We start from the raw sequence: 132,513 nt of genomic DNA, 5'->3' as shown, positions 1-132,513 counted from the left end.
AACTTTAAGTAAATTCCTGCATGCATCTCAAGAAATCTGGGCTTTTGAAAGAATAAACTCTTTAAAAGGAAAAGAATAATAATCAATGTACTGCTATATTAGGAGGGGCGCTCAGATTTCAAGTTCTAAGAACTATAAGAGGGGATTACTCTTATTGTTAGTAATGGGAATAAACTCAAGCTGTTTACATTAAACTCCATCAGGGGTATTTAAGGAATAAGCAACCAGGAAAACTCTCCCACTTCTTCCACATACGCTCCCTTTACTGGGCTCCTTCCCATCTGTGTTGGTCCCTTCTGTTCCACAAACCCCGTGGACAGTAGTACTCCCCTGGCCAGATTCTTAAGGAAGCGCTCTGGAAGTCCAATGAGCAGGTTCAATTAGTTTTATTCGAATAAAAGGAAGAAAAGGGATACAGAGAATTTCAAAACCCCTCAGTCCCCAGTGTTCTTCAGCCCTCTCCAGGCCTGCGCATCAACTTCTATGGTTCATTAGCCAAAAATTATACATTCGGTGAATAGTTGGTTTGACAGGTAAAGCGTACATATGACTTGGCAATCGTCTGTTGGTGGTCTGTCTTCTAGGGACCGTCCATCCTTTAATTATCATTAGAAATAGCTGTTTACCGGATCGAGGAACAAATAATTCTTCCCTTGGTGCCACTGTAACAATAAGACCAATCTTGTCACGGATGTGCCCACTCCAAGCTAATTGCTCAGCCATTCTTATGTTTTAACATGCGAACAGCCGGTGTAGACCTGTCTCATTCACTGGTATAGATTTCCTGTATGAGGGATTCTCCCATGCATTCTTTGCACAAGTGTTTTGATTGGGCAACATTTGCACCTCCAAGCAAACTCATCAGTGACGAGAGACTGATCTGTGTCCGGAGGAGCCATTACAGGGCTAGTCTAGGGGCAGCGTATTAATTCTTTCTACTATTCAGGAACGTGCCCTCCAGAGAAGCAGGCCATTTGGGCTAACATTTCAGGCTTCAAGAAACAGTGTCAGGGAAAGTTAGGTCAAGAATCAGGAATCAAATGAGGTTCATACTTATTTTATACTGTAAGTTACCTATATTCTATATTGCATAAATGTCTCTCAGGTATGCGGAGGGCTTCTGCTTGCTACTAAAATGGGGAGAATTCTGTGCACGTCCTACACGTCCCTCCACCCATTCTTACTTATGATTCCTAGAACCCTTTCCACAGCCACACTAAAGTTCCAGCTCTCCCTCTAAGCAGAGAAGAGAAGAATCCCTGTTTAACAATGAAATCCTAAACATTTGATTTCAATGGGCTTAGACTGGAGTAACTCTCCTTAGGATTTCAATGGAAGTCCATCAGACCCCCCCCCCCTAATACAAAAGAGATTTGGCTTCAACCCACGTGACTTCCTGCATCCTTTTCTTTCACCTATACCTGGGAAATCCTCGGTGGACTTTTTGGAGGCTTATAGCGGCTTCCTGAAAATGTAGTTCCCAATAGGAGAACAAAATGCAGTAATACATCCTGCAGATTCGCTCCTAAACGAGTTCTTTCTCTTCACCCTCCAGCTCTCTTCTGGATGTCCCGACTTGAACTGTTCTCCCTTACTACTCTTTACCCTGTGCTCCTTATTTGCGAGATGGTTTCCCTGATCACAGAGCAGTTTACATCTGAGTAACTGTCTCCAGTCCAGTAGCGCTTATAAGTTTAACAAAATTTGTGGTAGGGTATGAGCTTTTGTGAGTCACAGCTCACTTCTTCAGTATCTTTTCTACTGCTACAGACAAACACGACTACCGATCTTGATTTATCTACCTCCAGCGAACACTTGTTGGCTTCGATGCAGTTCAAGCCGGATTGCAAACTGCAGGCTGGGGCTTTCTCATCACGCCCTGCCGTGCTGCCCCTTCGATTCCTTTTCTTGCTTAGCTGACAAAGAGCTCTGTTGAACGCCAAAGCTTGCGACTACAGAGGCAGAAACGATGCGACTGCTGCTCCCTTTCCTCCGGGGACGCAAGCTCGAGGGAGGCCGTGGTTTCTTCCCAAGCTTCTCCCCTTTCGGAAAGCGCAGGGGCGGATTCGGCGCTTCACTGGCTGTAAGAAACTGACTCGCTGTTGGGAACTACAGTTCCCAGAAGGACTTGCGAGCTCCGGAGAGTGGCTATGCCCCTAGGCGTATACAAATTTTCGGGATTGTTTTTTCGAGAGAGAAAGAGAAAGGAAGGGATCGGAGAAGCGTGGCGCTGAGCGGGGGCGCTCCTCTTTCTCGGTTCCCCCCAATGGAGGACGTATTTGGCTTTCGCGTGTCTGCAAGAAAGGCGAGTTTATGGTTTCCAAAAGAGAATTTGGGCAAGAAGAGGGGAGGGAATGGAATGGAATGGAAAAGGGAGAGAGACGAAGAGCTGGGGAGGCAGGGAAGAGCTGGCTTTGGGGGACAAAGGGAGAGCGACTTCCCTTCCTGGGCAGGACATTTGCACACAGGTGGCTTGTGTTTCCACGCACTAGAATGTGTTCCAGGTAACCATCCCGAGTTTCTTTGTATTCCTAACTGTAAGAATATAGTTCTTGAACCCTGAAATCCTACCACCTCTATTAATTTAAGAATTGTTCCACAATATGTTTATGATTCTCTTTCTCGTAAACCGTTTCTTTTCTTCAAAACCTCAAATCTGTTGAGATGTAGAAGCTGACCTGCCATGCAAATGCCTACACAAACCAGGCCGCTGGTTTGTGCTGGGCCATCCGTGGTCCGCCTCTCTCACCACAGCTAACCCCCAAGGGTCACGGCCTGGGGTGAATCTAGGCCTTGGACTTGTTAGAAAACACAGAACAAAATGAGACCGCTTAATGTTTACCCAGTGGGGTGCACGCTGGCAAGAACATCTCTGCGACAATCTCTGAAGTAGGAATTTTTTGTGCAGATGCTATTTCCATCTGTTTCTAGGATGAAACACGTTAGATGGTATAGTAGATACAGGTAGCAATTTGACATTTAATTGTATTAGTTCTTGCCATTCGTTTGGGCATTGCATTTCCCCCCATCAAATGACTGTGCGGGGTTCTTGCTTTCTTCCTTGAATCCTGATGGACAGGAAGAAATTTTCAACTGGGAAATGTTTTCCCCTTTCAGAGACACCCAGTGTCCTTTGACGAGGTGGCCATGTTCTTCACGGAGGAGGAATGGGCCCTGCTGGATCGGGACCAGAGAGCCCTCTACTGGGAAGTCATGCAGGAAAACTACGAGACTGTGGCCTTTCTGGGTAATGGTGATGAATACGGGATGAATATTTCATTATAAGCTTTTTACTTGCCACAGGGGAAGGATGAAACACCTCAATTCCCAGATACTGCAGTGCTTCAAAGTCAATGCGCTAACTTATCTTAGGCACTACAGAGATATCTGCTACGGAGCAGGCTCTGCGTGGAACAGAGGGATGATGCCCTTAATGAATGCATGCTGGGAGACCCCTGCAGCTGCTCTGCTCTCTCTCTTTGGCCATGCAGTGGCTCTCCCACAGTCCTCTGCTTGTGCATCAGAGATTAAGGAAAGATTGGACAAGAGTAGAGTTTCTGTTGCCGAGTCCACCAGAGTGGGAGGAAAGCCCTTAGCTGAATGGCACAGGACCTGTTTTGCAAATCAGAGGTTCTTGGCTCAGTCCCAGGCCATTGCAAAGGATTTCATAGAGAGGGATCTTTGGTATCAGGGCTGGAAAAGAAAGACACACACACACACACACACCGCCTGAGGCCCTGAAGAGCTGTCGCTAGTACCAGAGTAGAAAGTAGTGGGCTGGGTGGGAATTTCTGGGCAGGATCTTGGAAAAAAGGATGAGGTTTTGGGCCTCCTGTTATCATTCAGAGACAAGGAATATGGCATCCAGCCAGGAGACATCATTGTGGAGAAGAGAAGCCAGGCAGGAGACACCACAGTGAGGGGCTTCCAGGCAATGAATGAGAAATAAGTGCTTAGAAATGGGGACCGGCAAACAACTGTTCAGGTAGTCCCATCCCATTGGCTGTGGAGTTGAGAACAGGCCTGTTTTGACGGCCATCCTCAGGAAAGCTAAAATCCTCCTGTTGTCTATCTACCAGGTTTCCTCAGGAGTCTGTCGGTTGGGGCTGCTCCAGGTCTTGCAGGCCCAAGGATTATTGGAATGGGGAGACCTCTCCACCCTTTGCTAGTCCTTGGGATTTGGAGAAGACACCTGCTGGGAGTACACCAGCAGAAGTACTGTGTCTTGATGAGGGGCAAAAATTGGGGACCTGAGAGGACACACAGGAGAGGGAAATTATTCCCCTGCCCCCATAGATCCCCCCTGCCCCCTCACAACCCCCATCCTTTCCTCTTCCTCCTCAGAACCTTCACTGTGGCCAGCTGATCAAGTATTGGGCCAAGCCCAGCCAGACATGTTTTCCGCACCCTCAGCCCTGCCCCATCATCTGACCAACATTTGTGGGGACAAGGGGCTTCAAGCAGAAGCTTTCTGCCCCAATCTTCTCTACAATTGGCTAGCTGAGCTTCAATCCTACAGCCTGCAAGAGAGAAACTGCAAGTAACATGGGAGGAAGGGGAAATCCCATCCCCTGCTGCCTGTCACTTCCTGCTGCCTCTGGTGCCTCTTTCTTCCCTTGCTGCCTCTCCCTAAACCACTCATTGCTGCCTCTCGTCTTGCTACTGCCTTGTTCTTTCCCCTACACCACTTTCTTTTCTGTTTCAGTGTGTCATTGTATACTGGGGTTGCTATGTAACCTCCAAACTGGTATCTGGAATCTCATGATGTGGCATCTCAAGGTTTCGTTTGCTGTTCAAGTTGCAACAGGTTTTTTTTTTTCCTGGGGGGATACTCCCCTCAACTTTTCTAGTTCTGCTTTTCATATTCTTTATCAAACCTAGGGATTTGTAAAGCTATGCCCACTCTCTTTGCATGGACCCATTGCGCTCTGTACAGTCTGGGTAGGAGATGAGGAGTAAACAGATACCCCTCCCTCTCCAACTTTGAAATCTTTTCTGGCCACTTAGCAGTGCTTCATAGAACCACGGAGTCCCAGGAGCTTACTGGTCTCAGTGGAGCCAAACCAGGCACTGGCCAGGCTTACTTCAATTCTATAGCATCAAATAGGGCTCAAGATGGATGGTGGTTGGAAACGACTCCTCAACCTGCTCTGCAGTTGTACACCTCTTGGAGTTTGAAAGGACAATTATCAGCACGTTTGCTTCGTCCATTTCAAACCTTCTGCCCCCTTGACAGGACTCAACTCCTATCTTCCTACTCCTAGAAAAAAGACAGGTTGTCCCAGTTTTTTCAGTTCACATCTCTGAAAAATCTACTCCCTCAACCCACAATTTCTGCTTCTTCCCCATCCTTCTACTGTTGTGTCTGTTTACAGCTTGGTGCTTGTTTTCCCCCTCATTTCAGGACAAGTATCTTGTAGAAACAGCTTTCCCTACCCAAAAACAGGCCTGGGATTAAAAGCCTTCATAATGTTTTTTCTTCCCTTTGAAGGACTCTCAGTTTCTGGGCCGTTCCCCAATCCTCAGCAGCATCCAAAGGCAATGCCGTTCTTCCAGAGCTCTGTGAAACTGGGAAGGTGTAAAGATGTTTCCTTTTAGACAAGGATGGGGGGAAGCCAGGCAATAAAGGAGTTATTTCAGGGGATCTTTCAGGATCTGGATAGCCCAGGTGAGCCTGATCTCATCAGGACTCAGAAGCTAAGCAGGGTCAGCCTGGGTTAGTAACTGGATGGGAGTCCTCCGGTGAAGACCAGGGCTGCAGAGGCAGGCAACAGCAAACTATCTCTGATAGTCTCTCACCATGAAAACCCTGCCAGATGTTGCTATAAGTAAGCCATGATTTGAGGGCACCACACTCACACAGGGGGATCGGAGAGGAATAAAACCACTCTTTGTTAATGGAGCTAAGTTTAGATGGCTAGCCATGTTGGTTTGCTGTAGAACAGCAGGATTTGGGTCCAGTGGCACCTTAGAGACCAACAAGATTTTCAGAGTGTAAGCTTTCGAGAGTCAGAGCTCCCTTCTTCAGACAACTTTGGTATACCTATGCACCTACTGGGTAATTTCTGCATCATTCAAGATGTCATGTTTAATTACTTATATATTGTTTCAGCAGTGTTTCATCTCTGTGTTCAGATTTATGCTTGTTTCCAAATTTCTACCACCTATCCTATGCTATAGCATAGTGGTTATCTGGGTGGGCTACAAATCAGTACTCTGCTAGTTCAACTCCCACTACTGCTTAAACTCGGCAGGTGGCCTTGGGGAAGCCACTCCTCTCAGCCCCAGCTGTATTGTGGAGATAATAGTAACAGCGGATTTTGTTCCCTGCTCTGAGTGTGGCTCTATATAAGTACACTGTTGTTATTATTATTACAGTATTTGTTTATTGAGTGTCCTGCCTATTGATCATTGACTTGTTCTGTGTAATTTGCCTTGGGTCTCAGTGCGAAAGACAGACTACAAATAAGCAAGTAAATCAAGTTACAAATTCGCCTGATTTGGCTGGGCAGGTCAAGTCGTCTTTGACTTTGCACTGCAGCCTGATAGGACATCCAAAACAATGCTTAATTTTCCTTTCTCTTTCAGCAGATGCACAAAGTAATTTGTGGCGCATAGCTGTGTTGGTCTGCAGTCGAAGAGCAAGATTTGAGTTCAGTTGCACTTTATGGTGCTACTGTCCTTGAATCTTTCTCTTAACACAGAGTAAATACTCATTCCTTTGCTTGAGCTGGGAAAGGGTTTGCATAAGACGCTTCTGACCTGAACGGAAAGACTTTCATTTCTGTGACCTAAAAGTGGAACAGACTAACAAATGGTCCCAGTGCTAAGTTTTTTTCAATTTCTTACCATCTTTTGCTTCAGAAGAATCCGTCACAAGCGCAATGAGTGAAGAAAAGTGAGGCTGTTAGAGGAGCCTTTGCTCATACGCATCTTCCAGCAAAGGAGGATGTGGTTCCAGAAATGTGTTCTGAATCAGATTTGCATTAATCTGATGTGGAACTAGCCAGAAAGGAAAGTGATGTCACAGAGAGTGACAATGAAAGGGAGGTTCCCTAGTGATTTCTATGGAAATGTGTTAAATTATGTGGAAATAGTTGAGTGGGCAACCAAGTTTGTGGCATAGCATGCCCAGTTCTTTGGATATGCTAGAATTAGCATGTCAACAATGTTCAGTGCCTTTGGGGTTTTCCTTAATTTTAACCACGAGAGAAGTACATGCTATATTGTCTTTTAATCCTTGCCACTGTTTCTCCAGTGAAACTGTCCACATAAAGCTTTGGATTTGTTTTGACTATAACACTGAATCTTTTTCCTTAGTAAAATATTTCCGTTCAACTGGGAGTACTTGCTAAATTTTGTTTTACAAAACAAACATGCAAAATTACAATTTATTTTGGTAGGGCATCAAAAATGTTCCAATTTTTTTGTTCCCGGTTCACATCTTTCTAGAAATTCTACATCACAACATGTGATATTTTGTTGCAGTCCCAATGTGAGGATTCTGAAGTCCGAAGAGTCACCAGAGCATTACCAGACTCTGATAGGAAGGGGTGGCTTTTCAGTTGGTCAAAGGGGAAAAGGGGCAGGATTTGAATGTAGGGGTGGGGAGGAATCCAAGATGCCTCCCAAGATTGCAGACACAAGAGGGCCAACTTCATATTTGTCTATGGAACAAAGAACTCTGAGAAACCTTTCTGAGAAACATTCCTAAAAGTCACACTAGAAAAGAAACAAAGCCTAATCTTTAGTCCATTGGCTGCTATTCTTCTGAGGTCTCAAGTGCAAATGCAGAGAACAGAAACCAAGGCTCAATGACAACACTGCCCCCCCTGCTTAGATTACGTCCTCTTCTCCTTCCTCACTTATAGTATGAGATTGCAGATGCTTTCCTGCCCGGTCCATCCAACTCCCTTTCTCATCAGAGAAAGGGCTGTTTTCTAATCTCTGTCCCTGGTCAGCAGTGTTTGTTTCCTGGTACTATTCCTTGATTTCTGTTTCTATTCCAGCAGAAGCATCAGAGATGGAGAGTGATGGAGATCCAGGGGAGAAGCCATATAAATGCTTGAAGTGTGGAAAGGACTTTACTCAGAGTGTGCAGTTACTTATACATCAACATAGTCATACTGGTGAGAAGCCATATAAATGCTCAGATTGTAGCAAGAGTTTTACTCTCAAATCTGTGCTTAATAGACATGAGAGAATTCATACAGGGAAGAAGCTATTTAAATGCTTAGAGTGTGGAAAGAGCTTTACTCGACGTGACAAGTTTACTTCTCATCAAAAGATGCATAAGGATAAACCATATAAATGCTTAGAGTGTGGGAAAAGCTTCTCTCACAATGCACTCTTACTTGCACATCAGTGGAATCATACTGGGGAGAAGCCGTTTAAATGCTTAGAGTGTGTGAAAAGTTTCTCTCAGAATGCACAGTTACTTGCACATCAACGGAGTCATACTGGGGAAAAACCATATAAATGCTCACATTGTAGCAAGAGCTTTTCTGTTAGATCAAGCCGGAATCGTCATGAGAGGATTCACACAGGGGAGAAGCCACATAAATGCTTGGAGTGTGGAATGAACTTCACTCGCCGTTACAGTCTTACTTCACATCAAAGAATTCATACCACAGAAAAACGGTATAAATGCTCAGATTGTAGCAAGTGTTTTACTCAGAAATCAAGATATGTTAAACATAAGAGGATTCATAGAAAATGTTTGGACTGTGGAAAGGAATTCCTTCGCCGTGACAAGCTTACTTCACATCAAAGAATTCATACAAAGGAGAAGCCATTTAAATGCTTAGAGTGTGGAAAGAGATTTTCTCGCAATTACCGCCTTACTTTACATCAAAGAATTCATACTGGGGAAAAACCATATAAATGTTTGGAATGTGGAAAGAGTTTCTCTTGGAGTTGGCAGTTACTTGTACATCAGTCGAGTCATACTGGGGAGAAGCCATATGAATGCTCAGATTGTAGCAAGACCTTTATTCTCAGATTGATGCTTAATAAACATAAGAAGATTCATATGGGAGAGAAACCATTTAAATGCTTGGAATGTAGAAAGAGCTTCAGTCGACGTGACAAGCTTACTTCACATCAAAAAATTCACACAGGGGAAAAACCATATGAATGTTTGGAGTGTGGAAAGAGCTTCATTCGCCGTGACAAACTTACTATACATCAAAGAATTCATACTGGAGAGAAGCCATATAAATGCTTGGAATGTGGAAAGAGCTTCTCTCAGAAGTTCAGCCTAACAGGACATCAACGGATTCATACCGGGGAGAAACCATATAAATGTTCAGATTGTAGCGGGAGTTTTTCTTTTAAATCAAGCCTTAATGCACATAAGAGTATTCACACTGGGGAGAAACCATATAAATGCTTGGAATGTAGCAAGACTTTCCGTCGACACAGCAGCCTTACTTTGCATCATACAGTTCACACTGGGGAGAAGCCATACAAATGCTCTGTTTGTAGTAAGAGTTTTTCTCTCAAACCAAGCCTTAAAAAACATCAGAGGATTCACACAGAGGAGAAGCCATATAAATGCTTGGAGTGTGGGAAGAGCTTCCATCGCTGTGACTACCTTGTTGCACATCAAAGAATTCATACAAAGGAAAAAACCATATAGTGTATGGTTTGTTGTGGGTTTTCCGGGCTGTATTGCCATGGTCTTGGCATTGTAGTTCCTGACGTTTCGCTAGCAGCTGTGGCTGGCATCTTCAGAGGTGTAGCACCAAAAGACAAGAGATCTCTCAGTGTCACAGTGTGGAAAAGATGTCGACAGGTCATTTATATCTACTCAGGAGGGGTGGGGTTGAGCGGAGTCATCCTGTAAGACTCAGCTCAACCCCACCCCTCCTGAGTAGATATAAATGACCTGCCAACATCTTTTCCACACCGTGACACTGAAAGATCTCTGTCTTTTGGTGCTACACCTCTGAAGATGCCAGCCATAGCTGCTGGTGAAACACCAGGAACTACAATGCCAAGACCACGGCAATACAGCCCGGAAAACCCACAACAAACCATTGTTCTCCTGCTGTGAAAGCCTTTGACAATATATCATATAGTGTATTTACTCAAATATGAGACTAGGTTTTTTTCCAGGTATGCCATCTCAAAAAAGAAAGTTTTCTTACATTCACATATTTTTAGTATAAACGTGTGAGTGAGTGAATGAGTGAGTGAGTGAGTTGTCTTACATTTGAGTAAATACATTAAATGCTTGGAGTATGGAAAGAGCTTCAGCCATGGGAACAGCCTTACTTTCACATCAAAGAGGCCACACAGCAGAGAAGCCGTATAATCAGATTGTAGCAAGAGCTTTTCTATTCAAGCAAACATTAAACATATAAGCAGGCTTACACTGGGCAGGAGAAGCCATAGAAATATTTGCAGTGGGGAAAAGGCTTCAGTCAGATTCACAGCCATATTTCCCATCAAAGAAGGCACATGAAAGAAGCCTGAGCATAAATGCTCAGATTGTTCCAATAGCTTTCTTGCAGATGAAGCCTTAATAAAAGTAAGAGGACTCATCTTGGACAAGAGAAGTTAAAGCTTCACTGGAAGTGGAAAAAGCTTCAATTGAGTCATAGGCTGATTCTGCACACGTTGAATAACGCACTTTCAATGCACTTTATCAATTGTTTGAGGCGGATTTTTTATTCCACACACAAAAAAATCTGTTCTAAATGATCTATAAAGAGGATTGGAAGTGCACTATCCAACATGTGCAGAATCACTCAATATATCAAGAAATGCACACAGGGAAACCTGCCAACACTAGGTGTGCTGAAAGACCTTCCATTGGGTGGCATCTTCACTTCAAATCAGGGACAGGAGACAGAAAACCTGTGAATGAAATGATTGTAGCAAAAATTTGTATTTCAATAAACTGAAAACACAAAAAAGCACCAACAGGCTCAAAATGTTTTAATAAGATTTGGGAAATGGGTTTAATAACAAGTTACCCTAGCATAGATGTGCTTGAAGAATATTGAATTTTGGGGTGAACAAATCCTATGAAAAACATTCTATCATTTGAATATATTGGAACTCCAAATTCCAAGTTGGAATCCACCCAGGTGTGTTCTGGTTATCTGTTTTAAAAGATTCTAAAATGAAATGAAACTTTATCCATCTCCTCAGATGTTCTCATGTCACCATCTGAGGAATCTCTTTGGGGGTGGAGGCATTGGAGCATAATGAGCATGTGGGAGGGGAACAAGATGGCTGCCATCGCCCATTTGTGACCAACCTATGATTTTTATTAGCTGCCTCCCATGAGGCCCGTCTCTCTACCAAACTCCTCTTCCCTTTTTCAATCTACTCTCCTTCCCAGCTTTCTTTTTCACAGCCTTTGGGTGCTTTTTGACAGCACTATGATGCCCGCCCACCCTCTCTTTTATTCTCATTCCCCTTCACGGCCTTCCCTCCTTCTTATTCTCTGTCATTGTTGCTCCATCATCCAAAAGATCACCTTTCAGCATCTCTCTGTCCTCCATATTCTGGCCCTCACTGAAACCCGGCTGTCCCCCTCTGAGTCCGCTGCCATTGCTGCCTTCATTTTTAGGGCTGTCTGTGCCTCCTGCACACTTCAGTGGTTGAGGTGATATGTGTGGAGTCGAAGGATGTTTCATTGTTATGAAATGGATTCTTCCCCTGTTCATCTCTGTCTCTCTCCTTGCCTTTGCTCTTATTCCTGCCACAGATTGGTAGGTCAGGAGAAGCTCTTTAAGGGCAGGGATTGGAAAACGTCTATATACACTGGTGGTGTGTTAATAATTGTGGCAGAACAGCCCTCCTAACCCATATCTCCCACTCCATTTTGGCCCTCGGGCATCTAGGCACCCGCAGTTGTGTCATGTCTCTGCCAGGGGATGCTCTGTTCTCTCAGCCCACCCAGCACTTTGAGAGTTTATCTTATACTTTTCCATTGGCACACTGCCACAAACGGGCAGAATTACCTGCCAAGAAGGCCAGCACTCCCGCTTCTCTTCTGTGATGCAAATTTAAGTCTTTGCCTAATGATTGTGTCTTCTGCTACCCAGCTGCTGGTTATGATGGACAGATTATCACTTGTTGCTCTTCTGGAGCATTAGCAATCTAGCAACCTCCTGGCACCTGCTTTGAACAGCATGAGGGTTTCAGTGGTACCGAGAACAACCACCAGTATTTAAAATAGTAAAGAATTTACTGTTTTATTTATGTTGTTCCCCTTCTCTCCCGGGCATTTGATCTCCTCTGCCTGCCCACCTCCTTCGGGCTCATTCTTTCTCTTCTTTTCATTCCCAGGAAGAGTGTCAGTTCCTGGCAGGTAGATCCCGTAGTCCCTCTCCAGTGTGCACACATTTGTTCCAATAGAAAAGGCTTTATTCAGGATTTTACAGTTCAGGTCTGCACTCCATCACAGAGTATTGGTAGAAGTGAGGAATCAAAACATAGAGACGACGATATACTTGAGGTTTCCCGCACGCCAGTAACAGTTACGTTTGGCGCGCAAGATTACACAGGTTCTGTGGGGACCCTTTCTAGTTATGGCTACATAATCAGTATACAAAAACACGTTCCCAGCATCTAGGAAAAACAGAGTTGGCCTTTGGATGTTCCAAGATCACTTCTATCTAGAAAAGGCATATGAGATAACAGAAGCCCGGTGAGGGGCTGGAAAGCAATAATCATAATATGGAGAGAGCATGGTTAACATGGCTAAAGGAGAGAACGCAATAGGTTAGCATTAAGGCATCAAGGTCAATGTACTGTGGCATCAGTGACACAAACAAATAAACATGGCATGGCTAAACAGAGAAATGGCAAAGAGATAATGTCTGCCATTCTCCCCCAAATGCCTCTGTCCCCATTAAGGTGTCACATTCCTGCCCTGGTGTGAGCTGGCCATTTTATTGTCTCTGCCCAGTTGTGGCCATTTGCAAAGCTTGATGGCTTGGTACTTGCTAAAGCCATTGGCTGTATGGGTGATACTTGGGACCAATTGACATCACTTTTCCTGCCTGTCTACTGCACAAAGAGAAAAAATTCTAAAACCGAGCCTGGGGTTCCTGTAAAGCTGAAGCCTCAAAATAAAATAACAGTTCTCCACAATGACAATAGCAATGTCAGAAAATCCATATAAATATGCTCCGTTGTGATTCTAGGTTTTTTGTTTTCTTAATGGGTGAATTGCAATGCAGTGAGAATGCAAAGCAGTGAGCCTCATTTATTGAAGAAAACTGGAACAGCAGTTAAAATTGCCGTTTATCATTTTAGATATTAGTAGGGTGGTTTGAGCTTTATTTTTTGTGGCAAGCAGCCTTCGAGACATTTAAACTCAGAAGGCAGTGTGTAAATATTGCTGGTTTTAAAAATGCATTCATGGTCCTTTTATACTAGCCACATTATAATACACTTCCTTTCTTGCATATTTTTGGTCCCCCTTTTCTGAGCACAACCAAAAAATCATGCTGATCTTCAAACTGCAGGTTCACGTGCTGTTAGGTTCTTAAATAATAAACACTTAAGTTATTTCTTAAAAGACGTTTCTCATTTCTTGCAGAACTTATGTATCCCATACTAAAACTCTCTTATATTCTAATAGCCAAGAGGCCTTGATAAGAGGATATTTAAATCTGGAGATTGCAGCCATGAACAGAAAAGACAGCTCTTCCTACACACCTGAAAAATGCCCTAGGTTTGCAGAAAAATCAGAGATCTAAAAAAAATGTTTTTTTTTCAAATCGCCAAAATGATAAAAGGAGTGCCTTTTATCATAACAATTTAACCAGTATTCTAGGTTTGGTTTCTGTCAATAAAAAGCAGGGGAAGAGGGCCGGCCCTTTTCTCCAGCTCTTTTGGCCTTTAAGGGAGGACCCCTTGGGGGGCTGGTCAAGTGGCAACCACTGGATGTCTTGATGCCACATAACTTGTGTGATTTATCCAGGACTCATTGCTTACTGCTGATCAACAGCAACCACTCCAGGTGTAAATCACCATACTGTGGTAGAAGCTTACTGGGTAACTTTGATCCAGTCACACACACTCAGACTAACCTACCTCTCAGAGTTGTTGTGAGCAGGTCTTTTTTTCTGGGAAAAGAGGTGGTGGAACTCAGTGGGTTGCCCTCGGAGAAAATGGTCACATGGCTGGTGGCCCCGCCCCCTGATCTCCAGACAGAGGGGAGTCGAGATTGCCCTCCGAGCTGCTGAGCGGCGCGGAGAGCAATCTCAACTCCCCTCTGTCTGGAGATCAGGGGGCGGGGCCACCAGCCATGTGACCACTTTCAAGAGGTTCCGGAACTCCGTTCCACCGCATTCCTGCTGAAAAAAAGCCCTGGTTGTGAGGATAATATGGAGGCAAGGAAAGTGATCTAAGCGGCTATGGATCCCCATTGTGGAGATAGGCAATATGTTAATGAAGTAAAGAATATAGGGGGCAGATAAAAGGCAAGGTTTAGTGGGTTTGAAGGAGAGAAAGATATAGGAAAAGGGGAGCATATGGCGGTTGCCAGGAGGAAGGAAAGAGAAAATAGTGTGGGAAAGGGGATACATGGGAAAGTGAAGTGCCCCCAGCAAGTCTTTGCAAGTTTCCCACCATGCAACTGGGCTATTGGGGGGTGGGGAGAGGAAGGAAAGTAAAGATGGAGGCAGATAAAGGTGAGTGGGAAGGACTGAGGGAAGCAGGAAAAGGGGGCGGCTATGGGGATACAGGGAAGGGAAAGAAGACATAGTGTCTTTTCTAGAACCATGACTTGTCTTTTCTAGAACCATGCATTTCAACTGCACTTCGCATTTCTCCATAAATTGTTCATCCATACAAGATCCCGCCCCCCTTTGCCCCACTGTTTTGGCATGGATCACTCTCCTGGGTATGCTTGCTGACCTGAACTGAACAGTGATACAACCATCAACAGCTCTAGGGTGACTAACAATGGCATCTTAAGCAAAGTTACAGCATTCTCAGTCTATTGCTTAGAATGGCCTGATTCTGCTTAGGGTGCTCCTTTAATTCTCTTACATCTCTGCATCAACAATGATTCAATCAGACCTGAAGTACAGACATACTAGAATTATCTGGCACCAGCCAAAGCTTTTTAGAAGGCAAGGCCAGAACAGAGACACACCAGGTAGTCACTTGTGCTCAGATGGGTGGATTCAAAAGGGGTAGGGAAGAGGACAAAATACAAGGATGAGCACACTATCACACAACACACAAATAAAAACAATGTTGAGCTAACTCTGCTAAGTACACTTTACCTAGGTTGTAGCAAGTTCCTCAGCATGTAGAGTTCCTTGCAGTACCAAGACAGTGGAGGAGACACTAACCCCTGGCCCACTGGTCTTGGGGTCTCCAGATATTAGGCTGTTCCATAGTGGGGAGACAGAAAAGTCCACAGCTTGCAGATATTTATGGGCAATGGACTCTGTCCTAAACTAGCCTTCCCTATGAGATTGATTAGTGGATCCAACCAATCTTACATAAAACTCCATTTCTGATGTCAGAGACTATTGCTACCAATCAGACACCTGGGACTTCAGGATGGTCTCAACATTTTTAATGCCTCTGCTCTTCCATGACAAAAAGGGAATCTGGCCCAAACCAGTTGCCCTTTATCAAAAAAAGAGGTAAGTTGATCAGGTAGCTGCAATGTAAAATGCAGGATAAAGTGGCAGGGGTCCAGGAACTCAGACACTAGGTGGCGCTCTTCAGCCATTCTGAAACAGGACGGCTTAGAGGTTCAGCCAGCCTTGACACTAGTGGGAAGTGCGGTTCCATCGAAGGTGTCCTCTCCTGCCCCAGAGTCTCCTGCGGCCAAAATCAGGAAAAGAAAAAGCCTCGGCTAGTGGCCCAAGTTAGCTTATTGCGCTGGCCCAAGCTCACCACTAAACCCCTTGGCAGCACCTGGCTGGAAATACCCAAGGTTGCCCCTAAGTCTTGCAGCAATGGCAGCAAAAGCCCTGCAGAGGGTGGCAGAAATCATTGACCATTGTCTGGTTGCTCTAGTGGCAAGAGGTGTAGCTCAAGAAGCAGCAAATGGTACTGGTGATGGATGCTGCCCTTTGGTCTGACCAAGCAGAGCTCTTCTTACTGCCCCTCTATAGATCAGACAGATGCTGTACATATCCCTAGATTGCAATAATAGTTTCACACAATGCAGAATGGAATTTGCCATCAGAAGAGGTTGCAACAGCCAATGGTTTAGATGATTAGACTAACTTCATGGAGGAGAGATCTATCAACAGATACTGTCCCTGGTAGCTAAATGGAACCTTCATATACAGAGGAAGTCTACCATTCTGGATTGGATTCTGGGGACAAGACACAAGACACTCTGTTTAAAGCTACTAGCAAGAAGTGATTTATTACAGAAAAGTAGTACACAGATTTTAAACATAAAATAGAAACATAAAACGAATGTTTTCCCACCATACAGCCTGCAGTTCTTATGTTGTGTATCTCTGCGACAAGATGCAGTTCTTTGCAAAAGACATTGTGATGTCTGCCTAAGACTGCTCTTAATTAGGCTGTTCCCAAAGTCTAAGCATCCCTATGAGAGGAATCGTGAATAGAGAGAGACCAAGCAAAGTGCCATTCTTGCACTTCAAATAAGCCAATACAGGCAGCAATCCAAGAGAGGCTTCTTGGAGGGCTCACATTGCTAGCTCCACTTTGAGCCTTCTTTTCCTAAGAGATTCATTTAAAATGAACTCTCTCCCACACTATACATGCACACTGTCAAATTTCAGCCCATAGCAGGGCTGAAAGTAAGCTGGTGAAAGTTATTGAAATGTTACCTCCCATCTTCAGGTTTGAGTGCCTCAAGAGAAACAGTGCCTGTAAAAATTTTCAGTTACTTTCAACTAGGGCCCATACTGAAATCCCCCTTGGTTTTCCCAGCCGTGTGGATCTTATGGTGTTTATCAAGGCTAACTCTCTGAATGAAGCTCTTCCCGCAGTCAGAACACTTGTATGGTTTCTCCCCAGTGTGAATTCTCTGATGTCGATTTAGATTCGAATTGCTGCTGAATCGTCTCCCACAGATGGGGCATTTGTGTGGCTTCTCTCCAGTGTGAATTCTCTGATGACGGTAAAGGACTGAACTGCACTGGAATGTTTTCCCACAGTCCGGGCACTCATATGGCTTCTCCCCTGTATGGGTTCGCTGGTGAATTATGAGTTTGGAGTGAGAGAGGAGGTATTTCCCACAGACCAAGCATTTATGTGTTTTTCCTCCTGGGTGAGTCTTCTTCAAAATGCTGGAGCACTGGCTCAAACTTTTCCTATAACATTTGCTGGAGATTCGTTTGATGCCAGGGTTACTTCCCACTTGGACTGTGGTTTCAACGGAGGTCTTGTAACTTCTCTCACATGGGGAAGATTCATTCACTTCCTCCACTGGGTGGATTTCCTGGTGGAACTCTGATCTCTTCCAGCTCACTGAGGGGTTTTCCAACTCAGAATGCCAAGAAGGAATCTCTTCGCCTTTCCATATCAACACTGCATGCAGTCTTGCTTGTTCCCCATCTTCAGGCACACACCTCTCCCTCTCATCTCTGGTCATCCATTCTTGGCCTGCTGGAGAAACGAGAGAGTTCTAAATAATTACTTCCCTAGGCTAGAGTGAAATGGAATTTGAAAAACAGGAAAATAAAGATTAAAATGAAAAACTAAAGACGATGCTCCTTTCAAAAACCAAACATCAGAGGGAGTCCCAAAGCACTCATCTTAAATTCAAAGAAACAGAACAGAATGCTCGAGTATCTTTCATTATCTTCACTGGAAGACGTATGAAGCAGCAGTGCCAGCGGCAGAGAAATGTTACTTCTCCGCTACCATCGCATCATATAGTTCTCAACCATCCCATTTACCTTGCCATCCGCTGGCTCCTAAATCTGAACCTTTATCACTGCAGGAACAGGGAATCAGTTGTGATGTGTTTGCAAAGTTTTTTGGGTGATAAAATCTCTTATCGTGAAATGGGAGATGGATCATCTGGTCCATTTATAGCCCATTTTTAACCCATGACAAATCTTGAGAGGATCTTAGGATCTGTGAAGGCCACACTATTGCTCTACATCTTTGTCCATCCTAGTTACATACGGGGACCACATTAATAAATCCTTGGTATCCATCATAAATCAGTCCCTGACTCAGGAGGACGCCTTCCCAGGGACACTCAAAGAGGCAGTTATCCACCTGCTACTTTAAAAACCACCCCCTGAGAAAAATGATGTGGCCTCATCGTCCGTCTCTAAACTGCCCTTTCTGGGCAAACTGACTGAGAGAGCAGTGGTGGACCCACTCCAGGCCTTCCTGGATAAGTCATCTGCTCTGGACACTTTTCAGGCCAGGCGATGGGATAGAAATGGCACAAGCCACCTCAGCTGATGATTTCTATCTAAATGGGGAGACTTAAGTGTAGACCTGCTACCACGGTTACCACATTTTTATCTATCCTATATGTGGCTTGTATCTTCTATAAAAATAAAGTTATTTTTTAAAAATGTAGACAAAGGCCATGCCTCTTCATTGCTCCTTCTGGATCTATCGGCCTTTATAATAACAACAGTTCATTTGTATACCAATCTTCTGGACAGATTAGTGCCCACTCAGAACGCTGAACAAGGCCAATGTTATTATTATCCCCCCCAATAGAGCTGGAGTGAAGGAGCTGAGGGGGAATGGCTTACCCAAGGCCACCTAGTGATTTCATGGCAGTAGCGAGATGTGAACTAGCAAAATGCTTAATTGCAGTCCAGCCACTACGCTACACCAGCTCAAGGGTCCTTTGATACAGTGGACCAGGCCATCTTGTTGATGCCTTTAGAAGAAGTAGGTATCAAGGGATTGCCATGGACCAGCCTACCGACTCCTCCTCCTACAATGAGGAGGCTGAAAACTCAGAGGAGGAGGAGGGGGGCTGGCCACCTAAGACCACCCCAGAATGAGGCCGTTGGAATACTGTCTAGAACAGCTTAGCTAATTAAGTGCACCTGGTGCTTGTGCTCGAACTAGGTGGCCTTGAGAGACAGAAAGCTTTGCTTTCTGCACGTCCTCCGTCTTAGTTCTCTGGCCAGCTATTCTTGATATCACACTGTGCTCTGATTGGTCAATTATGTTTTAAAAGCTAGCTCTTCGTGTGTTTTTTCCCCCTCCTCTTGACACAGTCCAGCCCAGGGATAGGCCGTGAGTATGAGCACCTGAACCATCGGAGTACGCAAGTTAGTTAGTCATTTGTCTAGTCAGTTAGCTTTTAGCCAGATTAGAATGAAGTTGTGTTTTTGTTTTGTTTGCCATTGCTTCTACTTTGAGAGTGGCTACTGCTGTCTTCTAAGCACTCTCTTAACTTAATAAATAACTATCTTCGTTTCATGCCTGTGTCTCGAGTGTCTGACTTACTGTGTGCAAGGTCCCCCAGATAAAGAACCCAGAGACTGGTGAGCCTCAAAGCAAATAAGGTTGTTCAGCCCCCCAGAAAGGCTGCTAGGAGTTGGAGTGGCTGTGGTCAGCACTGGAAATAATAGCCGGGGGGTGGGTGGGTTGAACTTCCCGACAAATACCTCCCAGAGACACCTTTGATGTGCAAGAGGACGTCCCAGAGCCCGAGTCAGCCTGCTCACCCTGGGAAACAGCCCTGCCTTCAGGCTCAGACAGAGGCCCTGAACCTCCTCAGCCATGTCGCAGCACTCGCCTGCTCCTAGAGGAGAGGGACCTGTATCTCCCTGGCGGTGGCATTTAAGGCCTCAGTTCACCCACAGTCTTTGCTAGAACAACATCTGTATGAGTGATATTGCTGACCCCAGTGCCTGTCTTGACTTCCGGCCCTCAGCCTCGAGCAGGTCAGGGATGTGCTTTGGATTGGTTTAAATTGTTCCTTACAGACTAGACTCAAAGCGTTGCCATCAGCGACCAGCTGTCATCAGTGTGGGATCTGTCCTTTGGGGTTCCTTTGGGGTTCTCTTATTCCCCTCTCCCTTAGGAGAACTAATTTGTAATTTGGGAATTGAATGTCATCAATAGGCTGATGACACCCACATTTATATATCTCTTGCTAAATCTTCTGGTGATACAGTAGAGGTCCTTAACCGCTGCCCAACTGCTGTGATTAAATGCCTTCGAGCAAACAAACTGAAGCTGAACCCTGACAAAATACCTTGAAGGACACTGTGCTTCCCCTTTTCCATGGGTTTCAGGTGATCTATGCTGACTTGGTTAAGAGCCTGGGAGGTTACACTGGATCCAGCTTTGCTGCTAGAGAAGGAAGTAAGTAAAACGGAGGAGAGGAGAATAATTTAAGCTGCTTTGGGGAGAAAGGCAGGGTATAAATGAAGTAAATACATATGTAAACAGGTCAAACAACCTTCAGAAGCACAAGAAGGTGCTACTCCCAAGAGTTTCCAAGCACCCAAGGGCTCAAGCATAGGATATCCCTACTTACCCACTGGGCAGGCATCCTTGTCATCTTCCTGCTTGGGTTCGCTGTACAACTGCTTCTCCTCCTCGGTATCTGGCTGACCTGGATCTGTTTCCCAGAAATCCACACCTGCCACTGCCAATTCCACCTGTAACAGCAGCAGTGAACACTTTCAGGGTAAAGCAACAAACCTAGAAATAAGAACCGAGATTCCTGATTCTACTCCCCCTCCCTCTATTTTGCAGCCTCATTCTCATTAGCACCACGGACATGAGCTAATGTGTGTCTGTGTGCAACTGTGTGCACACAGGGGCAACATGAGGAGGAGGAAAAGGAGTGACTGTGTCAGCTCCACCTTGGCATCAAATGCGCTGGTTGCACATGGCAGAGAATGCATTTGATACCAGGTCCCTCCCCTCTTAGTCCAAAACTCTTAACCACAACACCAATGAACCTACAGGCAAACTAGAAACTGCCGCCTTTCTATATGGTGTAACCAAGTCAAGCAATCACAGGAAAAATATTACACTGCAAAACATCCAGATCCTGTAGCAATGTAGCGGGAGTTGAGGTTGGAAGGGGACAACAAATCAGGATCAAGTTTCTTTTAACAAAGATTTAAAGATTTTAGGGTCTAGCCTTTATTTAGCAAAACAAGACTCCTCAATGATGGCAGTGATTTTGGTACACTAGATCCACAGCAAAGATCAGCTCAGTCACAATAGCAAACCATGGACTGCGACTCTAGGAACAAGCCTGAAAGGATCCAGGGGTGTGATCCCTTCCTCTGGGCATGGGGAGGTTAATGGTTAATTCAGATGTCACAACAAACCACTGTTTGTTTATGACAGGAGCAGACACAGCTAGTCTGCCATGCTTGCAAATGCAGTTCCCACCTCCTCTCCTCACATGCAGAGCATGACTGAAAACTTCCTGGCTTGGGAAGCTTCCATCAAACTCCAATATGCCGTGACACCTGAATACAGACACCTGGGAAAATTTGGATTCATTTATTTTCTCCCTACAAACACGGATTCTAAACCTCAATTTAATTTTAGTTTCAAATCTGGGTTTGGGACAAGTCATCCAGGTGCCCGTAGTTTGAGTGTCTCAGCAAACTGGAGCTTGACTGAAGATTTCCCAAACTAAGAAATTTCCAATCACATTTTGTGTGAGGGAGGGCAAGGAGGGAGAGACAAGTACAAAAAACAAGTGGCAATCATGCCCACCATGAATGAAGTTGGTAGTGGCATCTGAAGACAGACTTGGAGTGTTGCATATGGATCTGCATTAATATCTCCCTGTCATAATACAGCATTAAGCAGATCTGTTGAACCTATGATCTTAGTCTGACAAAACTAAAGCTTGCTTCATATCAGGGAAAGCCACTTGCTTGACAGGAATCCTGAATTCGGGGGTCTGACTCTGGATTGCCAAATACGCCCCCCCCCCAAGTAAAAGTGGTGGTGGTATCCTCCCCATTTGGCCTGTAGGTCAAAGGTCAGTCGCTACATATTTTAGGACCCAAGAAGCAAACCACTGGTAACTTGAAAGAACGAACCGATCTGTGATTTTCAGGAATTGTGGGACATATATGCCTATAAGAAACAACCGGCTTTGTTTCATTCTTCTGAGTCCTCTTATTATTAGCTGACCAAGCTTTATTGATAACATCTGGAGTCTCTGTATCTGTCCACTTGTTTGATTTTCCATAGGTGGGGAATCCATTGCTGTGTCAGAAAGCTCTTGCCCTAGATTGGAAGCAAGGGGTCCTTTCACCAGGATTAATAACTTCTGTTTCTATGGCAAGCCACGGTTGGCTGTTATACCTTAATGCTATTGTAACGCCTTTGTATGAAGGTATAGTGCAGTGCCATTGTGTCTTGCATGTTTCAGAAAGGATATTGTACAGCTGGAAAGAGTACAGAAAACAGAAATCAAAATGATCAATAGGACGAAGCGCTTGCCTTACAAGGGAAGGCCTAAAAGTTTAGGACTTTTCAGAAAATATTATTATAAAAGGAGTCTATGACAGAGGCTTATAAAATAGGTGTGGGGAAAGCAAAGAGTAAATTGAGGGCAGAAAAGATAACTCAACGCATGATTGACCTGTGGAACTCACTGCCACAGAATGTAGTGATGGCCACTAGCTTAGAAGTCTTTAAAAGACAAATTCATGGATCCTGAACTATGGAAGGGCACAGCAAAAGAGGGAGGCTTTGGTCTCTTTGTCCCTGCTGAGGACCTTGTGGGGTATCTGGCTGGCCACAGGGCGGGGGGGGGGAGGAAATTGTTGTATACCTTAAGTCCTTTTTGTAGGGGAAAGGTGAGCTAAAAATCTTAAATGAACAAACAAATAGGATGCTACTCTAGACTGACCCTTATGGATCAGGGTCCTTCTTAGGATCTCACAGGAGAATGGTCACAGTATGTGTTAGGGGGGCTATCTTCCTGCCCCAGAGAAGATTGCGTGCAAATACAGAAGTGACGGGTGATGTTCTAGGAATCCTCCCAGTCTCTATGGTCTTTACCATAGAGATTGGGGGCATTCCTACAGCACAACCTGGAAGTTACGTCACTTCTAGGTTTGGACACATATTCCTGCCCCTCCACTTTCTTCCACCACAACAATCAGCAGGGCCAATTCCACACGACTTACCTGAACTCGGGACGTTGCGCTACGTTGCAGATCATGCCGGGGAAAACGCGAAATATTGCATTTTCTCATGCGAGTTTTGTGCGACGTCGCGTTCACGTTTTCTCCGGCATGATCTGCAACGTAGCACAACATCCTGAGTTCAGGTAAGTCGTGTGGAATCAGCCCAGGCCTGGCAACCCAAGTATATATTTAGAAGTCCCTGAAATTTCAAAGAGGGGTGCCAGCTGCTGCTACTCTCTCCCTCGGTCAATTCACTGACCCACAAAGTTTCTTTGAGAAATCTTAAAGACTAAACTAGCTTACATCAAAGGCATGCAATATAGCCTCACCTTGCTTTCCTGTCTCTCAGCTTCAGGCTGCCTCCGCAGGAAAGCCTCAGCCAGGGCCACCGCCTGGGAACAGGTCTCTGGGCCAAGCTCCCTGACCCAGCTCTGGATCTCTGATGGCAGGATGGTTAGGAACTGCTCCAAGATCAGCAGTTCCAAAATCTGCTCTTTTGTGTTCCTCTCAGCTTTCAGCCACTGACAGCAAAGTTCCTGGAGCCGGCCGTACGCTCCTCTTGGGCCCTCAGCCTCCTGATAGCAGAAACATCTGAAGTGTTGGCGCTGCTTCTCCCTGCGCAGAGAGTCCCCTCGCAAGATGGCCATCTTCACTTTTCCATAATCCTCTCTGTCTCCAGCCTCTAGTCTGCTAAAAGCCTGCTCAGCTTCTCCACAGAGAGCTGGCAAGAGTCTGGCTACCCACTCTTCTTTGGGCCAATGGCACGCCTCAGCCACTTGCTCAAAGGAGGCCAGGAAGGCCTTTGTGTCGTCCCAGGGTGCAGGTTCCTCAAGCAGCTGTGAGAGTCCTAGCTCTGTGTGAGGGGAAGTAACTGTCCTTAGGTACACCTGCTGTCGGGCATCCCAGTGCTGGACCAAACAGTCTTCCGGTTCTTCCTTCACCCTGTGTGGATTTGGCCATCTGAGGGAGCTCCCAGTACTTCCCAATGGCATTGCTTGACTGGGTTTACTTCCTCCCGCCAAGTCAACTCTGGTCTTGTAGCCTATATCATGTTGAAGGACAGGAGATTTTCCCTCTCCCTCCAATGCTTCCCGCTGTGTATGGCCTGAGAAGATATGTTCTTCCATTTTCATCCTCGATCAATCTCACAGAGATAATGTTGGTCTATAGAAAATTCTAGAAGAAATGAAATTGATGTAGATAGGTGTGCTGTACTTCTGCTGAGGGGGAGCAGAACAGATAGAAAGAGAAAAGCATTAACACAATAGTTATTCTATTTGTTATCTCAGAAAAAAAATCTCTATTGACATATCACATTTTTATCCCACCCTTTCTCCAAGGTATACAAGGAAGTGGACATGGTTATGTCTTCAACCTCACGACTGGATTCTGGAAAAGATCACAGAACACCTCTTTGAAGGTACTTGGCACTGGCAAGTCTTAAAGGACCATTTACTGATTTACAGGGCTTTTTTTCTGGGAAAAGAGGTGGTGGAACTCAGTGGGTTGCCCTTGGAGAAAATGGTTACATGGCGGGTGGCCCCGCCCCCTGATCTCCAGACAGAGGGGAGTTTAGATTGCCCTCCGCACCACTCAGCAGTGATCAGGGGGCGGGGCCACCAGCCATGTGACCATTTTCAAGAGGTTCCGGAACTCCGTTCCACAGGGTTCCTGCTGAAAAAAAGCCCTGTTGATTTTTTAAAAAATCACGTCCCACTTTTCTCCTGATCAACAGGCCTCAAAGTAGCTGTCATCATTAAAACCACCTAAAATCTCATTTTGCAAAAATAGAGTCCAAATAAGGGGAAAGCAAGCTGCTGCAGAGGTCACTCAGATTCACCATCTCTCTCTATGGCATCTCTTGTGTTCCTTGTGAAGTTCCATATCAGAATGTTGATTACAATCTCTCTTCTACCTACCAGAGATATCTAAATAAGAAGTTTCAGCTCTGGTTTTGATCTGACCATACCGATAAAATGTACATGCATTCTTTCACAAAACTCCTAGGGATAATGACCTTGAAGACAACATCAATACTGCCAAGCACCCCATATCTCATCTTGGCAATGGCCATCCCTACATAGTTATTAATTTTATGAAACAAATGAAAAAAATTCTGCCTAACTTTTCTGTATTGGCCTTACAAGGAGCTGTTATTTGTACCTTTTTAGATGCATTCAAAATTCTTTTGTTTGGTCTGCTTCTGAAATAATTTATTTACATTATTTATAGTCCACCTTTCTCACTGAGGCTAAAGGCGAATTACACAGTGTGAGTCAATACAGTCAGTTTCAAAGACATTTCAAGGAACAAGATAGTAGGGTCTATAAATGCAAATTTGTAAAGATTTAAAACCAACAGAAAAGCCTAGACTGTGTTTCTGAGAAGTTTATTTTACAGACTGGATCACAGGAGATGCCTGGATTCAGCTGCTCCAATAAAGGAACAGCAACTGTTTGAAAGGAAGTATTCCATACATGTTTTTGAGAACATACTTTTTTCAAAATGAGATGCAATTTGGACTATCATGAAGTGACTGAATATTTATGGCATGTATTTTGCCTGTTCCTTGGGTGTGTATAGTATATATGTTCTTTGTGGATCATGTTGAGGCAGGCTAGCCTACCTCACAGGGCTGCTGTGAGGCTAAAACGGAGGAGGGGAGAGCCATGTGTACCACCCCAAGCTCTTAGAAGCAAAGGCAAGATAAAAATATAATCAAATAAAAATATTATGAATCCCACTTTTGTTCTAATTAATAATCATCACATATATGAACACATGAAACTACCTTATATAGACTCAGACTCTTGGTCCATCAGAACTATTATTGTCTGCACAGACTGATAGACGCTCTCTGGGGTCTCAAGCTGGAGGGCTTTCCCATTACCTCCTACCTGCACCTTTCAACTGGAGATGTTGGGGATTGAACCTGGGATCTTTTGCATGCCAAGCAGATGCTCTACCAGAGCCACAGCCCCTTCACTTGTAATCCTTGTTCACATTTGTATGTGTCTATTTCATGAGAGTGATTCAGCTATCATACATTTCTTATAGGAGCTCTTGGATTCCTCTCTCTCTCTCTCTCTCTCTCTCTCTCTCTCTCTCTCTCTCTCTCTCTCTCCTTGGCTTGTCTGACTCAGTGCAAAGCTGTTTCTGTGTTCACTTTCTGCTCCCAAAGAAATCTCATTTACAAACAGGAAAAGACAGAACAGAGGCAGACATGTAAATACAAATTAAATAACTACTGGGAGGAAGGGGACCCCTTCAGAAGAGCAGAGCATAAAACACGCGCTTCCCCCTCCCCTTTGGGTCTGATGACTGCACCTGGGTTCCAGTTTTGCCTCAGCTACAAGGGGCTGCTAAAACAGAGCAGCCCCACGCAGGCTCGCGATTCACCTTGGATCGCAAAGCCCCCACTTACCCTAAAAGCGAAAAACAAAAGCCATGCGTGACCTTGTATGCGGACCGACCGAAATATCGCGAAATAATTAAACTAAATACATAACAAAACACTCTGCAAAGTTACTAAATTAGATTGCCAAATTTACTGCCCTGGCGTCCCAGCGTGCGTTACAAAAGAGAGGGTGACAAACCCTTTCTCCAGAGAAGGGACACAAATGGGATCCTTTGCTGGGGGGGGGGGGGGTGGTGGCGGCTTTGCAGTTCCCTGCCACTCTGCAAAAGGAAGCTCCATTCATTCCCCTTTCCAGATCCTGCAGGCTTACCTTTCTGCAAGCAAGCAAAACTTCAGTGCTGCTTATTGTCAGGTGCGGCAGGGAAATTGACAAGCAAGCCCTCCCCCCTCCCTGCTTTTTTCACCTCTCCTCTCTAGGAATTGGAGCTCTGTCTGCTTAACCCCTCTGCAGCCCTGGGTTTATTTGCTGTACTCAGCGATTAGATCCCATTGGGTTCAGTGGAGCCCCCCCCCCCCCGCCTCCGGTCGATGTGCATCGGATTGCAGCCTCCATCGAGGGGCGTGCCAGCTATGGCAGCCAAAAAAAGAACAAAGGAAAAAAATCCACAGCCATCCCGGAAGGCTTCGGTGTGGCCTGTGCAACCCACCGATTTTCAGCGCAACGCCAGGCAGAATGACCCCAGTCAAAGCCCGTTGAAATCAATCAGCTGCAACCGGAGTAACTCTGCAGTGCGCGTCTGCGATATTTCAAGGATGTACCTCCTCCGTGAAGTTTGGTGGTAGATTTATTGGGACACAAAGGGGTTTTGCAAAATTGGTGCCGCTACAGCAAATACAAGACATGTTTACAGTTGGTAGATTTTTCAAATATGTATTGTTTTCAGGCTATACACACACGGCAAAAATCAGCGGTCATAAAAAGCAGTAGGTATTAAAAATTAGTACAATATTATTCAGATGCATCCTTCTAAACCAATAGTTTTCGATAGCACTTTAGCACTTTAAAGATCAACTAGATTTCCAAGGTATGAGCTTTCAAGAGTCGATGGGAAATGATGGCGCTCGAAGAAAAGCAAGCTTGCTTTGGGACTCCTGCTCATTCACACACACCAAGTCTTCACGCGATGTGTGAAGTCAAGTACCGAAGGGGGAGGGGGGAGATGCAATTTCTATTCTGTCTACAGCGCTGACTGCAGTCTGAGGTACGTTAATTTGGGAGCGTTTATCATTTTTATCCTGCTTTATTTTCAGAGCTGCCTGCCTCAAGCAGGTCTCTGAAGAGATACATAAATGTTCTAAATAAACAGATAATATTGTCTACTACAGACATGTAAATACTAACTAATTTGAAATGACAAAGCTACATTAAAATTTATGTTAATAAAATGTCCAGGCAAAGATGAATTCAGTTAAGTAAATCTCACTATAGTTTAACGTCAGGAACTACAAAGCTAAGACCACGGCTATACAGCCTGGAAAATCCACAACAACCATCGTTCTCCGGCCGTGAAAGCCGTCAACAAAACATCACTATAGTTTAGTTTTTACCTTTATGAAGAGAAACCACTTGATTCCTTCCTGCTCTGTTAATTCCAGATAGGATTGTTCCATATTTAACACAGATATTGAACAACAATAGCAACAACAGTGTGTTTATACACCAGTCTTCTAGACAAATTATTGCCCACAGATTAGGGCCCTACTCAGAGCAGTTAACATAGGCAGTTTTATTACCCCCACAATACAGCTGGGGAGCTAGGGCTGAAAGAAATGGCGTACCCGAGGCCACCAGCTGAGCCCATGGTGGTAGGATTCAAACCAGCAGAGTGCTGACTAGCAGCCCAACCCTTTAACCAGCCCAACCCTTTAACCCCTATGCTGCAGCAGCATCACGCTGCTACATCCGACCCAAACTCTTCTTAGGAAGGCACAGTGAGAGGCCCCTGGAATCTCCTTCTACTTAAAAACATAAAATGTGTATGAAAACACTTTTCACTTTCCAGGGTTTGTTCAGGTGAAACAAATTGCCCTTCAGTAATACATTCACTTGGCAATTTATCTGCTTATGATGCCAGAATTTATTACATCAGCCCCAAGGATATTTTTTTTTCTGGCTTGTGTGAATGCATGAACACAAAAATGGATTTGTTACTCCTGTTATTTCCTGCATGGGTTTTAAGCAGGGTGGATTTGATTTAAATCGAATAGATTTAAACCATGATTTAAATCACTAGTCTTAGACTCCTCACACTTAGCTTCTTGTGCAGATCTATTCTACTCCCAACAATCTTCTATTCTGAATTTTTTGAAACTTAGCATTTAAGAGGTAAGGGGGTTGGTTCTGTGTACAAAGATTTGCAAAGGAACAATGGGATTAAGGTCTTTTTCTCAACTGTGTATGTTTATTTTATAACCTTTTTGCTGTGAAGAAGAGACGTGATCTCTGCAGACACAAATTCACAGTTTTGAGAACTGTAAAACCAAGCATCTGTGACAATATCTTCTAGATAGAAAAACTGCCCGATAATCTTACAGAAACCTCTGGAAGATCATGGCATTGTGAATAGATTAATGGAATTTGTTTACCAAAAAAATTAAACATTGCATGAACATACAGCCTCATGCTACATAATTAAAAACTAATCCTTATTTCATGATGACAACCGTTGGGACTATAATGTATCTTAAATTGAAAACTATCTTTAGATAGATTTTTCCTCAAAAAACATTTTCTTTAAAAAAACCCAATTTTTTTTTTAAAATCATTGATTTTTATCCACCCTGGTTTTAAGACCTGGAGATCTTGTAACACTTCCAACAATGTATGACATACATAGCGGTCGCTTTGTTAGCCCCAGAAAATAAAATTAGCCTCCTGCTTAAATCCATGATTTTGATCCCACAGAGCAAGGCAGAGCTGCACTGTAGAAATGAATCATAGAGTTGGGAGGGGCCTTACATACCATCTAGTCCAGCCTCCTGCCCTCTGCAGGAACAGCCTAAAGCATCCCCTACAAGTATTCCTTCAGCCACTCCCTGAAGACTGCCAATGAGGGGGGGGGGGGCGACCATATCCCTAGGCAGCCAATTCCACTCTTAATGTGAAGTTTTTCCTAATGTTCAGCTGGTACCTTCCCTCCTGTAGCTTAAACCCATTGTTTCATGTCCTATCCTCTGTTGCCAACAGAAACAGCTCCCTCCCCTCCCCTAAGTGACAGCCTTTTAAGTATGTAAAGAGGGCAATCATTTCTTCCCTCCCCCTCAAAATGCTAACTTTCCTGTTGCCATCATCTATGCTCTCTGAAACTCTTCCCCTGTAGATGGACTCGCAGGAACATGAAGAGGGTCACAGGGCCGGGGAAGGAAGGCTGCAGGGAGAAGAGAAAATCAGACAAAAATTGCTCTCCTTCTGCAATCAGAAGTGCTTATCGCAAGCAGAAAGGCAACTTAAGATCCAAGACGATGGCGCTTACTTCCAGGTAAACCAGCACAGGATTAATTCCAGAGGAATTAGCCTGTTGCAGAAAAATAAAGATGAGCCTTGAGGTATCTTCAAGACAATCATGTTTTTATTCTAGTTAAAAACTTCTGTGAACCAGTGTCCCACTGCATGCATCTGACCCAGTGGGCCCTAAGGCCAAGAAAGCTGTGTGCCAGAATGAAAATTAGGTTACCTATTGAAGGTGCCACAAGAGTCCTTCTATATGGGTGCCTAGGATCCAGCCTCTAAAGTCTGCGTGCAAACCTTGCTCCTTTTACCAATACTGAACATTTCTTTGTGTGGTTTGCTGATTTTGCCTTTGTATTCTCTGAGGCTTGGGGAAAATATCAGCTGCATTTAGGAATTAGGAAGAGAGCAGCAAATGCCCCTCCCCCTGCATCAGGGCTTCCCCCCATAGGTTTATCACACTGCTGATGCTAGAAGAGGACCACAGTGAGGGCAAGGCAGAAAGTCACCCCACTCGAGAAATAATCGTAGCAAAGAATCCAAACAACTCACAAGACAGCCAGGAAATACTTGCATTTATTATACCTAATACAGCACCATCAGTGTATTTGACAGAGTAACATAGTTGGAGGAAGAAGGTGTGTGCTTTCAAGTTTATAATCTAGATTGGAAATCCCAAATGTATTTGGATCTAGACTCAGTTTTACATCCAGCCAAATAAGACTTCTTGTGCCTGTGCCTTGACACGAGCATGGAACTGCCACATATCTGAGAAGAGTGCCCTGTTTTGCATGCAGAAGGTCTCAGGGTCAATCCCCCGTAGCCCCTGTTAAAAAGGATCTCTGGTGCTGGGAAGGGCCTTTCTCTGCCAGAGGTCTGCTGACAGGCAGGAAAGACAGTTATGAAGCTAAATAGTCTAACTCTTGGGTATAACACCTTCACGAGTTCCATTTTTCCAGTCCATTGCTTTTTACCGCCCAACTCTGCAACAACACAGTGTGAAGAACAAAATTCTAGCTTATGGAATGTGTGACAACAACAACTCCAAAAGGTAAGACTACTCAATTAAAAAACTATTAATGTATCTTTCACACCTTTCAAAAATAGTTTACCCTCTTAGCCTATCTGACCATAAGAACCATAGACCATCTGACCATAAAATGACCCTACCAAGATCAGATAATAGATCCATCTAGTCCAACTGGATGTTTCCAACAGGGGCCAACTGCATGCCTCCTGGAAGCCCCCCCCCCCACAAAGCAGCAGCCCTCCCTTGGAGTTTGCTCTCCAGGTCTGTTATTCAGAGATACACTGCCTCTAAACATGGAGGTTTCTGTGACTAACAATAGTCCATTGATGGACTTGACTTTATCCTCCATGACTTTGCCTAACCCCTTTTAAAGACCTCTGAGAACACCATAAAGAGCCCTGTAGGATCAGACCAAAGGTCTGTCTAGTCTAGTCTGACAAACTCATTTCCACAATGGCCTGCTAGAAGCTTTCCAGAAACCATCTAGCAGGGGTATGAAGGCCAAGAGCCTTTTTCTTCCTTCTCCCCCTCCCCCTGTGATACAACTGGTATTTGAAGGCACATGGCCATTGTACCGGATGAGTCCCCTCGAAGCATGCAAGGATAGTTTTAGGCACAAACCAGGGACAGATGTGTGTAGCACAGCTTGAAGCTTGCTCAGCATGTTGGTTTGCCACACTCTGAATATTCCAAAACATTTCTGCCAGTGTTAATTTTCTTGCGCAATGTGCACATGGTCCTCACCAAAAGCCAGTGTGGTATAGTGGGGAAGTCCTGAACTTGGGGCCACTCTGTCATAGCTAACCTACCTGGTAGGATTGTTGTGAGGATAAAATGAGGGGAAGGGAGGACAACATTATAACAACGTAACATTATTATTGTTATTATTCATGTGCTTTTTTGTTTTCTTGTAGTAAAGAAAAACCTGGGAAAACTTTACTCGGAGCTTTTGTGGAGATCAAGGTATAGAACTTTAGCCTCTCTGGCAAAAAGTCAGAAGCCCCCGCAACATGTCTCAGGGCTCGTGCTGTGAGTTCAAATCCTGACACCAACACAGATTCTCAGGTGTTTCACTAAGCCTAGCTGAAGAGTTACTATGGTTTCTCTCTTGTGTGAATGTCTTGGTGCTTAATAAGAGTTGATTTCAGACTGAATCCCTTCCTGCACTTGGAGCATTGATATGGCTTCTCTCCAGTGTGATTTCTCCGATGCCTGACAAGGTGATGGTTGTAAATAAAGCCCTTCCCACACTCCAAGCACTTGTATGGCTTCTCTCCAGTGTGAGTTCTCTCATGGGCTTTAAGCTGTGATGGCCGGTTGAAGCTTTTCCCACACACTAAGCATTTATAGGGCTCCTCCCCTTTGTGGGTCCTCTCATGATTATGAAGGCTTGACGTCTGATTGAAGCTTTTCCCGCACTCCGAGCATGTGTATGGTTTCTCCCCTGTATGTATTCTTACATGAACAACAAGGTTGGACTTTAAACAGAAGCTCTTCCCACAGTCTGAGCACTGGAATGGTTTCTCTCCTGTATGGATTCTCTGGTGTCTGATGAGGCTTGCTTTCTCACTGAAACCTTTCCCACAGTCAGAGCATTTGTGTGGTTTTTCTTCCATGCGCACTCCCTCATCAGCAAGATGAATCTGGTGATGTTTAATAAAGTAAGAGATTTGTCTGAAGCTTTTCCCACAATCGGGACATTTGTAGGGTTTCTCTCCGGTGTGAGTTCTCTCATGTTCCTTCAGGTTCCCAGCCTGGCTAAATCTCTTCCCGCACTCGGAACACTTATATGGTTTCTCTCCTGTGTGTGTTCTCTGATGAGCAATGAGGTTAGAGCTCGTACTAAAGGATTTTTCACAGCTTGAACATTTATATGGTTTCTCTCCTGTGTGGAATCTATGATGTGTTGTGAGCTCAGAGATTTTTCGGAAGCTCCTCCCACAGTCTAAACATGTATACGGTCTCTCTCCCGTGTGAGTTTTCTCATGTTCTTTAAGGGACCCTGAACGGCTGAAGCTTTTCCCACAATCAGGACATTTGTAGGGTTTCTCTCCAGTGTGGATTCTCACATGCAAAACAAGACTTCCTTTATGGCTGAAGCTTTTCCCACAATCAGAGCACACATATGGTTTCTCCCCCGTGTGGATTCTTGCGTGGGCAATAAGATTTCCTTTCTGGTCAAAGTTCTTACCACAATTCAAACACTTGTATGGTTTCTCTCCTGTGTGGATTCGGTGATGTCTAATGAGTTTAAAGTGAGCATTGAAGGACTTCCCACAATACAAACATTGGTATATTTTCTCCTCTATTTGGGCTCCGCCATACACAGCAAGGTCTGAGCTATCCCTCCACTGCATTGACGTCTCCTGTCTCCCACCTTCACAGACACCTTCCTGGCCTGCAATTCCACTTTCTTGGCAAACAGCAGATTCGCCCTCTCTCTTCTTCAAGCCATTTTCCCATTTTCCCCATGGCCTATGTGGACTTCTGGCAGGTTCAGGAGTTTTCAAAACATTCCCCTTGGCTGTTCTGTCAGACATAAGAAGTTCCCTTTGCTTGGAGGCTTCCCAATGGTGATCTTCATTTTTGTTGTCCATTGCACACCCCTCACCTGACAGGGACAAGAAGAGATTCCAGAACAAGTTATTAAGAGTTAATAATTTATCCCATTGGGCCGAGTAGAGTCTCCTTGGAATGGCAGAGGCTCTCCAAGCTTTCAGGAAGAGAAAGACCTTTCCCAACTCCTGTCACCTAAAACTCTTTTAAGGGAGTTAAGCTTGAGACCAAAAGACAGACGTCCGGTGCCCCTAGTCCAGTACAGTCTGTTTGCACTGACAGCAGATCTCCAAGGTTTCAGGCAAAGTTCTGTACCAGTATCTATTTGGCAACATCTTAAGTTCATAAATTAGCTTTGTTTTAGGTGGGGATTCAGCCAAAAATCAAAGTTTGATCTGTCGATTAATCAACTGAATCAATGCCATAGACAGATTGCCTTGAAGCTGTGGTTGAGGTGTTGAAAGTTAACAAGAGGGCCCCACAGAGATTATTCTTATAGGGAAGGCTGATGTTCTGGGGTGGATTGATCTGCCAGGTCCAGATGGGGTAAGTTTGAAAAAAAAACATGAATAACAATAATAATGTTGTGCTTATAAACCACTCTTCTAGACAGATTAGTGACCCACTCAGAGGGATGAACAGTCAGAGTTGTTATTTATCCCCACAATAAAGCTCGGGAGCTGAGGCTGAGGGGAGTGGGTTACCCAAGGCCACCTGCTGAGCTCATGGCAGGAGTAGGATTTGAACCAGCAGAGTGCTGATTCACAGCCAAACCACTTAACCACCATGCTACTGCTTAAGGGTGCTCTTGGACTCAGCCTTGCTTTTGGAAAAACCAGTTGGACCTTCCATTGATTACATTTTGTGCCCAAGCGACCTCCTTAGCTGGAGTCTTCTGACATGGTTACACTGATCCATGATGCTACAATGGCTAGGCTACTGCAATGAACTTTATGTGGGGCTGCCCTTGGTGGGGGAGCTTTAATTAGTGATTCATGATGCATACCAACTTGAACATGTAACACCTGTGCTTAAAGTGATTCATTGGCTACCTGTTTTTCCCAGTGCTGCTTATTATATTAAAAGCCACTCACAACCTAGCAAACACACATTTAAAGGACTGCTTCTCCCTGTATGAAGCCATGTGTCAACTGCATTCATCCACGTTAGCACATCTAAGTGATGTTTCCCTTGAACATGGCATGCATGGAACTTCTCTCACCTTTGTCTTCAGAGTTCTCAAGTTCCAACTTGCATTTAACTGCATGCATCAGAAGAGTCTTATGTGGACGACTCGTCTCAGGTCTCGGGCTAGTTTTACAGCCCTCAGGCTTTGAAGAAACTTTGTCCTTGACTTTCTCTGAAGAAGTGACATGTACTTCATCAGGCACAGGGCTTACTTCTTCAGAGATTTCCCCTCTGATCTTCTTTGTAATGCTGTCACCTAGTAGGATACAGAGATAACATAGTGTAACTACAAAGTTTATTTTTGTGGCCCCACAGAGTCATTGTGAGGGAAGGACTGAAATAAACCCATGTGTGCCACTCTGAGATCAGCCGACGAGAAGGGTAAGATACACAGTTAATGCTAACTGAGGCACCTACAACATTGTAGTTAAAAGACTGAACTATGAACCAGAAATGCCAGCTTCTAATTTACCCTCTGCCAGGAAAACGCAAGGTCACCTCAGGCAAATCTCTCTGCCCTCCACTTCAGCCTCTCAATCTCTGTTATAAGAATAACACTGCTGACAAGTTGTTGCAAAGTTTACTGATACAATGAATGCAAATTAGGGCCCAGCTGAAGACATTTTAGCCTAGTAATTGCATGAGTTATCCATTGCTTAAATTTGCATATAAGAAAACACAACAGTTCTGAGGGGGAAAAATGACCCTCTTTGTGTTTAGATGATGAAAATGTTTTGCAGCATCTTGGAAAAGATATTCTTCCTCTCACACACAGGATGGAAGAATGCCTCTTTTAAGGTGGTGCAGCTTTTCTAAGTGCTTAGCAGAGGAATTCTCCTTTCATTTTTTCATTGGAGGGCCTGCCTCTTCTAAGAGGACTGCCTGCCACCTGCGGCTTACTGCTTGGAAGAGGCATTCCCCCTTCTCTCACACACAGGAGGGAACAGCCCTTTCTATGACTGTGCTTGCCACCTATTGTTTTTTCTAAGAGGAGGCGTTCAGCCTTCAGTCTCTTGCTGAAGAGCCGCATCATATAAGAGGACACTTGAACAAACACCATTTTACATAGCCAGCAGAAAACAGGGAGAGGGTACAGCCTGGATTGCTACCCCAGGCCTGTTCCAGATCTCTGGAGCGGTCTCCAAAAAACTCCTAGGATGAGCTGCCACAGTCCTCATTTTCCTAAAGGAAGGAATAGAGTGGAAGAAGTTGGTATGATGAATACAGCTGGTGCATAAGGCTTGTACAACGAGAGGCAGTCCAGATATGTAGGCCCCAGGCTATGTTTATGTTTATTAGATTTATATCCCGCCCTCCCCGTACACAGGTTCGTGTGTTGTTATCACATGTTCTCCCTTTCACATATATCCTTAGACACATGTGGACTCTAACTTGAGTTTGGGACATTTGCCAAGAACTGCAACCAACTTTGGGGAATTATGTTCAGTGTCAGGGGAACCTTTTCCCACTTCCACAACAGGGATGGCTTGGAAAACTGGCACACTTGCCAATTAGGGGGAGCAGAGTATGTAGTTTAGGAATCACTGCCTGGAAGGAGGGAAAGAAAGCTCAGACTGCCTCTAATAAGGTACCACTAATTATGAAACAACCAGATTTTTTCCAAAACAAGGTTTAGAGAGAAATAGAGAAGAACAGGAACTGAAAAGGCACTCAAGCATAAGAACAGGGAAATTGTTATGTTTAGAAGGGAGTGCATATGAAGAGTTACAAGGGAGGAGAGAAAAAGAAAGTCGGGACTGTTGGCTGAGTAAGAATTCTGCAGCTGGGAACAGACATGAGGAGAAGTGGGAGAGGGGGGGGGTTAAGGAAGGGGAAAGGAGAGTTTTTAACAGAAAAGGAATGAACAGAGGAGTTTAGCTATCCTCAGTCTGTTGAGCTGGGCAGAGTATGTTGTCTGTTTTAGACAATCCAGAGATTGAGAGCAGGGGACTTTAAGTAGTGCTTCCAAAGGTCCCAGGAAATAAGAAGAAGGTAAGACAGCTGAGGGACATTCATGTGGGGCAAGGAAACATCCCAAAGTCCCAGAGAATGAAAAGCAGAGTTGGCTGCCTCTGCACAAGCAGAAGGGATTATACTGCACAGTTTTGGCTGGCAGAGCAGCAACTGTTATAGGAACCAGCACAAAAGCATATCGGAGAAATAGTTGCAAAGTCCAGGAATCTGTAGTAAGTCCAGGATAAGAATCTATGGATTTCCTGGCTCTGAATGAGTTGGGGGCAGCGGCGGGGGGGGGGGGGGGTGTCCCAGAAAGGCAACAAAGGGTAATTGCATCCAGGCAGGGGAATATCCTGGGTTGGCAAGGGGGCTGGCTGGTGGGAGGCTTCACTCATGTCTGTAGGAGACATTTAGGCAAGTAAAACTAATCAAGCTCTAGGTAAGGAAATCAATCCTTACCTAGAGATGCCATGTCTCTAGAATTATTCTTCATGTCTTCTCTGTACAGACCCTTCTTCCAATGGTGTTCAGTCTCTAAAAAATTGGAGTAAAAATCATAAGCCCTATAAATGGTAATGGATATTACCACTGATTTATTTTATTTAAAGTATTTCTACGTTTTCCTTCCAATTTAGGGTCCCCAAGATAGAGAACCTTAAAACATTTCAAACATTAAAATATTTCAGACATTAAAAGCATTTTTATATATTTATATTTACACAACTCAATAAACCATAGTAGAAACATAAACACATAAAAATATGAATACAAAAAAACCCCACAAACAGGGAGGAGGGTAAAAAGTTAAATGAGGGAATGCCAAACAGAACACAAAAGTTTTATTTATTATTTATTTTATTTTTAACCCACCCTCCTCGCAAGCTGGGGAGACAGATGAATCTCCTCGGGGACTAAGTTCCAAAGTTAGACTCCATTGCAGTAAAGGAGCAGAGACATGATCTGTATACATTTGCAGTGTTTTGAAGTGTTATAAAGTTTAATCCAATATCAAGCTAGCCCTCTTGTGACTATATGAGACTGTGTTTCTGTTCAATGAACACTTTCTTTGATATAAACATTTGTGCTGTTTTCAATTTTTATTTTTATTTTATTATGCCTCTGAGACAGCAAAAACGAAGAAACACACACTACAGTAGCATAGGGTGCAGCAGTTTGCAGATGTCTCTGTACAATTACGTGTCTCTGTAGTTTCACTCATAGAAAAGGAAGGCATTTTTCTTTTAAATTTCATACATATGCCAAATTTTATCTGCTATGGTAGAAATGATACATTTTATGCAGTTAAATAATCAAAATAATGTTAAGCTTGAAATGAAAGTATTGCATACATTTCAATTCCACACACACACACCAATTTTCTGGGTTTCCCCTGAAATAACCAGAATTCTCACTGCCCACCCCCATGGCTTCAAAATTTCCATAAACGTTACATTCCTAGGAAGAACCCCAGCTGTTAGAAGAAAAACAAGCTGAAAATGTTATCGATTTCAGGAACAGCTTTTCTCTGTGTTATGAGAGATCTGCAGCACACCTTCATTATAGATTGGAACCAGTTTCAATCCTGGTTCACCACTAAAACCCTCAACCAAGAAACTGGTAGGACATAACCACATGAAATTCCTTTATATGCAGGTGCTTTCCACATAGGGACAGGCTTGCACTCCCAGCACCTTTTTTAATGGCAAATGGAAGATCATTATAGCATTATAATGATCTATCTACTATCTCCTCTGGATCCTCATCTTGCATTTTTAAAGTATGTCTCTGTCTCTAGCCCCTTTCATTGTGGAGATATAAGAGGAAAGGCACAAGGAAAAGAGAATTCATTACTTACTGCTTTTGTTTTAAGTGAAAGCTGGGAATGTAGAGGAGCTAATAGCTTTTCAATTGGCAATTAAAAATAAAAGCTATCCAGTGGGGAGGAGGAATGGTCACCACTGAGGACAGAAAAACAGTACTAATATCTGAAAATCTGAACTTTCCTGTCCACAAGAGTGCCAGCCCAGTTTTACTGTGATCTTTCCCATTGCACTCAGGACTGGCCCCTGAGTGCAATGACGGCCCCAGGGTGTGACAGAAGGGGTCTGGGACTGGAATGACAGGCCCCTCACTGGAATGACGGCTCCTGGGTGTGACAGAAGGGTTTTGGGACTGGAATGACACACCCCTGACTGGAATGACGGCCCCTGGGTGTGACAGAAGGGCTCGGGGACTGGAATGACAGGCCCCCGACTGGAAAGAAGGCCCCTGGGTGTGAGAGAAGGGCTCTGGGACTGGAATGACAGGCCTCCGACTGGAAAGAAGGCCCCTGGGTGTGCCAAACTATGTGTTGGATCCTTGCTAATGCTATGTCTTTAAATATGTATATGTTAGCCTTATGGTATTGTATTGAAATGTGCTTACTTGATACCGATTGTATTAACATACTGTGTAATCTAGTGAGACTGGAATGACAGGCAAGAGATCATTATTCTACTCAGGGGCATGTCATTCCAGTCCCAGAACAATTCTGCAATATATAGAGACTCTCAGGCCTTTCAAGAATGAGTCATTTAGGTCCCAGAAAGTTTCCACAACACCCAGAGGCTTTCATTGCACTCACGGGCCTGTCATTCCAGTCCCAGAGCCCTGCTGTCACACCCAGGGACCGTCATTCCAGTCAGGGGCCTGTCATTCCAGTCCCAGAGCCCTTCTCTCACGCCCAGGGGCCGTCATTCCAGCGTGGAGCCTGCCATTCCAGTCCCCGAGCCCTTCTGGCACACCCTGGGGCCGTCATTCCAGTCAGGGGTGTGTCATTCCAGTCCCAAAACCCTTCTGTCACACCCAGGGGCCGTCATTCCAGTGAGGGGCCTGTCATTCCAGTCCCAGACCCCTTCTGTCACACCCTGGGGCCGTCATTGCACTCAGGGGGCTGTCAATCCAGTCCCAGAACAGTTTATCTGGGCCCAGAGACTTTCCTTCAAAATCCATTCCATGTTTTCTTTGCACCTTTTTTTTGCTCTAATGTGTTTCAATGGAGCCCATGCAAGTCAACGGGCATTCCAGGTTCCCATTATTTCCAATGGGCATTCAAGCCTCTCCCATTATTTTCAATCGGCAGTCCTGTCATTCGTTTTAGTACATCCCACGTCCCCGAAGCTTGGTCTAAATGGCTGTGAGTCTCTAATTCATACAAGAACATTTTGACTCTCCCTGCTAGTGACTCTTAAGTTACCACCCTTCCAATTTCCCTTCAGCCAACTCTCCCCTGCTACTTCCTTCCCTCCTTTTGGTAACCATTTTACCTTTACGCAAACGCTCATTCAACTCACCTTTCTCCCAGCAGCAAAGATCCGCCCCCCCACCCCGGAAAAGAGGAGGGGAGAACCCAACAGGAAGAGGTAGGGGCTACACCATTTCTATTCCCCCAGTCTCACATTTCTTTGTCTCTCTAGGAGCCAGCACTTAGTCACCTTAACTCTTAGGTGCCCCGGTGTGTGTGTGTTTTTAAAAGATAATTTCAGCTTTCCTCTCAGGATTTACAGCTGGCGTTTCTTCCTCAGAGCTGATGAATACTGGAGGCTGCCTTATATTGAATGCAGGTCAGTATTGTCTACTGTAACTGGTTGCAACTCTGACTCGAGGCTCAGGTCGAGGAATTTAAAATTTCTTTGCTAGAGACGCTGGGGATTGAACCTCAGACTTTCTGCATTCCAGGCAGAGGCTCTGTCCCTCAGCTCGGGCCCCTCTCCTTTCCCTCAATACCTTTCATTTGCTGTGCCAGACAATAGTGGGTGGTGGTGACCGAATCTTGGTTTACACATGAGGAGGTGCAATGAGGTGGCAGAATGGACATGCCGCAAGGGGAAGATCCTGTTTGGAGCACTTCCCCTGTGCTGAAGAAAACTCCTGCGAAAAGAAAACTAGCGATGGAAGCAAAGAAAAAAGGTGGCAAGGCTTTTTCCTTGACATGCTACCTTTCTGTTTGCAGGGAAAAATTTTTTAATGGCACGGGAGCCTTCAAAAGCTGGAGTTCCTTGCCTGCACCCTGAAGTGATGCAGTCCATTCTGTCATCTTCATGGTTTGCTATCTATGCAGTGGGGCTTACACCCAAGAAAGGTGTTCTTAGGATCGCGTAGACTGCAGGATAGTGTGAATCAAACGCCTTGTTTCCCAAAAGTATGACAGCATTTTAAAAGCCATAAAATACAATACAAGCTTTCCCTTTAGCTGGAACTGAAAAAAAGGTATTACAGGACTTTGGCTTTTGTCCAAAGTCCTGTAATACCATTTTTGTTCAGACGAACAATGCTGCGTCTGTCTTCCTCAGTCCTGCTATTTCAGTATGCTTCCCAGCCTCCAGGTGGGGCCTGGAGTTCTGGAATCACAACTGATCTCCAGTTTACAGAGTTCAGTTTCCCTGCTTCTCCCTCGGCACTATACCCAAATTGCCAGGAATTTCCTATGCTTGAGTTGGCAACCCTAGCTACTTGAGTTTTTTTCCTCCCAATTCCGGGAGTTTGAGAGTCAGTTTGCAACCATCTGCATGCCAAACGTGTTCAAGAAGCCTTCCCCAGATCTTCTGAATTCTTCCTCTATCTGTGCAAGTGGTGGGGAACCAAAAGACATCTACAGAAAGGTAAAGGAACCCTGTTCATAAGTTACAGTGAGTGCAAGTATAATCTGTGTACAGTGTACACTTGATTTTTCTTTATATGTGCATTGAGTAATTGTTATATTACATCCAAAGCATGCGCAACTGAACATGCAGTTGAAACTGTACATTTATCCAGGTACCAGTCCCCAGTTTCGTTTGTAAAGTGAACGCGTATTGGTTCTTTATTACAAACAGACGTATACCTATACAGACAAGGATGTATGAGCAGTCACTGTAACATGTGAACAGGGCAAGGAACTCTAGTTCCACCTGGAGTTGGGCAACCCTGAGTCATCAGAAATATCCCAGAAGACTGTAGTTGTGGTGGTTGCTGTAATTAGTGTACAAAAATTTGGCTTAGTTCAGACATAATGTGAAACCGTGGTTTACTTTCACCATGGTTAGTTTGTGAAACCAGGATTTGGCTCATCACTTTCACTATAGCCAAAGGTCTCTGTAGCTGGGGAATATGTGCAGGCCATGCTGGGGAATAAGGCTAGAGTAGGAGGTCTTCATTCATCCTTCACCCGAAGCTCTAGTTAAGACTACCTGTGGTTAATGAACCATGTTCAAACATTGATTGCAGAGCCTAGATTTATTTGAAACCTAAGTAACTGTAGTTGGTGTAGTGGCCCACATTTGGAAAATTGCACTAATTGTAATTGGTTTAATTAAACCACGATTTTGCCATGTGATATCTGACCTAACCCTTTGAATCCAAAAGGTAATGGAGGACCACCAGAGGAACAAACTATTGTCCATGCTTGCAGAAGCGCATGGATCATTCAATTACAGTTGCAGGCTGGGAAATTCCTTTCGATTTGGGGGTGGAGCCTGGGGAGGGTGAGGTTTCAGGAGGGGAGGGATCTCAGTGGAGCAAAATGCCATAGAGTCCATCCTCCAAAGCAGCTATTTTGTCCAGGGGGACTGATCTCTGTACTCTGAAGATCAGTTGTGATGCTAGGAGATCTCCAGGCCACACTTGGAGGTTGCCAACCCTTTGTTCAAGAAAGTTACACACCATATGAGCTCCGCTCCCAATTTCTTGTCTTCCAAGGATTGATTGATTTACATAATTTATAGTCCTCCTTTCTCACTGAAACTCAAGGCATATTACATGAGGCAGGACAGTTTAAATCAGCAGGATGAAAGGTTTCCAAATCAAGACCCACCAGAGGCCTGTGCTAGAAAACCTTCCTTTGTGCCATGAGTGGGAAACTTCTAGCAGAAATCCAACCTTTTCTCACTTAGGAGAGGGCTGTTACGAAACGTACGCCACAGAAATACTTCCATGGTCTAAGACAAAAATATTTTATGCCTGTAATAAACAGCTGCAGCAGTCTTAGTCTCTCCCTCACGTTTTGATCCCTCCCTTTTCCCAAGGGGTTTGTGCAGGGCCGGCCCACCTCACCCCTTGAGGCGGTGAGGTGGGCGCCGCGGGGGGGTGCTGAGGTGCCGAAGGGGGTGCCAGAGGGGGTGCCGGGGGCGGAGGTGCATGCCACAGAGCTGACATGCCTGGCCCGCAGCTGCTGCAGCTGGCCAGCCCCGCGACACCATCGCCACCAACACACGCCCCTGGCTGGGCGCAGCCGCCGCAGGCCAGGCACGGCAGGCATCCGGGGCAGCGTGCAGAACCTCTCCAGCCACCCGCCACGCCCGACTGGGAGCGTGGGCAGCCTCCACGCGCCATCCCAGCCACCCGCCGGCCAATGGGGCTGGCTTGCTGCGTGATGATGTCATCACGCAGTGACACCATCACGCAGTCCGGGGGCGCATGTGTGCACTATGTGCGCGCGTGTGTAGGGGCAGCCACGGGCGCCAGAAACCCTGGTGCCGCCCCTGGGTCTGTGGAGGCATACATAGCTCTTCCCTTCTCCAAATTTACAGTGCAATCCGATGCACTCTTAAGGCCACCAAAATCAATGGACTCCCCAATGTATAGGTTACAAAGTCCTTGGGCCCCCATGTGTCCTGCCCACAGATATGCTCTGGGTGTCTCATGCTCAAACCTAAATTCCTGGGCACATGATGGGCACTTAAGCCTTCCCCCTCTCTTGCCATATTTTTGGGGTTGCCAGCTCCAGTTTAGGAAATTCCTGGATATTTGGGGGTAGAACCTGGGGAGGGCAGCATTGGGGAGGAGACGGATGTGATGTCAGAGAGTCTGCCCTCTGCAGCTGCCATTTCCTCCAGGGCAACAGAGCTCTGAGGTTTAGAGATCAGCTGTAATTCCAGGAGAACTCTGGGCCTCACCTGGAGTTGGGCAACCCTGTGTTTTCCTGACCCCAAAGACCCCAGGGTGCCCTCCATTTGCCCTGTATGGGAAACTTACATGTCAGAAGAGGAACTGGAGTTGGGGCGGGGGGGGGGGGGGGAATGGATCCAACCTGCCCAAAACTGAAACCAAGAGAAACTATATAAGTATGTAAGCACTATAAATTTAATCAATTCTAAACTAAATAAGTAATTTTTAATAAATGTGTAAGAAAATCATCCTAACATTTAAAAAAACCTCTCATGTTGTCAATCAGAAGATTAGAAACCAAATGTGTTTTGATAAAGTTCTCTTCATCCGTGATCGACCATACAAACTTGCAGGGGAGATACAGCTGATTCCTAAGAAAATACGTGTAAATTAATATTATTGCACACAATGTACACAGAATTAAAACATAAATCATATTAATTCTGCATCTTTTGTTGGACCAAGTTCATTTTCAGTAACCTAACAATGCAAATAAAATCAACTTAATTTTTAATTCTTTTTGTAAAAACAATTGAATAAATGAATAAATCAAGCTTTAAAAAGATGTCTCCCTTCATTAACCTATTCACTTGGTGTTTCAGTGAAGGGGATTAAAGAATTTTCTTGCACCAAAGAAGTAAAACCTGTATGAAGTCCGGAAGGACAGCAGTGTTAATTGTACTGAAATTAAGCAGGAGTGCCAAACACCTGAAAGACTCTGTTGATCTTTAAGGTGCTCCTGAACTGTTTAATTTTTAAAATAGTAAAGCGTCCAGTAGCATCTTTAAGACTAACCAACTTTATTGTAGCATAAGCTTTCGAGAACCACAGCTCTCCTCATCAGATGCAAAACTAATTTTGCAACTACAGACTAACACAGCTAACTCCTCTGGATCTCTTTAATTTTTGTTAGCCTCAAAATCTGACTCCTGTTTAATTTCTGAAATGAACTAATCACTCCCAGATCCTGATAGGATCAAACCCATTTATTTATTTATTTATTTATTTAATTCAATTTAGATTCCACCCTCCCCGCATCAGCAGGCTCAGGGCGGATTACAGCCAACAGCTTCTTGCTGGAGATGCCAGCCTGAAGCTATCCCCCACCCCCTTCCCTTTACCATGAGCACCTAGCCATTGTTCTGGAAATCTTGATAGTTAGAAGGAGATCCAATCATCTCTCAAGGGATTGATTTCTTTGACTTTGCAGAAAGCTGATTGCTTTCAGGCCTTTCTTTTCTGAAACTTTCAGGAAGGCCCACCCTACATCACCGCCGCTTAGCAAACCAAGAATTGCTATCCTAGAAGATGGTCTTGGAGGAAGCTCTGTGTGGAAGGTCTTAGGCCCTTGAGCTGCAGTGGTTGTCTGAATGAAAAGACCTGTCAACATTGGGGAAGGCCAGCTTCTTGGACTGATCTTGAGCCAGCCAGGAAGACAGAAGCAGGATCCTTTGGCCGCTCTGTGTCTTGTGCGTGAGGATTTTGAATAGGATCGAATTTCTCTCAGCAAGACCTGTTTCAGAGAGGAAGAGGCTACAGGCAAGGGTCAAAATGGAAGGAAGAAAGCTTGTGGGAGGCCAAGAATTAGAAAAAGCCCTAGAGAGACCTGGAGATGTCCCCCCTGCGGTTCCACCTGAATGGAGGATGGACCGTTCAGGATGGACAGCATCAGAAGCAATGGAATGGAAACAGTGCAAGAGGCTTCGACAGCACTGGGAGGGTCATTGGCAGGACTTTCTGAAACCACTCCAGCCCCCTTGCTTGGTACTGAGGAACCCACCGCCAGTGGAGCCTGAATTGTGGGATGATACCAAGGCCTTCTTGGCCTCCTTCGAACAAGTTGCAAAAGCCTGCCAGTGGCCCAGGGAAGAGTGGGTGGCCCGGCTTCTGCCGGCATTGAATGGAGAACCCCAGCAGGCCTTTGGCAGCCTGGAGGCCAGAGACAAGGAGGATTATGGGAAAGTGAAGGCGGCCATCTTGCGTGGGGAAGCTAACCGCATGGAAACCCTGCGCCAGCACTTCCGACAGTTCCGCTCAAGGGAGGTGGAAGACCCGAGACGGATTTACAGCCAGCTACAGGAGCTTTGCCACCAGTGGCTGCGGCCGGATAGGCACTCAAAGGAGCAGATCCTGGAGCTGCTGATCTTAGAACAGTTCCTGGCCATCCTGCCACCAGAGCTGCAGAGCTGGATCAGAGCCAGTGGCCCTGAGAATTGCACCCAAGCTGCAGCCCTGGCAGAAGATTTCCTCATGAGCCAGCATGGGGATGAACTGGGGATGTGGCAGGTCAGTATTTAATAGTTCATACCCAGATTTTCAAGCAAGGGCAGAATGTAAATTTAATTGCTGTAGGGGAATAGAAACAGACCCAGGGCATAGTTGGAAGCAGGGTTGCCAACTGGCAGGTAGGACTTGGAGATTTCCTAGAATTTCAATTGCTCTCATCTACAGGGATCAGTTCCCTTGGAGAAAATGTCTCCTTTGGAGGGTGGAATCTATGGTACAATGCTCTGCTAAAGGCCCCCTTCCCAAGCTCCATCCCATATCTCCAGGAATTTTCCCATCCATAGTTGGCAACCCTAGATGCAGGGCTTTTTTTCTGGGAAAAGAGGTGGTGGAACTCAGTGGGTTGCCCTTGGAGAAAATGGTCACATGGCTGGTGGCCCCGCCCCCTGATCTCCAGACAGAGGGGAGTTTAGATTGCCCTCTGCGCCGCCGAGCGGCACAGAGGGCAATCTCAACTCCCCTCTGTCTGGAGATCAGGGGGTGGGGCCACCAGCCATGTGACCGTTTTCAAGAGGTGCTGGAACTCCATTCTACCGCGTTCCAGCTGAAAAAAAAGCCCTGCCTAGATGGAAGGCATATGATGCAGTAGTCTTGCTGACATTCAGTTAATCTGAGTCTAGTCCGGGAAGGCACAGTCTTGTTGAACTTGTAGGCACTTTTGGAATTTTGTTTAGTGGGCACCATGGCAAAATGGCTGGCATGAAGGGCCAGGACCAAACATAGAATGGCTGCCATTAAGTGCCAAGGCCAAATACAAAATGGGTGTCATAGGTTACCGGGTGGTGGTGGAGAGTGCTGTCAATTCATAGCAGACTTAGCAGACCTCATAGCAGACCTAGTGGGGTTTTCAAGGCAAGAGACTAACAGAGGTGGTTTGCCATTGCCTGCCTCTGCAATTTTGGTCTTTGTTGGAGGTCTCCCATCTGGGAGATCCAGGTTCAAATCCCCACTCTGCCATGCCAGCTTGCTAGGTGACCTTGGATCAGTCACATTTCCTCCGCCTAGCCTACCTCACAGGGTTCTTGTGAGGATAAATTGGAGAAAGGGAGAACAACGTCCCCATTGGGGAGAAAGGTGGGGTATACATGAAGTTAGTACATAAGTAAATAAATATGAGAAAGAAGCAAATGGGCAACAGAAAATGTCTGGCAAGTGCTATGGTTAGGGCGGCCAGCTCTCCCACGCCTGGGCTCCTGGCGAAAAGCTCCCAGGATTTGTCTGCAGGTGGCTGGCAATGCTAGCTATGGTACCTATGGGCACAATGGAAAAAGGCAGCGCATAAGTACATTAAACATTACCAAAGCAGTAATTTCCCCAGTTCTGGGCCACCAAGTCCAGAGAGGCATAAGAATTGCCTTACTAGGTCAGAACAAAGGTCCATCTGATTCCAGATCTTGTGTGTCCAGAGGCTAACCAGATGCTCCAGGGAAGCTTCTAAGAAGGGCATGAAGGCAACAGCCCTCAACCGACGGGTCACTCCCCAGCCACTTGTATTCAGAAGTCCATGAAGTACTGCCTCTGAACATGAAGGTTCCATTTAGCTATTATGGTTAATATCCATCAATCTTCATTGCAGTTTCAGGTGCCATTGCGAGAGATGCCAGTGAATTCCTTGGAGGCAGAAGATGCTCCTTTGGGCTCCTCACAGAGTCAGATCCAGAATGAGAAAGATGATGTGGAACTTTTTTCAATGGGTAAGAAAGGACTGATTTGTGAGATCCCCTGGCGTTAAATAGCAAAAGGAAGAGGCTCAGCTAGCCTAAGCCCCGCTGCTCCCAAACCTGAGGTGTGGCTGACCAGGCACTTGAGAGGCAGTGGCCATCTTGTCCTGCTTTGTGGCATGGGGAGGGGTAGCAGCCTCAAGTAGGAAAACTTTATTTATTTAGGTAAAACCTTTCTATGCCACCTTTCCAACCACCCTTGGACCATGAACTTCCAAACATTAAAATATTTTGAACATTAAAACAGCATTTAAAATATTTATTCAACCTGATAAAAACACAACCAGTGAGGAGGGCCAATAAAAATTTCGTAAGGGTGTGCCAAACAAAATAAGAAAGTCTTCACTCGCTGAGGGAGGACAAGGATAGAGGGAGTCAGACAACTCTCCCTGAGGAAGGAGTTCCAAAGTTTTGGTGCCACTACTGAGAAGGCCCTTTCTCAGGTTGCCACCTATCTAGCCTTAATTGGCAGTGACACCCAAAGCAAGGCCTATGAAGATGATCAGAGTGGATAGGTTGTTTCATATAGAAGGTAGTCCTTAAGGTATGCTGGCCCCAAGCCATATAGAGCTTTAAAGGTCAATACCAGCACCTTAAATTGGCCTGGAAGCAAACTGGGAGCCAGTGCAGATGGAACAAGACTAGAGTGATATGGTCCACTCCCATCAACAACCTGTCCTCTGGATCCTGTACACATTGTAGCTTCTGGACAGTCTTTAAGGGCCCGTAGACCTCACTGCAGTAATCTAATCTAGCTGTTCCCAGGGCAAGCACCACAGTGGCAAGATCTTCTCCCTCCAGAAAAGGCCACAGTTCGTTCACTAGCCGCAGCAGGTGAAAGGCAGCTCTGGCCATTGCTGCCACCAGCTGTTTATCCAACAGAAGGCCTGGAATCCCAGAGCACACCCAAACTATGAACCTGCTCCTTTGGTGGTGGTGGAGGGCTCAACTCCATCTAAAATAGGAGATATCCCATTTCCTAGGCCAAACTGCCCCCCGCCCCAACCAGCAGCACGTCTCATTTTGTTGGGATTCAGTTTCAGCTTGTTCGTACCTGTTTGGGGTTTCCACGGCCTCCCTGGGATCTGCTGGAAGTGTGGGATAGAGCTGAGTATCATCTGCTTACTGGTGGCAACTCAGCCCAGATCTCTGGATTACCTTTCCCAGCGGCTTTACATAGATTTTGAAAAGCATGAAGGACAAGACGGAACCTTGCAGAACCTTGTAACCAGAGGCTGAGAGGTCAAGCAGCAGTCCTCCAGAACCACACTCTGAAACCTGCCTTTGAGGTAGGACTGAAACCACTGTACAACACCGTGTCCCAGTCCCAACCCCAAAAGGCAGTCCGGAAGGATACCATGATCAATGATATCAAAAACTGCTGAAAGGTCCAGGAGATTTAGCTGGGTCTAACACCCCCTGTCCATCTCCTGACCCATCTCATCCATCAGAGCATCCATTTCAGTCCCATGACCAGGCCAGAAACCAGATTGGTATGGATCTAAACAGTCCACTTCATTCAGGAATCACTGTAGTTGCCAAGCCGCCACTTGTTCAATCGCCTTGCTAAAAAAGAGTATGTTTGAGATCGGGTGATCATTATTCAACTCTCCTGGGTCCAGAGTAGGTTTCTTGAGGAATAGACATACCACTGATCTCTTCAAGGCAGGGGCAACCACCCCCTCTCTCAGGGAGTCATTTACTGTCTCTTCGATCCAGTCCACCAGCCCCCTGCAGATTTAAGCAGCCAGGAAGGGCAAGGGTTGTAAAAGCTGGTGGTAGGTTTCAGACATCCAAAAATCCTGTCTACATCCTCAGACTGGACAGTCTGTAAAGTATCCCACACAAGTGGACAAATTGCCACCCTAGGAGTATCAGATCCTTCCAGTGCTAGTGTAGAATCCAATTCAGAATAGATGCAAGAAATTTTATCCGCCAAATATTTGGTAAAATGGATCACAGTGGACTGCAGAGCAGTCCGATTCCTCCTGTATACCAGAGTGCAATAGACCCTTGACCACCCAGAAGAGTCCTGCAGGTCTACACTGTGTGGATACAATGGTAGGGGAGAAAGATGGTTTCTTCACTGCTATCACTGCCACAGCGCAGGCTTTAAAATGAACTCTAGCCAGTGTCCTGTCAGATTTATCCTGAACCTTTCTCTACTGTTGCACTAGCCATCTCCTTTGTTGTAAACCAAGGGGCTGCCCAGGCTCTTAGACCTGAAGGAGCAGTCATGTCAATTGTCCGGGTCATTTTCTCATTCCAGAGGTCAATCATGGCATCAGCAGGAGCTCCAAACATATCAGTAGGAAAATCTCCTAAAATGCCATCTGAAAACCAACTGGATCCACCAGGCTATGGGGGTGGACCATCTTAATTGATCCTACCACCCCTGGGGATTGTTACCCACGTAAGTCTAAAACACAGTAATTAGTGATCTGTCTATGATAAGGGGACCACTTTCGATCCCCCCACCTTCAGATCACCAGATCAAGTGTGATCTGCAGTGTGTGGGGCCTGTTGTTATCTGAGACAGGCCCTTGGTTGTCATGGAGACCCTTGTTGTTATGGAGGCCCTGAAATCCTGAGCCACTCCCAGCAAGGTAACCTTGGCATGTATGTCAAAGCCCGCCCCCTAAACAGGCAACCTAGGAGTCCTCAACACCACCTCCAAGGCCACCACTGCCAGCTCAGGCAGAGTGGGTGGTACACCATTAAAATCCCATCCTGTTTTGCACTCTCATCACTAGATACTAGATAAGCAGTCTTAAAACCAGCAGAGTCCTAGACAGGACATTGAGCCAGGGGGATGGAATCCCAATAGACTACAGTGACACCACCTTATTGAAGCTCAAAGGCAGAGACAAATGCATTGCAGCAGGCTAAGCAGATATCTCTTCATGCTCCTGGATTTTACTCGGGTCTCTCTTGCACCGCAGGGCCAGTCGCATTGTCATGGAGGTGGGGAGGGTGAAGCACCGTAGCAGCTGAAGCAGGGTGCCTCTGGAAAAGACGGGAGGGAGACCCTGAAGTAAGGCTTACCAAGGCTCTTATACCCCCTTTCCTGCACTTCTTGCCCTACTCCCCCAGGATTGGCCCCGGGGGGATTGGTTACCTTGGCCAAGGGACTGCTCCTAACCTTGAGATGGGGGTCTCAGCTAGCTATGGTGTTACTTTTGGCACCTACAGATAAGGGGAAAAGGCCCCTCATTTTCCTTTATCTTCCAGATTTATCTGGTTTATCAGGGGCAGAGGGGCTGTACATTCTGCTAGAGGTTTGATGTATTATTCTTTGTAGGCAGCTGTGACCTCGGGCTATTGATAAGACTCCACATTCCAGCCGCCTCCAATTTCCCGGAGTTAATGCTCTTTTACTGACACTGCAAGAAGTCGCATATGCAGAGAGGGGGAAGTGACTGAAGTTTTGTTCTATTTTCAGGCTGAAATTTCAAGGTCAAGAATTACCTCTAAGACTGCCTTCTAGCAATATGATGTAAAATATATTATCTAGGAAACCTCCATATATCGAGCCCCCAAACCTTAGAATATCAGTACTAGGAGGCAGCATCAAGGGAAGGCCTCAGCCTCTATATGTTGTTTCTTGGCCTTTTAGGGCAGCTGGTTAGCCCCTGTGTGAAGTGCGATGCTGGACTAAATGGACCACTGGTCCGACCCAGTGGGTCTCTTTTAAAGGACCATCTTTTCTGAAATGAACTAGCCTGTCCGCTGAGGTCCACTGGAAACCCTTTGAAGGCAGGTGGCTATTTTATTGATTTCTGCTGAGGTATTTGTAACCGTCAATAGATTTCCCCCAGTGTAGCTGTCAGCAAATTCCATCACATTAAAAGCCCATAAAACAATAAATACTCCAAAAAACCCCCCATTAAACCATAGCTGCAAAAGTAGAAAGCAATACCTGAATTATAGCTAAGTAGCATAAAAAGCAGCCTACGAAAGCAAAAATGTTTATGTTAAAGTAACAATGCTTTAAAACAATTTGCCGCATAAAAGAGAGCCAGATGTGGCTAGATGTTGAACTAGAATCTGAGAGACCCAGGTTCAAATCCCCGCTCTGCCATGGAAGCTCACTGGGTGACCTTTGGCCAATCACACCCTCTCAGCCTAACCTACCTCACAGGGTTGATGTGAGGATAAACAGAAGGCAGGAGAATGATGTAAGCCACTTTGGGTCCTCATTGGGGGGAAAGGTGGGGTATAAATAAAGTAAATAAAATAAATAAATGAATGCCAAATCCTTTACATTTTATATTGGAGCACAAGACCAATATAAAAAGGATGATTTAACCATCAAGAAGTAGACCTAGGATCACTAAAGCCACCAGCTATCGGGGTAAAGTTGTTCTCTATGCTGATGTCCTAGTTATGGGTCCTTCTATAATTATTCTGTGGTGACACTCTCTCTCTCACTGCCATTGCTTTAGAGCTATCTCGTTTTTATCCTTCTTTTTGCCATGCCCGGTTCTCCGATCCTCACAACAGGCCTGCAGAGGAGTTTAGGAGGCAAAGAGAAAGACTAGCTCAAGGGCAGACCCAATGAACTCTCTGGTGAAAGATAGGGTTCGAACCTGAATCTTATGATTCCGCGTTCGGTACTCTTACCTCTGCACCCCAGTTTCTCACAGGAAGATACCTAAGTTTGCAAAGATCCAAATCATCCCTTTGTCCCCCTCAGAGGCTCTGTCCCCTCATGGTTGTGTGTGCAAGATAACTAAGAGAACCTACATCTTCCCTCAGGTTTGGGGCCAGGATCCAGCTTGTGCCCCGATACGACTGGCAGGAAGATAATAAGGTTGTCAAGATAAGGCCCTTTTGGCCATTTCACCCAAGCTTTGGCACTTTCCCCTCTTTTCTCTGGCTTTCAGTCTTTTATATCACTGGCTATGTCCAATGTGGTATTGGGGATAGAGTGCTGGGCTAGGCTCTGGGAGGTTTGAATCCCCACTATGCTGGGGAAGCTGATTAGGTGACCTTGGGCCTGTCACAGTCTCTCAGCCTAACTTGACAGGCCTTTGTTGTCATGAGGATAAGATAGAGGAGGGGAGAAGGATGCTACATTGGGGAGAAACTAACAGCAAAGATTCCTTGCGATGCAAAGTAATACAGTTGAGCTGAGATTGTAGAACAGCAGAAGGAAAAAGGGGGAAAAAGCAGAACTTATGTGACAGCGTAGAGTAGTGGTTAGAGTGCTGGACTCTTGAGCTGTTTTTAATATTGTAACTCTGGTCACATCATGAGAAGACAAGACTCACTGGAAAAGACAGTAATGCTAAGGAAACGGGAAGGCAGTAGGAAAAGAGGAAGAGCCAACATGCGATGGATTTATTCAACAAAGGAAGCCACAGCCTTCGGTTTGCAAGGTCTGAGCAAGGCTGTCAAAGAGTGAACATTTTAGAAATAATTAATTCATAGGGTTGCCGGAAGTTAGAAGTGATGTCAGCACATAATACACTCAAATAGGGGCCATAGCATATTTGTATCCCACCTTCTTGGGCTATTTGGATCTTCAGGCAGCTTGGCGACCACATAATTTAACAAATAAATGAAATGGATTCTAACAGCACTGTCCTAAGCAGAGTTATGCCCTTCAAACCCATTAACTTTAGAAGGGGGGTAATTCTGTTCAGGACTGCAGTGTAAAATATCCAGCACAGGAACAGACACAATTGCTAAAACTAGCAGCATTAACTACAGAATAAAATGGAGCAGGTACACAAACTATTCTCAAAAAGTGGCTGGGATCCAATAGCATCCGATAAGCAGAATAGCAGGTAGCATAAAATAATCAACAGCTCTTACTCTTAAATAATTAGATAATTTGATAAATTTAAGAGTTCGGTCAAGGAGATCCATTTGGGATTATGTTAGAGGTGTTCTTTGTTTTTCTTTTGTGGCATGGGAGGATGAACCAGTCTTCCTTTTTGGTGTGTGTTTCTTTCTTACACAGGTATGGGAATGACAGACCGCATGATCCGCAGCCCGTCACTTCCTCCAGAAAGGCAAGAAATGGCCAGTGCTAGGATGATTGAGGTATGGGAAGTTCTGGAGGGGTCATTAGCAAAGGGAAGGGCAGCTTGAGCCAGAAAAGTTGTAAAGCCATACGGGTCCGTGCAGAATCCAAAAACGAGAACAACATCCATCAAAAACCTTTTATTCAGACCCTCCTAATTGACGCAAAACACAGTGCAAGCTTTCAACGTCAGCAGAATTCTTTAGCAGACTGGATGTTACAATGTTTAAAAAGACAAAAAGGGAAGAGAGCAGGTTTCCCAGGTGTTTGTAAGGTGTAATATCGCACTGCATCCCGCTGAGGAATGCAAGCAGGCAGTTCGCTTAGATACGACTTAACAGAGGATGTGCTGTAAGGTGACCCCATATCAGCAATAAAGTTAAGGGAATGCCTTCTTGCTGTTCTTACGGGTGGAGAAACAATCCTTCATGTGAGCCCCCTCTCTTCCCCCCACAGATGTAAGTCTGCTGCCCCAGTGAGAACAAGGCCACTCCACTTAACCAGCTCTCGTATAAATGTGGTTATGTGTGCCATAAAATCTAGTGATTTCGGTGTTGGACTAGGATCTGAGAGATCTGAGTTCAAATCCTGACTCCACCGTGAAGCCCTCCCCTCCCACACACACCCCTTGGACCAGTTGCTACTCTTTCAGCTTCACCTACGTCACAGGATTATTGTGAAGACAAAACAGGGAAGAAGGCAGAACCCCATAGACTGCTTTGAGCTCCCCAGAGGAAAGGTGTGCAGGGGGATGTACCGATGCCCCACGGTCTGACTGGCGAATGCTTTGCTGTTTTAGGGAGCTGTGAGTTTGAAGGCTGCACCTCTGTCAGTAGATGAGGCTCAGGAGATTGTCCTAAATCCTTCTGAGAAACCTCTGAGGTGGGAAGTCACCCAGGAGAACTTGGGGGAGGTCGTCTCTTCAGGTAACCATCTTTTGTGGGGGTCAGCATCTGTTACTGAAGGGAAGAGCAGGTCTGCACCACGGGAGGGTCATTTATGGCACAAAGCTGTAAGGTGGTAGAAATAACTATTTTGTATCCCATGCAACCCAACCTGCCCAAGTAAATCATTTGGAGGGGGCTGCTCTATTTCTTCCCCTGCCAGCTGATATAAGAAAGAAGTCTGCATGATACAAGGGCTTCTTAAAGCCAGCACGGTGTTGTGGTTAGAGTGTTGGACTAGGATCACGGAGCCCCAGGTTTGAATCCCCACTCTGCCATGGAAGCTTGCCGGGTGACTTGGGGCCAGTCACACACTTTCAGCCTAACCTACCTCGCAGGGTTGTTAGGAAAATAAAATGGCAGAGAGGAGGAGGATGTAAGCTACTTTGGGTCTCTACTGGGGAGAAATGAAGTGAATGAATAATAAATATTCTTATTGGTGACACCTAGTTTATGGAACTCTTTTGGGAGGGAAGATGGTCTGGCTTCTTATCTAATGGAATCCGAATGATAAGTTAAGAATCTGTTATTCCAGAGAGCATTTGGACATTGCTTGGATTACACGAAAGCCTTTTCCCCTGACTTTTTTTCTGGAAGCTTCATTTTGATATTGATTTTAAAAGTCGTCAGTGGGGGCAAATTGGTTTGTGTTGGGAGGTGTGGCTTGCAAATTTTATTAAGGGGTCTCCCTAGGGCTGCCAACCTCCAAGTGGCGCTTGGAGAGATCTCAGAATTACACATAATCGCCAGACTATGCAGATTAGTTCTGGAGCAAATGGCTACTTCAGAGGCTGGACTCTATGACATTATGCCTCACCGAGGTCTCCCCCTCCCCAAATCTCCCCCTCCACAGGCTGTGCCCCCAAATCTCCAGGGATTTCCCAACCCAGAGCTGGTAGCCCTAGCTTTTTCTCCCTTCTTCCATCCCTAACCCCTTTTGTGGTATTTAAACACTTCATTTGGAATAGCTGCCATCTAGATGCTCCAGAGGCTACTGGGATAGAGAAGCCAGAAACAAAACAGCCACTTCTTTTTGCGAACCTAAAAGCCAGCAGTAATTCAGATCTGCTTCCAGCACCCATTGTGATACAGAGGTCCCAGGGAAGACAGAGGTAGGGTTGACAGCTCTGGGCTGGGAAATTTCTGGAGAGTTGGGGTGGAGTTTGGGGAAGGAGTGTGCCCAGCAAGAATGAGCTACCATAGAGTCCACCCTCCAAAGTTGCCGTTTCCTCCTGATCTCCAGTAGTCTGGAGGTCGGTTGAAAACTCAAGGCCCTACCTAGAGGTTGGCAACACTAGGGAATAAGCAGAAAACCGATGTGATTGTTCCTTACAGCTGGGAACTCGTGTTAGGAGCTGATGCATGAGTTTAAGAGGCGATAAAAACCAAACCGGCTAATATTATTGCCTCATGACTGGGAAGCAGGAACCCCCCTCTTCCCCCTTAAGTGAAGTGTTGTAAGAAGATCCTCTTCCTCCATAACAAAGCAGCAAGATTCAAGTTCGCTAGCACCTTAAAGACCGACTAGTTGGTCTTTAAGGTGCTACTGGACCCGAAAGTTGCTTTTCTATTACAGACCAACACAGCTACCCACCTGAAATTATCTCCATTACAAAATATCTTTCTTGGCTAAATTCAGTATTTGAGTCCCAGAATTGGTAGAAAGGTAGAATGGAAATAGGATAAATAAAACTCCCGCGTGCCCGGCAGCCAGCCTCAATAAATCAAGTTTTCGTTGCTCAATGTAATTGTTCGTCTAAAGGAGGCCTCGTGATACCCAAACCACAGAACATCTCCCATCTGGAACAAGAGAAAGTGAATTTTGTCCTGGGCTGCGACGACAGTGTGGCTTTTCCAGGTAAACTTGTATGGGGGGGGGGTTTAAGATGGGGGGGGGTCTGGTTTTCTAAGAGACTGGGAATATAGCACTGGACTTCAGAGGTGGTCAGGTCTTATTGTATTTGCTTCCCTAGGGTTTCACTTCCTGCATTTCCAGTTCTCCTGTAGAGGGCAGATATTTATATTGATGTATTTAATGTTATTTATTGCAGTTATTTATTGTACTTAATAGGAAGAGTATTTTCAATTTTGAATGCATATTTTTGCACAAAAGCACTTTAATTTCATTGCACTATTATATGAAAACTAGGAACAAAGCCTGTAGGGGGGAAACAATACAACGGGCTCTAGAAAGAGCAGAGTAGAGCCAGACATTGCCCCCTCTGCCCTGATTGGGCGGAGGATGGCAGGGCAGCCAGGCAGGCATTACCCCTTCCCCAGCACCCCGATGAGGGGAGGGCAGGGTGGCTGGAAATGGCACTGCTGCCTCCCCAGCACTGCAATGGGAGGTGGGCTGGAGGCAGTGTGAGGGAAGGAGACAGCCGGGCGCTGCTGCACCTCTCAGCCACCCAGTGCCCCCCAATCTGGGTTGGACTGGGCAGGCGGGCTGGAGGAGCAGGTAGGGTGGAGAGAAAGAGGCAGCCGGGCGCTGCTGTGCCTCCCAGCCACCTGGTGTGCCCCGATCTGGGTTGGACTGAGCGGGTGGGCTGGAGGCGTGGGGACATCAGGGAGAGAAGGAGGCAGCTGGGCGGATCCTGCACCTGGCCGCTGCTGAATTCAGCCCCTACGGGCTGAACCACACAGCTGGAGAGGGGAGGAGGGGAGCAAGAAGCGTGCTGCTGCCGCGCTGGCCTCCTGGGCAAGCTAGTTCTGAGGACTCACTTCTCATCCCTGCTAGGGGCTCAGGAGCGTGCCTGAGCCATGGGATCCAGGGTGAGTCATCAGAAACCCGCTTACTGAATTATGTTATAGGATACTGCTATCTTATTAGTCATATAGTTGATTGATTTTTTTTTTTACGCATCATGGGAGGGTTTTGTACCCTTTCGTAGAGGTTCACTCATCACTCTGCCATGGAAGCTTGCCACAAGAACTTGGGTCAGTCACATACTCTCATCCTAACCTACCTCAGAGGTTTGTTGTTAGGATAAAATGGAGGACAGGAGAACCATGTAAGCTCCTCTGTTCCCCACTGGGGAGAAAGGTAGAGTACATGAAGTAAATAAAATAAATATTATAACACTATAATGATATTCAATTGCTAATTAACAAAAACCAAACTCTCTGGACGCATGAGAGAAATGGCCTGCATGGGGGACTGGGGCAGGAAAACTGTCACTGGTAGTAGTAGAACTGGGAAGGATCCATACTTTCCCACCCACATGGGTGCCAGCCCAGCTTTGCTGCAGTCTTTCCCAAACAATTGCTGCAAAGCAGGTTTGAGAAAAATTGCAGGAAAGCCGGGAAAAACCTGGAAGGTGCACAGAAGCACCACAACATAGTGAGGAAGTGGGGAAAATAGCCTTCAGCCCAGGATATTTAAGTGACCAGAAATATTTACGTCTGTTTTCTGTCTTCTCTGCCGCAGGTGTTGTGGAGCCTGCTAAGATCGGTATGAATTCTGAGCAGGAAAAGACTGAGCCGGTGAAAATGCACAGTCAGCTTCCGGGAATAGAGCAAGGGGAGATTTATTGGGCTGAGATGTGTCAGCAAATGTATGACTCTGAGGGGCAACATGGAAGAAAGGAGCCAGAAGAGGCTCCGAACAAATCCATGGAGCTGGCACAAGACCCTAGGAATGCGCAACAAGCTACAGTGGACCCACATGCCAATTACGACTGCTATTCTAGGCCATTTAAAAACCCAAGGCACTGCTTGGAAGAGAACCTTCCCAGTATTACAGAGCCTGGGGGGCAGTCTCAGAGAAAAGCCCGACAGAAAACAATAGCGAACCCAGACCTGAAACTATACGAATGTTCAGAGTGTGGGAGATGCTTTCGCCTCAAGGCTAAACTGGCCAGGCACCAACGGATTCACACTGGAGAGAAGCCTTATGAGTGCACCCACTGTGGGAAGACATTCTGTCGGAGCGATGGCTTACTTTCCCATCAGAGATCTCACACAGGGGAGAAGCCATACAAGTGTTTTGGTTGTGGGAAAAGCTTTCGATGGAGGAACAAGTGGCTCGCGCATCTGAAAATCCACACAGGAGAGACGTAATGGAATCCACAAGCACTTGTGGCAGGTGGAGAGGGGACAGGGCCAAAAAGAGAAGGGGACACTTAGGAGTGAACGTGTGTGCAGACCTACAGAACATTTGCACCATGCCATGGTTTTCTTTCCTCTTCCATGCATCCACTACACTCATATGAATGTTTTCCTTCTCCCAATGCCTTCCCATTCTCCATCACTGGGGGTTTTAGTCAAACATCACAAACCAACTCCAGTTCCTTTGGAAAGAAAACAAGCCTGTTTTATTCACTGGTTCCTGTATTTCCTCTGGCTCTGATCCTCCTCTCATGCACGGAGCTATGATTGAAGACTTTCCTCAGCTAAGAGCTTCCTAACCACAGTTAGATATGGTATCTGAAATTTTGGGTGCTTTGATATATTTGGTTTATTAGCCCACAAATCTAGATTCTAAACGGTATGTTACAGCTCTGGTTTGCAGGTGAAAAAGAACTGCCCCCCCGCCACTCAGTTCACTGAAGGACTCAAATTTGGAAGTCCCACTGAATCGTCATTGCGATCGAAGGCTTCCTTAACCAGGAATCTTGGCACCACGTGCAAGAAAATGGGGGATGAGAATGAACTGGGCTCATTACCTAAACTATAGTTTGTCTCCTTGTAGTGCTGGGTAGATTCCAGCCACTTCTGTCCAAGCATCCATAGTGGCAGAGTTGTGTGGGCAAAAGAAAGGTGTGCTTGTCCGATGAGTGGCCCCTTTTGAAAGCATCACTGTGCATGTGTGAACTTGAAACTTACACACATACACTAACTTGAACAGTGTGAGTTTAGTCCCACCCCACCCCTTCTACCTTCTTGGCAGAAATAACTGCTCTCTCGTACAGCATTCTTAAACTCTTCCATGTGTAATGTGTAAAGAGATTAAATTTTAATAGGAAATTATATTCCGTGTTTAATCTCTGCCTTTCCATTCGGTGGGACACACAGAAAGGCTTTTTTTCCTTTCATAAATGTCCCATTCTGTACCTGGCCAGCTGGCTTAGATAGCATAAACATTGCAAGTTGGCAACTGAGGCTAGGCTGAGCTGGAATCACCTGCCAACATGGAAGCAGGCAGTGGATCTGGGACAAAGCAGGAACAGGGAAGCTCACAATTTTATTAAAAATTACTTCATTTGTACCCCACTGTTCTTCCCAACGGGGACTGAACATGACTTACAACATTCTCCCCTTCTCCATTTTATCCTCACAGCAACCTTGTGGGGTAAGCAGGTTTTGGTGCACTGGACTTAAATCCTGCTGTTCTACTGTAGACCAACACAGCTACACACCTAAAACTATCCCTGTGAGGTAAGTTAGCCTGAGAGTGTATGACGGGCCCAAGGTCCACCCAGTGAACTTCCATGTAGAGCGGGGATTTGAACCTGGGTCTCCCAGATCCTATTCCAACTCTCAAACCACTACACCACACTAGCTCTTAAGGAGGCAGCAGAGTCTCCAGACCTTAAATTTTTTTTAAAAACAGTTTAAGGAGCTTCTTGGCTCTACCATGAACTGATTGGTAAGAGAAGTGGAGCCAACAAATATTGAAGCAAAGTGGAAGGGTTCTCAAGGGAGCTTATAGTTCCCATTCCCACCTCCACCCCGGTCAAAATTAGAGCCTTGATTTGGTGTACCTTCCTCCAGAGCACAACTAGAACATAAGACATCTTGGACTGCCAGGCATGTGCTTCTCTGCCTAGACCAGATTCTGGTTCTCCATTTGCTTCTGGGGAAGGGGTGACCAGAGGCAGAAGGGACCACACCATGCGGGGGACGCCACATTCACCTGAGCCTGTGGCTATTGAATGAGACCTGGCTGTGGCAGAGAGGGTGCATGACGGGGTCTTACGTGGACATTCTAACACAATAATAATCTATCACTCCTAGTTCCTCTGAATCCCCAGTTGTCATTAAAAAGGCAGATATCTAGCCCTTTGCGTAGCCCCAGAAAAACGCTCTAGTGATGTGCAAGAGGGTGAATAACAACCATGGAGACTGAGGCAAAGGAAGTGCAGGGGAAACTGTCAAGTGGACCGTCCGTGGGGGATCATCACTAGGTAGAAGCAACCAGGCACAGCATTTATAGACATTTCCCCACATTTCCTCTGGGGATACAGAGACAAAAACCCCAAACACAATACGATCAACCTTTACAAATTCATCGGTCTTATGGAGCACAACAACTTAAACCGCAATGACCAGTTGGTCAAAATTTATATTATTTCATCTCTCCTATGATAATCATAAAGTTGTTCCTTCCTAGGTGTAATCAGATCTTGGAAAGGACAAGAAAACAGACACCCACAATCCTCTCTGGCTTGGTTCTTGCTGTATTGTGCAACTCAGAATTAATTACTCTCAAGGAACACCTGAGTCTCTGGAACATAGTGAGATTTTCTCCCCTCTCTCTGGGTTTGGCCGTCTTACAAATGTTCTAAAATCTCTTGAGCTGGATGGTCCAGTTAAAAGAATGTACCCAGCCCAGGCCATGTCCAACCCGCCCCAGCAGGATCTTTCTCCAAAGGGGAGGGAAGGAAACAGAGAGAACCAGCCAATAATTTCTTGATACAGATGCAATGTTTATTAAGCACACACCAAAGAATCAGAGAAATCAGCACCTGCCCACACATGCTCGTGCTCTATCACACTTGCACAAGGTCCTTTGAATTACGTTCTCTTTTCCGATAACAGCAAACCCTAGTTTTGAAAAGAATTTTCAGCAGGCAGCCAAGTCAAGGCCAGATTCTGAATTACTTAAAGCTCCTGGTACCTCCTCCTCCTATAAATCTTTCAGGTTGCTTTCAGCAAGCAGCTTCTCTAAGATACATTCATCCCCTACATTAATTATAAATTTTCTTCTCCCTGCCCTTCCCAGACAATTCCAGGAAGAAGGATAGCCTTACAGATCCTTAACCTAGAAAGGTTATTTACTTATTTCAGACATTTAGATACCACCTCTCTGCATCAACAGGCACAAATGTCCGCAATATATTCAGTGCATATCTATGCTAAATAGAAATACAATTCAGCAGTCATAACAATTCCATGGTCAAAATGACTAGCAAGAAATATCAAGTCAATTAAAACAGCATCTCTAAGTAAGCAGCACAGAATTGCCACTTTGAAGTGGCACTTTGAAGTCAGATTAGCAGGAATCCTGGAGGTTTTTTTGCCTTCCTTTGGGTATACAGCAGGGATTACTGGGTGGGTTGAGGAGGGGGAGTTGCTATGAATGTCCTTCATTGTGCATAGGGTTGGACTAGATGACCATTCAGGTACTTCCTGCTCTATGTTTCTATTCAAATCATGGTGGTGGAAAGTGCTGTCAAGTTGCAGCCAATTGATAGCAGCTCAGTAGTTTTTGGGTTTTTTTGCAAGGCAAGAGAGGTTCAGAGGTGGCTTGCCACTGCCCGCCTCTGCAGAGCAAACTTTCCTTGGTAGTCTCCCATCCAAGTATTAACCATGGCCAACCCTGCTTAGCTGCCACGATCTGACAAGATTGGACTGGGTTATTCAAGACATAGCGAGACAGAAAAATTAACTACCATTCCTAGGGAATGACAATCGAGCAATTCATTTAAAGGCAGCCGAGTTTTTATAAAAGTCTTGGCCTGCTATTCAAAAAATGTTCAGCAATGTCAGCTGGTGTGCAGAGAAGGGTATTCCAAAGCAGGGTGAGGGGGCACCACTGAAAAGGCCCTGTATGTCATAACTGTGGGAAAGCCGGCCTGAACTTACAGTTTGCTGAAGCTATGCTTTCCAATTGATACCATAATAATAATAATAATAATAATAATAATAATAATAATAATAGATTTATATACTGCCCTTCAGGACAACTTAATGCCTACTCAGAGCAGTTGAATGCATGGTTTTAGATTTTACACTCCAAAAGGAATTTTTGTTCTCAGTTTGAACAGTAACATATAGGGCTAGAGATGTAAATGGGCTAGTGTGAGTGTGCATATGCCAACTTAGAATCATAGAGTTGGAAGAGACCTCCTCATCTAGTCCAACCCCCTGCACCATTCAGGAAATTCACAACTACCTCCCTCCCATACCCCCAGTGACTCTTATTCCATGCCCAGAAGATGGCAAAACACCTCCAGGATACCTAGCCAAACTGGCCTGGAGAAAATTGCTTCCTGATCCCAAAGTGACAGCATTACCTGGGCGTGTAAGAAGAAGCCATGAGAACTAATGTAACCCTTCCTGCCCTCCTGCTCATGATCTGCGTAAGTTCACAGAATCAGTATTGCTGTCAGATGGCCATCTAGCCTCTGCTTAAAAACCTCCAAAGGAGAGTCCACTACCTCCCAAGGAAGCCTGTCCTACTGAGGGACTACTCTGTCAGGAAGTTCTTCCTAATGTTGAGCCAAAACCTTTTTTGATTTAATTTCAATCAATTGGTTCTGGTCCAACCAGAAAACAACTCCACACCATCCTCTACATGACATCCCTTCAAGTACTTGATGGTTATCATATCACCTCTCAGTCGTCTCCTCTGCAGGCTAAACAAGCTCCTTCAACCTTTCCTCATAGGACTTTGTCTCCAGACCCCTCACCATCTTCATTGCCGTCCTCTGGACATGTTCCAGCTTGTCTATATCCTTCTTAAATTGTGGTGCCCAAAACTGAACGCAATACTCTAGGTGAGGTCTAAAGAGAACAGAGTAAAGCGAAGGCCATAGAAGAGGAAGAATCCTCGTTCCAGAGAACACAGACTGTGTACATGACTGCCCCTCCCCTGTGCTTTCCTACCATGGAGGTTATATGCTGATTTATCTTCTGACTGAAGGAGCTGAAGAAAGCCTCCAGTCAGGCCCCAGAAAACCATTGACTTTGGCAGATGCATGGCTAGCCTGTGCCCTTGACATAAGCAAGTTACAAAGGAGAAGTCACACCAAGCTCCAGAGGCCCTCGCAAGCAGGCAGCTAGTTCCCACAAAGATGTAAACAAGGCCAACCTGAATCTAGCTGACTCAGTTCATTTCCTAGAAGTCAAGGGGGTCTGATGACCCAAGGGGAATAAACTATCATGGTCACAGGGTCTGTGGGCAGAGTTCCTGTTATCGCCTTTTTGAGCTCTCCAGTTCAAAATGTCTCATTGCTGCATCTTAGCCGGCCTTGGTATGCATGAAGGTGCATCAATATGAATATGTGTGTGAGAAAGAGAGAGCGCTAGCAGAGTTCTTTGATTCTTTGGTGCATGCTCAATAAATACTGTGTCTGTATTCAAGATATTATTGGTTGTTTCTTTCTGTCTCCTTCCCTCCTTGCTTTGGAGAACGATCCTGCTGGGTCAGTGTGGACTTGGGCTGGGCTCATTTGTACCTGGCATTTTACCTGCCTCACTTACGTAACTTATAGCTCTAGAGCCAAAAATTGTTGAATATGTAGGGTTGCCCAACTAGCCGAGAGAAAATGTCCTGTCCCTTTAACAGAAGTTTAAGGTGTGGGAAAGGGCAGGTGAAGCTTTGCTTGGCAGGGAGGTAAATAGCAGTGATTGGAAGTTGCTGAAGATCAAACTAACTTGAAAGGGATAGCAAGAGGGACATGGTTAAAAGTTGGTAACCCTATCCGTAGGGAACCGAATATGGCTTATACTTTGAAGCATATGGTAGGGTGGAGTTGGTGAAATACTAGAGTAGATTAGTAAAAGAACGGCAGACAAAGACTTCTTGAGCCCAGAGAAAGGGGCAAAGGAGTTCTTAAGAGATACATTTCAGAAAGGTAAATGAAAGGGGAATAGTTTGCAGTAATTCCACGTGCAAACCATTTGCGGAAGTATACTAGTGTGTCACTTCCTAATAAAGGACTTGTAACAACCAGTGTTTGGGCTGCAGAAACTTTCTGGTCTATTAATATGCACATTAATTCTCTCTGATGTTAAGTTACATATTTTCCATCAAGCAAATGGGCACTCTTATCCTGGCTCTTTGGAATTTTTAATCAGTTTGTCTCTTTAATTATAAGAGTTTGCTGACCCCCCTCCTTCTGAATTGGAGTTGAAAAGATATGAAGAAAGGCCTGATATGCTTAAGTAGGGCTACGTGATGTGACAGCAAGCCATCTGTCAGGTACCGTGCAAGTGTTTATACATTACAACCAGCACCTTGAGTTGAAACTGTAAGAAAATAGGCAGCCAGTGTAAATGTTTCAGCTCAGGTGCCATTATGTTGCCTGTAGTTCACCCACACTCATAATCTGATACTGGGATTATGGAGCTAGTCCCAAAAAGTTTAGTGGTAGAAATGCTAGAGAGAAACCTGGGAGACAGCATGGTAAAAAACTACAGCTGGCCAAAAACTACAGCAATGCAGATGCATATCCCCATTGAGAACCAGATACATTTTTCCATGGACACATCACTGAGTGCTCCCAAGCATTCGTGAGCCTAATTCAGATCATGATAGTGGGAAGAGGGGGCTCCCCCCCGGCTCCCCCCCCCCGGCTCCCCCCCCTCAACCGTGCCATTTTCCTGATCTGAATTGGCTCAAGGGAGTTGCTTTTCCCCCAGTATGGCCAAGAGTGCCCCCCCCCCCGGCTAATTTAAAGTCAAGAACGCTATGCTCCCCCATTCAAATTAAGATCCCATGCACCTGGTGCTGCTGACACACTCATGAGACATAACTGGGGGGAAAATACTATCATGTAATTAACACGTCATTAGGCCGCTCAGTGAACCTTGGACCAGTCACTACCTCACAGGGTTGTTGCGAGGTTGTATTGCCAGCTCCAGGCTGGGAAATACCTGGATATTTGGAGACAGAGCACGAGGAGTTTGGGGAAGGAAGGGCCCTCAGAGGGTATGAGACTCCACAGAGTCCACCCTTTGAAGCTACTGTTTTCTCCAGGGGAACTGATCTCTGTGGTTTGGAGATCAGTCCTAATTCCCAAAGAACTCCAGGTCCATCTGGAGAGGAGCAGAGACCCAATTATTCAACAGGAAATCCTTGGAGAAAAGGTGGGAAACAAATGTGATTGCTTGATAGACCTGGTGCCTGTACCACAAGCCTCTCTAACCCATCTCAGATCCGTGACCCGTCCACTGCAAAAGACAGCCTCTAGTTCCACCATCCAGGGCGTAGGCTGTGAAGCTATGAGAAGGAAGTGGGTTTTCACCTCAGTTAGGGCTTGGGGAAGGGACAGGGAATAGGGGAAACTACCAGGAGATTAGTTAAATAGTTTTGCCCAGGGAAGTACAAGAACTTAGATATAGTTAGGTACCTATATAGTTATATACATAGGGCTTAGGGGCTGGATGAAGAAACCAGAATAGAGCAGATATCCTGTGTTTCTTTAAGAAATAATGGTTTAGGGAGTTGTGAGTAGAGTATCCCAAGAATCAAGCTAACTACTTCAATAGGCTGAGATTCTTGGGTCTAGTGAGAACTCCCAAGTGAAATAATTCTGTTTCTGTCTCTGGTAGAAACAGCCTGTTATTTCAATAAAGCTGGGGTGTGTGAGAAATTGTAACTGTTCTGAAGCAGAGTTCTGCCATCACTCTACTGTAATTAATTATAATTTGTACTCTTTGCTTTATCCACAAACCAGATAAGCACTGAGAGAAAATAAACATATTCTTTTTGTTATGGAACAGAGGTATTGGTGTGAATCACTCTGGGGGAGGTGAAGTAGTATACATTACCTTAGATTCCTATTCTACCTCAATGCTTCTTCTGTAAGAGCAGCATGTAACCAAGCACAGTTATTTATTAACTTTGCCTCACTGACCACTTGCAACTCAGGCCATAACAAAATCAACTCACTCACTGCTGCTGGAAGGGCGAAGGGTGGGGAGTCAAGAAAGCACCCGTCGTCTCAGCCACCAATAAACCTCTGTAAGTGCCATTGTGTGCTTTTTCCAGATAACTATCTCCCTGCCCCCAGCTTGATCAACTCTGCACTTAGTTGTCCTGCCAGGAGCTTGATTAATCCTGCAATCTCCCTGGGGAACAGCCGTAGTCCTTTGCAACGCATGTAGAATGTGCCAGGTTCAATCCCCAGCACCCCCAGTTCAAAGACTTCTGGAGAAGTCTTGGATCGTTCCCAATAGGAGGGAAAAGCAGGTGAGTCAATAGTCTGATTCCATAGAAGGCAGCTTCTTGCTGTCTGTGTGTTTTCAAATCTGGGGGATGTGCCATTTCATTACTGTCTTTGGTGGAGACTTCACACCTCCAGGGATAGGTATTATTTTATACCAGAATAACATTGAAGGCATTGCCAGATGTGTAGTGAAACAACCATGAGGGGTTTTCCATGGTATTATGTGTACGTTTTAACAACTACACATTATGCAAGCTATTTTAACAGCAACACCTGGTTTTTAATTCATTTTAATTGAATTTGTATTTATTATTGGAATAATTAATTCCTGGATGTGTGTAGTTGTACATAGCATTTTAATGACCACCGAGGAAGGCCGGTTTGGGCCGAAGCGCGTCTGGTCAGTTTATTTTTAGATACTATAATAAGTATTTTGATATAGTATTTATTTTGATGCATGTATCATGGTCACTGGATTCTCCATCAATTTGTATGGAATTTTTAATCTCGTATGTACACGTTTATTAGGAGTTTTGATATTTTTACTTTTATTACTTTATATTTTTAATGGTGTCTGTGTACACAATTTGTAATAAATAATTTTAAAACACGTTTAGCATTTTTATATGGTAGCATGACCCTCCCAGTTCATTCTGTATTTTGAGTTGAGTTCTTAAACCCTTTCCCCTTTGTTTCAAATCTGTGAAGCCAAAGGAGCTGCTTGAAGAGATAATATTCTTGCATGGGTAGAGGGGAGGAGGGTGGCTATCATGGGAGCTCTTGCAAGCACCTGCTGGTTTGCAAAGACTTCAGCAATTGCTCTAAAGCATAGTAACAACAACCCTGCGAGGTGGGTTATGCTGTGAGTGAGCAAGAGTGAGCAACTGGGTCAAATTATCCTGGGAGCTTCCATGGCAGAGTGGAGATTCCAACCTGGGTCTTCTAGATCCTAGACCAGCACCTTAACCTCTGCACTAGACTGTCTCTCTTATTGAAATTCATGGAGGAGAGGTCTGTCCACTATTTCGAATCATGAAACAATCACATTTTTTATCCAAAAATCCTTAGATGTCTCCGAAAAGCTATTAACCTGTGATGGGTAAATGGAACTTCCACTTCGAGAGACGAGAGTATCTCTGAATACCAGTTTCTCAAGGGGGCTGGCCACGATGTTATCTTCCTGCCCTGCTTTTTTCCTTCCCATTCTCCGGAGCGGAGCCTACAAGGACAGGGCGGCGCTTCTGGGGTTAAACTCCGATCCTTAAAGAAACGGAGACATTTGAGGCAGGAGGTGGGGTTCGCCATTTGCCATATTGCCATCTGCTGTTGCATTGAGGAGGAGAGGAACTGGCCGGCGGGGGAGGTAAAATAAGGTTTTAAAGGAGCGGGGTGGGCGTGAGAGGGTCTTGCTCGGTGCGGGCTGCGAAAGGAAGGTGGCGGAAAAGCCGATGAAAGAGGCGCCCACGTGGGACCAGAGGGGGCGTGTGGCCTGAAGTCTCGGCGACTTGTCTGGTGCGTCAATGACCGTATAGAGGGGGAGGCGGCGCTGGCGCTAGGGGGGTTGCTGTAATTTTCTTCCACGTGAAAAGGCGGCAGAGGAATGTCTGGTTTTGCAGCCAAGGCCAGTACAAGAGAATGCGTCGTAGGGTTACCCTAAGCATGGCATGAAGAGGGAGAGAAAAATGTGTTATTTTGCATGAGATCTCTTTTGGTTTTCATCTTTGGGGGATTACTGGCCGAATAGGGAATTCTTTGTGCGATGAAAAGGAGAAAGTTATGACTGGCTGGAAGGAAGAAGCATGAAAATTGGGAGCTATTTGGAAGCTGCTTCCCCCCCCCCCCCAAGCCTAACTCGAGTCCTCAAAAGCGTGCGAATGCTTGTGTTGTGATTTTTTGTTGCCTGTGCGTGTGAATAAGAGAGGTTCCGGGTTCGAATCTCCCCCTTTCCTCACGGTGGGGGAGGGGGGCAGCTGACTTGACCTTACCCAGTCATGCTTCCTTGACAGAGCAAAGGTTAGAAACAAACTCCACCTGATAAGTCGAAGTGAACAATGCGAAGCTGGGTGGACCAATGGCTTGCTACAGTGTATGCGATTGCCAGCAACGCAAACGCAGGGGGAGAGAAGCGAATTAAAACCCGGTGACTGGGTTGCCTACGTATTGCTAGAATATCCGCAGTCACCCTAAATGGGACTTCGCTGAGGAGGGCGTCGCCAACTTCATCCCAAAAACAAAAGGGCCAGGTTTTGTTTCGAGTTTAGACATTTGTCCCTTTGGCGTGTTTGTCGTTTGACTGGGTTGAACTACAATTCCCAGCATGCCGCGGAAAGTAGGGAAGGAAGTGGCAAGGAGAAAGAAAAGGCGGGCGTGCACGGGGAAGCTCGGTTCTCTTTTTCCTCTTAAGGTCTTTCGCTCTTCAGCATCGCAAAATGCAAAAGTTGTGTTCTTAATCCTTCCTCGGCGGCAATGAGAGTGCTCTCCCGAGGAACTGTTTGAAAGCAAGCCTTCCAGAAGTGTTTTTTTTGCAAAACTCCCGGCCTGGCAGCTTCTTCCGGAAGCCGTTGTAAGATTTTCATCTCTTTATCTTTTGGGCGGGCTGGCGGTTAATGGCTGAGCAGACGCAAGAGTCGGGGGTTTTGTAGCAAGAAAAGGTACAGTCTGCTTTGCTTCGTCGTTTGAAAAACCTTTGCAACGCATCGTAAGCGCAGAGATGGGAAACTTGTAGCAATTTTGAAGGCGGGGGAGGGAAGAAAGTTTGTGTATCAGCCCGTCAGCCCCTTTGTGCGTCATTCCTTTTAAACAGGATTTAAATTTTAGCACTTAACTTGGACTGGATTGTGTACCTGTTTGTTTTGTACCTTTGGTCCAATTTGGAAAGATGATCTGCGATCCTGACTTGCTTCTTGGTTTGGCGTTTTAGGATAGGAAAATCTTCCTTGTTAAGGCCTGGGTTGGAAAAAATCAGAGATGTATGTGGTAGTGCTTTTAAAATATATATTTTTAAGAACAAGAGAACTACTGTGGTCGGGTACACTTAGAAGAAGGCTCCATTGAACGTAGAGGGACATCTTTCAGAATAAACATGCCTCAGGTTAGGTTAGTTTTGTATTACTTGCAGCTAAGTTTTCAGGCCTCTGCGCAGTTATTTGATGGTAAATCTCATTGAACAGAATGGGATTTCTGTCTGCATAAATATGCCAGGCTGTCAGATTGCAATCCTATTGTAAGAATGTGGAAACTCCTAAATGATCTTTCCCTATTTGTCTCAGTGAGAAAGGCTGACTATAAATAACATAAATAGTAAAGTAAAAAATGAAGCCCAGTCCAGGACAGATTTTTCCAATAAATTTTGAAAAGATTCTTACAAATAATCATATTGAAAAGGTACAAATTAAAATGAGCAACAAAATTATACATTGGAGTGTATAAAAGTGTTTAGTGGTTTCAGCAATTTCAAGTTAACCCAATGTATCAGTTTTTTTTAAAGCGTATAAAATCTTTTATTAGGATTAGCCTAAATATCACAAAATAGTTTGCAGGCTTTGGCGTTCTTCAGAACCTTTTTAATTGTTCAGTACAAAAAAAAGCTTCCCTGTTTCCTTCAAATATTAAGACACTCCAAATCATGTGGATTTATACAGGACACATCCATTGCAAACTGCAGGTGAAGGTTGTAATGTTCACTTCTGTTTCATCTCTCCTTTTTTTTTGTACTGAACACCCAGCCTGATGAAGAGTTTGGGATAACTAAAACACTTGCTGATTTTTGGAGAGATCTTGGTTGGTATTAATAAAAAGGCATAATACTGCTGTTATGCCTGGGTTTTTCTGTGGACCCACATGACTGCTTACCATCTTCGTCTAATTTTCTCCAGCTGTGGCCAACAGGCATGCCAAGCATTATTGCTTACATAACAGAGTAGACCATGTTTGAAGATAGGTAGTTGATTTCACTAGAGGGGAAAAAATCCAGAAAATAGCAGGTAAGATTCAGGTACTACCCTGCTGTTCAGTAGGCAGGCGTTATGTAATGGTAACATTTTAGAAGATGGACTACAGAGGTCACAGAAGAGTGACTGCCATCTATAGTTTTTAGCCCTGTGCTTTATTAGGTGACACAACACATGTTGGTACACAAGGTAGCCTATTTTTGGCCAAATAGGATCTGTATTTAGTTTCCTAAACAATCAAGTCCCATAATTTGTTATCTGTGGGTTTTTTTTACTGTTCTTTATGTTGAGTAACAAACTTCTCTCAGAGCTTATTTTCAGTTTGGCTTATACAGAAATGCTTAGTTCTAAAGATAAATCACGGTGTCAGAAATTCAGGTACATCAGCATAATTGGATTGGCCCATTGGATTGGCCCACTTCTACCAGAATCTCTTAATAGCTTGCTGCCATTTAACAGCATTCTAATGGGAAGTCATGTTATATTGTTAGGGCAGTTTTTTAAAAAAGCCTTGTGACATAAAACATCCATTGTGGCATTGGGGGCCCTTCCAGTAGTGGGATTTGAGTCCAAATGGCTGGACCAGTGTTTCCCAACCTTTTTTCATAGAGGAACTCCTAAATTAATTTTTCAAATTCTGAGGAATCCTAACCCATGAAAACTTGTATAGGCCAGAAAACATTGGTGGTGGGGAGTGCAATTCAATCAGTGCTAAATTGTTAGAAAATTTAATTTGCAAATAGCACCTATATATGTCAGCTTACATTGGAGAAAATATATCAGCCAAGTAGAAAGGGTCTTAAATCTGGGGGAAACAAGCTGGAAAGCTTTTTTTTTAAGAATTGCACCACCCTGCTAAACAAATACACATGCGTGAAATTTGAAATGTCTTCCCTGTTTAATAAGGGTTCTTTCTTTACCTGTCTTTAAAAATTACAAATCAATCTTATATCCATCATTTTTACGGTATGTATTCTTTTAAAAAGAAAATGCTGCCTTCACACAAAAATGAGGGCCACTAAACAAGACTTTTTGAGATTTTTGATACGCTCTCCTGGAAGAGCTCTTTCTTTTAGTATACAGGAACACACACACACAGCTGGGAAACTCCAGAAATCAGCAACATGGTCCATGCCGCTGCAGTGCAGCATTTCAAATTCAGTTTACTTAGAGGATGAGGCCCCCCTCCTGTAATGTGCAGCCAGCTCTGTAAAAGCAGACTGGGATGGGGGGAGATTGGGAGGATGGGGGAAGGGGAAGGCTGGAAAACACTATCCCTGCCTTACAGGCTGTCAGGGCAGGCTGCTTTTCTTCAATGAAAAAACACTGTAAGGCATCCTATTGTCAGGAAAATTAATTTGCAGATAGCAGCTATATATGTCAGCTTACATTGGAGAAAAGATATCAACCAAGTGGAAATGGTCTTAAATCTGGGGGGGGGGGGGCGGGATGGTTAAAAAATACATTTTTGTTTTTATTAACTTTGTCTACAAAAGTAGTTGCAGGCTGTTCCAACCTAGGGTTTTTTTGGTCACTTGGCAAAAAATTACTTGGCTTTAGAAATAGCCGTTTGTTTATGTAAAACACTTGTACGCTGCCTTTCTACCTAAAATAGAGTTCCCATGGCGGCAAACATTAGAATACTGACAGTTGGCCTCAATGTTGTCATATAGAAGCAGAAAAATCTATTAGAAAATAGAAGGACTAGAGAAATTAACATCTTTAAAAATGCAAATGACAAAAGATTTTTTAATATTTGGGCTCACAGCTACAGCTTTGAACATAATTTTTATTTAACTATCCTTCCCTTAATGTGTTTACATCAGGGTGGATAAAAATCAATGATTTTTTTTAAAAAAATCAAAAAAATTGGATTTTTTTTATTTAAATCGGATTTTTTTGATTTAAATTGGATTTTTTTAAATAAAATGCTTTTTGAGGAAAATATATTACCGTCCAAAGGTTATTCCATCATGAAATAAAGATTAGTTTTTAATTATGTAGAATAAGGCTGGATATGTTTAATTTTTTTGGTACGTAAATTCCATTAATCCATTCACAATGTCATGCTCTTCCAGAGGTTTTTGTAAGATTATTGGGCAGTTTCTCTGCCTACAGATATTATCACAGATGCTTGGTTTTGCAGTTCTCAAAACTGAATTTGTGTCAGCTCAGCAGTGATCACATGTCTCTTCTTCACAGCAAAAATGTTATAACATGAACAGAGTTGAGAAAAAGACCTTAATCCTATTGTTCTACAAACCTATGAAGACAGAATCAACCCCTCCAGTGCTAAGTTTCAAGAAGTTCAGTGAATAGAAACAATATTTTTCTGATTTTTTGGAGAATAGATCTGCACAAGAAGAAACTAAGTGTGAGGAGGGAGGGGCAAGCAGTACAAAATGAAAGTGAAACTTTTTGAGCACAATACTGCACACGTCTTTGGATCTTTTGTGTGTATGACCTGAGGTTTATCACATCCTTTCCTTGGAGGAAAAAACCTATAATGGCAGCAGGCCGTAAAAGAGACCCAGTTTGGGAATACTTTAATGAAGTTCCTTTACCTATCGGTAAGGCAGGCATCTACTTGCATATTAAAGTTATACCAGCAAGAATTAGTCTTTATGTAGAAAACTATGATTTAAATCAAGCCTTAATGACTAGTGATTTAAATCGTGATTTAAATCAGTTTGATTTAAATCAAATCCACCCTGGTTTACATGTTTCGTTTTTATATGTAAATGCTTATTTTAATTTTTTATTAATTTTATTATTTGCCACCTTGGGCACCATAAGATGGAGGGAAAGGCCACTTTAAAATGTCTCAGATCTGTAATGCTTATTAAGTATTTTGTTGGGGAATTTCTGTTGGTCGTGTTTCAGGATGGGAGACTGTATGATGAGGCGCAGGAAGAGGTGCCTCCTGCGTTAACTCTTTATTCTGTCTTATGCTCAGCTAGGTAGAAAGAAGGCCATAGCTCAAGTGGGTTAGATATGTGTGTACATGTTTTTTTTAAAAAACCTGAATTATTTAAGTTGCTTTGAACACTGTAGTGTGGAAATGCAGGAAGCAGATATCTTGGTAACAATTTTAACACCATCCAAAATTCTTCAAAGTCGATCTTTGCACTCTAGGATATGTGGTGGCGGCGGCTGAACTTTGCTTCAGTTTTGGGGTTCATCTGAGGGCGTTAGAGTGAGAGATCTGAGGGACTCGTGAGAAAACTGCTGACTTTTGTGAATAAGCTGTACGGTGTTTGCACAATAATCACCAATTGCTTAGACTTTTGCTGGACACTAGATAATATTGCAAGGATGTACGAAGGCTGCTTTTTTGATAAGGAAGGCTGGTGACTTTGCTTGTTTTCCGAAAGGGAATAAGGCAAAAGGAATTCAGTCTTCCCACACAGGAAGCCCCCCCCCCCCATTTAGCTAATGGCTGACAAGGCCTCCAGACACAGAATGAATGGATTCAGAATGGCTCCTGTCAAGCTACTGTCTCGGTACTAAACCTATAACCTGCTAGAGAGTGTTTAGTTTCATGGGTAACACTCACTGTCAAAAGCTCACACTCTGGAAATCTAGTGGTTTTTTTCAGGTACTACTGGACCAAATCATGTGCTGTCAGTCATTCTTATTAACAACACTATCCCACGTGACTGTGTGCATTGCTTCAGTCCCCGGCGTGAGTTTTATGCAATTATGGCGTTGACCTCTGAACAGTCTTCCAGAGGGAAATGAAGAAGGCACCTTCTGTCGATTTTTCAGAAGCAGTAGTAAAGTGGCCTTTTCCCAGAGCACTTGAATGATGATGGGCAGCAGTTTTTTGTGATAGTGATGTTTGGTGCCTGGTTGTGGTGCCAGATTTGTAACCGGGTGAGCCTGTGTGGTAGCTTCTCTCATTATTCTTGTTCTGACTGCTGTAGAGGTACATTCTGTTTTTTGCAGTCTCTTCCTGTGGTTACTCCCATGTTGTGACCCCCTCAAATCTCCAGGAATTTCCCACCCAGGAGCTGGCTACTCTAGTTGTGGGTAGGGTTGCCAACTCTGGGAGGAAATTCCTGGAGATTTGGGGGGTGGAACCTGGAGGGGGCAGGGCTTAGGATTAGAAAGGGCCTCAGCAGGGTATAATGCCATAGAGTCCACCCTCCACAGCAGCCATTTTCTCCAGTGGAACTGATCCCTGTCACCTGGAGATCAGTTGCAATTCCAGGAGATCTCCAGTCACCATCTGGAGGTTGGGAACCCTAGTTGTGGGATAGCCTCCTGAAAGAAATTAAAAAATTCTTGCTTCTCTTACAGCTTTCTCGAGGGTTTGTGGAACAAATTCTGGAAGAATTTTGGGGGCAGGGGGTGCTTCAGGAGGATGGCTTTGTGATTAACTTCAGTGACAGAAGTCTCTGGGCTTTATTTTTTTTTGTCTGCTTGTGGTTTTTTATTCTTGGCATGAAGTGAAACTGTGCTGAATTTTATTGTTGCTACCTGCCTTGGGTTTCTCTTATCTTGGAGAAGACAGACTTAAATAAATAGATGTGTTGCCTTGTGGGTTTTTTTTTAAGTGGATGTGTATATAATTGTAAGCAACATTGAGTCCCTTTGGGGGGGGATACAAATGCCTTTGAATAAATATCAGGCTATAAAGCTTCCAAATTCAAATAAATTAGTACATTTGAGTACTTTTGGTAGAAGGATAGGATATAAATAGTCAATAATAGACTTGGGAGGGCTTAAATCAGGAACACAGCTAAAGGCGGAGAGCCTGAAGTAACATCAAATAGCTTCTCTCACAATCTTCACTCAACAAACTCTCCTTGGAGTACAGTGGCTAGGCCTTAGAGAGGCAGCCTCCTTGATTGGCTGTCTTCTCTCAGCTACTTCTCCTATTGGCACTCCTTGTTGTCTTTATGAGAAACTGGAGAGAGCCTTTGCTTTTCTAAACTGGCCTTGCTCTGTAGTAGGGGTATGCAGGGCCGGGGTGATTTAGTTTTCCCGATTCTGTTTGCCTGAATTGGGGGGGGGGAATTCAGAGGAAAGGGAATTCCGAATTGGCAAGCCCCTTCAGAATACCCGATTCGGAATTGATTCTCAGATTGCTTCTAAAAGATTCTGCCCTTGTTTTCAATGGGGAACAGGCTCCTGGCTTGCCGGGAGGCGGGGGGGGGGCATTTTCTTTAGGAAGCAAACCAAACTTGGTGGGGACCTTCTCCTAATGACCCCCCAAGTTTCAGAACGATTGGATTTCGGGGGACCCCCAAAGAAGGTACCCCATCTCCATTATTCCCTATGGGGAAAAACAAAAGGGCTTTCTAGATGGCTTGGGGGGGCATTTTGCAAGCAAAATACACCCAATTTTCAGGGGACCTGCTCCTATCTCTCCTCCCACCCTCCCCGAAGTTTCAGGGAGATTGCACTTTGGGGGGCCATTTTATGGCCTCCCAAAGAAGGTGCCCCATCCTCCTCAACTCTCACTATTCCCTATGGGGAAAAACAAAGGGGCTTTCTACATGGCTTGGGGTGGCATTTTGCAAGCAAAATGCACCCAGTGTTCAGCAGACCTGCTCCTACCTGTCCTACCATGCCCTCCCCAAGTTTCAGGGAGATAGCACTTTGGGGGGGGGCATGTAATGGCCCTCCAAAGGTGATTCTCCCACTACACCATTTTATTTCTAAAATGTGGGGAAGAGTCCCATACAGCAGAAACACATGGATTGTGGCAGCCAATGGCTGCAGCCACAGCATGGCTACACTACACCCCCCACCAAACAGCCCCTCAGAACCAAAGATGCACCTCCAAGTTCCCCACCACCCCCAGAGCAGGCTGGCCAGCCACTCCCCATTGTTCCCTATGATGGGAACTTTTAAACTGTCTTTCCCAGGGCAATTATGCACAGGCCAGGTGTGCCACAGAGGAGGGCACACTCCTGAGTGCAAACTCATCCCTGGGAAAGCACAGCTGAACCACAAACACGCACCTCCAAGTTCCCCACCACCCCCAGAGCAGGCTGGCCAGCCCCTCCCCATTGTTCCCTATGATGGGAACCAACCTTCACACCAGGGAATAACACACAAACACACATTGAATCAATGGTTGTTGGGGGTTTTCCGGGCTGTATTGCCGTGGTCTTGGCATTGTAGTTCCTGACGTTTCGCCAGCAGCTGTGGCTGGCATCTTCAGAGGTGTAGCTTTTGGTGCTACACCTCTGAAGATGCCAGCCACAGCTGCTGGCGAAACGTCAGGAACTACAATGCCAAGACCACGGCAATACAGCCCGGAAAACCCCCAACAACCATCGTTCTTTTGTGAATAACCATCGTTCTCCGGCCGTGAAAGCCTTCGACAATACACATTGAATCAAGTTCTAAAAATTTTATTTCTTAGCTTTCAGTTACAGCGTTAAAGGGGAGGCACATGGCACTAGTGTCACATCACAAGTCTCCTAGGCAGTAGTACCACAACTATCCTCACATCAGAGAATCACCAGAACACACATAATCACTTGTAAAAATATTTTATTTCTTGGCTTCAAGTTACACAGCATGGAAGGCATATCACAACAGTCTCCTAGGCAATAGTACCACAGCTATCCTCACATCAGAGAATAAACACACATACAATTACTTGCAAAAACACTTTATTTCTTGGAGTTCCTGGGCTGAGAGTGGGAGACAGCATACAACAACAGCAGCACAACATTTATAACCCCCCCCCCAACATAACCATAGTGACTCCAAGGAAACCAAACCACAGTGTCACACATCGACTCCACCCAAACCAAACTGAACTGGGGGAAACTTAGTCCAGCAGGACCATTGTCATTTCCTACAGCTGGTCTCTCAGTTCAGCCAGTGGGGAAACACCACAGACCAGAACAGTGCCTACCCACAAGCACAACACAATGGTATTTGCGGAGCATGGTTGCAGAGGTTTTCTCCCCCCCCCCCCGTCAGCTTCAGGCTGAACTGGAAAACACCTGTGAGTTAGTGTTGGGATGTAACCATCATCAGCTGGCAGTGGCCCCCACCTGCACCATCCCTACCTGCCCCACTCCTCCCCCACCCCTTCAACATTTTTTAACTTTAGACTGCAAACAACATTAAAGAACATTAAACAGCATTCTCCACTGCAGCATAGCTAAGTTTGGCTGCTCTGAGTTTCTTGCTGGGAGTCTCTAACCTAACCAGTCCCTATCTAACCCGTCTCTCCCTCCAGTGACAATCAACATTTCTGGGGCCTGTTAACAATTATCAGAATAAATTTGAGCCCACAGGGTTTGTGACAGTATTTTCAGATTTTTTTTCCTGTTTGCGGGGGGAGGCCAAATTTCAGGGTGCATTCCCTTTGCCACGGAGTTCCACCCTCCTCCTGGATTTCTTTCTACAGTTTAATGCAGGGAAGACTCACAGAGGATGCAGGCCACAAGGAGGGCTCACCTCATTCATTCTGGATGTCCAGTCCTGAGAAATCAAAGAGCCGAGAGTTGACCTTCAGGAAGACCAACTGCTCAACTCTCCATGGGAGAAGGCGAGAGCGATGTGGGCTGACAGTGTCGCCCGCATAAGAAAAGACACGCTTGCTCTCCACGCTCGTCGGAGGGCATGAGAGGAGCCGCTGCGCCTCGAGGGAGAGGTCCAGCCAGACCACCTCCATCTTGGCCCAGTAGCTCAACGGATCGGTGGACAGCAACTCGCAGGGCTCTGCAAGGTAGTCCCTGACCACTGCCTCTGCCGAATCCTGTCTCGCTCAACTCACGATCCCAGAGGGGCTGAGGGGCCGCCGGAGCATCTCCATCTCCATGGACATTCCGGCAGTGGTCGCAGGGGGAGCCTGCTCAGAAGGGGCGCAAGAGGGGCCCACAGGGCTGAGCCCCTCGCCCATCCCTCCTCTTGGCCTGCCTGCCTGCCCCTCACCCATGCACAGAGGGTGTCTGGCTTGGGTGAGGTTCCCGTCCCACTTGGCAAAAGTTCCCTTAATGCGCGGGTTGCACATGGTCGCCAACATGTACAACTCCTTCTGCGTGAAAGGCGTTAGCCTTGCATCTGTACCCTGCTGCAGCCTTCTCATGAGCGAGTGCACTGCTGGAAGTATGTCTGCACGTGGTGCGTCTGGGTCCACAAAGGAGGCCAATGAACTCTGGAGCACCAGAGTGCACCAGAGGAATGACCAGACCCAGGGTCACCAGTGGCTGAACTCACCCTCCTGCCTCCAAGCGGCGCTCTCTGAGAGCCACACCTCGAGGGCGGCCTGCTGCTCCACCAGCGAGTGACTACGTCAGACACCAGGCGATGCTCCAGCACACCTGCCCTGGCCTGCTTCTGGTGCAGTTTGTGAGAGGACTTCACACTGCACGAGAAGTGACCTGTGAGCCTCCGACATTTCTGCAGGAGATACTGGAGGTCACGAGTTGTGGGGTCCTGGGGTTCTGGGGAGGAAGCTGCCCTAAGCGCAGCTTTCATCACTAGGTGAAGCTTGTGAGCCGCACAGTAAATGCTCTCGTGGCTCACCAGCTGCACCGCTGCCCTCATGTTTTGGCCACCATGCATCCCACAGTGACAGTGCCCTCGCCTACTCAGCCATCCAACTCACTCCTCAAGGTGGCCGCGATGTTCTCCGCCATGTGCGACACGTCGAATCTCGACGTGGAGCAAGGCCTTGTGGTAGCCGGCCCAGTGGTCTCCCATCTGTCCCTGTCTAACGGTGGACACCTCACCCCCACCCTGAAGTCTTCGGGTTGCCACTAGTGAGCAGTAAACGAGAGGTATGCATGCTACACACTAGGGCAGGTCCAGATGTTGGATGTGAAGTGCACAGTTCTCCCAGCAGTGCGGGACAACTGTGCCTTCACATGGTCCCTGGCAGCCCTGAACAATGAGGGCATGAGGGTCCTGCTCAACATCGTACGAGCGGGGATCATGTAGCAGGGATAGGCATCACGAAGCAGACCCTGGAAGTGAAAGTGGTCAACTATGGAGAATGGCTGACCAGCTACCGCCATCATGGTGGCAATATGGCATGGGGCGTGCCAGCACGCCTTCTGGATCCCCCCCTCTGGGCACACTAGTGCCCTGAGTACCAAGCATCTCCATCAGAGAGGCTTGGCGTCCCTGCCTTACAGGAACCCGTGTGGGGAGAGCACCAGAGGAGCCTGCCTCCTTCTGGCTAGCTGGCAGCCGTGTGGTGCCACTTGAACTCTCCCCCCCCCGAAGAAGCACCACCTGGTGTTGCCTCTTCAGGTGGTTCCGCATTCCAGACGTGGAGAGATGGTTCACATCCCTGCCACGACTGATGTGTTGCCTGCAGTGCTGGCACTGGGCAAACCTGGGGTCCTCTGTTCTCTGGAAGTGATTCCAGATATCGGAGGTTATGGGGGGCCCACGCCGCACAGAGGAGGTGCTTACAGGCCCCCCAGGAGACACCTCATGTGAGGTGCCTGAGCCAGACACGCCATATCCCACTGTCGGCTGGGCAGTTGGAGGTGGATGGGGCTGAAGGGGCAGAGATGTTGGCTCTTCCACCACAGTCTCTTCCTCTTCCTCCAGCACCCTCCCCTCCTGCACAGCCGTGAGAGGCCTGCTGCTGGCCTCAGAGAAAAGAGGGGAGGACCGCCCCGCAGGGGGCTCCTCCTGCAGTTCCTCCAACATCCTCCAGGTCCCTGGGGTGAGTGGGAATGCAGGAAAAGTCATGTGTTCCACATGCATCCCAGGAGACACCACATGCTGCCCCTCCTCCAGCAGCTGGGTCTCAGTCCCTGGAGGAGGAGGGGGAGCCTCAGCAGCAGGCCCCTGCCCAGTGCCAACCCCTGCCTCAGACACCTGGGTTGGGGGTGGCCCTCCAGCAGCTGCCTCAGGAAAGAGGGCCTTGCGAACCCTCTTCCTGTCACCAGAAGCCAGGCTGGTGAATGGCAGCAGGGGAGGGCCGCCTCTGCTCAGATGGGGGGAGAGCTGCAGCACAATTTAGTTTTTAAAAACCTATCTACCTGTTTCTAAATCTGTTTCTTGTGGCTCTGTTACTGCTGGAGATGGTCAGTTAAATATCTTTTTTAAAGGCCCTATTTATTTTTGGGAACCTAAACCTACACACCAAACAGCTAAATTCCTCTGCAGGAATCAAGCTGGCCCTAAACCCCAATATAAATGAAAGCCTATTACCACAATAAACGCCTGGCCCAGCTCGACTCTAAGGGGGCCAGAGATTGGCACTGAATCCCTACTTAGGGGAGAACTAATGGGCAGCCTATTTATATGAATATATATGTGTATAACAGACCCTAACTCTAACTAATTCTTTTCCTACTGAAGCCTATTCACTGGGGAAACTACCCTTGGTTCCCTAATTTAGTTCAGAGGGCAAATATTCAGTGAAGGCCTAGTGGCCTACAACTAGCCTACCTTCTAAAAACACTATTTAAACTATTCTGGGAAACCCAAAAGTAGAACCAAACACAGCTAAACGAACAGCACTAACTGTAAAAACGTGAACTCCCCCAGCAACAATAAGCCCCAACTGTAACTTTAAATGCCTTCCCTTCCCCCCACCCAGACAAGCAAAAGTTCCCCCCAATAGAAAACCCAGTGAGTCACTGACTCTCTCATCAGTCCTGCAGTCCAGCGATGGTCAGGCAGGCAGGAATCCCACGGGTGAAGTCCTCTCCTCCTCAGTGGCAGGCTGCAGCCAGAGTGGAGACAGAGAGCTTCTACCAGCCGGTAGCCCCAGCGGGAGTCTCTCTAGGCCAGCAACAGAATGAAAGCAGGTTAGTATAGTAATCCAAATACTATTAACCCTCCCCTAACAACTGGAAAAAATCAGGGACCTAACCCTTTAAACCTTTAAGGCCCAGGCCCACTGGAAAATAAAAGCCACAATAAAACCCTTAAAACCCAGCCAGCAGCCACTCAAAGCAAAAAGAAGGGCCACCACATGCACGCACACACACATTTGATTTGCAGCACAACAGCCCTGACAGCTATAGATAGACTATATTAACATATGTGGGGCAGTATTGTTTTCACAGAAATTACAGCATCAGAAAGTTTTCCACTCCACATCATTAATGTCGGTTAAAAGGTAAAGGTTGGTCTTGTAGGCTTTAAAAGTGGGATCTGTAGAAATGAAATCTTTTTCCCTAGCAAAGCAATACATTACAGAGTAAGCATAGGAACGAGGCCTGTTTTTTCCTTAATTAAAGAATGGCAGCTGTTAATAGGCAAGAGCGTTGGCAGAACTGAGGAAGGGGGCAGACATGCAGTGCCACACAAATAGTTCTCCTTTATTAGTTGGGAGAATTAACATTAAAGGAGACAAGCGAAACAGGGTAACTAGAAATCTCCACCAATGTTTGTGGGGATTGTTTCCTTGGAGAACTCTCAAGTAAATCAGGCAGATGTTCAACCAGAAAGGTTTTTTTTTATTAAAAGAAAAAAGGACAATAACACATAATATACACACAGCACACATACAAGGCTAACTAAGAGGAAATGGGGATAAAGCAGTTCCTGGGAGGGAAATAATTACCCGTCTTGAAGAGGAGGGGGGTGGTCTGTGGAGACAGCATAAAGGACGAGCATTTCACAGAGAAGAGGCGAGAAGGCCCAAACGAATGTGCGGCTCCATGGATGGGTCCCAGTGGCAAGTATTTAAAAAAACCTCATTGCTACTGTTGGATTAACCATCCATTGGGGGCTGAGAGACAGGGTAGAAGTGATCAAGCCCTGCCTGTCTCCCCACCACTGTACTCTAGGATTCATTTTGAGCTGAAGTCCCAGAAAAGAGACAGGACACCAGTGTGCCTCTGAAATACAGCTGCAGCTTCACTGATTACGTAATACGCCATAGCAACAAGTATGTGCCACATTCACCCAATTGGCTGGCCAGGCCTTTCTCTGTGCAGATCTTCCAGGAGAGACCCTTTAGACACAACTTGCTGACAATGGCACTTTTTAGTCACAAAAAGAAGCTCATCGGCAGGCAGTCCAGTTGGCAAACTTTCTAATTCTATCATTCCATGTGTATTCTCTTGGCTTGGATCTTCAGCCCACTCTCATTCACTCAGCTTTTGTCCCCACCTCGACAATGTTAGCTGCATTTTATTACTTACAAATTTTCTATTCCTTCAACAGGAAGGTGAAGCCAACAGCTAGTCTGTGCCACCACTACATTACAAAGAAACAAGTTCCTAGCTTCTGCTTTTGCATGTTCCATGGCTTTTGGCCTGAAAAACATTTACAAAATTAACAACTGGCAACTTATTTCGGGCTAAAATTCTAAATTTTACAGTATGTTTATTTCCATTCTGATGTATCTTTTTGTTTCATGCAGGGAGCATCCTAGTGTTTTGAAAAGCCATCCCCTCGGGGGATGCTTTTGGGAAAAGGACAGATTTAAGGTTTCTGGTTTCCCATGAAGCTTAACTGTAGAAACAGGTGATTGAAATAAATTTCTGACAATCAAAGACCTGGACCTGGACTTCAGGGTACCAGCACGTGCTTCGCTGGAGTGCCTGTTTCCAGAACCAAGCCGGAAGTCCTAAATGCAAGAGGCAGACATGGAAAAGAGTTTAGAAGGCCCCGGGAAAATCCCACGCATCGTCCAGGTGATGTACTTCAAGGATGCCCCAAGACCATCTGCCAACCAGCAGCCGGAGCAGAGTTTGCCCCAGGTGTGGGAAGCCCAGTGGCAGCAGTTTCTCAAGATGCTGCAGCACCCTCATCCCGGATGGGGGAACCTGCAGCTGACAGATGCAGTGCCGTGGGATGATACCAAAGCTTTCCTGGCTGCCTTTGAACAAGTAGCCGAAGCTTGCCGGTGGCCTAGGGAAGAGTGGGTAGGCCGGCTCTTGCCCGCGCTTAGGGGAGGAATGGAACAAGTCTATTGTAGGCTGGATGCCAGAGAGAGGGGAGACTACGGAAAGGTGAAGGCCGCCCTCTTGCGGGGGGATGCCATGCGGACGGAATCCAAACGGCAGCATTTCCGGCAGTGCTGTTACCAAGATTTTGACGGGCCACGTAGGATTTACAGCCGTCTCCAGGAACTTTGTCGTCAGTGGCTGAAGCCAGATCACCGCACCAAGGAGCAAATCTTGGAGCTGATCATCCAAGAGCAGCTTTTAGCCATGCTACCTCTAGAAGTCCAGACCCGGGTGCGGGAATGCGGACCAGAGGACTGCATTGAGGTTGTGGCGCTGGCGGAAGACTTCCTGATGGGACGTCAGGCAGCCAGGATGTGGGAATGGCCGGTGAGTGTTTGGTCGTTGAGATTTAATGCTGAATTTAGCACTGGAGGGGGCAGCAATCCTAACCATATTTTACAACTGCCAACTTCATAACTGGCAGCTGCTTCTGTTGCTGTTATCAGGTGACCATGTTTAGATCCCCATTAGGAGAAGCTTCAACTGCATGCTTATTTAAATCCCTGTTCCCCTTTTCCTTTTTAATAAAAAGGATAGGAAGACAGATTTTTTCTCTCTTTTTTTTCTCTTAGCTGTTTTGCAATCCTATTCTTGAATTACAAAGTTGAGACTGGTCCCTGTTTGGAGACACAGGAATTTATTTTACCATTCTTGTTGACTTATTGTGCAATTCTAAGCACAGAGTTACACTCCCTGAGATCATTGATTTCAGTAGACTTAGGAGTTTATAACTCTGTGTAGGATTGCACTATAACTGTAGAGTTGCTAGATGAGATTCTTCCTTTTCCTGTAGCACAGCATACCGGTAAAAGACAATCCACAGATCTGCTGGTATATTTACCTTATGTAAAAGAACCACTGTGGTGCAGTGGATAAAATGTTAGACTGGATGACCCAGGTTGGTATCCTGGCTCTACCGTACAAGCAATGCCGGGTAGCCTTGGACCTCTCACTCATTCACTCACAGGGTGGTTCTTGTGAGGATAAAATAGATGAGAGGAGAATGATATAAGCCAGTATGAGTCTCCCTTGGAGAGAAAGGTGGGGTATAAATGAAGCAAAATAAATTAGAAAAACAATGTTCCTCCCCCAACAGGAATACTTCAGTAAAACACTCATCCCTTTGTCTTATAATGATGCTTTGCTTGTTCAAAGTCACCAATTCTAACTGCTGTACTAATTTCTTGTCTGTCTTGGGTAAAAAGATTGATAAATAATAATAACACACTTGTAAACTGCTCTCAGTGTGGCATTAAGTTGTCCTGAAGGGTGGTATATAAATCAAATGTTGTTGTTGTTGTTGTTGTTGTTATATGTATTAAATGGTAACGTCTGCATTACTAGGCTGCTGACAGGTTAAAGAACAGGTATCAGAACATCCTCTTAATCAGTGAAAATGAAATTTAAATGTGTATATTACAAAACCTCTATATAAACCATTTTCTGAATGTTTAAGGAAGCATGAGAAATTATAGTTTAATATGGAAACGCTGCTGGCTGTTGGGCTGAAAGGCAGCATTTTCCCTTTCTGTTTTCCTCTGCCACCCAAATGCGAGGTGGTTTGGATTTTTTTGAATGTTTTATTCCCAGTTTTATTTTTTGCAATATATGGTATTTGTATGATCATGAGGAAGAGGATTTCCCAGTATTTTCTAGAGCTGTACCTTGTAGCTGTGCCTGGTCCCATTTTGTGGATTGTTTGAACCACGCAGTGTCAGTCTTGGCTACTAGACATTTCCTTTTTCAGTCTCTGTCGTGATAACGTGGCAGAACTGAAGCAGCCGTCAATGGTCCACGTGTTCTTAATTCTGAAAACTCGCACAAAATATGTCCTTACTGATTACTCAAACTAGTTTGCTTGGTTGAGGTACCAATTTAAAGCTTAAGTAACCTCTGTCTGTATGGGTTCTGTGGGCCTAATAGAACAAAAGAACCAGCAAGACAAATTGGTTTAAAATAAAAAGGTCCTTAACTCAATCTTCCCGCTGCAACAATGGAACAAAACTGATGGAAGCTTACACATAAGTATAGAAGTGAACAGGAAACTGGAACAGGGTCTCTCTAAGTTTAATTAAATAACTGGTTCTTGCTTGCAAAACAGTGTTGAACTAAGCCCCGGTTCCTCAAGTCCACCAACAGGGACAGGATTCTTCTACTTCATTTCTCTGTCAAAAAAGATTCAGTCCCAACAAACTGCAGCCTGAAAAACATAGAAGTCCTTAGTGCAGCAAGAGCCGAGAATTCTATGCATTTCCCCATCAAACAGTTTTTCCCTGTGCCGCTGGCCTCCATTCACAGACTCCACCCCTGCTGGGCTAAACAGATTAGTTCGTAGGGGTGTCAGTGGCAGCCTTAGTTTGGTTGGCTTTGATTTTGCATTTGCCCATACCAGGCATAGACTTTATAAGAACCTTCCCAGGAGTTAGAAGCTTCTTCAGAGGCCCTGCTTCAGGTGTTCAGTTGCATGTTAGGTGACCTCTCTGGTGGTACACCATCTTTGCAGCTGTACCCCTCACTGCAGCTGTACCCCTGAAGTCTGATTGATGCATTTCCAGGCACTGAATGAAAACTTTTTTATTGAATCAGGCCTTTGGCTGTCCTTGCTTTGCTCTGCTGTTGACCCTTTTTAAAGAGTGCATGCATTTGCCATTGTTTATATCTTGCTTTTCTCCTCAACTGGGACTCAAAAGCTGCATAGGACATTGTTCTCCCTCCCACCATTTTCTCACAACAACAGCCCTGAGAGGTAGGCAAGGCTGAGAATATGTGATGGGCACAGGGTCACTCAGCAAACTTCTGTGTTAGAAGTGGGGAGTCAAACCTGGGTCTCCCAGGATCCTAGTTCCACACTTCCTCCACTGTGCTGCTCTGGTGCGTTGCAGTTTTAAGGCTTCAGTGTGTTTTTGTTGGAAGCTGCTTCAAAAGCATAGCACTTGGGCATCAGGATTAAAAATAAGCAAACAGCACTTTCAGTTCCGACCAGAAGGAAGTTCAGGTAAAGAAGATGAGGCCAGCCACTAATCCACAACATTCATTCAACTTTATTCACTGTTCTCAGGTGCCTTTGCAGGAGATGACTGTGAATTCCATGGAGGCAGATGGGCCTCTGGTGAATGCCACGGCAAGACGGCGCTATGCAGGGATCTCTCAAAAGCGTGGAGGGGGAGTCTGTTCGAGTAAGAAATTGAGATGCTCTTAATTTTTGGCACTGTAATATGAGACAGTAAGTCACAAATAATGATCATGCTGTGAGGCACTAATGTGTGCAAATGTTATCTGAGTGGTGGGTTCCTGTAAGTGAATGAATGGTTTTATCTCCTTAGGTGATGGTTTTGAATAAACATGGGGTTGTTACACACAACTGGACAGGTTTGGTTGATCTAGAAGTAGGGTTGCCAGCTGCAATTCTAGGAGAACGCCAATCCCAGCCTGGAGATTGGCAACCCCTTCATACAGAGATAAATTCATATGCATTGATCAGGGTGTGATAGAGGTAGTGAGGGAGTAGACAAACTAGTGATCTTCTCCCTTTCCTGTATTTCTCAGCCAGTGAAAGGATGTCCACAAGGAACTCTGGCTTCATGCTTCCTCCTGAGAGACGTGACATGGCAGGAACTGCTCTGACCGAGGTATGCAAAGCTTCCGGTAGTGCTAAAAGCAAAGGTTTGGGTTCCCTTACAGGCAGAACTCAATTCTCTGCAGGCTGTTCTCGGTGCAGGATTCTGTCCTGGATTATGAAGCATTTCTGGGTGGACTTTCTTTTGCGAGTGTGTTTTTGTTTTGCTCAGTGCAGTGGCATTTGGAAATGGGGGTGTCTGGACCAGAATGTAAATAGTAGTCCTTAACACAAGGGTCCCCAATCTTTTTGAGGCTGCAAGCACATTTGGTATTCTGATTCAGTATGGTGGGCACAGTAATAAAATGGATTTCACATATTGGCTTTTGCAGGAGACGGAAGCAGCCACAAAATGGCTGCCACAAGAGACAAAGCCAGCCACAAAATGGCTGCCACAGCATGCCTTCAGTCACACAGTGAAGACCCTTGTGCTGTGGAAGCAGTTTCTGCCAAAGCATTGTTTTAAAAAATCTTCACAACCAATCAGAAACCATGCTTTGCAAAAGCCTCACCTGGCCCTACCCACTTTCTAAAAATACTTGATGGGAACCAGAAAAAGCGTCGGAGGGCACAGTTGTGCCCGTAGGCACCACGTCAGGAACCCCTGCCTTAAAGGCTATATGTTTTTGTTCCAGCACAAGCTGTCATGAACTAGAACCCACTTCCACAGGTGCATGTGGAAGGCAGATACATAGACATGAAGTTAAAAGGAGTTGTAGGGGCGGGAGTTGTAAACAGCAGGGTCCAAAGGAGCTGCTAAATGTAGGAAGAGCAAAATGAAAGTCAAATTAAGTAAAATTTGAACATAATCAAGAAAAGGAGACCATTTACAGTGGGGTGGATCCTGCCACCCCACTGAGCAAAGTTTGAAGCCTTCCTACAACTTATGTGGCTTTTCAGTAGGGGGACAGCTCTTTGGAGGATGGTTGGATCTGCCCCAGTAGCTGGGGTGGGAGGTTGGATGTGTGTGTCTTCTCAAGAGATTGAATGTATGTAAAAAAGCATATCAGACAACAGTGTAAATGCCTCACCGCCCCACCACCACTCAGCTGTGAGACTCACTGGGTGACATTGGGTCAGTCCCTGCCCCTTTGCCTAGACCTAGCTTGCCTCACAGCGTTCAGGGCTGGCCTGTGAACCAGGGGTGCTGCCCTGAACTCCTTCAAGTTCAGGCTAAAAATATGCTAAGTAAAAACTTAAAACCTATTTAAGCCTCCTTTCCACCCAACTTACAGTTCCCAAGTTGACTAACAATAAAAACATCAAAACAATCTTAAAATATGGGAATGGGGTCAGTAAGAATGAGCGAGAGAGAACAGGAAAGCCTTCATCTACTTGCAGAAGGTGATGATTGAAGGATAGAATAATCTCCCTGGGGAAGGAGGTGTGCAGTTTTGATGTCTCTACTAGGAGTGTGCAAGGCCTGCCTGTTTCGGTAAACCTGATTCGGTTTTAACTGAATCAGGAAACCGTTTTGGTATTCAGGGAATACTGAAACGGCAAGCCGATTCAGTATTTGCGTTTCGGTAACTGAGTTGGCTTTTCGGCTTGATTTGGCCATTTTTTTTCAATGAGAAAACCTTCTCCCGGCTTTCCGGTGGCCAGGGGGGAGCATTTTCTGTCCGAATCAAACCAAAGTTGGTGGGGACCTTCTCCTAACTCTCCTCTAACTACCCTTCAAGTTTCAGAAAGATTGGACTTGGGGGGGCATGTTATCCCCCCCCCAAATAAGGTGCCCCCATCCTCCTATACTCTCCATGGTTCTCTATGGGGAAAAACAAGTCATCTTTCTAGGTGGCGTGTGGTGGCATTTTGCAAGCAAAATGCACCCAACTTTCAGTCCTCCCACCCTCCACCACGTTTCAGGCAGATTCCACTTTGGGGGGCCATTTTATGGCCTCCCAAAGTTGGTGCCCCTATCCACCTCCACTCCACTATTCCCTATGGGCAAAATAAGAGAGGCTTGTCTGGCTAGGGGTGGCATTTTGCATGCAAAATGCCCCCAACCTTCAGGAGCCCATGTCCTCCCACCCGCCACCAAGGCTCAACCAGATCCCACTTTGGGGGGCCATTTTATGCCCCCCCCAAAGATGGTTCTCCTGCCACACCACTTTGTCTTTCTACTGTGGGGAAGACTTCCACACCGCAGATTGGGGCTGCCAATGGCCACAGCCACAGTCTACCTGCACCCAAACTGCCAAATACCACACACACCCTCCCCAAAACCTAACCTCCCCTGTCCTGTGGCCAGCCACTTTCTGTTGATTCCTGTTATGGGAAAATCTTCCACAGCAGGAACCCACGGAATGTGGCATCTATGGCCACAGGCACAGTCCCCCTTTTAAATCCACCCCCACACTGACCCAAAGACACCCTCCCCAACATTCCCACATCGGCCACTACCCCAGGAACAGGCTGGCCAGCCGCCCCCCATTGTTCCCTGTGATTGGAACTTCGAAACTCTCTTTCCCTGGGCAATTATGCACAGCCCAGGGGTGCCACAATGGTGGGCACACTCCTGAGTGCGAGCTTGTCCCTGTGAAAGAGCACCTGAACCACAGACACCCTCCCCCAAATCCCCCCACCACCTACAGAGATGGCTGGTCAGCCAGCCCCATTGTTCCCTATGATGGGAACCGACTGCACAACAAAGAATAAAATACACACACACACTCTCTGAATAAAGTTTAAAAAAAATTATTTTCTCACTTTCAGAGTACAAGTAGGCAAAGCATTGTGACACATTACACCAGCAGTCCCCCACACAGAAAAATAACACAACTCACTTCACATCAGAGAATCACAGAAACACAATTCCTGTCAAAAAACACTTTATTTCTTGAACAGCTGTAGGTTACACAGCAGGGGGGCACACCAAAGGGCATTCCAGCATTCCCCTACACAAAAATAACACAACTCACTTCATATTAGAGAATAACCCAAAACACAATTGCTGTCAAAAACAGTGAAGTAAGGTGTTATTTTGTGTAGTAGACTGCTTTCATGCCCTGTTGTGCCCTCCTACTGTGCAACCTAAAGCAGTTAAAGAAATAAAGTGTTTTTGACAGGAATTGTGTTTCTGTGATTCTCTGATGGAATCTGTCTGAAACTTGGTGGAGCGTGGGAGGACAGGTGGGAGCAGGTCCCCTGAAAGTTGGGTGCATTTTGCTTGCAAAATGCCACCCCAAGCCACCTAGAAAGATGATTTGTTTTTCCCCATAGAGAACCATGGAGAGTGTAGGAGGATGGGGGCACCTTCTTTTGGGGAGGGCATAACATGCCCCCCCAAAGTCCAATCTTTCTGAAACTTGAAGGGTAGTTAGAGGAGAGTTGGGAGAAGGTCCCCACCAAGTTTGGTTTGATTGGGACAGAAAATGCCTCCCCCCACCCCCGGCTCCCAGAAATGGGAGAAGGTTTTCTCATTGTAAACAATGACCAAATCAATTCAGTAATCTCTGATTCGGTATTACCAAAAAAAATTTGGTATTCAGAACCAGTAATACCGAAAAAAACCAAAACAGCCCTGATTTGGTAACTTTAACCTAATCATAAATCCAGAGGAGTTAGCCGTGTTAGTCTGTAGTAGCAAAATCAAAAAGAGTCCAGTAGCACCTTTAAGACTAACCAATTTTATTGTAGCATAAGCTTTCGAGAATCAAGTTCTCTTCGTCAGATGCCTGATCAAAACTGGGGTTTTGATCAGGCATCTGACGAAGAGAACTTGATTCTTGAAAGCTTATGCTACAATAAAATTGGTTAGTCTTAAAGGTGCTACTGGACTCTTTTTGATTTAACCTAATCAGAATACCGAATTGCACACCCCTGGTCTCTACTGAGAAGGCCCTTTAGAACACAGGGCCTTCCCTGCGGGATCAGACCAGTAGTTCATCTGCTCTAGCATTCTGATTCTCAGAGTTGCCAGCCAGTTACTTTGGCAGGCAAACCGCAATGCATAGAGGCCAAGGCCCTCTCTTGATGTTGCCTCCTGGCACTAGGATTCAGAAGTTTACTGCCTCCGAAAGTTGAGGTTCCTTTGAGTCACTGTGGCTAGTAGCCACTAATAGCCTATCTTCCATGAATCTCTTATCCTCTTTTAAAGCCATCTGTGCCTACGTCCTCTGCCAGCAACTTGCACATTTTAATAACTCGTGTAAGAACTATTTCCTTTTGTCTGTCCTGAATCTACTGCTCTTCAGCTTCATTGGAAGCCTTTGAGGGCTAGTTTGGGAGAGGGATGAAAAAGTTCTGACTGTCCACTCTCTACTCCATTCCTAATTTTATAGATCTCTGTCATGTCGCCCTCTCCCTTTAGTCATGTCTCTTCTAAACTGCAATGTCCCAGAGTCTTCAGTCTTTCCTTATAAGAAAGGTGTTCCAACCCCCTAATCTTCTAGGTTGCCCTCTTCTGTACTCTTTCCAGCTCGGCAGTGTCCTTTGTGAGAGAGGGTGACCAGAACTGCACACAGTATTCCAAATGAGGGCGCACCATAGTTCTGTACAGAGGCATTATAATATCGGCAGTTCATTTTCAATCCCCTTCTTAGTAATCCTCGGCATAGTTTGCCTTTTTCACTGCTGCTGCACACTGGATTAACACTTTCATTTTTGTTCTTGGGTCACTGTGAATCCAGTCTCATATGGTTGGGCACTGGAAGCAGAGCCTCTGAAGATGACTGTAGTGGTTGGGTAGGTTTATGTAGGCATAGGTGGTCCTTAGTGTATCTGGCCCCAAACCATAGAGGGTGTTAAAGGTCAATTGAAAGATAAATTGGATGTGTGCCTTAGGCTTGTTTCTGGGGCCTGCTAAATATTTTCTCATTTTTTTCAGGGGCTTGTGAATTTGAGGGAGAGGAATGTAGGTTTGGAGAGAGCTGGGTGGGCTACAGTTAATCTTGATGAAAAGCCTGCAACCTGGGAAATTGCACAAGAGAATTATGGGAGTGTCAGCGCTTCAGGTAAGCCTTTTCTCTTTTGGAAAAGAGGTGTTGTGTTTTGCGAGGGTGGAGGGGTCCTGTGAAGTTGTGGGGAAGGATGGTTCACAGGGCTTTCGTTTCAGAGTAAAAGGCTTAAAAGAAGGAAAGACTTCAGTGCCTGGTGACAGGCTGTCCATACAGGTGGTAAGGGCAGATGAGAACTGCCTTGCTGGATTGGCCCAGAGGTGTTCTGCCACCCTACTTTCGCTTCTGGCTAGATGCAGGCAGGGGATGAAGGGAAGGCCTTTCCCAGTTTTGTGTTGAAAGCAGGGTCATAGAGTGCATGACGGAGGCCTCATTGTCCAACTCCCTGCTAACTGAATTCTGAGAGATACTGCCCCTGTGCCCTGGAGGCTCCTTATAGTTATCATGGCCATCAGTAGACCTTAATTTTCATGGATTTGCTTAATCATTTCTTAAAGCCCTCACTAAGCTATGTAGTGTGAAGATACTTTCTATATTGGTGCTTGTGAATTTTGGTGGAGGACCTCTAAATGTGCAGCTTCCCTCCTGCCTGCTTCAGCTTTAACAAGACAAAGAAGCTTCAAATGGCCCATCTCCATTAGCATAAGCTGGTGGTCTACCATTTTCTGCTCTAGCTGTAGCTTCTGTAAATCATCCAGGGACAGGCCCCTGTACAAAGCCCTGAAGTAATCTAGTAGTCAAAGTTGTGAAGGAAGAGCATTTTTCTTATTGGCCTGCTTGCTTTTTTTTTTTAGTACCAAAAATTGTCAGGTAGGAGTCCATGAATATATTTCCCACTAAAGTAGGGCAAGAATGGACCAGTCTTCTGATCCTTTTTGTGTTTTCTGTTTTTCTGTACCCAAGACGGACTCCTGGTTCCCACACCAGACATCCTCCAACCTGATCAAGAAGGAGGTGTCTTCTCCCATATTACTGAGACTGGAGAAACTATTCTAAGTGTAATTCCAGGTAAGAGTTTGATCCTGAGTATGAGAAGCCATAGACCTCCTCAGCTGCTGGCTTCCCGGTTTCCTAAATGTTACTACCACTAATAGCCTTATGTCTAGGAGTTCCTTCTTTCAGGGGCTAGATACCTAGAGGCCCAGTCTGGGTGTGCATGGCAGGTAGAGGCAAGGTCAGAAGGCAGGAGGCTTCTTCTAGTCTGTTCTTTGCACCTCTGGCTGGACTCAAGAATCTGTATGCATGCTGTCACGTATGGGGAACCCCTGAAGCTACAGGCCAGAGCAATCTTGGGTGGTAGAAGTTTCTAGACAGTGGAGTGACTCTTCCCCAGTGGCTTATAAATGCCCAGGAAGTCCTGTAGTATCCACAATTGCACAGAGGTAACTGTATTAGTCCATTGCAACCAAAAAATGAACAGGAGTCTTAGGGCACCTTCAAGGCACATGTGCTTGTAAGTTAGAACCTGCTCCAGGTGCCATGAGTTTATCCTCCTTTTTTACATAGGTTTTTCATACCCCCTACATGATTTGAGGTGGACTTTTTCTTCCAAATCTACATAAAAAGGAGATTTGTTAAAGGTACCACAGGAATTCTGTTAATTTAGTAGTGTTTGGCTCTGCCACTATAGTCAGTACTGTGCTGTGTTCACCCCTCATCCAAGCTTGTTTCTTCTCTTCATGCTTGGGGAGGATTACATACTCTAAACGGGGCCCCCAACTTTTTTGAGCCTGTGGGCACCTTTGGAATTCTGAGAGGGAGTGGTGAGCACTACTCAAAATGGTTGTCGCTAGAGGTGAAGCCAAACCCAAAATGGCTGCTATTGAAGCTGTGGAAAAGTTTCGTTTAAATAAGGGCAGCCAGTAACAACGGCCTTGCCCGCTTTCTGAAAAGCTTGGCAAATGCCAAGGGAAGTAGCGGTGGGCACAACTTCAGGAACCCTGGTGTGAAACAATGCAATCAAATAGCGCGAGACATCCAACGTTCACTTTATTTTCATTGTCCCTAATTTTTGTAGCAATCAAGGCAAAAAAGGGAAGGGGGCGGGATTTCCAAAAGTAGAAGGCAAGTTAGTAAGAACAAGATACTACATACAACAAACGCGCTAATAAACTACGATCCTGCTCCTTTCGTATGTTCTCCATGTCCCCCAAAGTGCCTGTTGAGTCTCTGCATCGCCATTCTTATCTGCCTCTCTAAATTTTCTGCCTTGATGTCTATGAAAAGCAGTTTGCAGTAACTGCATGAGCTGGGCCCAGCTGTGCTCCCATAACCTCACAGGGTAAAATGGAAGTGGAGAGAACCATGTAGAACACTCTCAAGCACCTTGAAAGGAAGGGCAGCAGAAAACTGTTGCATCTAATATGTCCTCCTCCCTCTACTGGGCTCTTCTTGGTGTATAGCTGCTGCCCAGCTTTGTATTGCCCCATCAGGGAATGCAGCAGCTCTTACGGGCCCTTGCAGTATAGATTCACGAAGAACTTTGGTGGTGGTGGTGGTGGAGAAGAACTCAGTGCCCAAGGAGTGCATAAGAAGAACCCTCCTGGATCAGACCCAGCAGTCCATCTAGTCCAGCATCCCGTTTCACGTAGTGGCCAACCCATTGCCCTAGAGGGCCAGCAGGCAGTCTGTCGAAGCCAAGTCCCCCTCCATGTCACTTCCTAACATTGGGTATAAGAGGTTGACTGTCTCTGAATTTGGAGGTTCCCTTACCTCACCATAGCTGATAGCCATAGATGGACCTCTCCCATCATGAATCTGTTTAATCCCCTTTTAAACCTGTCTATGCCTGTCGCCATCACTGTGTCCTCTGGCACCGAATTCTGCAATTACTCATTGAGTAAAGCAGGCCTATTTTTGAGCTTGCAGGCACCTTTGGAATTCTGACACAGTGCAATGGGCACAGTCACAAAAGGGCTGCTTCAGTTTGCTTTCAGTCACACTGTGAAGATCCTTGTGCTGTGATGGCAGCTACTGCTAAATCAATGTTTTTACAGATCTGCAGCCACACACGCCTGGCTGGGCAAAACCCCCACCCATCTTCTAAAAACACTTTATGGGTTCCAGGAAAGCTGTTGGCAGATGCCATGTTGGGACACTTGCAGTATTACTTTTTGTCTGTCTTATAACAATGCCCATCAATTTCCTCCTTCCTTTAGCAAGGATGACCTTAGACACCTTCTAAGTTGGGGAGGGATTGGGGATTGCCCCCCATAGTTGCAGCATCCTTAGGTTTTAAAGGCAGTAGTAGCATAACCACAGGGAAGAAATACCTCTAGTATCTGACATAGGAAGGGGCCAACTGCTTAATGTATTAATTCAATCCTTGGGAAGAATGGTGACCTGAGGGTGTGGAATCTGTTCTAGAAGCTTCCAAGATCTCAGTCCAGCTTCCTGTCCTGAAGTGACTTTTTTTTTACTTGCTCCTTCCACCAGGATGCAGAATTCTGAGCGAGATCAAAATAGAAAATTTCAAGGAGGAAGATGTGGAGGCAGAATACTCGTTTGAGGCGTTAACGGAAGAATTCCTAGAGGCTATTCCCACAATTCCTGACACTTTTGAAGACAGTCCCAGGAGGAAGTTGCGCCCAAGGGGACCTCAAGGCAGGAAGCAGGAAGGGACCACACAGCAAGGAACATCCATGAAGCTCCGGAAAAAAGCCACGCCAGTAGCAACCAAAACCATGCAAGTAACAAACAGAAAGCTGAAGGAGAAAAAACACAAGTGTGCCAAGTGTGGGCATCGTACCTGTTACTTGTCAGATATGCTGAGACACATGAAGAGCCACAATGGGAAAAGGCCCCACAGGTGTAACATCTGTGGGAAGACCTTTATACACATTTCCTCTTTGGAGACTCACCAGAAGATTCACAAGCCTGTCGGCAGACTCAGACTTATGAAGAAAAAACCGGGTAGGAAACCCTCTATCCATAAAGCAAAAGGGACCCATCTGTGTTCCAGGTGTGGGAAGAGAGTGACCACACTGGCTGCCCTTGTTTTGCATATGAAAGTCCATGTAAAGGAAGGACCTTTCCAATGCCAGGAGTGTGGCAAAAGCTTCAACTGGATGTCCAGCCTTTGTAGACACCGTAGAATTCGTGGTTGTGGCAGAAATTGTAAGAGGCAGAGAAGGCGTGGAGGTAGGTATGACTGTGGACAGCCTGGTCGCTGCTTAACCCATTTTTATGTTTTGCAGAAAATGTATTGTCGAAGGCTTTCACGGCCGGAGAACGATGGTTGTTGGGGGTTTTCCGGGCTGTATTGCCGTGGTCTTGGCATTGTAGTTCCTGACGTTTCGCCAGCAGCTGTGGCTGGCATCTTCAGAGGTGTAGCACCAAAAGATAGAGATCTCTCAGTGTCACAGTGTGAAAAAGATGTAGGTCATTTTTATCTACTCAGGAGGGGTGGGGTTGAGCTGAGTCATTCTGTAAGAGTTTCCCAGGGTGTGGAATGCTAATGGCGGGAGGCTTCACTGAATCCTGAGGAGGTTCTTTTGCATATGGATTGGTGCTTGATGTGCTAATCTTCTCTGCAGGGCTATTGTCGGGTGTGGAGTGTTTTGTTGGCCTGGTGTTTTTCAGAACTGGAGTCCATGCTCTGTTCATTCTTAAGGTTTCTTCTTTCCTGTTGAAGTTTTGCTTATGCTTGTGAATTTCAATGGCTTCCCTGTGCAGTCTGACAAAGTAGTTGGAAGTGTTGTCCAGTATTTTGGTGTCCTGGAATAAGATACTGTGCCCTGTTTGAGTTAGGCTATGTTCAGCCACTGCTGATTTTTCAGGCTGTCCAAGTCTGCAGTGTCTTTCATGTTCTTTTATTCTTGTCTGGATGCTACGCTTTGTGGTCCCGATGTAAACTTGTCCACAGCTGCAGGGTATACGGTATACTCCTGCAGAGGTGAGGGGGTCTCTGCTGTCTTTTGCTGATCGTAGCATCTGTTGTATTTTTCGGGTGGGTCTGAATACTGCTTGAAGGTTATGCTTTTCCATAAGCTTTCCCATCTGATCAGTAATTCCTTTGATATATGGCAAAAACACTTTTCCTGTAGGTGACTGTTTTTCCTTGGATGGGGTGGCCATGGGGAGCCCACTCAGCCCAGTTATAGCAAACTTCTACATGGAACATTTTGAAAAAACAGCTCTAGAATCAGCACCCCACAAACCCAGTGTATGGTTCCGGTTTGTGGATGATACATTCATCATTTGGAGCCATGGGGAGGAAGAATTGAGGGAGTTTTTGAATCATCTCAACAACATCCACCTGAACATACAATTCACAATGGAGAAAGAAAGTGAGGGAAAACTCTCATTCCTGGATACCTTGGTCATCCGCAAAGCAAACTTTCAGTTAGGTCACAAGGTCTACAGGAAACCAACTCACACTGATCGTTACTTACACAAAAACTCCAATCACCACCCCCGACAGAAAAGAGGCATAATGAAAACATTAGTGGATCGTGCAAGACGGATATGTGAGCCGCGCTTTCTCAATGAGGAAATTAATCATCTAAACCACGCACTTCAGGCAAATGGCTACTCCAGAAATGAAATCCGAAGAGCAATCAAACCCAGGATGAATCAAACACCAAGGAAAAACAGTCACCTACAGGAAAAGTGTTTTTGCCATATATCAAAGGAATTACTGATCAGATGGGAAAGCTTATGGAAAAGCATAACCTTCAAGCAGTATTCAGACCCACCCGAAAAATACAACAGATGCTACGATCAGCAAAAGACAGCAGAGACCCCCTCACCTCTGCAGGAGTATACCGTATACCCTGCAGCTGTGGACAAGTTTACATCGGGACCACAAAGCGTAGCATCCAGACAAGAATAAAAGAACATGAAAGACACTGCAGACTTGGACAGCCTGAAAAATCAGCAGTGGCTGAACATAGCCTAACTCAAACAGGGCACAGTATCTTATTCCAGGACACCAAAATACTGGACAACACTTCCAACTACTTTGTCAGACTGCACAGGGAAGCCATTGAAATTCACAAGCATAAGCAAAACTTCAACAGGAAAGAAGAAACCTTAAGAATGAACAGAGCATGGACTCCAGTTCTGAAAAACACCAGGCCAACAAAACACTCCACACCCGACAATAGCCCTGCAGAGAAGATTAGCACATCAAGCACCAATCCATATGCAAAAGAACCTCCTCAGGATTCAGTGAAGCCTCCCGCCATTAGCATTCCACACCCTGGGAAACTCTTACAGAATGACTCAGCTCAACCCCACCCCTTCCTGAGTAGATACAAATGACCTACATCTTTTTCACACTGTGACACTGAGAGATCTCTATCTTTTGGTGCTACACCTCTGAAGATGCCAGCCACAGCTGCTGGCGAAACGTCAGGAACTACAATGCCAAGACCACGGCAATACAGCCCGGAAAACCCCCAACAACCATTTTGCAGAAAATCTCATTCTCTGACGTTCCTTTTGTAAGATGCAATTAGAAGAATTGATCATTATCAGGAGTAGCTATGAACAAGTAGAAACAAAAAGTTAAGTATTATGTTAATGGATTGAAATGAGCCCAATAGTCCACAGAGGCCAATAGTCCACAGAGAAGTATCCAGAATCTTTCAGTGATAGAGCATTGACTTGGCATTCAGAAAGTTGCAGATTCTATCCTTGCTATCTCCAGTTCTTTAATTACTTAGTGTATTTATATTCTGCTTTTCTTCGATAGGGGATGGGATAACCAAAGTGTCCAACAGTGTGTGTGCAAAGTGCAATCAAGTCGCAGCCAATTTATGGTGACTTCATAGGCTTTTCAGTGCAAGAGACTTCAGAGGTGGTTTGCTATTGCATAGTGACCCTGGTCTTCCTTGGTGATCTCCCATCCAAGTACTAACCAGGGCTGCCCCTGCTTAGCTTCTGAGAGCTGTGGCTAACAATATACAAAGCTAGAAGACGAGCCAAACAAGAAAGGGCTCTCACCTCATATACCTGTATCCAGAAAGGAGAACAAACTCAAGTAGTAGTATTCAGCTGCTTCTGAGTAGCAGGATCTAAGTGATGGTGAAAGACCTCCCACCAGAAATCCTGGAAAGCCACTGCTAGGCAGAGGATACAGTACTAACTTGAATAAACTAAGGATCTATTTTGGTGGAAGGTGTGTGCGCACGCGCACGCGCATGGAAGAAATCGCAACCCAAAGCCTGGTAAAATAAAAAACCTGTTCTCGTTTCCTTCCTTATTTTATTTATATTCAGTGATCTGTGTTACAGGGGTGCCAACCCACTCAAGGTGTTTTTGTGTGCTAAGTGTGCACATCAGTCCATGTCTGGGACTTCTGTGATAGCTAGTTTTCTCTTCTGCTCTGTGAAGGGAGCAGCATACGTTTCAATACCCTGAAAAAGACGTGTTGTTTTCCAAGAAATGAGAAATACCCAGAATTGTGGGAGGGAGGAGGAGGTTCAGGCTGGTGTTTTCGACACTGAATTATTGCTCTTCATGTGGAAGGGCCACTACCATGAGCCACGACCAGCCTCAGCCTAACCTGCCTGACAGGGAGGAGAAGAAAATAAGGATACAACTGTTTTTAGATGAAGCATGTTTTTTGTTTTTTAATCTTGTGATGGCCTGTGGCTAATGACCATAAATCTACTGACTGCTTGATGTAATGACAGGATTTTAAAAAGAAATGCGAGGGGTAAATTGTGATTTTTTATTTTTTTTTGGCCTTGTGTCCATTCTGGCTGCAGACCTGTTTAGTGGAATTAATTCACATATTGAGATGCTGCTTAGCAAGTGTTGAGCAAACAAGTAATAAACTTGCCGGTGTGAACCTCTGGTCGCCACGCAGGCTTGCCGCTTCCAGCTTGTAGGGAAAGAAGAGCTGGGGGGAGTGGCTCATAAATCTCTCTCTGCTGGATCAGACCAGCGGTCTGTCTAGTTGGTCATCCTGTTGCCGTGGTGAGTTAGATGCCCCTGGAAGGCCCGCAAGCAGAGCCCAGAGACTCAAACCTCCCTCAGTGGTTTCTCCCTGCACTGATGTTCAGAGAGCGGAACCACAAGTGACAAAAGGCACAGGTTGGACACTTGCCAGCTTCCCTCAAGTTTTGGCGGGAAATGTAGGCAGCTTGGCGGAATGTTGGACAAGTGACAGTTGAAAAGTCCATCGGACAGCAGTCGGAGAGCCAAGCTGCGAGACCAGGATGCCTACATTTCCCATCAAAACTTGAGGGAAGCTGACAAGTGTCCAATCTGTGCCTTTTGCCACTTGTAGTTCCGCTCAGAGTTACTTCCTCTGAATGGGGAAGTTCCATTGAATCATTGTGGCTAACAGTGGTTGGTTGATCTCGACCTTTCATGAATTCATCTTCCATCCCTAAATTATCTCTTACCGCAGCCGTTGAAGAGATCAGACGTGTTTCTCCTTATCCGGAAAGGACTGAATCGAAAGATGGGATTGCGACATTGCTAGGAAAATCGTCAGGCATCAGTTCACAGACTCGCGAGGTAACCGTCACTTCAAGGCTGCGTCCAAGGAAGCCTCAGGGGAGTGTCCTGGAATCATCTGGGGCAGGAACTGGGTTGAAATCCTCCGAAGTCCAAGACAAGAGGAAGCACGCGTGCCCTGAATGCGGGCGAAGATCTGAAAAGCTATCGGATCTTATCCGACACATGAGGATCCACACAGGGGAAAAACCCTATGAGTGCCCGAACTGTGAGAGGACTTTCAGATGGTCGTCGAACTTCTTCCAGCACCAGAGAAAATGTTGCACGAAGAGATCCGCTTCCAATACTCCTCTCACGGAACACCGGGTAACACATGCAGGTGCGTAAGGAGGACGGGCGGGCACTTGGCCTCACGCATTAGGTCTGCAGTATTTCAGTCTCTTAGATCAATTAAATGAGTACCTCCTAATGTGCGGGGCAGCAGATATTAAAACAATAAAATTAAAATGTTAAAACATTAAAAAGCTAAAATTAAAATGAGGGCGGATGGGTTTTGCATAGCGTTGCCTTTTTTTTACTTACATCTTGTGGCATGGGGAAAACGGAGTTGGCCTTTATCTGCATAGCTCAGCCCCTTTATTTGCATTACCGTAGCCTGGCTGTGGGTCTCCTGGTATGACTTTCTAGAGTCATGATATGCAGTTGCTTGGGAGTGATCCGCGGCACTTCAGAGCACTATTTCCCCCCTGGCACCGGCCCCGTCTTCCAGGAAAGAGGGCAGTATCTTTAGAAATTGAGATTATTTCATCATCATTATGGGCTCAAGATAAATCTTTTAACAGCTTTATTTTTAATACAAAAGACGGTTTGTCTGTTTCAGGTGGGTAGCCATGTGTCTGCAATGGCAGAACAAAGTCAAAGTACAGTAGCACCTTAAAAACCAACAAGTTGTCTATATGTGAAGGTTATGTAGATGTAGGTGTTCTATGTATGCACTTTACTCCAGTTTTATTCTAGCCCTGTAGGAGAAGGGGTGGTTAGAAGCTGTTTCCGTGCTTCCCGCAATGTGTTTTGTTTAATGCGCTATCGTTCCGTGGGCATCCCTTCTCAGCCAGAGTAAAAAACTTGCAGGGAACATTTAACATAGAGAAGATCCAATCAAAGAGAAACATCCAGTCCAAGAGTTCTGGAGAACCAAAAAGCTTGCTCACAGTTTTGCGTCCTAATTCTAACTCGCAAGCCCTTTTCCCTCCAATGAGATACCAAAAGGCTGGCTAAAGCTCAGTACTAATGGGAGGAGACTGAACTGTATGCTCTGGTAATTGGCAGGTGCTGTTAGTTGGAGTGGTGTGCAGGTCATGCCGGAAGTCATGCGGGTATTATGCTTGATGATGATGATTGCAAATGTGGCTCACTATAATCCAGACAGTGAATATTGCTGCTTTAGAGACTGAGAGAAACTTGGGCATTATTAATTTAAAAACATATAGGGTGAAGAACAGTTCAGAAACCTTTTAAGTGATTGCATGTTTCTGCTCTCACTTGGAACACATTTGCTGATGCAGGTGCCACTCACTTCTTGAGTGGCAGCTCTTGTATTCTTACCTCCGAAGCTTCAGTATCTTCAGAAAATGAGTTTCCAGTTCTTGAGAATTGGATTTCTTGCTCTAGAATGCTGAATGGACAATCCAGTCACACACAAACACACACACATCATACACCCCTTCTCTCATTGGCTTGTAGAGTTCTTATGGCCGTTTACCATCCCCTGCAGGTGATGAGGAACTGTGTAAAGTGAAGCAGGAAGAGATCAAGTTAGAAGATGAGTTTGGGACATCGCCAGACGAAGCCTTTGGTGCCGTTTCTCCTGAGGATTGCATGGTTAGGTCCACATCAAGGCCACAGACTGATGAGCATCAAGGTGGGGGACAGGGCGAATCTGTCCCACGCAGCAGGGGTTCCTTTTCTACAGGCTATTCAAAAAAGGAGCACCCATGCCAACAATGCGGTCGCAAGTTCCAAAGCTTATCAGCAATGCTTTACCATACAAGAATCCATACTCGTGAGAAACCTTATGAATGCTTCAGTTGCGGGAAACTGTTCCGGTGGGCATCAAACCTTTCCAAGCACCAGAAAAGCAACAACTGCATCCCAAAGGAGCCTGCTCCTACCCCTGTTCTGGCAGAATGTGATGTAATACTGGAAGGTGGGTGTGTACTGGGATAGTCCACTGACTTCTCCCCTCACCCCTGAGTCCTATTTGGCAGGAGTAAATGTTCTGTGCTTTCTTGTAACAACATAAGGCAGAAACATAAGCATTTGTGGTCAAGAATTGTGGTTTGTGTTCTCTTCTTTGCATGCAGTTAAATGTGTGCTGATTTGCACACTGCCTTTGAAGTTTCAGTTCAGTGCCTCTCTTTTTTCCAAGCCTCATTTCTGAGGGACTCGTGGGATTGGATGGCATAGGATGTATCCGCTAACTGTACTGGCTTCCTATAGATCACTCAAGTTGCAGAGGTGGGAATCTGGAGAACACTTAACCTTTTCTTTTAGCTTTTACAGCTTCAAGGATATACTTGAAAAAATGTAAATGAGCTGTCAGAAATTTTAAAAATGCTGATAAATACCAACTTTGTAGAGGTCAGGTTAGCACGTTTCTTCCCTTCCTTTCAGAGGAAGGTGCATACTACATATTATACCTCTTAAAAACCGTCGTGGGTGAAAAAGCAGCTTATGCAAAAGTCTAAGTCAGCCATCAACCTCCTTCTCCAAGAGGGGCCATGGCTCAGTGGTAGTGAATCTGCTTGGTATGCAGAAGGTTCCCAGGGTCGATCCTTGGCTATCTCTGGTTAAAAGGATCAGGTGGGAGTAATATGAAAGATCTTCCCCTGAGACCCTGGAGAGCTGCTGCCTGTCTGAGTAGGCAATACAGTCCTTGATCAAATGATGGTCTGACTCAATATAAGGCAGCTACCTGTGTCTGTACCTGAGGAAATGCCACATACCTGAATTATTTCTGTATCCTTGCAGATGAAGAAGAGTTAATTCACATCCTGGAGAGGAATTCTCAGAAGAGAAGGGTGAAATCGGAAGACCTGCTTGGGGCATTGCCAGAAGAATCCCCAGATGTTGCTTCACAGAGTACTAAGGAGTATAAGATCAGGACCGCATCGAAGCTGCGTCCAAGGCTGCATGCTGTGAAGCAGCAGAGTCTGAAAATGGCTGCGGTTGTGAAGAGCAGCAGATACAGCCGAATAGAGAGAAAACACCAGTGCTCTGTATGCGACCACAGAACCTATTACTTGTCCGATTTGATTAGACACATGAGAGTCCACACAAGAGAGAAGCCCTACAAGTGTTTTGGATGTGGTAAAACCTTCTCACAGAACTCGGGCCTTCTTTTTCACCAGAGAAGCCAGTTGTGTGTCGCTGGTCCTAGTGGGAGGAAAAGCCATGCGAAGAGTGTCACAAGCCACAAAGGAGAGATCAGTCCCAGAGGCGGGAAAACATCTCATAAATTAGCAGGCCTTGTTAAGCGCAGGCGACGTGGAGGGGACAAGCCCTTCAAATGCCTCGAATGCGGGCAAGGGTTTACGTTTAGTTCAAACCTCTCCAGGCACCGGAAACTCCACCTGAGTAAAACATCACGTGTGGGGCGTAAACAAATGGATACAGGTTGGTATGCTGTTGAATGCTGAAATGGATGCTTGACTCCCTTTTCCCACCCTCCAAAATGTTGATGGCTTTTGAAGCCTGCCACTAGTATCTTCTTAGGGTTTTTTTCCCCCCTACCCCACGGGATTTTGGGGGGCCATACACTGAAGAAGGCCTCAGACTGGGTGGGAAAGGAATGCTCCTCCTCTTCCTCCTCCTTCCTGGCGAATATATCTTGGACACTGGCTTAATGCTGCCAGCTGCTCCTCCAAAGACAGATGAGGAAATCCTGAAGATCGCCGTTCCTCCTGTCCAGACTCGCCATACCCAAGTTGCCAGTCACTGTGTCATGTGATTGGAGCGATCTCAGGCGAGAGAGGCTGTGGCTCAGTGACAGAGCATCTGCTTGGAATCCACAAGGTCCCAGGTTCAATCCACGGCATCTCCAGTCACAAAAGACCAGGCAGTAGGTGATGCAGAAGACCTGCATCTACTCTAGAGAGCAGCTGCCAGTCTGAGGAGACAGGACTGAGCTTGATGGACCAGTGGTCTGAGTCAGTTCAAGGCAGCTTCCTGGGAGGCTCTGTTCTTTGCAGAGATGGTTGGTTGGCTCCCACTGCAGCAGTCAGTGTCTGGTGCTGTGGAAGAGCCAGCAGTTGTAGGTTGGACCCCAGCTAGTGTTTCCAAGGACATAAGGATTTCTGCTTGCTGAGCATGGATTTTTCTGTGGGAGCCAGAGATACTCACCTCACCCATAGAAATCCGTTCCCGGAATGCACTGAAACAAGGTTTCTGGTGGTATTTTGGGTTCCAGTGGGAGGGGGAAGAGGCAGGGAAATCACACTTCAGAAAGACTAGTCAGTTTGTTTGGTCCCCCCACATCCATCACAAATCTGTCACTTTTCTTCAAGGACCATGGTAGGTGGCCATTGTAAGTGAGACTTTAAACATGCACCTTAAGTTGAACTCCAGTAACAAATTAAATGTTACCTTTTTTATGAGTCCGTCACGGAACCCACTTGCGCTTGCCATAGCTGCACAGTAGCTGCAGGGAATGACGTCTTTTAAAAAAGGAGCGCCTGGATGGGCTCAGAACTCCACTGTGAGGGAAGGGGCGGCTCTTTCCCACCAAGCCATTTTCCACCATGAAAACAGTGGGGAGGGGAGTTACTTCCTTATTTTTGCTGTTCCATGTGCACAGAATGCTCCACATGGAGCAGCAGAAACTGGTAAATATCTCCCCCCACACACACACTAATGTTTTTGTGCAGTAAAATGGCTGGGGGGGGGGCAGGAGCCATCCCTCCCTGCCCAGTGGCACTCCAAGACCATTTGGGCTCTGCCTTTTTCAAGAAGTCCTTCCCTGCATCTTCTGTATAGCTACAGGGGAACACAAGTTGGCTCTGTAGTGAACTTTTTAAAAAGGCAACATTTAGTTTGACTTGGACTGGTAACTGAACTAGCCTTGCGATAACCATAGCATGGATCCGGGTGGCCAGATTGGTCATGGTAGGGGACCATCTTCTGGGCTGAATGAAGATAGAAGAATGATTTTTATTTTATTTTTTGTAACTGCGTTAACTGGCTTCTCCAGCAGTTGGGCTGGATCCAGTGTAAAAGCTGGCGTGGTGTAATGGTCAGAGTGTCAAACTAAGGCCTGAGAGACCAAGGTCCGAGTCCCTGTTCTGCCATGGAAATGTGCTGGCTGTCCTCAGGTCAGTCGTATGCATGTGGCCTAACCTACTGCACTGGGTTGTTGTGAAGATAAAACGGAGGAGAGGGAAGCCGTGTAAGCCACACTGGATCTCCAGTGGGGAGAAAGGCAAGGTATAAATGAATAAGTAAATAACACCCCCCCCCCCATGCTCCTGATTGAATCAGGAAGTGTCAGCGGAATCCCGTTAGTGAGATGCTGGGCTAGGTGGGTTTTTTTTTTAAAGTCTGATACAGCAGCTGGGCTACTTTTATCCCTCTCATCTGATGCCTGGATTCAGAATCTTGAAAATATGAATTTGTTTTATCTTAAAAGCTATTTAGGCCACCAAGATAAAACTGGGGGGGGGGCGGGGGGCCAGGGAAAAGTAGAACATTCTGGTATCAGGAAGCAAAGAGTAGCCCTGCCTCTTCCAGCTTATTCCTGCCATGTAGCATGATAAGCTGTCCCAATGTTTAGGCTTTGCCTGATAAAACCCCAGTTTCTCAAGGGGTGGGGGACCTTTCAGGGATTAGAGGTCAGTGTGGCATGATTGTTAGTGTTGGGCTAGGATCTGGAAGCACTAGGTTGGAACCCCTGCTCTGCCATGGAAGGTTGCTGTGTGACCTTAAGCTAGTTAATATATTGTCGAAGGCTTTCATGGCCGGAGAACGATGGTTGTTGTGGGTTTTCCGGGCTGTATTGCTGTGGTCTTGGCATTGTAGTTCCTGACGTTTCACCAGCAGCTGTGGCTGGCGTCTTCAGAGGTGTAGCACTGAGAGATCTCTGTCTTTTGGTGTTACACCTCTGAAGATGCCAGCCACAGCTGCTGGCGAAACGTCAGGAACTACACTGCCAAGACCACGGCAATACAGCCCGGAAAACCCACAACAACCATCCTAGTTAATATACTTTCAGCCTAGCCTACCTTACAAGGCTGTTGTGGGGATAAATGGAGGAGAGGAGAATTGGGTCCCCACTGGAGAGAAAGATGGAGTATAAATAAAATATAGAGACCCAGTTGATTCGCCACTTCCTTTGTTTCTGATAATTTCCTTGACTGCAGAGGAATCTCATGTGTGGACTCTTTCTCTGTCCCTTCAGGTAGCAGTAAGCCAAATAACATGACGATGGACAATTCTTCGCAAGGAAGAGCCACTCTGAAAAAAATGCGCAGAACTTCGGAAATAACCCACGGGGTTGCTTCAGTGACCGTGGTGATTAATGACGGAGGGTGGAAATCCAAGAGCCCTCCCTGTAAGAAAGTGGTGAAAGGGCAGAAAAAGCCCCTTGGCGATAAACCAGCTGTGAAGGGAGCAGCGCAAGCAGGAAGATTCTTGTATTCCAAAAGTGGGATGGCGTATCACTACAAATCTGGACTTGTGACCAGTAAGAAGACCCGTGCAAAAAGCCGTTACCAGTGTAAAGTGTGCAGAAGATCCTTTGCATTAAAACATGTCCTTGCTGTTCATGAAAATAGCCACACGAAGCCATATGAGTGCTCTGAATGTGGGAGGCGCTTCTGCTTTAAGACTACGTTGCAGAGTCATCAGAAAACGCATACTGGAGTGAAATCCTATCAGTGCCCCGAGTGCGAGAAATCCTTCACTGAAAAAGATTCCTTGATCGTGCACCTGAAATCTCACGGCTCTTCCTGCATGTATGAATGTGCGCAGTGTGGTGTGCAGTTCAGTGAGCTGGACCAGCTGTTCAGACACCAGAAAAGCCACGCAGGAGAGCAAGCTTACTAGTGCGGGGAGTGTGGTCAGGGCTTTGGGCAGAGAGGTCTTTGGATTAGACACCAGCAAAAACATACAGGGAAGAAGTAATACGAGCAAGCACAGAGGCCCAGGGAAAGGTAGAAAGATGTTTGCATGTGTGTAATACTGCCTCTGTATCCCTGTTCACTTCTGACCTCATGCAGTTTCCCAAACTTATGCGGGCACTTCCGTATTCTAACTGTTAACCAGCACTTCAGCAGTCCTGCCTGCTTGATTCTCGGGTAAACTCTTCTGCCAAGAGTATAGAGTCCCATCTGTCCCTTGTTCTCATGTGTTGACAGGTTGTTGGGTTTGGTTTTTCTTCATCCTCTCAGAGAGAGTTCCTAAAGATTCTGTAACATCTTGGCAGCTGTGTTAATAGCTGGGGAGGGCTTCTTTCAGTCAGCGGAAGCCACAGTTCTTAACCGTTAATAGGGAGATAACAAACACCACAGCCTACATTTACCTCAGTTTCATCGCCACCGCTTTATCCAGGAGGGAATATACATATGTGCATACAATACTTTTTGCATCTGCTTTAAGTTCTAATACCACAGCTATGGTAAGAGCCCTAAGACATTACCCAGACTTGGCTTTCTCTTAATGCTGAGATCTTCGTCAGGAGGAAGATTTCGTAAACATTTGAGAATTCATTGGGAGGGGAAAGCCCTGTTAATAGTCAGGGTGGGGCACTTCATCCGATCTCAAAGGAAGAGTTGTATCTCGGACCAGACGCTTCTGGACAGCAACTGATAAGACACCACTGAATCCATTTGGAAGAAGAAGCTTATGGATCTCTTTAATACTTTTCTCTGGCATGTGGATTCTCTTCCCAGACACATGATGCTTCCCCATGCCCGTCCTTCAGGGAGGATGCATCGGCACACTTTGTTAAAACTGTGAAAAAAGTCTGATCCGTTCTTGCAACCATTTTGCTTCAAGATGATGGTGATTTGAAAGAGGGGCCTCTCTTCCACATTCTTCTCCCCTACCCTCTGAAGAGCTCAGGTTGCCATACATGGTTCTCCATCCATTTTTTCCCCTCACAACAGCCCCTCTGGGTTAGGCTGAGACTGACTGGTCCAGTGTCCCCTACAAAGTTTCCTGGCTAAGAGCCAAACTAGATACGAAAGCATCCCTGAGTCCACCCCAGGAACGCCCCTGCCATTTTGGGGGATGAAGTTCCCTGTGCTGACAAAATCCGCAAGGGGCTGATCCTGATCCATGGTGAAGGGGGGGAGGGACACCATTTTCAAGGATCCAAACGAGGGTTGGGGGGAGTAGCATGTACTCAATCAAATGGGCCTGGAGTATGAAACCGTGTGCTTCCAACGAGAGACTCAGATCTAGCCATACCACGTCAAGCACACACGGGTGAAAGGTAGTCAGCTTTGAGAGAGGAGATGATTCCTCAGCCCTTTTGGTAACACCGTCCATCTCTTGGGGACGGTTATAGCTGAGCAGTCGCCTTGGACTAGCCGCCTCCCTTGTTCCTGTGCTTTTTAACAGCAACAGGCATTGGGTGAGGATGCTCGTGCCTCCCGTACTGCGAAGGACGCTGCTGTCTTACATCCGCATGCCAAGAAGCTCTTGGGTACCAGAACAGACCAGGAAGCTGTTTCCCCTCTGGTCAGTTTGAACCCCCGACCTGAAGCTCTTCCGTCTATTCTCATCTTGATCTCTTGATTCTCTTCAGTGTATTTGACCATCCTGATCTCCACGCTTCCCTTTTTCCTTTTATCGAGTTACCTTTTTTTTAAAAAGTATTTACTGTGAGCCTGCTGGTTTTTTTTTTTTTTAGATGTTTGTCTTTGTAGTACATTTTAGATGCTGTTAGAAATATTCAGGGATGATGGGAAAAGCTTTTTGCCTGAGTAATTCCTGTGTGTCTCAGCGCTGTGGAAGGCACAGGATCTCAGGGCCAGATGAGAAGCTATATATATAGTCCTTAGAAAACAAAAGTGTTTGTGCTAGGATGAATTTTTTTTACATGTTGAGCTGCACAAATCTGTATAAATTCAGGCATGGTTGTGCTTAGTTTTAATCAATAAATAGGTGTTTTACAACCTCTTGCAATGATGTGCTTTTTAAAAACAACAATGTGAACTGCAAATATATTGTGATTTGGAAGCTTGGCTTAAAGTTGCACAGCTGTTATTCTCTGCATGCCCCACTTGAGAGTTAGTAAGTTCGAACTCTGTGGACGTTACCTCTTGAGCGTGTGTGTATAGGAACAGGAGCAGCCAAGATGAATAGGCCTTGCTTCTGCCTGTCCTGCTATTGGTCAGTTATCTTAACATCAGGAGTGATCAGATATTCTGCAGGGATAAGGGTTGGGTGAAGGCTGATGCATGCCTACCTCTGGAAGCAGGGTTGCTCTTTAAAGAAGAAACAGGAGGATTTTAGGATGTATGAGAGGGGGCTGTGGCTCAGGCTCAGAGATCCCTGCACAAGATCCCAGGTTCAGCTCTGCCATTTCCAGGAGAAGGCTTCTGGGTACCAGGGCTGGGCAGGAGCCCTGGAGCGCTGTCACCAGGCAGAGCAGACAATTCTGGCTCCATGGGACAGGTTTGTGTGTGCTGCCACGTACGTAGCCTGTAACACAGTGGTAAAGCACGTGTTTTGCGTGCAGGAGGGTTCCAGGTTCAGTTTCTGGTACCGGAAAAGAGCAAGATGCAACAGGAGAGGTTTTTGTTTGATTCTTATAAATCCCAACACATTTCATGAATAGCTTTGTTAGGGGGTCTAATAAAGCAAAATGAAAAAATAATAAAACAAATTACTAACCATTTAAAATCAAATTAGTTACTAAAATCCTTCCAAACAATATCATGAGCATTATGTAGGGAGCCATATATTTAGACCGATGGGGTACAAAAGTTGTCATTAAATACAAAATATGAGAGCAATTTGTGAAAACAAAGTACTGGATATTCGTTTTTAAAATCTTTTTGTGCATTTGATCAAGGTGGAAGTGAGAGAAGTTTCTGGTCAACTATATTCATTTTCGTGAGGGACTATTCAGGCTCCTGAAACACCTTGTAAAGAAGGAACCCTGCAGTTAGAAGCCTGGATCAAGAAGAATGTTTTAACCTGGTACCTACAGGGCTATAAACTGGGCAACAAGTGAATCTCAAGAGGAAAGGCATTCCAGAGAGGAGGTGCCACCACTGAAAAAGCTCCGTCTCTTGTTGCAGGCTGCCTCATTTCTGCAGGTGGTGGACACAGAACAGAAGTGGGGAAGAGAATCTGAATAGGTGAACTGGATAGTACAGGGAAGAGCCAGTCTTACAAGTACTCTCGCCCCAAGCTGCATAAGGCCTTAAAGATCCCCAATTGCTTGTTTTCAGATTTCTCAGCTTCTCTATAGTTCTTACATATAAACAGAAGTAGTATTTAGCTTTACAATCTCCAGGTGGTGGCTGGAGATCTCCCAGAGTTGCAGTTGGGTCTCCAGGATACAGTTATCAGTTGCCCTGTAAAAAAATGGCTGCTTTGAAGGGTGAACTATAGCATTATACCCTACTGAGATCCCTCCCCACCCTAAACTCTGCTGTCTCTAGGCATCCCCCCCCCATCTCCAGGAATTCTAACCTGGAGCTGGCAACCCTTCTAGTGGGGGGTCTGCCTGCCAGCATTGGTGTGGTGTGAAGCACACGCAGCAGTAGTGGCAGACCCTTGAACGGATGTTGTGAGAAGCTGATGCCTTCAGCATCCCAAGCAGGGCCCTGAGCAACAGCTCTTCTCGGTATTTTTAATACGGCCCTGTGGTGGAACGACCCTGCTGACTCGCAAGCCCCACCCCATTTGACCTTCTGAGATACCTAGGCACCAGTGGGCACCCAAGTCTCCACCTGGCATCACGCTGCTACCCTTGAAGGGGTTTTCTTTTGTGCTTTTGGTACCGCTGCCACTAACTGGCTGTTTTAGGAACTGCCTGCCAATGGGTGCTCTTGCATGGCAGATGATTTAGTTGCTGAAGTATCCATACCTGAAAGAACTCTCCCACAATGAGGCCTTGAGTCGAAGTGCCCTTTCATTTCGGACTTTTGGTGTAAATTGCTAGCAGATTTTACACGCTGCCACATTATGGTCTTTGCCTAGGCATGCTAGACTCGGCTCGTGCTGGTCGAAGTGCGTCATTTTTGTGGCACATTGGCCACAGCTTTTGAATAAGACCTTAGATTGTGACATATGGTCCGATCAACTTTTTCACTCACAGAAGTCGATATAATGAAATTCCAGACTGAAATGCAAAATCAAGTCTGTTAGTCATGTCAGAAATCGGGGGGGGGGGGGAACGCTAAGACAAAATATGGTGCACAAGAGCAGTGCCTCTTCTCGTGGTGGTCCAGAGAACTTGGGGGCAGGGATGAATCGCTCCTCTGGCAGGTCACATGACCATTTAGGCAGGAAAAGCGGTTGCTTATGTGGCTTAGGAGTGACCCCTTAATGGAGCTTTAGCTATAAAAATTCTCCAGTTGACAGGCCTGTGTGCATGAGCAGTCTCAATGTGTGCCCGCAGGGAAGAACTTGATGAACAAAAGTTATAGGTACGTACAACCCTGGTTTTTAGGAACTACCCACTGAGAGGCCCTTATGCTGCCTGCTTCCTTTCCATGTTGCAGTTCTAAGGCCTCACCTTATGCGTGCTTCTCCCACTTGCCAGTGACTAGTTACCAAGACAGCTTACGACACTTGCGCACTCCTGAGAAAAAGAGGTATTTATCTACTGTTTCCCTTCCCTTGACACCCATTTTGAATAGTGCGTTCAAACGGTGGAAGTCTCGAATACGGACAACAACTACCAGCATCCAAAATAATAATTTATTAAAAGTAAAATGTCAGCACAGCAATGGATTGAGCAAGGAATACAATAGAAAGGTGTGAATACACAGTTCCTCTTCCCCTCGCTCTGTACGCACTCTAGCTGATCTTTCTATAAGGCAGGCGCGTTAACTTAGAATTTACAGAGCTCTAAAAGCTACCTATTACATGGTGTCTTTGGTCACACAGATCAAGATGGGTAGCTGTGTTAGTCTGTCTAGCAGTGGAAAAGAGCAAGAGTCCAGTAGTACCTATAAGACTAACAAAATTAGTGGTAGGGTATGAGCTTTCATGAGCCACAGATCACTTCTTCAGATACAGCTAGCATGTGAGTCCAGCTGCTGTATCTTGGAGAATGGAGTGATTACAGAAGCCGAATAATAGCCGATGAATGACAATAGCAAGTGTGATTAAAAAGGGTTGGGTATGCAGAGGGGTAGTAGGTATTGAGAAGTCAGCATTGGTAATGAGACAGGAAGCCTTTGTCTCGCTTCAGCCCAGGTGGATGCATTGTCTTGAGCTTCGTTATCAGTTGCAATTCAGCAGTCTCTTTCTAATCTCCCTTTGAAATCCCTCTGCAGCATAACTGCTACTTTTAGGTCAGCAACTGAATGTCCTGGAAGGTTAAAATATTCCTCCACTGCTTGCCTTTGTCATTCGTCAACTATTATCATTCGGCCTCTGTAATCACTCCACTCTTCAAGATATAAGGACAGATGGACTCACATTCTAGCTGTATCTGAAGAAGTGAGCTTTGGCTCACAAAAGCTCATACCCTATCACTAATTTTGTTAGTCTTATAGGTGCTACTGGACTCTTGCTCTTTTGTTCAAGCAGCCAGCCTTTTGTCTGCTCCATGTGGCAATGGTGGCCTTCACCTGGAGTTCAGATATGAGAACGCCTTCCCCTAGATGAAATCAGCCGTAATGGACCACCAAAAAGTGGCCTCTCTCTCTTCATAGCAAGGGATTTTGTAATCTCTGATTGCTTATCTGCCTCCCTTCTGGGTCAAAGAATTCCTTCTTGAAACTTCCACAAAGATACAATCTAGTTCCTCACACACCTCCAAGTGACTGCATTCCTTCCAGGTATCAGGTTCCCAGTTAAGGTGTGAGCTGACCATTTTACTGTCTGTGGCCAGGAAGGCTATTAGCATTTCTAAAGTTTTGATAGGTGGTACTTGGGAGCAATTGACTTCCCCTTTCCTGCCTATCTTCCGCTGGGAGACAGAAAAAGCTTTTAAAAGCCCAAACTTCCAAACAAAATGCATTCCTCCATGGGTCCCATCAGGATCCATGGTGCCTTACAGAGTTTCTCAAGCAAAAAGAGAATCCCTGCTTCTAGGGGTTTGAATGCACCCATTCTGGGCATGAGGAGGAGGAAAGGTGTGTATGTCCTGGCAAACGCGGCTGCAGTCCTGTATACTCAGTTTATTAGTCACAACTGCTACAGCTTTTTTTTCAACGTGAAGCTCAAGGAAGCGGGGGGAGGGGGAGACCTTACAGAAGAGGTCCGATATCAGGACCCAGGTGCAGTTTGCTTCAAGGTAACTGCATCATAATCTGGGACTAACCCCCTTTTCTTACACTGAAATTTATCTCCCAAGTAAATATACATGGCCCTGACCTAGATAGCCCAGGTGAGCCTGATTTCATCAGATCTCAGAAGCTACGCAGAGTCCGCCTTGGTTAGTAATTGGAGGGGAGACCTCCAACAAAGACCAGGGTGGCAGAGGCAGGCAATGGCAAACCACCTCTGTTAGTCTCTTGCCATGAAGATCCCACCAAGGGTCACCCTAAGTCAGCTATGACTTGAGGGCACTCTCCACCACCAAATATGCATGAGATTGGGTCATAAGTCAAATCATTTTGAACGTCGATAATGAACCGTTGCATTTATTACGGTACTTGTGTGCATCCAAAGCACCTCCTCTGCATTCTCTTGCTCTAATTCTTACAACCCGGAAAAGTAGATTCGTGTTGTTATTCCCATATTTGCAGGTGGGTGGAGCAAAGGCAGGAAGAGAATGGCTTGCCGAAGTCTACCTTTTGAGTGACAGATGCAGGATCTGAACACAGGACTCACAGATTCATAGTGCAGTCACTTCGCTACTTTTCGAACAATGATTTGGAGAGAAAGAGATGTAAACAGGGAACTCTGATGGCAGACCCAAAGCACTCTCATTCATGCACGAACAGGATGTTTCCATCTCTATTTGTTTTATAAAAGTTATCTCAAATACTAGCAGAAATTTCCTGTCTTCTGCATTTCAGGGTAGGTCACCATCAAAAATTAAAGAGAGAGAAATCAAATATAACCTACTGCCTCCACAAAGGGCATTTGGGCAAAAAACGGAAATTTATTTGTTTTTAAAACCAAGCATGGCTTCCTCTGCCCACAGAAAAATTGTAAAAACCTCCCAGTTAAAACTTTTGTTAACTGAAAATGAAACAAAGAATGTAAATCATGCTCACACAATAGCATTAGTAAATTACAAAATAAGACATGGTAAAAGTTACATCTGTGCAGCAGACATAAGAATGCCTCCAGGTAAAATCCTGCACCCACAGCATTGCAGCATAGATCCCACTGAAACCGGGGATTTATGCACCATTAACTGTGAGTGGTGTTGCAGTCTGCAAAGAGCAGTGCTCAAATCATAAGGGTCCCTACTGTTTGCCTTAGCCTTCCCTACGAGGGGGGCCCCCAACCTTTCTAAGCCTGTTGGCACTAGATGGTGAGTGCAACAACAAAATGACTACTGTAAGAAGTGGAACCAACCACAAAAGATCAGGAAGTGAGGTTATGCATAACTCTAACAATTCTTCAGCGTTTAAGGCAGAAGCTGTGTTTAACAGGATACTTTTTAAAATGAACATATTGTTTAGAAAATATTTTCTTGCATATACACCACTCATCTTAAGTAATACAGTGAAGATTCTTGTGCTGTAGGGGCAATTGCTGCTGAAACAAATTCTTTAAAATGTGTACAGCCAATCAGATCTCCAATGGTTACAGAGAAGCCCTGCTGGGCAAAAGACCCATATGGCCCCACCCACTTTCTAAAAACACTTGGCAGGTGCCAGGAAAGGTTTCCACGGGTGTCACAGTGCCCATGGGCACCATCTTGGGGAATTTGCTCCACTAGTTGTTTTAAGAACTACACTAATGTGGGAGTTATACACTGTATTAAAGCCACCCCCCCCCGATCCTTCTCTCTGCCCCGATCATTTGAGCACTGACTCCTCACAGCTCAGCAAAAGGTATGCAACTTAGCCCTTCAGCTGTGGCCTCCAAAAGACTGCCACTGATGCTCACCAGGCAATCTGAACATTGTTTCCCGCCCCTCCATGTTTTGTTCTCTCTTTCTGTAAAACATGCCAATAATACACATAGGGCAGTGTCTCTTTCACTGAGAGAGAGCTAGATGGAAGGGTCTGCTCTCAAATTATTAAAAAGTCTCTTTCCTCCAGATGGATTTTTTCATGTCTGTTCAGTATTGCTCTTTGAGTGAAGCTCTCCCCACACTGCTGGCACTCGTATGGCTTTTCCCCTGTGTGGATTCTCTGATGCCGGATCAGTACTTCTCGCTGATTAAAGCTTTTCCCACACTCAGAGCACTCATATGGCTTTTCTCCCGTATGGATCTTCTGATGCCGAACCAGTGAATCCCTCCGACAGAAATTCTTCCCGCACTCGGAACATTCATAAGGTTTCTTCCCCGTATGGATTTTCTCATGCCGTATCAGGCTCTCCCTCTGGCTGAAGTATTTCCCACACTGGGTGCATTCATGAGGCTTCTCGCCAGTGTGTGTCCCTCTGTGTCGTATAAACCCTTCTCTCCAGTTGAAGCTTTCCCCGCACTCAGAGCACTGGAACAGTTTAGGCCTTACGTGGATCCTCTGGTGTTTCGCAAGGTAATTCTTTTTCTGGAAGCGTTTCCCACAGACCAGGCATTCATGAAGGGATGCTCCACCGGGGATCATCTGGTTGGGAACATGCCCCGATTTACAGTGATACCATTTCCCAGCTTTGGAGTGAAAAAACTTATTCAACCGGGTGTGCCTCACAGCGTCCTTCATTGTGTTGGGACCCTCCACATCCTTCACAGATTCATTCCATCCCTTCTTTCCATCCGAGTCACATCCTTGCTCATGGATCTCAGCAATCAGAGAAGCTTTTCCTTGGGATATCTCCAGTGACATGCTGTATATTTCCTCTGACTCGCTATTTTCTTCCGGGGAATATTCCTCCTTGATCTCGCTTAGATCCTCATCACCTGTAGGGACAAAGACAAACATATTCTAGAGGGGTCCACTTGAGCCAAAATAACAGAAAGTTTTGTGGGTTCTCGAAGACTGACAAACTGTGATCAAGGGGGCCACAATAAACTTGTTACATTTTTAAGGGAACATGCAATTCTGTTAATACAGATGAGTCACTTCATATCTTTGGATCTGTTAACTTCCATGATAAGGATGTTTTTGTGCAGGCTTCCCCACATGTAACTTTAAAAAAACCAAAAACCTGTGGTTTAAATATCCAAGATCTCTGCTTTGTTCTGACAGTATCACTCTCTGGGATGGGATACAGGGGAGAGATTGACTCCACATGCGTTTAATGTATTCTTATCCTCTGGAGTTTCTACTGAAAGACAGAAAGACTGCTTCCCTCTGTTCCCTGTCCTTCATGTGGTACAGAAAAGCACATTAATGGAGAGGAGAGTTATGAGAAGCATGAAAAGGAAGTGGGACCAGACTGAGATTGAGAGAAGAAGGGGTGGGAGCAGACCAACGCAAGCATTGGGGAAAGAAGAAAGATCAAATACATCCCAATAAGCAGCTACGTCAGAGGGGTCCATAGGGAACTGAAACACAAGGGACATAAATCATGATGTAAGGTGAACATGTAAAGTGATTCATATTCCCCATGCAGGACGAAGCTAAGGGAAAGAAGAGGATAAAAACCCTGACCCATTGGACATCCTATTAACCAGGGTTAAGGGCCCAAATGTACAGTAAAACCATGATTTTGTTTGCCAAATTATAAGAAGACCCCAGCAAAACCTGTTTGTCACCTTGCAACCAAACAGACAGAGAAACTATCTGAACCATGTTTAGTTCAGCGCAGATGTAAAAACCATGGTTAATGCAAATGCCACTTCAAACCACAGCTTCACCTCCTGGCTCGTGGACAACCCTTAACCATGGCTTTTGTTATTCAGACAGTTAAGGAAAATAACCCATGGGTAAGCAAGCAGGACGGCTGCATTAACCTAACAAATGGTTCTGCAGAGATCCATGCACAAAACCGCCCTCTGGACTAGACTGGAAGCTAAATCTGCTACTGAAGAAGCCAATTTGCCGGATGCGGAAGCGACAGCCTCCTTGGGTGTTTATCTTTACTTGCTGGCTCACAAAGGTGAAAGCTGCCAAGGCAAATAGGAATTTTTAAAATCATCACCAGTATAGGTTTACTGAACTTTGTAAAACAGAATACTAAGAGAAGACTTCAAGATTTTTTTAAATTTTATGAACTTTATTTAAAAGAGAAAAAAGAGACACTTGCAGAGTAGTTTTTCCATGCTGACAGCATGGTCTCTAGCATGGGCTGTGCCTCTGTGTCGCCGTTATCACCCCCCACCCCCTTACCGAATTAGGCTCCCTCACCAGAGAGGCTTCCTGGAAAGGCTTCACCCTCCTCAGAGTCCTGGACAAAGACCATTTCTCCTTGATCCATCTGGGATGTGGCTTCCGGTTTGGGAATCACAAACCCTCCTTTGGGTTGGACAGAGAGAGAAACAAAATCAGAAGCACTGAGGGAACATATTTGGAGAAGCAGGGAGGATTATTTATGTTGTCCAGTCTAGCCATATGAGCGGGGCGGGGCTGAAACCAAGGGAAGGCTTCTTCATCAAAATTTCACTGGTGAAATGTTGATGCACAGGCCTTGCCATTAGACATGAGGCATCTGCTCCCCACTTTAGGATTTAATATCTGGAAACCCTGGGGGAGGGAACCAGTTCTGAGGAATGATGTGACCAACTCACCCTAACAAAATTTTAATAAGCCAAAATTAGAGACAGAGATCTACCATGGCGCAGAAGTGTCCCTATTTACCAGAGACGGGTAGAATTCTTTAATTCTCCCCAACTCTGGCTTCCTTTCAAAAATGGACCAATTCTTCTGAGCCTTCAGGAGGTGTATTTAGCCTGTTTCTGCCACTGGTATTTGGTTTCTGTTTTGGTGGGGTTGGGAATCCATAATTTCCCTCAGAATGTCCAGTTCAGAACTCCTTTGACAATACTGGAGATTGAAGCATGCGTACGCAAAGGTGGAACTCTGCTAAGCCCTTCTGAGACAGGTTTCCTATGAGACTGCATATCCTTTCACAATGTAGAATACAGAAAGCTTGTCAGTCAAAATGTATCTCTTTGCACATTCAGGTAATACCGTACTGGGTTGTAGTGAGATGTCTGGGGTGGCAGTTCATCAATTATGTAATTCTCTTTTAGAGTTTAAGGCCTAGCTGTGACAGAGCCTTGTCTTGGCTGTGCCGTTATGAACCCATTACTGGTGAAAGCTTGCATGACTGGTGTTCTGTATTTTTTTTAAAAAAATTCTTGCATGCAGAAATGTAGCATGTCAGGGAGAAGGAAGAGCTAGCTGTGTTTATAATGTTTTTATTGAATTATTTTATATATTATTTTAAATGCTGATTTAACGTTCAAATGTTTTTTATGTTCGCTGTCTTGTGGATCCCTATTTGGGTGGAATGGTGGTGTTAATATGTTTTAAATAAATAGTTTCCTAGCTATAGGGAATTGTTTCATACAAAGGAGCATTCAGCCACGAGAAAGCCCACCAAAGAGGGTTTCTAAAGCAACAGCCAAGACCCAGGCTAACTGCCTCAATGAGAACTAGGCCGTAGGCTCTGGTGGAAGAGGGTTGTGCAGTTTAGGAACAGTCACCCCAAATACCTCCAACAAGAAATTTTATTTAGGAATTGTATATAGTTTTATTTTCTTGATTCAGGAAATGAATATGCTGCCTCTCCTGAGTCCTGCTTTTAGAATCAGCAGAAACCCATTTTTATATTGGTTCATATCATAACGAAACTTTTGTTCAAGGCCATCAGCTAAAGGCGTTTCTTGATGAATTGTCAGTCCTCCGGCAGACATACTGGCTCAATGATTGACTCAAAATGCATATACACAGACTGTAAAACTTCATGGAAAGGGCTTTCATTTTTTAAGGATCCAGAAGGCCAGAAACAGAACTTTTTAAAAAGCCACCACAGAAAGAATGGCCAGCTTTAAGGTTTTCTTTTTCAATACTTTGGAGTGTATGAAATAGTCCCTGTTCGGCAGGGCACAAGAGTCCGAAACAGCTCCCATAAACGGACAAGTTCAAACCTCAACTCTGCCCGCCCCGCAATTGTCATCTTTCTGGTTTCTAATCACAGAAGGGGGGTGAAAGAAAACCTACCTAAGGAGCTGATATCCTCTGAGTTCTCTTGCATGACTTCCCAGTGCAGAGTTCCTTGACTGGAGTTCAACATGGCCCAGTCAGCATTATCCAAAGACATATTCATCTCATTCAAATGTTCAGGCTCCTGAAACAGGAAAGCATACCCATTCATACCACACTGCCACCCGCTTTGAAAATGTGTGTATGGAAAGTGCTGTCCAGTCACAGCTGACTTAGGGTTACCTCTGAGTTTTTAAGGCAAGAGAGGAGCAGAGGTGGCAGTGACCCGGACTCGCTTGATGGTTTCCCATCCAAGTACTAATCAGGGCTGACTCTGCTTAGCTTCTAAGAGCTGACGAGACAAGGCTAGCCTGGGTGTTTTAAAATACCATGTATTTTTCAACTACTCACTTAAATCGGTTTTCTGCTCTTTCTCAGTGCAAAGTACATGTCGTTTTCACCACCGAGACACCAAGCGATAGAGCCATGCCGCTCTGCCCTCATAGCACATCACGATCCATGCAGGATTTCAATGCTTACCAGAAATTCTGTCAACATGACACTCTTGATCTCTCTCTGTTGCTATGTTTTAAAAGGGTTCCAGGCGCTGCATAAAATTCCTTAGATAGGACAGGGAAGTGAAGTGTAGTGGATGTCAGGGAACGACTAATGAGACCTGGGTTCAAATCTTCACTTGTGCACGAAACTCACTGGATGGTCTTGGGCCAGTCAGCCCAACCTACCTTACAGGGTTGTTGTGAGGATAAAGCAAAGGAGGGGAGCATCACATACAGCACACCCCAAACTCCGAAGAGCAGGATACAAATCTAGCAGTTGGACAGATTAGACCTGGGCCTTGCCCCTTCAGTGAATGGCCACTCTCCACGTACCTCATCCAGTCCATCTTCAGCTACATCTGGGTTTTCAGGAGGCAGCACTGAGCTAGGATGACTTGTAGACATTCCTCTGCTGCCTATGAGGAACGGAAAGGAGGAGGCGATTTCAGGAAAAGGAATTCATGAGATTTTTTTTCATTCCTTATGGTTAAGCTGCCATCTCCACCCCACTCTTCCAGAAACGCAAATATCATTTTAACTCCCGGAAACATCTAATAACATTTTCTCGCCATCAGCTGGATGCCAAGTGTATACCACGCTACATTTTTAAATGCTCTAAATCATTCTCATTATTTTCTAGGGCTGAGAATTCAACTAATTTAGCTGTTGGGATCATTTTGTTTAAGGAAAATGGTGTGTAAGTGTGTGTGTGAGGGGGTGCTTTTTATTTATGCTTATTCAAATTATATATTAAATACATGTCATACAAAAATAATAGAATGTACAACAGGGAGAACAGAGGCCAAAAAGGGTGAACAGAGGCATCGTTATATTGGTTTAGGGTTTAACAAAATGTTATTACTGTTCTAATAAGGTACAAGCATTATGTATGTTAAGTGACATCTTTCCCTGGATTCTTAACTACACGAGGCCACCTTATATTGAATCGGACCCTTGGTCCATCAAGGGATGGCCAGGATTCTGGGAAATCTGGCCCAGCCCACTGCTGCCTGTTGTGAGCTGAGCCAGGGCTCAGGGAACACTCAGCATTCCTTAGAGGCACATTACACATAGAGAAACCTTTCATAAGATTCCATGTGTGGCACAACTTTTTCAGCTGTGGACTTTGGAACTCCCTGCCTCAGGAAAACTGTCTCAGCCTCCTTGCTTTTGGCCCCTGAGTAGCTATTAAAACTATTTGGTTCCAGAGGTTAGTTGGCAGTAGATGAACTGAGCTCATGACAAGGTGCAAATTGAGATCCTACCTTTCTCCTAGTTCTTACTGGTTCTCACTGCTGGTTGCTGCTTTTACTGCTGCTGTTTTTATGGGTGACTGCTGTTGGCCTACTGCCATTTGTTTTTGCTGCTCTTTGGATTTTAGTCTTTTGAGTTTTTTTAAACCAGTTTTTAAGTTTTCACAAGCCAAATTCTCTGCAACTTCCCCGACACTGAAGAGTAAGGTTGCCACTGTATGAACTCAACTAATCCTTACCCGGTAAACAGAGATCCCCATCTGCTTTCTCCTGGGCCTCCGTGTAGCTCTGTCTCTGAGGGACCCCCTTGGTTTCTGGACTCACAGCCAGCTCCTCCAATGGCACCTGGAAGAGAAATGACGATTCAGCCTAGGAGGAGGAGGCAGGGCTTGGTGGCAGGACTATGGCTAAGGGCTCCCATTGTGCTCCCCGAGATACTGTTGCTATCAGGCCACATCTGAAGAATCTCGCTATGTCTGAAAGAGAGTCTGGGAGCTGCATTCGTCAGAGCCAGCACCAGCATCCTACGCACTAAGGCCTGGGGGTCGCGGAGGTGGAAAGTACTTGGAATTCCAAGAACCCTTCTAACAGCCACAGGATGTAGTGATGGTCACTACTTTAGATGGTTTTCAGGGGGGAGCAGACAAACTTTCAAAGAGAATTAGAGCATTAGTACGGTGCGGTGGTTAGAGCATTGGACTGGAATCCGGGAGACCCAGGTTCAAATCCCCACTCTGCTATGAAAGCTTGCTAGGTAACCTTGGGCCAGTCACACACACTCACCCTACCTACCTCAAAGGGTTATTGTGAGGCTAAAAATGGAGGAGGAGAATGATGTAAGCCACTTTGGATCTCCACTGGGGAGAAAGGTGGGGCAGAAAGGAAGTAAATACATAATAGAATTAACAGAGGAGGAGCCTTTCAACAGTTAAAACAGAATGATGGTTCAATGGAGCCTGCATTTTTAGAGGCAGCAAATCTCTAAATGAACACTGTAGGGCGGAAGGCTTTGGCCTCTCTAGACTGTTTGTGAGTTTCCAGGCATCTGGTTAGCACCTACGGAAAAGAAGATATTGGAATAAATGGACTATTGGCCTAATCCAGGAAAGCTCTTCTTATGCTTTTAGTTTAAGGGGGCGGGGAATAAAGTGCCAATAGAATTTTTTAAAATTATGGTGTGGAAAATGTGGAAAAAGATTTTTTCCTTCTCTGCTATAATAATTTGGATTTACCCAATTATATCAACGAGCAGTAGATTCAGGGCAGACAAAAAAAGTAGTTCTTCACACAAAGCAATCTTACAAAATCGGCTGTCACAAAAGCTCATGTAGGGCAGTAGTTTAGAAGGTTTTAAAAGGACAAGACACCCTTTCCTGGGTAAAAAATCTATCAAAGGCTATTAGCCATGATAGCTAAACAGAACTTCCACATTCCCAGGCAGTCTACCCCACCCCCCTTCCCCAGCACCTGGCATTCAGAGAACTAAGTAAACCCTACATGCCTGCTTCTGTGCTTCTCAGAGGAATATAGCTGGTCATCATTGCAAAAAAGGATCCGGATTTTGCATCAGATGGATCTCTGGTCTGATCTATCAAGACTCTCTTTACGCCCTTAAATGTCCATCAAGCCATAACCAGGTCTAACCACTGTTTGGCTGAACTGGGGTGTGAGGGAGTCATGAACTACAGATGGTAGAAGCCCCAGATTTGCACTGAATATGGGCACTTTACTGTAAAACTTGTGCTGAGGAACCACAAAAAAGTCAAACTCAGCTTTTAGGGGCATCGGGGAGGAAGCAGTCCTTGAGGCGTGAGAGGCCCAGATAAGAATGGTCCCAAAGTGATTGTATCCCTCTTGGATTAGGTGCAGAGCAATCCCTTCTGCATGTTTACTTAGAAGTAAATCCCACTAAGCTCAGTAGGATTTAATGGGATCTAATAAGTGTGTTATAAGTTCCAGCCCTTCGGTGGAACACGCCCCCCCCCCACACAGCTGGCAGCGTTTGGGGTGAAGCATGGGGAGGGAAAAGCACTGCAAATAATGTGACCTTAGGAAGACGAAAAGGACGGGAGAAGTTCCTAGAGCTTCGCAGGCATCACGATATTTGTAATGGAGGGAAAGAGTGTCGACCGGGACACTGACAAGCCTCGTGTGTTTAAGATTGCAATCTGAATCCTATAGTATCCTCACATAAATTGTCCCAAGTTGGACAGCCAATGTGGCACTGTGATTAATAAGATTTGGAAGACTGCAGTTCAAATCCCCTGCTCTACCACAGAAGCTCACTGGGTGACTTTGGGCCATTCAATCTCCCTCAGCCCATCCTACCTCACAGGGTTGTTGTTGTGTGGAAGAACCATATAGGTAGTTCACTCCTTGGAAGCAAAAGGGGACACATTTCTGATAGACATAAAATTAAGAGATTTGAAAAGTACCACATGCTGACGCATTCCTTCCCCATCCTTTCTCCTTGTGCATGCACGAATTCCCCCACTGGAACTAACCATGGCGCAGTACAAAGGTCTTGAACCTTTTTGAGCCAGTGGGCATCTTTAGAATCCCAACACAATGTGATTGACACAGCCATAAAATGGCTGCCACAAATGGGCTGCTGCAGGAGGCGGAACATATACAAAATGGCTGCCACAACTTACTTTCAGTCACACAGTGAAGATCCTTGTGCTGTGGTAGCAGTTGCTGCCATGCCAACGTTTTAAAAAATCTGCGCAGCCAATCAAATGTCCAATGGCCAGTCAGAAGCCTTGTAGGGCAAAAGCCCCACCTACTTTCTAAAAACACTAGGTGGGTACAAAAAAGGTGTTGGTGGGTGCCATGGCACACGGGGGCAATGCATTTGGGACTCCTGGGGTAGTATTACATCTGCACTGACTGGATCATTATCCACAATTCATTTGAACCATAATTTATAGACCGTCCTCTTCCCAAGGTGTGTTTGCCACAGATGTAGCTCACATTTCTTCTTAAGACTCAAGGTAGATGCAGACATAGGGGCTGCCTCATGCATGCATGGGGCAGAAACTGCAGGCTAAATCAAAGAGACAGAGATGTGGGGTGGGATGTGATTCTGGAGAGTTATTAGGGTAGGAAACAGGTCTGAGATTTGGGTCATTACTGATTAAATGGAGCTAGTATTAATATTGGTGAATCTATGGCATAGGCAAACCTGGCAGCTTAGCCTCAAAAATGCATCGTGTTTACCTTACACATCCTGATAGTGATCTCTTTCAAACCTTACCTGCCATTCCCAGCCTTTTGCCTCTGGAGGACTCATCGGGAACTCCCCTGCCACGACTGGAGTGCCAGCCTCTAAGTCCCTGGCTCTGATCTTGCTTTGGACTTCCTGGGGCAAAATGGCCAGGAACTGCTCCAGGATCAACAGCTCCAGAATCTGCTCCTTTGAATGCCTCTCTGGCCTCAGCCACCGGTGGCAAAGCTCCCGGAGCTGGCCATAAATCCGTCGCGGGTCTTCCACCTCCCGATAGCGGAACTGTCTGAAGTGTTGGCGCAAGGTTTCCATGCGGTTGGCTTCCCTGCGCAAGATGGCTGCCTTTACTTTCCCATAATCCTTCTTGTCTCTGGCTTCTAGGCTGCTAAAGGCCTGCTGTGCTTCTCCGCTGAGTGCTGGCAGGAGCCGGGCTGCCCATTCTTCCCTGGGCCACTGGCAGGCTTGGGCAACTTGCTCAAAGGAATCCAGGAAGACCTTGGTGTCCTCCCAGGGTCCACGTCTGATCAGCTGTGGGTTTCCCCATCCTAAACAATGAGCATCAAGAGCTTTCAGGAACTCTTGACACTGGGCTGCCTGTTCCCATAGCAACCCACCCTCCAGCTGCTGTTCACTTTTTTGTGAGTCTGTCTGCCTTGGAAGTTCCTTCAAGGACGCCTCTTTGATTACGTTGGGAACTTTGTCAGTGGTTTTGACTTGGTCCTCTTCCATTTCCAAGCCTGGCTCTTACCCCTGCTGTTTACAGTGGACCAATCTGATCAGCTGGTTGTTTGAACCCTTTCTGCGCCTCGGTCCGTGGCTACTGAGAGCGAGTTCAACAAGCTGCTCTTACAGCATCCTTTTTGGATGTGAGACTCAACAGGTTCTTCTCAGAGAGCATCGCCGGTGGGTATTTCCAAACAGCAACCAAGATTGCATCTTGAGGGAAAGATAGACAGCAGCATGCAAAAGGATTTTCAAAGAAAGACCTCCTCCATGTACAGAAACAAAAAGCTGACAGGAAAAACTAGCTCCAAATCTAACTTGAAAAAAAAACCCCGACTATATATACAAAACCTAGCTCCAACCCCATTTCATTTGCAAGGACACCGCTTCTTGCTAACCCATACAGCAACCCTGTTAGGTAGGTGCAAAAGAGGATGTTCATTGCCTCTCAGCTCATCCTCATTAACGTGGCCGGACATCCTTACAATTCTAGAATTTTTCAAGGCATTTTTATTGTGTGGAGCAGGGCTAGCTTGCCACCCAAGAAGTCACTTGGGGCATTAAATAGGCAGGGGTGCCACAAATGAGGAGGCAAAATAAACGGCTTGTGCCTGTGGTTGCCTCCTAGATCTTCCATTTCCATCAGCCCTCAGGGACATTCTGCAACTCTTTAGAGATGGGGCAGCATGAGTGGGGAGCCTGTGTCTGTGCTGCCTGGAGCCAGTAGGAAACCACTGCAGTAAGCAAGCCTCCTCACTGGTCAGGGGGAGGGGAGATCATTTCTTATATCCGCTTCATGAGGCAAAATCAATAGAGCTGGCCCAGGCCAAAGGCGATGTGCGAAACGGATTTAAAAAATTTCTTACCAGCACACAGGAAGAGGCAACATGGTGCAATGGTTAGAGGGTTAGACTAGGGCTGGAGAAATCCAGGTTCAAATCCCCATTCTTGCCACACGGTTCACTGCGTGGCTCTGTGTCAGTCACTCCCTCTCCGAGGATGTTTGTGAGGATAAAACGGAGGTGGGTTATGGATGCTGCCCTGAGCTCAAGGGAAGAAGACTAGGATAAAATGTGGAAAATAAAAGTTACATGTATAAAAGAATGAGAAAAATTTCCTCCTATGCTGCTATATATTACATGTAATATATAGCAGCATAGGAGGAAATTTTTCTCGTTCTCTTACAGTACGTAGAACATGGTGTCCTCTAACAAAGCCAACTGGTCTATGCAGACCAAAGATAAATACTTCTACTACAAGATTTGGTGATAGGAGTTAACTTAAAAATCACTATTTAAAAAAGAAAAGAAGTGGACGAAGTCACAGAGGGCAAGTCTATCAATAGCTAGTACATCTCATCACTAGACAGAACCTCCACCTTTAGAGGCCTGTATGCCCACCTGTTGCTGACAACAAACTCAAGAAAGCTTAATGTGCTAAACTTTTATGTTCCTGAGGGCTGTTACATGGACAAAGTAACATATAACATTCTTGCTCTGATTCCAAACCCAGCCTCATTTCCTTTTCTCCCCAACCCTCCAGGAGCATGGGGAAAAAACCCAGCTTCAGATACTCTGTAGAGATCCACTTAGCTCCCGAATACAAATTCCAAAAAGTTCAAGGTTTAAATATTGTGCCACAGAACATCTATTTTCAACGCTAAGGGCACAATCCGGGAACACAGAAAGTTAAAAAAAAGTAGATTGCATGTACCTCTGAGCAAGTGCAGAGTGTAACCCTCTCCTTTACAGAAAGGCAGATCAGAAATGGGGGAGGGAGGAGGCCAGAGATTACTTCTGGTATGCGTGTAGTACTTTAGACATTCTGTAAAGCGCCTAGAAATTTTAGGCACTTCGATAAAAGAAATTAAGCAGTGATCAAGTTCAAAGGTCCACCCTGAGGATGTGTGTGTGTGTATGTGGGGGGGGGGGTGCTCGACACAGCCCCGGACGGCTAAATCTTTCTTCTTTGCAACTCCCCCCGCCCCCAAGCCAATCTCCCCCTTTCAAACTCACCTCTGTTCCGCAGTCATTCAGAAGCAGGCATGTCCCCTCCCAACAAAACAGGAAAGAGGCAGGCGGGGGGGGGGCACAACTCGACTTCCAGTCCCACCTCCCTTCTCAAATTTCCCAGTCTTTCCAGCTTAACCCTTTGAACGCCTCCCCCATCATCTGGAAAGGAAGACTGGCAAGATGCAACAATTTTAGCCACGCTCCTCCTCCTCCGGCAGGACGAGCCCCATTGACCTCAGTGGGGTTTGCTTCCTAGTAGAGACTAGAGAGGCTCCCGCTGCAAAGCTGAGAAGTGTGGGGGCGGGAGGGATGCTCGGACCGAGCCAAAGAGGCAGGAAAGAGTAACGCGCCCCCTCCGATTTCCGGTCTCCTTTTGACACGAGGAAGAAGTCAGCATAGGAGGAGCTGCAAGGAAGGGACTCGCCGTGAGCCGCGTTGAGATAACAAGGGTTTCACACGAAAAACAGCAGACACGCTAGTAATACCCGGTTATCTCATATTGGATCTCTTCCACACTTGTGCTCTGCTTCATTTTCTAATCATTTTTGTATAAGCAATGATAAAAAAACCATCAAAGAACGATTATTTATACCCTGGCTTTCTCCCCAGTGGAGACTCAAAGCCGCTTACATCATTCCCCTTCTCCAATTTTTCCCTACAACAATCCCGTGAGGTAGAACAGTAGGAATTGGATCCAGTGGGCCCTTAGCGACCAACAAGATTTTCAAGGTATAAGCTTTCCAGACTCAGAGGTCCCTTCTTCAGATTCGAGTAGGAATGGTGATCCCTGAGCCTTTATATCCTACCCAGAAGGTGAAGTAGGATAGGCTGGGAGTACGTGCCTGGCCCAAGAGCATCCAGCAAGCTTCTGTGGCAGAGCGAGGAGCCACTTCAACACACACTAGGGTGTGGGTGTATTGCAGAATGTGTAAAACATAATTGTCCATGATGGAATTTCTAGAACGGGAATTAAACAGTACAGGACGAAGCTTTTATAAAGGCAATAGGGCTATAGTTTACTGCACTGTTTGTTGTATATATCCTTGTATAGTCCTGCATTGTCCATTTTTAAAAATAGTTTCAGGTAGAGAGCTGTGTTGGTCTGTAGTAGACGAGCAAGATTCAGGTCCAGCAGCACCTTAAAAGCACTGACCTGGATAGCCCAGGTGAGCCTGATCTCAGATCTCAGAAGCTAAGCAGGGTTGGCCTTCATTAGTAATTGGATGGGATTCCTCCAATGGAAGACCAGGGTTGCAGAAGCAGGCAATGACAAACCATCTCAGTGTTTTACCCTGAAAACTCCACCAGGGGTCGCCATAAGTTAGCTATGACTTGAGAGCACTCACCACCACCCACAGCTTAACAACTAACTAGATTTCCAGGGTATGTGCTTTCGAGAGTCAAAGCTTTCCTGAGGAAGAGAGCTTGAGGCACTCAAAAGCTCATACTCTGGAAATCTAGTTGATCTTTAAGGTGCTACTGAACCTGAATCTTGTTTTATAGTTCACTGTTTGTCTTGTGTTATACTTTTTGATTGTGTTGGTTGGTTCTAATTTTGTAACCAGCCTTATCACATTGGTTATTGTATTGTGCTGAACCCCAAGGAATTGCAATATTTTAAAGTCACACTAAAACAATTTTAACCAGCTGGCTCAAAAAGGCAAAAATAGGGGCAGGCATTTTCCTGGGGCAGGGGGTTTAAGAATCAGGCTTGCTGGTAGCAGTTAATAGAATAAGAAGAGTCTTCCTTTTCCCTTGCTTGCCTCTGTTCTTTCCTTCCATCTTTCTGGCGTTCAGACTTAAAACTTTTCAAAGATGGGAAGTGAATGAGTGAAATGTTTGTTAGTGTGACTTGCCCCAAGTTAATCACTTTCCTTTTTTTGTCTGTTGGAGAAATATTGGCAATGCCTGTTTAATTTTTTTTTTTAAGTTGGTGTCCATCTGTGCTAGAGTACATTGTCTTCCTCACCTGTCCAGGCAGGAGATTTCATGGAACATTTTTGAGTGGAAACTATTTTGTAACACGTAAAATCTGATCCATTGTGAGCTCAAACATTCTATTAAACACTGTTGTGCTGTAAAAGCTGTTTAACATTTCAGTGGGCTGAAAAAGTGCAGAATAAATTTCAGAATCTTCACTTTCAGTCCTTCTAGCAAAATGAATCTTATGATCAGGAAAACAGCAGAATCAGGCAATCGACAGACAAGATAGAAAGTTCTGTTTGCTTAGGGACTGCCCTACTCCGCTCCAAGTTATGCAGAAAAATAAGACTTTATATTCAAGCTTCTGACTCTGGGTTGGAAAATTCCTGGAGTTTTGGAAGTGGAGCTGAGGGAAGATGGGGTTTAGGGAGGGGAGGGACCTCAGTGAGGTATTATGCCATAAAGTCCACCCTCCAGATAAGCCATTTTCTCCAAGGGAACTGATCTCTGTAAGTCTGGAGATCAGTTGAAGGTTGGCAACTCTACTTATTAACAGACAGGAAAACTGCCTAATGAAGGTTGAGCATGAAGACCGCGTCAAAGCTCCCATCTGATGAAGGAAGTTTTGACTCTCGAAAGCTCATACCTTGGAAATCTAGTTATCCTTAAGGTGTTATTGGACCTGAATCTTGCTATTCAACTGTGCAGCAACACAGCTACCCACCTGAAACTTTCATGTTTAATTGATTAATTATTTTATTACATCATTTATGTTATTTATGTCATTTATAGTCCACCTTTAGTGTGAGATTAGTACAGTCAATCAATGCTGAGAATGACCCAAAAAAGACAGATCAAGTGAATCCATAGCATAGGCAACTCAAAACTTGTGCAGGTATTCACAAAGAGAGACTCAGGTAGCAATCCTAAGGAGGACAATTCTGAAGCTCGTTTTATTCAAGGGGGCTTACTCCCAGGAAAGTCTTCTTAGAATTACAGCCACAGTCTCTCTCTCTCTCCCTCCCCTTCACCGTTTTGTTGACTTGCTGTGCTGGCTACTTCTGATTGGTGGCTTCTTCTAGCGGCCGGCCGTGGTACTTGATTTGGCAGGATGGGCAAGCTGCCTGCCTCCTGCTTCCACTTATTGTAGGGCTTAAGAGCCAAACAATATCGAAAGATAAAACAAGAGATTGATGAAGAGCCAGTATAAGAAAGTCCATTTGCGTCCCTGAAACTGTACAAACTTTAACATTTTTCTGATAATTGACATGTTGATTAAAGTTTTGCCGGATTCCTTTGGATTTTTGTTATATTTTGCTATGACAGACTAACATGGTTAATGTTGCAAATGTTGATGAATATTCCATAAAGTTTCTGCAGCCCAAACACTGGTTTTTGCAATTCCTTTATTAGAAAGTGGCACACACAAGGTCTGACCGTAAGTCATAAATATGCACATGAACATCCTGCACGATTGTTTTAGCACAGTGGCAGTGCAGAGTTTGCTCTTGGATTCCTGACAACTCTTCACCTCTATCATTTCTCATTCTGTAAGACATCTTTGGACTAAACCAGATGAGATGTTTTGGCAGAAGTCTGGTTTGAGTCCCTGCTGAACTGACTCTAGCTGCCTCACAGTCATACATGGCTTGTGGAAAACTAAGTTTCCAAGTACAGCAGGCCCCTATTTGGATTGGGACAGCAACATGGGAAGAGAAGGGGCTGGAATGTCTGGCTTTTGCCTCTTTGGCTTCCCATTGAGGAGACTGATTTCCTTGGGATTGTAAGAATGGCACGCCTTTCTGTTAAGATGGAGTCTAGGTATGGGTGACTACACCCTTGCACAGTTAGCACGATATGATGTGGAGTTTATATTCCCCTTGGATTGTGCAACCAGAGCATAAAAGCTTATTAAATGTTGGGGTTCAGTTATGGTTGCCAACCTCCAGGGCCCCCCCCTGAAAATCTCCCAGTTTTACAAACTGATTTTCAGACTAGAGATCAGTTCCCCCAGAGAAAATGGCTGCTTTGGAGGATGGACCCTGTGGCCTTATGCTAACGTCGCTCCCCAAACCCCTGCCCTTCTTAGGCTCTACCCCCATATTGCCAGGAATTCCCAAACCCAAAGTTGGCAAACCTAGGTTCAGATCCTGCAGTGACTGATGAATGAAAGAGGACCCCTGCAGGATCAGACTAAGGGTCTTTCTAGCCCAGCAACCTGTTCCTTAATACGTAGTTGGAAGTCCAGAAGCAGAATGTAGTTACACAGGTGAAATGGGGTGGGGTTTCCTGTATCGTAACAGTAGGGAGCTCCCAGAGCCAAATTAATGGCTTTTTCACAAAGAATCTTCCTATACTTAAGAAGCAATGACTTGTAAACAAAACCCCTCCCCATCCACTAAATATTTAGTCTTTCTTGGTCCGAATCCAAACGGCGTCTGTCCCCTCAGCTACAAAAGTTGCAGGGTCTCTACCCGGTGTGGGTCCGTTCATGTTTAATAAGCAGCCACTTGTGGCTGAAACTTTTCTCACAGAGGCTACATTTATATGGCCTCTCTCCGGTGTGAGTTCTCTCATGCCTGATGAGGTCTGAACGTTCAAAGAAGCTTTTTCCACAGTAGGAACATTTATGGGGTTTTTCCGCCAAATGGATTCGCTGGTGCCTTATCAGGTGGTCCTTGCGGCTGAGGATTTTCCCACATTTGGCACACTGGAACGAGGTCTCGTGTCCATAGACTCTCTTATGCTGAGGAAGGACTGAGTCCTCTCTGGAGCCCTCCTTGGGTATAATGTGCGTCTCTTCCCTGGAGCACAGTATGAGCTCACTGCAGGTCTTGTTTAGCACATCAGGAGGGGGACTGTTCATCTTGCTGGCAGAATGGTTTCTGTAAAGCCTTTTTGGGCTCTTCCTGTTCTCAGAAGTCTTTGCCTGGTTTCGGGAAACGTTCTCCATTGCTCTCCTC

General features: G+C 45.5%; 7 protein-coding genes and 1 long non-coding RNA gene across 15 annotated transcripts in view; 4 read left to right on the top strand and 4 right to left on the bottom strand.

The window, feature by feature from the left end:
* Nucleotides 1–1,969: 1,969 nt before the first annotated feature.
* LOC129327788 (zinc finger protein OZF-like) lies at nucleotides 1,970–9,640 on the top strand. The gene is made up of 4 exons (XM_054976542.1): nucleotides 1,970–2,083; nucleotides 3,118–3,247; nucleotides 8,010–8,506; nucleotides 8,924–9,640. The coding sequence occupies exons 1-4, from the start codon at nucleotides 1,970–1,972 to the stop codon at nucleotides 9,638–9,640; spliced, it is 1,458 nt and encodes a 485-aa protein (XP_054832517.1).
* A 6,715-nt stretch (nucleotides 9,641–16,355) lies between these two features.
* Nucleotides 16,356–26,849, bottom strand: LOC129327155 (zinc finger protein 24-like). Of its 3 annotated transcripts, none has more exons than XM_054975627.1 (4): nucleotides 26,807–26,849; nucleotides 23,408–24,298; nucleotides 20,444–20,567; nucleotides 16,356–17,580 (listed from the first exon to the last, which is right to left on the bottom strand). In XM_054975627.1, exons 2-4 carry the CDS (start codon nucleotides 24,209–24,211, stop codon nucleotides 16,862–16,864), a joined length of 1,647 nt encoding a protein of 548 aa, XP_054831602.1. In that variant the 5' UTR covers nucleotides 24,212–24,298; nucleotides 26,807–26,849; the 3' UTR covers nucleotides 16,356–16,861. The 3 variants fall into 3 exon arrangements, with proteins under 3 accessions (XP_054831602.1, XP_054831604.1, XP_054831603.1); XM_054975629.1 differs by having other exon boundaries at nucleotides 16,356–17,577; XM_054975628.1 differs by having other exon boundaries at nucleotides 23,408–24,295; nucleotides 26,807–26,847.
* Nucleotides 26,850–27,098: 249 nt separating this feature from the next.
* LOC129327175 (uncharacterized) lies at nucleotides 27,099–31,967 on the top strand. Its single transcript, XR_008596782.1, has 3 exons — nucleotides 27,099–27,698; nucleotides 29,817–29,975; nucleotides 31,889–31,967. It is a non-coding gene; the product is annotated as an uncharacterized LOC129327175 (long non-coding RNA).
* On the bottom strand, nucleotides 30,503–40,024 carry LOC129327151 (zinc finger protein 883-like). Its single transcript, XM_054975623.1, has 4 exons — nucleotides 40,007–40,024; nucleotides 37,134–37,208; nucleotides 34,753–34,974; nucleotides 30,503–33,585 (listed from the first exon to the last, which is right to left on the bottom strand). Exons 2-4 carry the CDS (start codon nucleotides 37,165–37,167, stop codon nucleotides 32,069–32,071), a joined length of 1,773 nt encoding a protein of 590 aa, XP_054831598.1. The 5' UTR covers nucleotides 37,168–37,208; nucleotides 40,007–40,024; the 3' UTR covers nucleotides 30,503–32,068.
* A 5,197-nt stretch (nucleotides 40,025–45,221) lies between these two features.
* Nucleotides 45,222–59,517, top strand: LOC129327787 (zinc finger and SCAN domain-containing protein 12-like). Its single transcript, XM_054976540.1, has 6 exons — nucleotides 45,222–45,863; nucleotides 47,440–47,557; nucleotides 53,553–53,635; nucleotides 54,415–54,541; nucleotides 56,322–56,417; nucleotides 57,987–59,517. The coding sequence occupies exons 1-6, from the start codon at nucleotides 45,222–45,224 to the stop codon at nucleotides 58,616–58,618; spliced, it is 1,698 nt and encodes a 565-aa protein (XP_054832515.1). The 3' UTR covers nucleotides 58,619–59,517.
* Nucleotides 59,518–66,386: 6,869 nt separating this feature from the next.
* Nucleotides 66,387–108,639, top strand: LOC129327122 (zinc finger protein 184-like). Of its 5 annotated transcripts, none has more exons than XM_054975570.1 (11): nucleotides 66,387–66,470; nucleotides 82,939–83,854; nucleotides 86,586–86,703; nucleotides 87,074–87,156; nucleotides 91,972–92,098; nucleotides 92,945–93,049; nucleotides 95,477–96,181; nucleotides 100,404–100,832; nucleotides 102,228–102,659; nucleotides 103,484–104,128; nucleotides 106,905–108,639. In XM_054975570.1, the coding sequence occupies exons 2-11, from the start codon at nucleotides 83,150–83,152 to the stop codon at nucleotides 107,549–107,551; spliced, it is 3,996 nt and encodes a 1,331-aa protein (XP_054831545.1). In that variant the 5' UTR covers nucleotides 66,387–66,470; nucleotides 82,939–83,149; the 3' UTR covers nucleotides 107,552–108,639. The 5 variants fall into 5 exon arrangements, with proteins under 5 accessions (XP_054831545.1, XP_054831544.1, XP_054831543.1 ...); XM_054975569.1 differs by lacking the exon at nucleotides 66,387–66,470 and adding an exon at nucleotides 66,641–66,698; XM_054975568.1 differs by lacking the exon at nucleotides 66,387–66,470 and adding an exon at nucleotides 67,994–68,038.
* Nucleotides 108,640–113,189: 4,550 nt separating this feature from the next.
* On the bottom strand, nucleotides 113,190–127,762 carry LOC129327142 (zinc finger and SCAN domain-containing protein 30-like). Of its 2 annotated transcripts, XM_054975610.1 has the most exons (7): nucleotides 127,631–127,762; nucleotides 124,923–125,828; nucleotides 121,906–122,011; nucleotides 120,747–120,829; nucleotides 119,875–120,001; nucleotides 118,057–118,164; nucleotides 113,190–116,666 (listed from the first exon to the last, which is right to left on the bottom strand). In XM_054975610.1, the coding sequence occupies exons 2-7, from the start codon at nucleotides 125,619–125,621 to the stop codon at nucleotides 115,831–115,833; spliced, it is 1,959 nt and encodes a 652-aa protein (XP_054831585.1). In that variant the 5' UTR covers nucleotides 125,622–125,828; nucleotides 127,631–127,762; the 3' UTR covers nucleotides 113,190–115,830. The 2 variants fall into 2 exon arrangements, with proteins under 2 accessions (XP_054831585.1, XP_054831586.1); XM_054975611.1 differs by lacking the exon at nucleotides 118,057–118,164.
* Nucleotides 127,763–130,939: 3,177 nt separating this feature from the next.
* The window catches only part of LOC129327786 (zinc finger and SCAN domain-containing protein 32-like), a 4,466-nt gene continuing 2,892 nt past the window's right edge, over nucleotides 130,940–132,513 (bottom strand). The window contains exon 3 of the mRNA XM_054976539.1: nucleotides 130,940–132,513. This exon is cut by the window's right edge and continues 82 nt beyond it. Coding sequence (XP_054832514.1) covers nucleotides 132,021–132,513 — 493 coding nt within the window. The 3' untranslated portion in view covers nucleotides 130,940–132,020.

The sequence above is a fragment of the Eublepharis macularius genome, chromosome 4 (assembly GCF_028583425.1).
Source record: "Eublepharis macularius isolate TG4126 chromosome 4, MPM_Emac_v1.0, whole genome shotgun sequence".
NCBI classification, from domain to species: Eukaryota; Metazoa; Chordata; class Lepidosauria; order Squamata; family Eublepharidae; genus Eublepharis; species Eublepharis macularius.
Note: the sequence above shows the minus strand (reverse complement) of the source record. Positions and strands in the feature narration are given on the sequence as shown.

Coding starts and splice junctions, on each gene's coding strand:
- LOC129327788 (XM_054976542.1), top strand. CDS start 1,970: ATGCGACTGCTGCTCCCTTTCCTCCGGGGACGCAAGCTCGAGGGAGGC. Junction 2,084..3,117: donor GATTCGGCGCTTCACTGGCT/GTAAGAAACTGA, acceptor TTCCCCTTTCAG/AGACACCCAGTGTCCTTTGA. Junction 8,507..8,923: donor ATTGTAGCAAGAGCTTTTCT/GTTAGATCAAGC, acceptor TGGAGTTGGCAG/TTACTTGTACATCAGTCGAG.
- LOC129327155 (XM_054975627.1), bottom strand. CDS start 24,211: ATGAAAATGGAAGAACATATCTTCTCAGGCCATACACAGCGGGAAGCA. Junction 20,568..23,407: donor CTGAGAGACAGGAAAGCAAG/GTGAGGCTATAT, acceptor CTGCTGTTACAG/GTGGAATTGGCAGTGGCAGG. Junction 17,581..20,443: donor CAAGGATGCCTGCCCAGTGG/GTAAGTAGGGAT, acceptor TCGTTTCTCCAG/CAGGCCAAGAATGGATGACC.
- LOC129327151 (XM_054975623.1), bottom strand. CDS start 37,167: ATGAAGAATAATTCTAGAGACATGGCATCTCTAG. Junction 34,975..37,133: donor TAGAGACATGGCATCTCTAG/GTAAGGATTGAT, acceptor GTATCCTACTAG/GTGACAGCATTACAAAGAAG. Junction 33,586..34,752: donor TGAGAACTCTGAAGACAAAG/GTGAGAGAAGTT, acceptor TGTCCCTGTCAG/GTGAGGGGTGTGCAATGGAC.
- LOC129327787 (XM_054976540.1), top strand. CDS start 45,222: ATGGACCGTTCAGGATGGACAGCATCAGAAGCAATGGAATGGAAACAG. Junction 53,636..54,414: donor CCAGTGCTAGGATGATTGAG/GTATGGGAAGTT, acceptor TTGCTGTTTTAG/GGAGCTGTGAGTTTGAAGGC. Junction 54,542..56,321: donor GGGGGAGGTCGTCTCTTCAG/GTAACCATCTTT, acceptor GTTCGTCTAAAG/GAGGCCTCGTGATACCCAAA.
- LOC129327122 (XM_054975570.1), top strand. CDS start 83,150: ATGCAAGAGGCAGACATGGAAAAGAGTTTAGAAGGCCCCGGGAAAATC. Junction 87,157..91,971: donor CAGGAACTGCTCTGACCGAG/GTATGCAAAGCT, acceptor CATTTTTTTCAG/GGGCTTGTGAATTTGAGGGA. Junction 96,182..100,403: donor GAGGCAGAGAAGGCGTGGAG/GTAGGTATGACT, acceptor CTCTTACCGCAG/CCGTTGAAGAGATCAGACGT.
- LOC129327142 (XM_054975610.1), bottom strand. CDS start 125,621: ATGGAAGAGGACCAAGTCAAAACCACTGACAAAGTTCCCAACGTAATC. Junction 122,012..124,922: donor CAAAAGGCTGGGAATGGCAG/GTAAGGTTTGAA, acceptor TTTCTCTTCCAG/GTGCCATTGGAGGAGCTGGC. Junction 120,830..121,905: donor TGGGGATCTCTGTTTACCGG/GTAAGGATTAGT, acceptor CGTTCCTCATAG/GCAGCAGAGGAATGTCTACA.